At 32.6% G+C, this 144,179-nt stretch overlaps 4 protein-coding genes, 2 long non-coding RNA genes, 6 other non-coding genes and 3 pseudogenes across 12 annotated transcripts; 7 read left to right on the top strand and 8 right to left on the bottom strand.

Moving 5' to 3' along the window:
• Nucleotides 1-11,905: 11,905 nt before the first annotated feature.
• On the bottom strand, nt 11,906-12,775 carry LOC115231888 (annotated as a pseudogene).
• Nucleotides 12,776-20,029: 7,254 nt separating this feature from the next.
• Nucleotides 20,030-25,046, bottom strand: LOC118761979. Its single transcript, XM_036500174.1, is given in 6 exon segments — nt 20,030-20,262; nt 23,199-23,253; nt 23,515-23,528; nt 23,600-23,741; nt 23,743-23,904; nt 25,023-25,046. Coding segments are annotated over 6 exon segments (630 nt in total).
• Nucleotides 25,047-47,797: 22,751 nt separating this feature from the next.
• On the bottom strand, nt 47,798-49,099 carry LOC115231886 (annotated as a pseudogene).
• Nucleotides 49,100-49,780: 681 nt separating this feature from the next.
• Trnak-uuu lies at nt 49,781-49,853 on the top strand. The gene has a single exon. It is a non-coding gene; the product is annotated as a tRNA-Lys (tRNA).
• Nucleotides 49,854-72,821: 22,968 nt separating this feature from the next.
• On the bottom strand, nt 72,822-74,153 carry LOC115231887 (annotated as a pseudogene).
• A 681-nt stretch (nt 74,154-74,834) lies between these two features.
• Trnak-uuu lies at nt 74,835-74,907 on the top strand. The gene has a single exon. It is a non-coding gene; the product is annotated as a tRNA-Lys (tRNA).
• Nucleotides 74,908-86,249: 11,342 nt separating this feature from the next.
• On the top strand, nt 86,250-86,705 carry LOC115231884 (tigger transposable element-derived protein 6-like). The gene has a single exon (XM_029801793.1). It carries the CDS (start codon nt 86,250-86,252, stop codon nt 86,703-86,705), a length of 456 nt encoding a protein of 151 aa, XP_029657653.1.
• Nucleotides 86,706-93,758: 7,053 nt separating this feature from the next.
• LOC115231881 lies at nt 93,759-94,131 on the top strand. Its single transcript, XR_003883556.1, has 4 exons — nt 93,759-93,813; nt 93,844-93,893; nt 93,929-93,955; nt 93,987-94,131. It is a non-coding gene; the product is annotated as an uncharacterized LOC115231881 (long non-coding RNA).
• A 3,163-nt stretch (nt 94,132-97,294) lies between these two features.
• On the top strand, nt 97,295-98,166 carry LOC115231883. The gene is made up of 4 exons (XR_004997770.1): nt 97,295-97,462; nt 97,511-97,679; nt 97,710-97,927; nt 98,027-98,166. It is a non-coding gene; the product is annotated as an uncharacterized LOC115231883 (long non-coding RNA).
• Nucleotides 98,167-98,768: 602 nt separating this feature from the next.
• Nucleotides 98,769-101,619, top strand: LOC118760856 (DNA polymerase delta catalytic subunit-like). Its single transcript, XM_036500173.1, has 4 exons — nt 98,769-98,863; nt 99,269-99,416; nt 99,447-99,680; nt 101,434-101,619. Exons 1-4 carry the CDS (start codon nt 98,769-98,771, stop codon nt 101,617-101,619), a joined length of 663 nt encoding a protein of 220 aa, XP_036356066.1.
• A 20,705-nt stretch (nt 101,620-122,324) lies between these two features.
• Trnag-ccc lies at nt 122,325-122,395 on the bottom strand. The gene has a single exon. It is a non-coding gene; the product is annotated as a tRNA-Gly (tRNA).
• A 7,137-nt stretch (nt 122,396-129,532) lies between these two features.
• On the bottom strand, nt 129,533-129,605 carry Trnak-cuu. The gene has a single exon. It is a non-coding gene; the product is annotated as a tRNA-Lys (tRNA).
• Nucleotides 129,606-131,666: 2,061 nt separating this feature from the next.
• Nucleotides 131,667-131,737, bottom strand: Trnag-ccc. Its single transcript has one exon. It is a non-coding gene; the product is annotated as a tRNA-Gly (tRNA).
• Nucleotides 131,738-136,472: 4,735 nt separating this feature from the next.
• Nucleotides 136,473-143,924, top strand: LOC115231882 (importin subunit alpha-1-like; the record flags this gene model as incomplete). The annotated part of the gene is made up of 5 exons (XM_029801792.1): nt 136,473-136,596; nt 136,645-137,013; nt 137,413-137,612; nt 142,863-142,943; nt 143,726-143,924. Coding segments are annotated over exons 1-5 (973 nt in total), but the record flags the coding sequence as incomplete, so codon positions are not given.
• Trnak-cuu lies at nt 138,889-138,961 on the bottom strand. Its single transcript has one exon. It is a non-coding gene; the product is annotated as a tRNA-Lys (tRNA).
• Nucleotides 143,925-144,179: the final 255 nt, after the last annotated feature.

Raw genomic sequence — 144,179 nt, 5'->3', positions numbered from 1 at the left:
AAATATTTTCCCAATCCTACCAAATGTACTTTTTTATTAATATTTTTATAGAATTTCCTTGTACAGTTAATTTCAAAAATAGGTAATTTATATACATAAATATTACTTTTAGCTCAATTTATAACCGAATGGAATGGCGAGGAAAACTTGATTTTGTTGATAAAATTTGTATCGGTTTTTATAAAATCTACAAAAAATATAAATTTATTTTTTATCAGAATAACTTCTTGTTTTAATTTTATACTCAAATTATGCATTTCAGTTGATTCTTCCTCTAATTTACTCAGGCACTCCCTATCAGTCTTAAGGTAAAATTATTAAAATAAACATCAAATAGTAAATTAATTAAATTTAAAAAATTTGCTTGTCATATTATACAAACTTGTCCTGATTTAACACCTTTGTTTGTCCGTAGTGATTCAATTAATATTAGATTGGTCAAAATTATTAATGAACTAATTAAAAAGTAATAAAAATAATGATAAATATAGATATTATGGTTTAAATTGGGAACATAATGATTATGGCTCTGATTGCCGTGGAGTGACACAAAGTTGGACAGATTTCCTGACTGATGGGGTCGTTGGGAGTATTTATAATGCTCTTCAAGAGTCTGAAAATGTTTTTTTAGTTAGAATATGTTTTATGTTTTTTCTTTTGCTTGCATTTAAAGGAGAATATAGTTGTAATCTATTTAGATCACTGAATACTATTGATTTGTGTTTTTTTGATGAGAAGGATGACGTTCCTTCCATTAATTGTGTCAATTTTCCTTATAATTTTTACGATCAATTGATTGGTTATATTTTAAAAATATATTGGGGCACTTCTATGAGTATTTGTAGTTGTTGGTCGGCTCTTGTCTATCTTTTTGAGGCCCACAATAGAAAAATTTTACCAAAGTTTCATTTTGTTGTATTACTCTCGATATTTTATGATAAAAATGCTGACTCTAAAGTTTTTTTGTCTCAAGAATTTGTATATAAATTAATTTTAATTCTCGGGAGTCTTTTGAGTTCCCCGATGATATGAAATGCTCATTTTCTTATATATATCCTTCTAATAAACCAAAATCGTCACTTTTTGTTTGTCCGAAAAAAATCGAAGGCTGTTTATGTTGTTTTGCTATTCGTTATGATCACGATCAAGTTCCAATAGCTATCAGAGTGCTCAATACACTGAAGAAAATAGTTATTTCTAATCCGCCTTGCCTTCCATTGGGACTTTGTAAGTTTTTTCTAAATTTTTTTCTCTGTTGTGCCGAACGTTCGGAGTTTTCTGACATTTTTACAGCCCAATATTTTTACCAGTTCACTAATTTGTGCATTATTTATCGACATGTTATGAAATCTCTTCGAATTGACGTTTCTGGAATCGAACATTTTCATTATTCACCAAGAAAGAGTACTCTGGAATTTCAAAATCCAATTATTCACATGAAATTAATCTATGGAGATATTGTCACTAGTCGTCTACAAATTCAAAAAAGTCATATTATGTTTGGAAATTGTCGCTACAGTTGTCACGTGGATGATCCAATAGAATTAGAATCTGAGAATGGAACTGTAACGTGCTCTTTTAATGATTTATCCAAAATAAGTTTATTTTTCCAAAGATTGTTTAATTCTGGAATGCAAGAAATGCAATTTCGGAAGTGCTATTTGGCAGAAGAGTATCAAGTGATTGTGGCTTTGGCTCATATTTCAACTGGGTGTTTATCGTCCAAATGTTTTTTGGGAGGAATGGAGAGTATTGATCGCTTAAGACTGTACAAAGTGTTTGTGGCTGCTGATAAATATTGCTTAAATAATGATATAGTAAGTCAATTGGGACAATTTATTTTTGAAAATATTGAAAATGACCTCGAAAATTTGGTTGAATTAGTTGGACTTTCTTTTTCATCTCCGCGCTTTTTGGAATCAATTTGCGTTTTTGTTTTGACTTCGAGCGCTCTTGTTTCCATGTCGTTTGAACGCTTGATTGCAAAATATGGGTTTGCAACACAATTTTATGAATTTTTATCTTCTTTTATTATTCAAAACTTTGGTGATTCAAATTGAATTTATTATGAAATTATTTTTTGACTTTACTTTAAAAATCTATGATGATTGATAACATCAAGATTTAATTCACATTTTAGGGCTACGAATTATTATAATCGAATAGGGCTTATATTTTTCAACGTAAATTATTTTTGAAAAATGCCTATATACAGGGTATTTCATCAATATATCCTCTAATTTCATAAATAAATCCTCTTATTCCATAAATATATCGTATATTATAAATAATTATATAATGTAGTAATTCTTGTAGTAATGTTCGTATGTCGTATACGTATATTTCAAGTTACATTAACAAAGACCAACTTTTAATTTAAAAAACAAATGTTAATTAATTCTGTTAATAATCGCATTCACTCTATTCCAAAATGACCGGTAGTACTCGGTAAACATTGAATTAGAAGAAAGCGATTGTATAACATCTTTTAAGTTTTCTTTTAAAGCCTTCTGATTCATAGCTCTTGGACGTATTGAATTCAGATTCGCCTTTATTGTCCCAAATACATTTTCGATAGGATTTAAGTCAGGTGAATAAGGAGGTAAAAACAAATACTCAACACTATGTGTTTCGAAAAAATTAACAACATTTGAAGAATGATGAAATTTAACATTATCTAAAATTATCACAGAATCATCAGTGAAAATTCCTTTTGTAAAACATTCATTGATAAACTCAGAAAAAATAATTGTGTTGTACGCACCATCAATTATTTTAGAAAGTTCTATTCCCATTATGGATATTATTGAACACAACGATATATTTTTTCCCTTTGATGCAGGTTGATATAGAATCGGATCATGATTTACTTCTGCATATCCATAATTTGTTGAGGTATGCAAATTAAATCCGGATTCATCCATAAATAACAAGTTTCTGGTTCTAAATCCAGATACCGTTAAAGAGAAAGTCATTCTTTTGCCAATATTACTTTCTGTTAATAATATATTAGATTTTTTCTTAAGTCTTTTTCTTTTCAGTCCTGCTTCTTTAACGTCTCGACATAACTGTGGCAACGAAATATTTTTGGCAAGTTTTTGCTTTAGCTCCACTTGAGTTAAAGAATTGTCATTTCCAAGAATATTCCGAATTTTAGAAAACAAGCTTAATTTGTTTGCCTTTTTAAGTCCAGACTTCTGAAACAATTCCACATATGAAGCTTCGTCTTGACAATTTTGAATTTTTTTGATTGTTTTATTTATTGTGGATTCATGTAGTAAAGTTATATTGGATAGTTCTTTTGTAGTTTTCTCTAGATAAAATCTATTTATTGTCTCAAATTTTTCTTGTGTCATTGAAATTCTAGATTTTCTATTCATGATAGTTTTATGTGCACAATAAAACGATATATTGTAAAATAAGTTTGCTGACTTTGTCTTTGAAAGCATATCTTTTTAACATTAAGGAGTCCATAATTGAATACATTACTCCTGCACATACAAGTACACACAGATAACCTACTCCCTCTAAAGTTTGATAAGGATCTAACATTGTATTAAATTTATTGGTGTTGTAAAAAGTGTTAAAATATTAATCGATGGGAGGGCCAGCGGCCTGACGGATCGCCAAACTGTTCTCGAGGACATTTGTTGCTGACTTTCTGGATTTATCTCCAAGCCAACAAATATTCGTGAATAACTTATTCCCTGAATCAAACTATCTTTCTCATTCTCCAAATATTTTTATTTCTTTATCTCCTTCCTCCAGTATTCTGGGTTAAAATTTAGTCAATTTCTGACTGTCACGTGACATTCCCTGCAAGAAAACAGATCTAATTATTATTGACAGCGATTGCTCTTATTCTACAACTGGAGGACTTGTTCTCACGAAAGCAATTTTCTAAGTCTAGTTGAGCTCCGCAATAACCCGCCTTCGTTTTGAGGATGTGTGTGTCCGGTAGGAGCATCCAACCAATAGGAAGCCGGATGTTAGCCTGGCCGTGGAATGGTGGTTAATGATAATCCCCGTCAAACCAATTAGTGATCAAAGGTCCTAACGTCAAACTAGTGAATGAAAGGTCGCGTATTAATAAGGCTGCGTGATCACGACTATTGATTGTACTATTGCACATGCAAAAAATGAGTCCTTGAATGGTTTGTTGCGTGTCAAAAATATTTCGGTCGCGGTCGGCTCCTGTCGACTTATAAGTCATAGCCGTCAAGTTGTGGCACGAAATGTCGAATCGTGAGCAGAACAACTCGGAGGTTGGTATTGCTATGCTTTGACATGTCACTGATATGAGTTAATCTTTTCAGTTTCCAAATCAAGTCGAGTCGAGCAAGTATGGCACGTGAGTAACCCCTTAGATTGCACGGAACGGAGGCTTCCCCTGAATGTGAAAATGTGTGGCCTTATTATTGCAGTGAGCAACACTCGGAAACCGCGAAAGAAGCGAGGAATGTTTCCGAAGGACGTCATCCTCAAGTTGAGGACGTGGCTGTGTGTGCACATGGAGGTGAGTATTGGCTGCCACGGTCGTAGCATCCCTACCCGACGGAGGACGAGAAGCGCGAGTTGTCTGAGCAAACAAAGCTGACAATTCTGCAAGTGAACAATTGGTATTGTGCCCCACTCAACTCAGGTTCATCAACGCCCGACGACGGGAGTTGCCTCGAATGGTGAAGGGGGCAGTCCCCCCAACCTACCCTGTCTACCCTGCCCCCAGTCGTCCAGCCGAATCATTCGAGTACCATCAGTTCGTGGTCTCCCCAGTGCTTCCCTCGATACCCCGTCCGTACTTCCTGGGGTACCCTGAACCCCCTAGTCAGTGGAATTGTTATGACTCGTTTTTATATCGATGATATTAGTGTTAGTACTACATCCGAGATATAGTCTTGACTAGACTTTTAATATTCCCCCCACCCGCCTCACGACTGCCCTGTCTCGCCTCGATTTGGTCCCTGAGTCGGATGATGTCGTCGGGAATGGTGTGGAGGAGGAAGGGGGTGTGAGGGGGGGGTGTGAGGGGGGGGGGATGTGGGTGTCTCGAGGGGGACTAGAGAGTGAGTCAGTTAATCAACCAAAGTTGGTGACATGTTCGACGCACTCACTCGAAATAGTCAATTTCCTGTCAAAGAAGTACTGATACGCACACTCGTCCACCACCAGCAGACTCACACTCCCTTCTCTCCCTTTTATCAGCTCGACCACCTCCTCGTGCTCCATCTTCTCCACGTTCACGTCGTTCACCTGCACCACAATGTCTCCCTCCCGCATACCCGCGTCAGCCGCCGGAGAATTGGCAATGACGTTAGCGATGAGGTGCTTGTCCTCGTTCATCACCAATGTGAACCCGAAAGTGCAACCCTCCTTCGCCCTCACTTCGCAATCTCGGGCTGAATACGCTCCTTCCACTATTATTTCTTCACTCACCAGTGCACACTCCTTCACTATTCCATCATCAGTCTGTAAACACTCTGATTCGGGCACTCTCTCCAGCACTCCCTCGGGAACACCCTCAGGCACTCGTTCTAATCCCTCCTCACATTGTTGCACTACTACTTCCTCGGATGTCCCTCACTCTGTCCCTCGGGCACTCTCTCCAGCACTCCTCGACCTTCTCTTCGCAATATTTTTAGGCGCAGCTTCTTTTGGATTTTTTGATTTTGCAGAGGGCTTTTTTGTGGGACAACTTGTTGATGTCATATTTATCAATCATCAGCACTTTGTCCCCTTCCTGCAGTCCTGACATTTCCGCTGGACTTTGAGGGACGATGTTCGAGATGCGTTGACTCTTTGTTTCCTCGTCCTCAATCAGCCCAAACCCGAACCCCTCCTTGCACGCATCCAAGTTGAGTAAAATCTCCGTCATTGGTTGCTACCCGACAATGTTCGCTCAGAATGTATTTTATTGTATTCCGCCCAACATGTTTGTTTGTAGTTACACAAATATAATTAATAATTATCCTTATTCCGACACACCTTGTGACTGCCACTAATCGGGTTCGTGGATTGTGCGTCTCCTTGGAAGCAAACAAGTCTTCTTTTCAGTCAACACTCTCCTCTTTATGCCAGTTGACTACATTTCTGGCTTTAGTGAATTTTTAGGGCATTGAAAAACGGAACAGCTGTTTATTAGAATTTTGATATTTGGTTCCGTTCCATTATGTAAATATTAGAGTACTTGGTGTCCAGAGAGCATACTTTGTTATGGAGAGAACCAGGTTGGTTGGTGGAGTCGATCCTCTGCATAGAAGCACGGGATTATAAAAGGGGAGTCTGAACAAAACAGGAATAACAATAAAATAGATTGAATATTAGTTAATAATAAATGAGGACTGATTAGCATTATTCTTGGTACGGTAATTGCGGTCGAGACGCAGTGGAGGATGTTTAATGGATCGGGTCAACGAAGACAGGCGTGCAAGAAGAAAATGTCAGTGGCGATAGGAAGTGAGATGTACCCGGAAAGTAATAAGAAATGTAAATGTAGGCGACGTGGAGCAAGTGGATGGAGTGGGTAGGAAGGTGAAGTGTGTGGAGAGTGTAGTCATTCGCGTACAGGTCGTGGATGGACATGTCCAACTACAAGACAGTGCTGCACAACCCGACACTGAGTTACATATTTTTGGGATATGTGCTGAGAAGAGGGAGGGCGAGTGAATTGGTAAATGGTATGCTCACTCAGCTATTCGCACTCCTCGTAGAGTGTTTCACCCATTTCCAGCCTACACACTTTCCCTACGGACTGCCCGTGCTGGCCTACCAGATCTACTCACTCTTCCTCCACGAGCACTCCCCCCTCCACATCCTGCACAGCAGCATGAATTTACTATATAATGGGAAAATAATGAACAGGACATAACAAACGGCGAAACTCTTTAAACGATATCGAAATAGCCCACCGTAAAGGAGGTACAAACACAATTATCTGAAATATTCTCTCAGCCCAATACTTATACAAAATTCTATTTTATGGGATTTCTTTTCTGATTTTTTTCGGCTCAATAAATTTTTTTATTTTTATACTAAATAGTTTTTAAATAGCTTATTAATGGCACTATCAAAAGATTGCAAAAATGAAGCATTCAAAAAAATAGATTTTCCTTAAACTTATATTTGCTGAAAGTTATATTGGTCTTCTAATACTAAAGAACATTTAGCAAGGAAAACAACCACGTGAAACTAGCTAATTAAAAATCCAGATCTTAAGTGATTTCTCTTCTTCGCTTAAAAGAAGAGTTTTTCATAAACTTTCTTTTATTCTCTATTTCTGCGTCAATGAATTTATTCAATTGAGTGTCCTCACGACATGCCAGCTCCGCAAGTTGATTGGCGGCAGAGGCGTACTGCTCTTTGTCTACCTTCATCCCATGTCTGTGCTCGATAAGCATACTCTCCAGCGTCCTCTTCGGCACAACGGACTGGATGTATGTCCTCGTTCCTTCTTCAATGGATAACTTGTCCATATGACTTTTAAAGAACTTTAAGACAACTCCATCCCATGTCAAGACAATTGGAATAATCTTCACTTTTGCTTCATAGAGAACCGACAGTTCGTTTGCAAGGAGGTCGTATTTGTGAAATTTCTCCACTTTATTAGTTTTTTAATAAATAATTCCAAAAAATAAAAATATAAAATTGATAAGACTTATATTCGAGTAGCGCTTAGATTAGTTTGCATTTAATTTCAAGAATAAGAATCAGCTAACACTTATATTTGTGTAAGTTTCAGCAGTCATAAAATATATAAAAATGAAATAATTTACTATACAAGTAAATTTTTTAATTGAATATTTGGTAAATAAAGAACGATACCATATTCTTCTGATCTTCGATAAAAATGTTTATTAATGTTTTAGAAAAATCTAAAAGATATAGCGTTATAAGAAAGTAACAGGAAACAGAACAATAATAAATCTTTATATAACCGATGACATGAAGAATACGTATCCACAACATATATTTATTTTGCAAGATTACAAGTCAAGGCAAAGAATAATCTAAATTGGTTAGAAACTTTTTACCGTATATTTTATCTTTGGTCCAATCAAATTTTTGATGACCTTCAAAACAAACTTTCTAGATCCAGCAAAACCTCTAAGTTTCGCCATTTTAGGACCGGCTAAATCCTGACGAGATTTAGAATTTGACGAACAATAAATATTTTACGGTTTTAAATTGTAAAAAAAAGTTAAGAATTAAATTGTTTACAAAAATTAATGAAAATAATCATCAATAGTTTTTTTCAATATGTAAGTTTCATTACCTCAAGTGAATTTATATCAAAATTTTTATTTTGATAATAAAAGTTCTTTAATTTCTTTAACATTTTCAATGTTTCTTCTGAATTAATATTCGTTGAAATGGTGATATCGTTCTTAAAACAAATGTCTTTTTCGCACGTTTCGAATAATGAGTTCACTTTAGCGTCATTTAATGTCCGAGGTTTAAAGAAGACCAGAAAAAGAAGGATTTACACATGATTTAACATCATATAAGGTCACCATATGCAGCATATAGGAGACTAAAGTGAAAAATGCAGCTGAGGAGAATTACTGAGAGTATAGACTGCTAAACTCCGAATGTAACCACTACGGACTTGGCTTTGCTATACATCGTTGTCTTAAAGGGAGAGTCCACAGAGTGTGGAGGATCAGAATAGCAGTCTTTCAGATAGAAAGTGGGAAGTCGGATGAGTCCTTTATATCCATAATTAACGTCTACGCTCCTGAAATGGCAAAGGTTTCCACAAACCCCGACGAACTTGATTTGTTTTACATGTCACTGACAGAAACTATCTCTGACCTCAAAGCCTTTTTTATGATTTCATATGTGAAGATTGGAATGCGAAAGTGGGTCATTGTCCTTGGAGAGAACCCTGTATGGGCAGGCATGCCAGAGAAAGAAGAAATATTTCAGAGGAATCGCTTGTACAGTTCTGCTACTTGTTCGATTACTTCATTTGTAATTTGGCTTTCGAACACAAAACGAGACATAAAACTAAATAGACTATATATTATACAAAAGATCTCTTTGTGCATTATTAACAAACTCCCGCAGCTATGGAGGCACCATCACTTATAGTGATCATAAACTGCTTGTTTCAAGATTCAGAATGAAAAGGTACTTTGGAATAGATGGAGTTCGAAAGAAAAAAATCAGTACAAACCGTTTTACGCTGAAACAATTATGTTTATGTGAGAAAACTCGCGAAAATTACTGTATGGCAATTAAGAAACAAATTATGAACGTAAATATGGAAAATCCCTTTGCAGTGGTTTGGGACTCAGTGCCTGAAGGAATAAAGAAAGGAAACGAGTTATCAAATCCTTTCGGGACAACAATTGGAACACCTCAGGGGGACTCTCTATCTCTGGTTCTATTCATAGTATACCTGGAGGCAGCACTGAGAGATCTCAGAACAAAGTGCGAAGGATCGATGTCGATGGAAATTATATATGCAGACGATATAGACATTGTGTCAGAAAATTATCATGAACTTGCATCTGTTTTGAAAAAAATTCCGGACGAATTCGAGAGATGGGGTTTGCACGTTAATCAAGATAAGACTGAACTCTTAAGAATCGCAAGGGAATCGAAATATATTGATGAAAATTGGAGGAAAAAAAGGAAATTGGGATAATTACTTGGTGATGGTGAGGACATGATGTTCCGGAGAGTTTTAGCCTCTGCAGTGTACAAGAAAATGCAAAAGATATGGAATCATCAAAAACTTCAAAAAACAAACCTCAAGCTAAAGCTGTACAACTCATATATAAAACTAGTATAAACTACAACTTGGGTACCTGGGGTGTCATAGAGGCAGAGTTACATAAAATGGACACGTTTCGCAGAAAACAACTAGGCAATCTACTGGTCCTAGGATGACCAAAAAAGATTTCTAACAGAAAATTATACGCTATGACACGATCGGTGCCAATAAGCGTCGATATTATAGATGAAGGCTGTTTGGACACGTACTTAGGATGGACGTAAACACACCAAAACACGATAGTGGATGATTACTTTAACAATAACAACAAAACACCGTTCAAAGGAATGCCCAGGGTCACTCTCCCTTTTGCACTAAACAAGGATCTCAACGGAATTGGAAGAAAACTTGAATGTGCTGACGACCTTGAAGACCTACGAGTATATGCTCAAAGCAGACCCCGATGGAGACGCCTGGTGAACAAGATTTCTGAACGTGCGGCACAAACGGGACCTTAGCTAAATCAACATTTCTTTGGTTCTGTGTACGTGCTATTAATAATAATCCATTTGCCATTCCTGAAACAATTCGCAATTGTTTGTTGAGTAACATTGTTCTATCCAAAATGCGTAAACAGAAGGCCGTCTTTTAAATTCAGCTTTTTATGTGAATCGATAGGATCAGTTCCATTCTCAATTTTGTCTAACATCGCCTCAAATTTAAATTTGTTAAAGTTTGCTTTAAATGAGATTCCCTGTGGTTGTTTAGCAAGAATTCTTGTAATATTGTGCAAATTACTGAAATAAAAGAATTGGCTTCGTCTTAAAGTTTAAGACTTTCATATAAGACTTTCCATGAAAAATTCTTAACTCAATATTATTCCGTTTTTGAATTTAGAAAGCCAGCCATTGCTAGCCTTGAAATCAGTAATTTCATGTAAATCGGCGACTTTTTGCGCTTTCAAAAAAATAGAATTGTCTTCCAAGAATCCTCCACGAATTTCGATGTGTTCCATCCATGTCATAACTTCTTTATCAATAGTTGAATATGTTAGATTGAATAGGCGTTTTTTGCTTGAGAAAGGAGGATCACTATCAAGTATTTTTCTTTATCAAGCCTGAGATCATTAATTGATCTTCGTGAAATTGTTTTTCTCAAAATTGAAGAAAAAACAGAGGCTCTATGTTCGATTGTCATATTTATTATCATCGATGTATGCTATTATGCGTTTTTTATTAAACTTCAGGTCTTTTTAATACTAAAAAATAGTGACGAAATTTGGAATTTGTCGAGCAATAGAGATTTGACCCTATTATAAATTTTGATCTATCACAAGTAAATAACATGATTCTTGGCTGATTTAACTTTGTAGTCACGAATATTATGTAGTTAATTTTTGAATATAGTTTATTTATATTGCGATATTTAAAATATATTTTATACTAAAAATGATAGATAAAAATCACATGTGTTTTGTATTTAGTTGTACTTTCTTATGTGCCCAAATTTGTTTATTTGGTCAATCCGGAAAGTAACATAATATCGCTAATTAATGGATCATAGCGTACATTTCAATAGTATAAAATTTTCTGATATGATGAAATGATAGGGACAAATGAATATTAAATGATTACCTATTGTTCTGATCAACTTTAGTTACATTAAGTTATCATTGTTTTTCCTGTTTAAGAGATTATTTATAATATGCTCGATATATATACTTAGTGTCATTCAATGATTAAAAAAGGAGATTCAATGAAAAATAGTTAAATACTAATAAAAAAACAGCATTCATCATTTTCTTTATTTTCATACAATAACATAAGAGGTGAGCTAGGAATTGATAGTAATGACTTGGAACGTATTAAGAAGTAAGTTTGCGTAAAATTTTGATATCTACTTTATTGTCGTCTTTTTTTTAAGGTTAAGAATATATTTTCTACTTAAAAAATTAATCATATTTTAATTCTGCATGAAATATCATTTAGAGATATTATTTGATCGTAGATCGGTAAAACATAATTATATAAAGTGTATGTTGGTCTGAAGAGTTATACAATGAATTGCCATGAGTTACAAGGCTACGGTTCTTGTATTATCATTTTGTGATTAAAACCAAATAATAATTCATCGATAATTTTTATTTAATTAGAAAGAAAGTAAAGTGCCTGTCCAATTAGTGATATTAAAGGAAAGACATGAATTAGAAGCATTTTCTATGGACGATTCCGGGTCCTTGTTCACTGTATTCTTGTCCAGTAATCCACATCTGCTGAAATGTGGATAGAGAAGCCAAAATGGATCCTCCAATCCAGACCGAGTATTTCCTTTCTGGGGGTGCTACAATCTTAATTTTCATGCTCGAAGGAGCAAGCTGAGTCAATTCTTTTTGCATTCTGTCAGCAATTCCTGGATTGTTATTAAAGAAGATTAAATACCATTATACATGCTTGTTCCTCCAGACATGACTGTGTTTCCATAAAGATCTTTCCTAATGTCCAAATCACACCTCATTATCGAGTTGTAAGTCAGTTCGTGGACTCCAGCAGACTCATTTCCAATAAAGCTAGGCTGAAACATCACTTCAGGACATCGGAAACGTTCATTTCCAATTGTAATGATCTGAATTGGTTAACGGGGTGTGACTGACTTGTCCATCTGGCAATTCGTAGTTTCTTTCAAGGGACGATGAACTACTGGCAGTTCTCATTTCCTGTTCATAATCCAATGCAACATAGCAAAGTCTTTCTTTTATGTCTCTTACGATTTCTCTCTCTGCTGTGGTAGTAAAAGAATATCCTCGTTCAGTCAAAATCTAAACTATAAACAAAAAAAATCACTTTCATCAAATAATCTGTTAAATCACGCCCTGCCAAATCAAGTCGAACAATCGCATGGGGGAGAGCGTAACCCTCGTAGATGGGGACAGTGTGGGTAACACCATCTCCAGTATCTAAAACGATCCCCGTGGTCCGTCCTGATGCGTACAAAGACAGTACGGCTTGGATGGCAACGTACATTGCAGGAGAGTTGAATGTTTCGAACATAATTTGAGTCATTTTTTCAGAAATTATTACCCAGGAAGATTTAAGTCATAGTGATGACTCGTCTGGAGTCAAAAAATCAGAAATTATCGTAGACAATTCTAACGTAGAAAACAAAATAGACGACATTGCAGTTGGTAAAAACTAACATGATTCAATTCTTTAGGCTCGTCAAAAACATTCGAAGAGATGATTGAACAAGAACTGAAAGTTATTTATTAAAATTTTAAATAATAAAGAAAGAACAAAATAAACAAGAACAATTTCCAAAAACCAAAAATATCCATTTCTAAAAAAAGGCGAAGGTCTAAACGATTTGAGGGAAAAAAGAGCTCTCCCATCAAAATTAAAAAACCTTCGTCTAAAAGTGATTACTCAACATGTTCTTCTAATAATTTTACCGAATCCAAAAATGAAATCTCGAGTATTAACGGTTGATATAATAAATTTCTAAATTTGTTTTCAGAAACTGATAAAGATGAAATACAAAAGGTCAATATTATATTTTTAATATAAGGATCTAAAAGAATTTGAAGCAATGGAAGATATATTGGATAGTGTATCATTCGTATCATTGACTCCATCCGTAGCTTCAAAAATTCATAAAATGACTCAAGACAGAGTTATTTGTATCTAATTTGATTTTTTTAGATTTCTAGAGAAATATCAGTCAAAAATTACACTAGTTCGAACTACAGTGATTACAAAAAGGCAGTTTCAATAAAGAACGAAGAGCCATCAAGCGATTGCAACAGTTTTGAAAGCCAAAGTGATCAGGATACTACGCTGACTGATATGAGAAAAATTCAGAAGCCAAAATCTTCTTCCGCTATTGTGAAACGTTTTTTTCCACAAATTGACGACGACGAAAAATCTATAAAACATCGGAATGATAAGCCTGAATCAAAAAAAATAGTTCCAAACGATACGAAATTAATCGAACAAATGGAACTGCTGGAAACCGAGCAGCAAAAACTAAATAAGACAAATGACGAACTTCAATCAATTAAAAGAAGTAAACAGCAAGTTTGTGGAACAAATTGTTTATTTAACAGGAGCTGAGTCGTTTAAAACGGGAAATCGCAATGTTTGAAAAAGAGAGAGACGCAGAGTTGCTTCGATTAAAAAATTACAAAGAATCTGAAATGAATAAAATCAAGTAATCAAAAAATCATATTATCTCAAATAGAAAGGAAGAAAACAATTTGATTCTTGGATTAAAACACAGCGAGATAACCCAATTAGATCAGAACGTCAAAAAATTGAAGACCTTGAACACCAAGTATTTAATTAAATTAAGATTTAAAAGATTGAAGAAAATCAAAACATTTATAAAACGAAAGAAAAAAGATGGAATTTTAGCTTGATAAGACTAAAAGATAGAATTGATTTTTTAGAGCAACAAAATGACGAACTGAAACAGGAAATAAAAATTTGTGAAAGATTTCGCTATCAAAAAGGTAAATTTTTTACTTTATTTTTAGACGATTTAACACAAGAAAAGAATATAATTAAGCAAACAGAATTATGTGACAAAGCAAATAAATCAATTGATCACAGTTCCAACCAGCTTCAAACGGAATCTAACGCTATCACTTTTTCTAACGGAACTAAAAAAATTATCAAAGCCGATGGGAGCTCATATTCAATTCATTATTTTAATGGCGATGAAAAACACAAATTTAAAGACAAACAAGTGGTTAATATCACAATTTATACTTATTCTGAAGGTTTATTATTACTCGGAAACAGGTTCAATTCAAATTACTTTGCCAAGTGGTGTGGAGATAACCTCATTTGCAAAGTAATGCCTCGCTATACATATGTTCAAAGTGGACAGGTAGAACGGGGATGGAAAGATGGAGGAACAGACATATTATTTCCTGATAGAAGCTCGAAATTTATATACAAAGACAGAAAACAGATAATGATACAAAATGATGATACTTTTATTCGGGATCTCACTGGGGGTACAAGAATTGTTCATTTCCCTAGCGGCCGTACTGAAATTAACTGTGATAATGTAAAAGTAAGTTATTTTAAATATTAATAATAAATAGAAGAGAATCGATCCCGATGGTAAAATAAAAATTATTAAACCAGAAAAATACGCTGAAAAATCTGAAATTTCAAAATAAAATGTTTAAACTGATCTACTTTTGTTCTTAAATGAGATTTTTCAAATTTTTTAGTTTATCTAAAATACAAGACTAACTTATATTTCTATGCATTGATAGCTGTTAACCATTTTCATCAAAAAATAAACCCAATCTAAATTGCTTGTTATAATTAAAAAACGTAGAAAGACATTGAATAGAATGCCAATATTTAAAAATTTGGTTCACGATAAAATCAAGATTCAAAAAATATTATTTATGGTCTATAATAAATTTAGAAATATGTCGAAGAGTCAAAATTTTATATTTCATATTTTAAAAAACGTAGAAAAACATTGAAAAGAATGGAAATATTTCGAAATTTGAAAAAATAATTAAACAATCCAGAAAATTCATTTTACGTATCTTATCCTTAGTATTGGCTTTGGGAACAAGCAAACAAGAAAAAAACTCATTCAAAAAAAGTTTTTCTTAGAAGAGTGAAGTGTATTCGTTAGGAGCTCCTAACGAAACCCTTGTAAAATTAAAAATAAAATTGAAAAAAATACTTTAATATTAAATAATTTTTAAAGAAATTCAGGAAATAAATTATTAATTGAAGGATAGATAAAATGATATTCTTTGAGATTTTGTTGATGAACGTAGCGAACATAATCTTCAAGGCACATCCTTTAACCTCAATATACACGAAAACCTGACCAAACCACGAACATGTTCCATATTCGAATTAATTTGCACAAAATTTAAATAATCTTCAGCATTCATCATCGATATCTATTGTTTACAGATATAATTATTACTTTATAGGGAGTATTCATTTCTTCTGGGCCAAATGTAATCAGATAAGAAATTATTTTAGCATTTTCAACATCAATCCCATCAAAATCCACTTTAATTACTGTTTCCTCGACGATTTGATTTGTAATCAAACTTAATAACTCCAAAAATACAAATAAAACCGAAAAAGATTGAACTCCTTCATTTTTGAACACGTGCTGATACTGAAATTCAAAATGAGCAAGTTTAAGATCAATTCTAATCGAGAAAAATCTATTTGAATTTTTTGCAATCCGAAAGATTGGATAGGACGAGAACACATGGTTATTTTCCAAATAAACAAGTCTACTAAGGAGGAAATAAAAAATTCAAGTCTAAAATAAAAAATATAATTTATACTGTTTGCTTATAATTTGCCCACATTTATACTTTGAAAGTGTTCCTGAAATAGTTTCTTCAAAATAGTCCTCTAGTTGATTTATAAAACCTGATTTCTGAACGACGGGATCAATTTTTCCATTAAAACTAAGAAACTGTTTAGAACAAGTCAAAAACCTCGAATAATTAGACAATTTCATTCCCATAAATATAATTCTTACTTTAATGGCAAAAATTGACATTAAAATGCTTATCTCCTCTTCAACGTGTAAATACAGTGTCTAAATAATAAATATTATAATACTTTATTAGCGGCTAGTATAATCGAGATAACCTCACTCGAAATATCATCTTTAAAACTTTCAATAGTCTAAAGATAAAATAATCCGAATTAAAATCTGACCTTATTTATAAGACAGTATAAATCATAAGCAAAGTTTAGAGTGGCTATATGTAGATTCTGTAATTTAGAGGACGTAGGCGAACAAACATCACCAATCATATCAATACACTTTAAAATAAATTAATATATAAACATATTTATCCATTTTAGAACGAATGAAATTAATATTTTTGGATATTACGTTTTCTGCAATGAGCTTAGACAACCTGGTCGACCCCAAATACTCATTTTTGCAATCTCTTATTTGTCTATATTTAATTTATTTTATAAATATAAAATCAGCAAAAAAGCAAAAATTACTTTTTTAATTCCCCAAAAATGCTGTTGATATCATCAGTAGTATAACATGAACCAAAACGTTTGTCAATAAACGTAGTATTTATGAGATTATTCAATTTTTTAAATTTTCTTGATAAATATGACCCCTCTACTAATTTGAAAACACTAAAGACTGGTTCTTCCAACCTATAATGTTTTAAATATACAGAAAATACATCAATAAAAACGACTCCTTAAATTCATTTTCTTTAATAACTAATGAAAAACCAATTTCTTTTGTCGATTTCATTTTTGCCAAATTATTACAATTCATATGAATCAAAGTTTTTTCAACAAACTCAAATATGCATTTATGGATCATTGCATATTGTTTCTCAATGTAATCCTTTAAAAGTGGATCTTTTAAAATATTTAATAAAAACGACCTTTAAAAGCCTTTTTTAAAATCAGAGACAAATCCACGCACAGTTTTTGTACAACTTTAAACTTGAGACTCAGATCATAAGATTGCAGGACCTCAACAGCCTGACAAATATTTTAAGTAACATGAAACTTGAAAATATGTCAAAGAATCGCCTGAAATGCTCTCAAAGTATAAAATCAAGCATTTCTCAAGTAAATCAGCCTAAAAAATATTTTATTGACATAAAACAATTTTCCAGACAGTCAGAGCTTCTTTGAATATTTTCTCAAATTCAATTAAACAATTATTCCGATTTACTTTACTATTAAAACAAATTTAAAACCTTTTTCTGGATTTTCAACCAAAAATGTTGTATTAGTTGAAAACTTTGCGAATAAATCTTGTATAAAAGAAGGCAAAACATGCCCCAGTTTGACCATAAGTGTTTTTATTCCGAAAAGAACCAAAGATTGGTCCTTTTTAATAGAAACTTAACTCAAACCTCTTTCAAAACCCCATTTGTAATGATATCAAGGGCACTTTGTATTATAAACTCGCGGGCATCAGATAAGTGTTGTTTTAGTTCAGAAACTAATAATATATTCTCCAATTTTATATCCTCCAAAAGCACATCTAAATCATTTTTCAATCAAAAAAACACAACCTGTTTTTGACAATTCGGAAACTGCGGATAAAAGAGAGGATGAATCTCCTGAACGAAATTGTGCGATGAACCCATCAATGATCACAATATTTGTAACAAGTGCGTTAATTCTGCGTAAAATAGAGCAATATTCCTAAAATTTTTTAAATAGTACAACATGTGCTCGGGAAAGAACGAGGTTTGAATGGCTCAAAAGTCCATATAGATCATTACTTCTTTGGTAAGAACTAAAATGTCAGAATATAATAACTGAAAAAACGAAGATTTTAAAGTTTCGGAGCAATTTTTTAATGTTATCAACTCGTCTAAAAATATTTTTATATTTATTACCTTCAATGTTTTCAAGTTTTAGTGCGTGTGCTATTAATTCTGATTCGTTGTTTTGTATCTTTAATTTTATGACGGATTATTTACTTCTTTGTGAATTTCCTTGTCGATTATATTTATTGTGCTTGCCAGGTCTGACAAATAGATGGAAATTTTTCCCGACTTTATTGCTTCTTCGATAAATTGATCTTTGTTAAATTTTTCATCAGTTAAATCATTTAAAATTTCTAGACTTTTATATATAACAAGATTTACTTTTTGCATTAACACTCATTGAGAACGTCACAAGAATATTATTAAAAAATTCAAAAAATTATATCTTATTTTAAAATTATTTAAATCTTTAAGTATATTGCCTAAAAATTCATTTCAAACCTGCAAATCAAAATTTGATAAAAACACTAGCGTTTTATGCCACAATATCTCCGATGCCTTCGGTCATTTCTGTGCAACAATTAATTTTAACTTCGCTATATAAAAACTATGACATGTTTTAGACTTTCGAACCCGTAGAAAAAGATATATTTCAGATCGATTGTATTGTTTCCAAAATAAAAGATAAACCAATTTTCAATGATTCGATAAATTGTGAAAGACTAAATTTTGGCAATAATTATAGAATTGTCACTGTAATTATCTATTTTGAAATTGGTAGTTGAACTTATTGAAGATGCTTTTTATCAACACAATCAAGTGGCCAACTTGCAAGACCAGGAAAGAAGTAAATGACAGAAAACCTACACTTATCAGTGAAACTACAAGCAGATCATTATAACTGTGCATCAAATTTATCAGAAAAATAGGAATCAAACCCAATAAAAGTGATAATCAATTGGATATAAACTTTGGAAAGATCAAATAATGCTCAAACATACGATTCATTTTACTTTTTGAGCGAAAATAAAGTCAACGGTTCATTTGAAAAATATAATACCATTATCAGTCACCTTATTTTTGAATTGGAAAAACGTTCCAAGGTTTATTAAAATTAAGTTCACTTTAAGAATTTTGATGAAATTTTGACCTCAATTAAAATTTTTGCAGCGCCATACAATATAGATCCTAAGAATGCTCCCTCATCACTCTAATTAGAATTAATAGACCTTCAATCAGATGTGGAATTTACTTAAATTGTAAAGATTGAAAATATGATGGAATTTATAGTTCACTTCCAAAAAAATATCCGAATATACTTATAAATGCTTATAAATATGCTTCAATGTTTGGATAAACTTATTTATATGAGTTAATTTTCAGTAAAATGATTCACATGAAAATAAATAACGCAATAAATTGACTGATCACTTATGTCAACTGTTGCATGTGCCTCCTATATTCCGTGTTATGACAAATTAGTTACCAATTGGTTAAAAATTAATGAAAGTTTCCAATTAATTTATTTTGCTGTCCGGAAGAGAATGGTTAATTGTCGATTTGGCCCGGCGTTAAAAAACTTGAGAAACTCTTGATTAGATGATTTCGCAGTCTGCTAGACTGCGTACGCAGACAGGTTAGTTCCGATACATATATGGATTCAGTTGAACTTTAAATTAAGTTTATTCTGTAGATAAAGTTAACTTTTCTGTTTCAAACAGAAAGCCAGTTATAACAGTCAAATTAAAGACAAGAAAAGATTACAGAATGATTTCTCTACGACAATTCCCAATTTAAATAATTTCAAATTCGGATGCCAACAGGTTATATAATATGCATTTTCTCCGCTTTTGTAAATTTCAAATAACTCTACTAAATTATCACAATGTCGATGACAGCATCGTATTTCTCTTTTTGGAAAACCTTCTCAAAAATCTATATAGTTACCGCAGGAATCAGATCCAGATATTTAAAAAAAAATTTACAAAATACAAAATATTTTTAGGATAGTTATCTCTATTTTCTGTGACTTTGTGAATAACCTTTATTTAAAAATTATGCTTGAAGTCTAAACATGTGAAAAGAACATCACATTTCAAAAGTGGAGCTACCAAAAATGATGCGACAATGGCTTCGTTGAAAATATGCCATTTGATTGCATCACACATGAAGCCGTATACTGATGGAGAATTATTCAAAGAGGCAATACAGATATTTGCCAATGAATGTTGTTCTACCACAATACAAGACGTTGCCAGAAAATTAACACTAAGCAATGATACTGTTACGAGAAAAATTCAATTAATATCAGAAAATATTAATTATCAGCTTATATCGTATTTTGTTAAACTAAATTAATTACTAGTGCTGCAAAAGAATTTGTTTGTTACTCCTTGGCTCTTGATTGTTCCAAAGATATAACCGATACAGAACAACTAGTTGTTTTTGTTGAGGGGTTTTACCAAATTTTACTATTTATGAAGAATTTCTTTCATTATCGTCACTCCACCTCTCTGCAAAAGAAATAGACATATTTCAAGCACTTTGTCGAGCTCTTGAAGAAGCAAGTCTTGATCCTTCGAAATTGATTTCTGTGTCTACAGATGGAGGTCCTTTGATGATTGGTAAAGGAAATGGAAATTAAAAAAAGAAAAAAAAGAGTCCAAAAACTCATTACGCATCAGCAGTGGCTGCACTTCGGATTGCAAGCGAGTTACCGGCTTGGAAAATATAAAAATATATAAAATATTTTTTGTGCGGCCCGCGAAGCTAATCTTAATTATCGATTTGGCCCTCGAGCTAAAAAGGTTGAGAACCCTTGGTTTAGATTGTATTGTCTACTTTGAGGAAATTTTGATGGTAAAACTTGCTGACAATTTTGTCCCAATACCAAAACAAAAGTAAATATTTTTGAGAATGTCCTACATTTTCATTGTTAATACACAATTTCCCTTAAGCATTGGTAGAGAGATTTTAGCTTAATGCCCAGAGCTTTCTCAAAAATCTATTTTCTGGAAAAGATTGCAGAGTCTAGAAACTTTAAATACTCAATATTTTTATTAATCTTAATATTAAATGGATCTTTTTATTATAACAACCTGAATTGTTTTCTATTGCCAATTATAGTAGTATTGCTTTCACATTCAATCTAGAAACTGTAGGCATCTTCTGAGAACTTTAAGAGGTCTTACTTTATTGTAATGAGATTTCTATCAAAAACGTGGCTATATAAAAAAGGTCGGTTTCCCGTTATGCCGTCATTATGTATATTAATAAAATTCAAGAGTTTTTAAAATATTTGTGATTTTAAATTTTTTTCATGAGAGTGTGAATTACAGTTGTACTGACAATTTTATTAACATATATCAAGAAATCTGATTTTTCTATATTTTATAGCTAACTTTGAGATCATTATTAAAGAAGCATTAGTATCTAAGTGAAACACGACTATTTAATCTCCTATATACGCAAAACAGTTAAAAATTGATATCAAAGAATATATGATTCTAAAAGTAGCTGATAGACTGGCATGAAATAATTATTTTCCTTTGAGATTAACTTTAGAAATGTTGATCCCGGATTTAATTTTAAAAGAAAATAATCTTATAAAACTTACACTGAAATAATCGTCCACTGTAGAATCATAAATTTAATTAAAAAACTATATTTAATGAAATTCTCGCTCTATTTTTTAAAATAATCTATGCTGACTGTCATCCTAATTTATCTGATATACTGTTCTACTTATAATCTTAGAATATTTCCCATTAAAAATTTGCACAGTTTATAATTATGATTTGATATCTAGATAATTGAGTTTAATGGAAATATCCTTGAAACATGCGTTTCTATAACGAGAGTGTCTTAAATAAAATTTAATAAATTTTTGATCAATTTGTAATTTATTCACTTTGAGATATTTACACAAACGTATGTTGCTAGTAATAATGACTTATCTCCATTCATTCAACTGAGAACTTTGTCAGTTGAGAACTGCGACTCTCAGTTTTACAGGAAACCAAAATCCTTGAAAATTATGATTTCTGGCAAACTTGGACTGATCAGCTGACCTTCTATACATCTATCTATGTGACCAAACGGTCTTTTAATAGGATTAAAAACAAGAATTTTTAATTTATTAACCAAAAAACCGAAAATAAGTTAATAAATAATAAGCGTCCCTGGAATGTATTCTCCAATTAAATATTCCTCAATAAACAACGAAAAGGCTTCCTTTACAGCCAAAATCGACTTCTTATCAGATGTTTTAGTTATTACACACAGCCGACGTTCAGTTAAACTATCCGGCAACATTTTATTGATCTAAAATAAAAAATCACAAAATACTTCTGCCGAAGCTTTAAATGGCACAGAATCACATTTCCGAAACAAAAACACACAATCAAACGGATTTCTCTCAATTCCATAACCAAACGAAGAAATCTAAATTAATCTAAGCAGTCAAACAAAACATGGAAAGTCAACAAATCTGTTTGGTAAAGCCCACGCACGTGGTCAAAATCATGAAACAAATCCCTGGAAATAAAATCGACAAATTTAGATCGAAATTCAACCGGAAAATAATTGCAAAATAAATTTACTTTCGAGGATCGGCAAATTTCTACACTCGCCACAATTTTGTAGAGTTCTCTTTTCTGTAATCTACTCAGAATAGCCCGTGCCCGTTTGTAAGGAGGTGGTTCTTGAATTGACTGTTCATTTGGGTATAATGATTGGGCATATTGGAGAAAGTATGGAGAGAATATTTCGTCAGTCATGGCTGATAGGGCGGCCATGTCGTCAAAGCACTCCAATATTGGTCGATATAAACTTTAAATGTTAGTTTAAAAAGAACCCATCGCAACAACGAAATTTGTAAATTTGACATATTTCAGTAAAAACATCAAAAAACCTAAAAAATTAATATTATTAAATTAAATAATATTTCCTAAATATATTTTTTAAATATTAAAAATAGTCAAACATTTGACTGATTGCTGTAACAGCAGGATGTTGGTACACAACTCGATGCATCAAAATCCGGTGATTAAAAACAGTAGCAATATCCACAAGTGACTAAAAATATCTCAAAACACCCCACTTTATCCCTAAAACAAATCATCATCATATTCTTCTCAGGAACAGTCAATACACGTGCAGTAATAATCAGTCTAAGTGGGTTCACATTGAAAGGTAAATTTAGATGGAATGTATCACGTGCCAAATAATCCAATTTATCAACATCAATTCCGTTATTTTGGTTAGCGACAATCTTAATTAATCAATGGCATTTACCTGGTAGAGAAATTGCTTATTGGCTCTGATTTTTAAACTTTGGGAAGAGAAGGGGCATATTAGGAGTTTTATGAACTCAATGTCCTCAGAGACCAGCCCGTGTGTTAGTAATACTTGGCCAAGATTATTTTGTGAGATTAAATATTCGAACATTTTTATAGAATTATTTTCATGCTAATTTGATTATTTTCTTATTATATATATTAATAAATAATTTATTTTTAAATTATAAAAATACATTAAATTTTTTTCCTGTTGAGGTGATGAAACGTTCAAAGCAATGACTGTGGGGTCCGTGGCCTATATTAGTCAGTAAAAATAACCCAAATCATGGCATAACCCAGCAATCTCTATACAGGTGACATCTGAGGGAGTAATATTCAGTTCAGGTTGTACATCCCGGAGATGTCGAATGAACTGTCCTGCCAAATAGCACACTCTTGACATAAATTATAGGCAATCCCAACCCGATGCTGTGCTCGAATCTAGTGTGGGTGGCCGAGGGGAATACCAAGTGGCTGGGACCTAGTTGTTTAAGCCAGCGAAGTCTTTGAAACTCTGGCGTGTCCATTATGGCTACACATAGTGGGGAAAGCTCAATGTGTCCATAAATGCAGTCTTGGAATACCTATTCTTTTTAATTTATTTCTTTTTATTAGTTTTGATATAATTTTAATTAATAAAAAAGAGCAAAACTAATAAAGACAGACTTTATTGTACATCAACAAACAATAAAATATTTTATTAGTAGCTCAGCTTTTTATCTTTTATATTAAATTTATATAATATTTTGATTAAAAAATATCTTGATGATTAAAAAACAAATTAACAGGTCAAATAAGTGACTTAAAAAGATAATCGAAATTTTCTTTATCCTTTGTCACAGTCGGATAAATGGACACGCGAATAAATGGACACCTGGCTTAAAAATATTTAAAAAATATATAAATAGTTATTTTATACATCAATATTAACAAAAGTCGGAGCTACAGTATTACTAAGGTATTGATTTATTAATACATTTCCAAGACAAGACAATGATGCCAATATTCGAAGGCTCCCATTATACGATGGATTATCAAACAACAAATATGTTGTGGTAGATCAACAAAATGACATGTACTTGATCGAAGATGAGAATGGTGAAAAAACTAACGTACATATATCAAGAATTACAAAAATTGACTAACGATTTATTTAAAATTTTTCATCTAAATTTTTTTAAGAATTGGAAGCCCGCATAGGGTTAGTTAGGGTTAGTTGTTTAAGATTTGAGTTAGGGCTAGGAGCAGACGAAGCTTTTATATGGAATCTAGAATTTTTTTCTATTTTCTAATGTAAATTTTAATTATTATCTCAATTTTAACCGATTTATTTACAACTTTAAATCATTATTTTTTAATGGTTAACCAAAAATCAAATAGAGTTCTCAATAATCAATAAAATTGTTGATGTCTTCCGAGGAAAGTCTATTCTCGAGCAATTGGACGGCCTTGTAATCCTGAACAACCCCTCAGTACCGAATGTGAGCCGGATAGAGTTCTAAGGACGTTCAATTTTTTCGCATTTGCGAAGGAGGTTGTCAGCGTGCGGGGAGAAGCAGAGGTGCATGTCGAGGGTTACCCCTAGGACCGTCTGACTCCTGTAGAAGGGTACGGACACGTTGTTCAGCTTTAAGTCGACTGAAGTCCTTCCCAATCTTTTGTCGGAAGTGAAAAGGGACGTGGCGAACTTCCCCGCGTTTACCAAGAGCCGGTTGTCGTCAGCCATAGGTTTAGCTGATCCAAGTTAGCTTGGAGCCTTTCAGAGGTCTTCTGGATATCCCGGTCCCGTGAGGCTAATACGATTTCGTCCGCGTATGAAAGGACAATGTCATTATTGTCACGGGAGGGCGGGAGATCTTTCAGGAAAAGGTTGAAAAGGGCCGGGGTTAAGGGGATCCCTGGGGTAAGCCGATAGTACGCTCTAATTCTTTCTCGATCGCGTCGGCTTCCCGTCCATGAAGCTTTCGAAAACTTGACCGAATTCTTTTTTTTGCGTAACCACAATAATATAATTTGTTAATTAATTCGTTTATATAATAAATAAATTACGCGGTATAAAATTTCATTTCACTCTCTTTGTTGTTATGTCGCATGGTAAATTAGCATTGCATAGTTTACAGATTATTCTCAAAATTGTGATAATGATAAAAATGATTCTTTTTCTAAACCATTGGGGTTAAATAATTTGGAATGTGCTGTGTACATGCCCGTAATCTCATCAGTAAGCGACTACTCATATTCTCCTAACCAGGAATATTTTAATTTGAATAATGGTGACTTTGAATAATATATTTTTAGACGATTTAATAATAAAGATAATCTCTTGTTACAATATATTTTCTAAAAATGAAGATGAACGTGTTAATTTTTTGGCGAATGACTTAATATTTAAACCAGTTATAAATACGTATTAAATATTTTTAAATAGAATCCTGATCATCTGTTGGACAATTTTATATTTGCTTATGAAATCTTTTTACAAAAAGTTTTATTATATTTGTTTCAAGCTTCGGAATTCATTGAGTTTTATCAAAATGATCAAAAAATTTTGTTAAAAAATGGTTGATTGTATTTATTTTATTTTTAAGGACATTTTGAAATGTTTTTTTACTATATGTATCAATCTTTTGATCCACATCTTCAAATTATTCAGTTTGATAATCTTATTCTTGGAATAGGAAAATTTAAAAATAACCGTTTTTTAATAAGAATAATTTATCTAATTTTAGATAATATGGAGAGATTTATAAATGAAATAATTACTTTCTTTAACGAATTGTATTCTACTTTTCCTCCAATAATGATTGAAGAATATTCTTTTCTAAATTTGTTGACCTTAGTTATCAATCGTAAGTATATTGTATTTTTAATAGCAGAATCGGGGATTTGTAATTCAATGAAAGCTTCAATTGCTTCACATAGGGTGTGGAATCCAATGAAGATATTTATCCAAAAAAATTGGGGAGATAAATATTATCACAGATTGGAAATGATTATTGATTTTGCAAATCGGATAAAAAATAGATGTAAATTATTACATTCAACGTTTATTTCACTTTCAAATTGCTGTAAAATACTTCCTGAACTTTTCAATGAATACTGCACGTCAAATATAATTACAAAAGAATGTTGGATTCATCCTTAATATTAGTTAAAAATTTTCCTGATCATTTTTTAATACAATTCTTATTACTTAAAAAATAGTGCTATAGAAACCCAAATGTTAGAGTTTTCGAATGAAAAAGACATTACAACGAATCAAACAAATAAATCAAGTAAGAATAGTTAAATAAACACAAAAATCATAATAATTGGAATAATTATAACTAGAATTTGACAAATTCTATCGAATGAATGTGATACAAATTACCCAGGATTTGCTAAATTCAGAAAAGAGTAACAATGTGCCACCTGAAGCTCAGGAACAAATAAGCGTAAATAAATGGATACATAAATATGGGTTAGTCAACAATAAGCTGTCATGGGACTTTATTCGGTACTTTTGTCGAAGTGGTCGCAGTTTTTTTAGGCCTTTTAAAAAATCTAATAATTTTTGAGGTGGAATATATTATATTTTATTTAAGTCGCTCTATCAATAATTTAAAATATTATTAAATTTTTTACTAATTTATTTTCTAATTTTTTTAATATTATGGCGAGCATGTACCTAATATTGATATAAACTGGCACTATAGGTCACATGGAAAATTCTGTTGTGGACTTATGCAACATCAAATTCCGACAGCTCCCAATAAGTAAGGAGGATGCAGTGCATTTTCTGCAAAATGTGGATATCCTTTCAAAATCACGTATATGTCCGAAGGGACATCAGATGGAATTAGTCTTGGGACCGAAGCTCAATTGGAAGCTCAAAGAGGAGCTGTAAGACATCATCTGGGATCTTATTTCGCAGGTTTTTTTAGTTAGTTATTTTTTCAGAATTTATGTGGCGAAAACAAATACAGAACTATAAGGAATCTTTTGCACAGATTGTAAAAGACATAAATTCCTTCTACAGTCCTGGAATTTGGATGCCGCGTACTAAAAATGACTAAATTGGTTAAATAAATTTTTAAATAATTTTAATAACCATTTAAATTATTGATAGAGGGTTATAAATTAAGTCGAACGTTCGGAGTTTTCTGACATTTTTACAGCTCAATATTTTTACCAGTTCACTAATTTGTGCATTATTTATCGACATGTTATGAAATCTCTTCGAATTAACGTTTCTGGAATCGAACATTTTCATTATTCACCAAGAAAGAGTACTCTGGCATTTCAAAATCCAATTATTCACATGAAATTAATCTATGGAGATATTGTCACTAGTCGTCTACAAATTCAAAAAAGTCATATTATGTTTGGAAATTGTCGCTACAGTTGTCACGTGGATGATCCAATAGAATTAGAATCTGAGAATGGAACTGTAACGTGCTCTTTTAATGATTTATTCAAAATAAGTTTATTATTCCAAAGATTGTTTAATTCTGGAATGCAAGAAATGCAATTTCGGAAGTGCTATTTGGCAGAAGAGTATCAAATGATTGTGGCTTTGGCTCATATTTCAACTGGGTGTTTATCGTCCAAATGTTTTTTGGGAGGAATGGAGAGTATTGATCGCTTAAGACTGTACAAAGTGTTTGTGGCTGCTGATAAATATTGCTTAAATAATGATATAGTAAGTCAATTGGGACAATTTATTTTTGAAAATATTGAAAATGACCTCGAAAATTTGGTTGAATTAGTTGGACTTTCTTTTTCATCTCCGCGCTTTTTGGAATCAATTTGCGTTTTTGTTTTGACTTCGAGCGCTCTTGTTTCCATGTCGTTTGAACGCTTGATTGCAAATATGGGTTTGCAACACAATTTTATGAATTTTTATCTTCTTTTATTATTCAAAACTTTGGTGATTCAAATTGAATTTATTATGAAATTATTTTTTGACTTTACTTTAAAAATCTATGATGATTGATAACATCAAGATTTAATTCACATTTTAGGGCTACGAATTATTATAATCGAATAGGGCTTATATTTTTCAACGTAAATTATTTTTGAAAAATGCCTATATACAGGGTATTTCATTAATATATCCTCTAATTTCATAAATAAATCCTCTTATTCCATAAATATATCGTATATTATAAATAATTATATAATGTAGTAATTCTTGTAGTAATGTTCGTATGTCGTATACGTATATTTCAAGTTACATTAACAAAGACCAACTTTTAATTTAAAAAACAAATTAACAGGTCAAATAAGTGACTTAAAAAGATAATCGAAATTTTCTTTATCCTTTGTCACAGTCGGATAAATGGACACGCGAATAAATGGACACCTGGCTTAAAATATTTAAAAAATATATAAATAGTTATTTTATACATCAATATTAACAAAAGTCGGAGCTACAGTATTACTAAGGTATTGATTTATTAATACATTTCCAAGACAAGACAATGATGCCAATATTCGAAGGCTCCCATTATACGATGGATTATCAAACAACAAATATGTTGTGGTAGATCAACAAAATGACATGTACTTGATCGAAGATGAGAATGGTGAAAAAACTAACGTACATATATCAAGAATTACAAAAATTGACTAACGATTTATTTAAAATTTTTCATCTAAATTTTTTTAAGAATTGGAAGCCCGCATAGGGTTAGTTAGGGTTAGTTGTTTAAGATTTGAGTTAGGGCTAGGAGCAGACGAAGCTTTTATATGGAATCTAGAATTTTTTTCTATTTTCTAATGTAAATTTTAATTATTATCTCAATTTTAACCGATTTATTTACAACTTTAAATCATTATTTTTTAATGGTTAACCAAAAATCAAATAGAGTTCTCAATAATCAATAAAAATTGTTGATGTCTTCCGAGGAAAGTCTATTCTCGAGCAATTGGACGGCCTTGTAATCCTGAACAACCCCTCAGTACCGAATGTGAGCCGGATAGAGTTCTAAGGACGTTCAATTTTTTCGCATTTGCGAAGGAGGTTGTCAGCGTGCGGGGAGAAGCAGAGGTGCATGTCGAGGGTTACCCCTAGGACCGTCTGACTCCTGTAGAAGGGTACGGACACGTTGTTCAGCTTTAAGTCGACTGAAGTCCTTCCCAATCTTTTGTCGGAAGTGAAAAGGGACGTGGCGAACTTCCCCGCGTTTACCAAGAGCCGGTTGTCGTCAGCCATAGGTTTAGCTGATCCAAGTTAGCTTGGAGCCTTTCAGAGGTCTTCTGGATATCCCGGTCCCGTGAGGCTAATACGATTTCGTCTGCGTATGAAAGGACAATGTCATTATTGTCACGGGAGGGCGGGAGATCTTTCAGGAAAAGGTTGAAAAGGGCCGGGGTTAAGGGGGATCCCTGGGGTAAGCCGATAGTACGCTCTAATTCTTTCTCGATCGCGTCGGCTTCCCGTCCATGAAGCTTTCGAAAACTTGACCGAATTCTTTTTTTTGCGTAACCACAATAATATAATTTGTTAATTAATTCGTTTATATAATAAATAAATTACGCGGTATAAAATTTCATTTCACTCTCTTTGTTGTTATGTCGCATGGTAAATTAGCATTGCATAGTTTACAGATTATTCTCAAAATTGTGATAATGATAAAAATGATTCTTTTTCTAAACCATTGGGGTTAAATAATTTGGAATGTGCTGTGTACATGCCCGTAATCTCATCAGTAAGCGACTACTCATATTCTCCTAACCAGGAATATTTTAATTTGAATAATGGTGACTTTGAATAATATATTTTTAGACGATTTAATAATAAAGATAATCTCTTGTTACAATATATTTTCTAAAATGAAGATGAACGTGTTAATTTTTTGGCGAATGACTTAATATTTAAACCAGTTATAAATACGTATTAAATATTTTTAAATAGAATCCTGATCATCTGTTGGACAATTTTATATTTGCTTATGAAATCTTTTTACAAAAAGTTTTATTATATTTGTTTCAAGCTTCGGAATTCATTGAGTTTTATCAAAATGATCAAAAAATTTTGTTAAAAAATGGTTGATTGTATTTATTTTATTTTTAAGGACATTTTGAAATGTTTTTTTACTATATGTATCAATCTTTTGATCCACATCTTCAAATTATTCAGTTTGATAATCTTATTCTTGGAATAGGAAAATTTAAAAATAACCGTTTTTAATAAGAATAATTTATCTAATTTTAGATAATATGGAGAGATTTATAAATGAAATAATTACTTTCTTTAACGAATTGTATTCTACTTTTCCTCCAATAATGATTGAAGAATATTCTTTTCTAAATTTGTTGACCTTAGTTATCAATCGTAAGTATATTGTATTTTTAATAGCAGAATCGGGGATTTGTAATTCAATGAAAGCTTCAATTGCTTCACATAGGGTGTGGAATCCAATGAAGATATTTATCCAAAAAAATTGGGGAGATAAATATTATCACAGATTGGAAATGATTATTGATTTTGCAAATCGGATAAAAAATAGATGTAAATTATTACATTCAACGTTTATTTCACTTTCAAATTGCTGTAAAATACTTCCTGAACTTTTCAATGAATACTGCACGTCAAATATAATTACAAAAGAATGTTGGATTCATCCTTAATATTAGTTAAAAAATTTTCCTGATCATTTTTTAATACAATTCTTATTACTTAAAAAATAGTGCTATAGAAACCCAAATGTTAGAGTTTTCGAATGAAAAAGACATTACAACGAATCAAACAAATAAATCAAGTAAGAATAGTTAAATAAACACAAAAATCATAATAATTGGAATAATTATAACTAGAATTTGACAAATTCTATCGAATGAATGTGATACAAATTACCCAGGATTTGCTAAATTCAGAAAAGAGTAACAATGTGCCACCTGAAGCTCAGGAACAAATAAGCGTAAATAAATGGATACATAAATATGGGTTAGTCAACAATAAGCTGTCATGGGACTTTATTCGGTACTTTTGTCGAAGTGGTCGCAGTTTTTTTAGGCCTTTTAAAAAATCTAATAATTTTTGAGGTGGAATATATTATATTTTATTTAAGTCGCTCTATCAATAATTTAAAATATTATTAAATTTTTTACTAATTTATTTTCTAATTTTTTTAATATTATGGCGAGCATGTACCTAATATTGATATAAACTGGCACTATAGGTCACATGGAAAATTCTGTTGTGGACTTATGCAACATCAAATTCCGACAGCTCCCAATAAGTAAGGAGGATGCAGTGCATTTTCTGCAAAATGTGGATATCCTTTCAAAATCACGTATATGTCCGAAGGGACATCAGATGGAATTAGTCTTGGGACCGAAGCTCAAAGAGGAGCTGTAAGACATCATCTGGGATCTTATTTCGCAGGTTTTTTTAGTTAGTTATTTTTTCAGAATTTATGTGGCGAAAACAAATACAGAACTATAAGGAATGTTTTGCACAGATTGTAAAAGACATAAATTCCTTCTACAGTCCTGGAATTTGGATGCCGCGTACTAAAAATGACTAAATTGGTTAAATAAATTTTTAAATAATTTTAATAACCATTTAAATTATTGATAGAGGGTTATAAATTAAATAATCTATTTTTCACTAAAAAAATTAATTAATTTTAATTATCTTCTAAAAAAACTGCGACCACTTCGACAAAAGTACCCTTTATTCTTAAAAAATTTGGATTCAAAAAAGCGAGGAATATGTTTACTCTTTGAAAAAACCAGTCTGTTCTCGATACAATATATACTTGTTTGTAGAAGTTTTTTCTTCAATCGACGGTAGAACATTTAGCGTGACAAGAGATAACAAAAAAATGTTATATTTATTTAATAAATTGAAAAAAATTCAAGAACTATATCAAAAACGCATCGAATGGCTATATTCCGGTAGTCGAAGAGTTTTTGGCTTAATTGTTGAAAATTTTGTGATTATTGTCTTTGAGGTGAAAACTCAATCTTATGAAAAATTTAACCTATATAAAGCCGTAGCCACAGATATAATAAAAAGTCAACTAATAAATATAAATAAATTTAATCTAATCTGGTAAAATTTTTGGAATTAATTTAAGGGTTGCAGCTAAACCGATTGTATTTTCAAAAGAAATAGTTCAGTCAAATCGAACAAATATAGAAAAGGCTATTAAATGGATTGAGAACAAGAATTCTTTACCAGAAAGGAATGTAGAATACACTTTCAAAGCATTAGAATTGGCTGCAAATGAAAATGTTTAAATTTAATATTTGAATCTTTAGACCGAGGCAATTTATTTATTCACTGAAGGAGACTCATCTCAAAACTGTTCAAATTTTATTAACGATAAGGTTTTAATTTAAGTCATATATCTGAATAATTATTAGTTAAAAAACAATATTGTTCTTAATGTTGTTATGTTTGATTCAATCTAATTAACTGGCTTACCCGTATTGGTCTTTAAATAATAATAATAAAATAATAATAAACTTCTCTGTAATAAGCGAGCTAAGAGAATTGGCCAAATTGACGAAAGGAAGGTTTGATTGATCGTGATTATATGAAGCTAATTAAGTGTCGTGGCTGCACTTCGGATTGCAAGCGAGTTACCTCGCAAGATTGCGATCGATATCCTCTGGTAAAGCCAGCCGATTTGGCGGTGGTCCTTCGTGCACTTGTGGACGCACTTCCCAATTTCGTTCAGGAGCGACACTCCGGTCGCCCCTATCACTCCACTTGTCTCCACAGCAATCGGGACAAAGTGGCAATTTGGTGGAGAGAGGCGTATTTCTTCCGCTTCGTCTCCTCAGCCCGACGGGAAGCGAAGCCGGGGGAGGACGCAGACTGAGCAACGGTCCCGGGGGCAAAGGTGTCCGCTGGTTGAAAGAGACGAGTTATTATTACTTTGGCAGGATAATTGAAAGTCGAATATTTATTTTGGTCGATATTTCTCTCTCGATGAAAGAATATATGAAAAATGTGTACAAACTACTATTCCGCGTATTAAATATATATACAAATTAATATTAAATCTTAAGGAGCAGATATTAAATAGTGGGAAAAATTTCAATATTATTGCATTTAACACGAAGTATCATATATGGAGAAATAATTTCACATTCCCTACACCTGATGAAATCAAATTTTCTCTTAATTGGCTAAAATCTATTGAAATTGGCGGGTCGACAAATATAATACCTCCATTAACGAACGCGATATATAACAATGCAACAGAAACCGTTTTTCTTTTATCCGACGGACGTTTTAACGAGTCTGTCGATGAAATTCTTTCTAGCTTGAGCGGAAGACATAATTTGAGAATAAATACAATCTCATTTAATATGGATAATTTACCCCCAAATCGACTTTTATATGAACTATCTTTCAAAGCTAGTGGTGTGTGCGCAACTTTTGTCCTTCAAAATCACTCCAGAACATTGAGAGTATGATTTTATAACAAAATATATAAAATAAAAAGTTGACTAAAAATTCCCGAAAAGTAAAATATTGAAATTTTTATCGTCATAGAACGAGGATGTTGCTGAACTCTGCCGAGAATTAACAAAATGTATGAAAAATATCAGTACTATGGAAGCAATTAGAGAACAGTGTGTGAAGTTTGTAGCGAGGTGTAAAATCAAATAGGAAATCTCAACGGAAGATCATAAATATATTTAATTCTACAAAGTTATTTACAACAGTAATTTTTTAGTATTGAGCGTGTGGAAGAGAAAGTAGATAAAGATCAAAATAGTTTTTTTTAATACTGCTTATAAAACAGGGGCTGAAATAGTTTTGTTTTCAACGAATTAGTAGAAATAATGAAAAATAAGTTTATAAAAAATTAAAACAGAATTTCAATTTTTTTCGGTAAAGAAGCAGTGTGGAAAATCATAGAAGTTGTAAATTAGGAAATGAAATTTTTCGGCTTTATATAACTATATTCTAAGTCTTTACTTATATTGTACATAGAAGCACGATTATTGATAAAGCAAACTGAAATATTATTCTGGAAAAATAACTATCTAAAAGGTCATATTTAACTTCAAAGAAGCATATTTATGTTTTATTTTTTGACAACAGTTATTTGTAATCAAACAGGTCTATGGCGAATATTAACCGATTCTTGTAATGTTGAGAACGAGTATATAAAGTCATAACATATCTGCTTTCAGTTGTCTCAACATCTCCCTTAGTGTTGGAGATCTTTTAACAGGCCTGACCTTCCGACGCTGGAATCGACAGTCCAACTAAGTTACTTTCGAATAGTCCCAACTTGTTTAATAATTAATTTATGGTAATTTTTATTTTTAATTAAAATTGAATTTTATATAAAATAAATATTGTTGATTACGAGACTATATGGTTGTTGTTGTGGGTTGTTTGTTAATTTGATGGACACTTTTTCGAATAAAAAATACAAAAAGTACCTTAAATGCATAAAAAACACCAAAATTCCTTCAAAAATCAAGCTTTGTTATTTAAAACGTCTTGAACTATATTCCAGAGATTATAACTCGAAAAAATCCTTCTTGGTCCATCAAGGTCCGGATTTATTTCTCCAATTCCTTTCCAACTCGTCAGACGATCAAAAACATTTACGTTCTGGAACTTTAAGATCAATTCAAAATATTTTCCCAATCCTACCAAATGTACTTTTTTATTAATATTTTTATAGAATTTCCTTGTACAGTTAATTTCAAAAATAGGTAATTTATATACATAAATATTATTTTTAGCTCAATTTATAACCGAATGGAATGGCGAGGAAAACTTGATTTTGTTGATAAAATTTATATCGGTTTTTATAAAATCTACAAAAAATATAAATTTATTTTTTACCCAAATAACTTCTTGTTTTAATTTTATACTCAAATTATGCATTTCAGTTGATTCATCCTCTAATTTACTCACGCACTCCCTATCAGTCTTAAGGTAAAATTTTCAAAATAAACATCAAATAGTAAATTAATTAAATTTAAAAAACTTTCTCGTCATATTATACAAACTTGTCCTGATTTAACACCTTTGTTTGTCCGTAGTGATTCAATTAAGATTAGATTGGTCAAAATTATTAATGAACTAATTAAAAGGTAATAAAAATAATGATAAATATAGATATTATGGTTTAAATTGGGAACATAATGATTATGGCTCTGATTGCCGTGGAGTGACACAAAGTTGGACAGATTTCCTGACTGATGGGGTCGTTGGGAGTATTTATAATGCTCTTCAAGAGTCTGAAAATGTTTTTTTAGTTAGAATATGTTTTATGTTTTTTCTTTTGCTTGCATTTAAAGGAGAATATAGTTGTAATCTATTTAGATCACTGAATAATATTGATTTGTGTTTTTTTGATGAGAAGGATGACGTTCCTTCCATTAATTGTGTCAATTTTACTTATAATTTTTACGATCAATTGATTGCTTATATTTTAAAAATATATTGGGGCACTTCTATGAGTATTTGTAGTTGTTGGTCGGCGCTGGTTTATCTTTTTGAGGCCCACAATAAAAAAATTTTACCAAAGTTTCATTTTGTTGTATTACTCTCGATATTTTATGATAAAAATGCTGACTCTAAAGTTTTTTTGACTCAAGAATTTGTAAATAAATTAATTTTAATTCTCAGCGAGTCTTTTGATTTCCCCGATGATATGAAATGCTCATTTTCTTATATATATCCTTCTAATAAACCAAAATCGTCACTTTTTGTTTGTCCGAAAAAAATCGAAGGCTGTTTATGTTGTTTTGCTATTCGTTATGATCACGATCAAGTTCCAATAGCTATCAGAGTGCTCAATATACTGAAGAAAATAGTTATTTCTAATCCGCCTTGCCTTCCATTGGGACTTTGTAAGTTTTTTCTAAATTTTTTTCTCTGTTGTGCCGAACGTTCGGAGTTTTCTGACATTTTTACAGCCCAATATTTTTACCATTTCACTAATTTGTGCATTATTTATCGACATGTTATGAAATCTCTTCGAATTAACGTTTCTGGAATCGAACATTTTCATTATTCACCAAGAAAGAGTACTCTGGCATTTCAAAATCCAATTATTCACATGAAATTAATCTATGGAGATATTGTCACTAGTCGTCTACAAATTCAAAAAAGTCATATTATGTTTGGAAATTGTCGCTACAGTTGTCACGTGGATGATCCAATAGAATTAGAATCTGAGAATGGAACTGTAACGTGCTCTCTTAGTGATTTATCAAAATAAGTTTATTATTCCAAAGATTGTTTAATTCTGGAATGCAAGAAATGCAATTTCGGAAGTGCTATTTGGCAGAAGAGTATCAAGTGATTGTGGCTTTGGCTCATATTTCAACTGGGTGTTTATCGTCCAAATGTTTTTTGGGAGGAATGGAGAGTATTGATCGCTTAAGACTGTACAAAGTGTTTGTGGCTGCTGATAAATATTGCTTAAATAATGATATAGTAAGTCAATTGGGACAATTTATTTTTGAAAATATCGAAAATGACGTCGAAAATTTGGTTGAATTAGTTGGACTTTCTTTTTCATCTCCTCGCTTTTTGGAATCAATTTGCGTTTTTGTTTTGACTTCGAGCGCTCTTGTTTCCATGTCTTTTGAACGCTTGATTGCAAAATATGGGTTTGCAACACAATTTTATGAATTTTTATCTTCTTTTATTATTCAAAACTTTGGTGATTCAAATTGAATTTATTATGAAATTATTTTTTGACTTTACTTTAAAAATCTATGATGATTGATAACATCAAGATCTAATTCACATTTTAGGGCTACGAATTATTATAATCGAATAGGGCTTATATTTTTCAACGTAAATTATTTTTGAAAAATGCCTATATATAGGGTATTTCATTAATATATCCTCTAATTTCATAAATAAATTCTCTTATTCCATAAATATATCCTCTTATTCCATGTCTCATGATCTACGCGGACGACATATTAATAACGGATGCTTCGTGGAGAAAAGACATCTCGTGGAGGAAGTTAAAAGGATACGTGACAAGAGTGGAAGAATGGTGCATATCAAAAGGACTGACGCTTGCAAAAGAAAAGTGCACCGCCACTTGGATTGCAAAACAGGGAGCAAAACGAAAACCGCCGAGAAACCTCTATGGGTTTACAGTAACGGAGAACCTGAAATACCTTGGGGTTGAAGTTGGATCCAAGGGTTCTTACTTCAGATACATCGACTCGAGGAGAAGGAAATGCGCTCAAATTCTCAGGAGCATAATTCACTTCCACCTTTCCCCGGAAACGTTTTTATATGTTTATAAAACGTGCGTCGAACCATTGCTTACCTACGGGTTCGAGGGATGGTATCCTACTGCTGAAAGGGATGGCATTATCGCTAAGCTCGAAAAGACGAGGCGATATGCCATCAAATTGGCAAATGGACTCCAGTTGGACCAACCCATCCCTCAAGTGATGGAAGACGCGACGGAAACGGTTGGAAGTGTTCTTGAGAGAGCCTTTTCCTCTCGAATTAAATATTAAAAAAAAAAAAAAAAAGAGGGAAACAACGAAGAAGAGGCATACGTTGTCTCATTAACTTTCTCCCTCTTTTTTCGGCTTTTCCGTTAATAAAAATTCATTCATTCATTCATTCTTATTCCATAAATATATCCTCTTATTCCATAAATATATCCTCTTATTCCATAAATATATCGTATAATTTCATCAATATATCCTCTTATTTCATAAATATATCGTATATTATAAATAATTATATAATGTAGTAATTCTGTAAAAAACAATAGACCAGATATCTTTGTCCTTGATAAAACGAAAAACGAAATCACTCTAATTGAAGTCGGAATTACTTCCCACGCCATGTTAAAGCAAGTGGGAGTAGAAAAACTACATAAGTATGATCTTCTTGCTGGAGAATTATCTCAAATCCACGGTGCGAAGGTAACGATAATCCCCATTGTCCTCACATGGGACGGGATAGTTTCTAAATTCTATAAGTCTTATATGGAAAGACTGAAGTTGGATGCTTCCACTAGATCGTATATACAATCGCTGACAATTAAAAAGACATTGGAGGCCATGCTTGTTGAACATAAACATGGAGTGGAAATTGAAAAACATGAGGAACAAGTTTCGAGGGCCACCAACCACCTCCTAAAATTGGCTAGAGAAATAACAGATCCACCAGATTTGCCGGAAGATGTGTCTCATGTGTCATATGAAGTGTTAGAGGAGGAGAATACGCAGATCCAGTGCAACGGTCCAAAAAGGTGGAGAATTATATAGATTAGTTAGTTATTAGTAACTAAAGACGTTAATTTATAATTAAAATATACTGTTAGTAATTCTGTAATTCTTGTAGTAATGTTCGTATGTCGTATACGTATATTTCAAGTTACATTAACAAATACCAACTTTTAATTTAAAAAACAAACGTTAATTAATTCTGTTAATAATCGCATTCACTCTATTCCAAAATGACCGGTAGTACTCGGTAAACATTGAATTAGAAGAAAGCGATTGTATAACATCTTTTAAGTTTTCTTTTAAAGCCTTCTGATTCATAGCTCTTGGACGTATTGAATTCAGATTCGCCTTTATTGTCCCAAATACATTTTCGATAGGATTTAAGTCAGGTGAATAAGGAGGTAAAAATAAATACTCAACACTAGTGTTTCGAAAAAATTAACAACATTTGAAGAATGATGAAATTTAACATTATCTAAAATTATCACAGAATCATCAGTGAAAATTCCTTTTGTAAAACATTCATTGATTAACTCAGAAAAAATAATTGTGTTGTACGCACCATCAATTATTTTAGAAAGTTCTATTCCCATTATGGATATTATTGAACAAAACGATATATTTTTTCCCTTTGATGCAGGTTGATATAGAATCAGATCATGATTTACTTCTGCATATCCATAATTTGTTGAGGTATGCAAATTAAATCCGGATTCATTCAGAAATAACAAGTTTCTGGTTCTAAATCCAGATACCGTTAAAGAGAAAGTCATTCTTTTGTCAATATTACTTTCTGTTAATAATATGTCGCGACCCACGCTGGCGACCATCCCACGCTGGCGACCAGAGCGACCTTCATTGTTGACAAGATTGACAGGGCGACCTACATAGTTTGACACTAATTACTGACTAAAGATAATTGCTAAAAATCAAAAAACTTAACATTTTTTTATCTCTATTCATAGTAATTATTTTGTAATTCGAACTAAATGTTGGTTAGGAAAGACAACTAACCATTAATCTGTATTTAGACATTATATTTTTTCCCTTTTCTTCATATGGGGATTCAAATCTGTGTAGCTTCAATGACGGATTCGTCCCACAATCTTTTATTATTCGTTTCTAAAAATAAATACATCGTAAATTTACCATTAAGTTCATCTTCGACAAACAATGCCTCGTTATTTTCATCTAAATTATAAATAAGATTATAACCTGGTATTTCATAAATCACAGTGTTAATTCCAGAAATACCCCTAAACTTTTGAAGGGGGTCTCATTGATCGCCGAGTGGTGTGTCGTATTATAGGAAAAAGTTACTATTTAGTTAAGCGCTCAATTACACCCTAATTTATTTCAAATTTATTCCTCGCATAGTTGAGCCATAAGTTGGTTTTTGAATTCCAACCCGTTTGCAAGATCTGACAATATCCAATTTGATAAAACAATTTTTGGAATTTATTCACAACTTCTTCAATTAAATTTCAAGTCTTACCAGAAGCAGTTATATTTTTTAAAGATTTGCAGACAACAAATTTGCTGTAGATGTCAATAATTGGCAGTATCCAATTACATCCATCGTTAAACTCTTTATATCTTCTAACATCAATAAGATCCGCCTGGAATCTTTCATTGGGTTTTCCTGCAGTTACATGGTAATTAGAATCCGACACCTAGGTATATTTTTTTAAATACTTTCAATGGTAGGGCAAATTTACAAATTTCGCAGTCTTTTATAATTGGACGTTTTACAGTGAAATAGAATTCATTGCACTTTTCTGAAGCTTTCGTATTCCCCAGTGGGATTCTTGGTGAATGGCGAATGCTAGTGTCCTCATCTCCATTTCATTGTCCAGACAAATGACCAATTTGTGTTTTTGGTTATTCTCGTCCTTTAGATAAAGACTATGAGTTAGGAGTCGCAAATATACCGATCATTAATAATGATAAATTGAGTCGCTTTTTTCATGCTAACATATTTTGAGAGGAACCATAATTTTTTTTCTAAAATGACGCTAAACCATTTCTTAAAATGAATTTTTTCCGGTTTAAATTAAATAACTAATCACCTGTCAAACTGAAGGTCATAACCTGTCAAACTGATGGTCGCCAGCGTGGGATGGTCGCCAGCGTGGGTCGCGACATAATATATTAGATTTTTTCTTAAGTCTTTTTCTTTTCAGTCCTGCTTCTTTAACGTCTCGACATAACTGTGGCAACGAAATATTTTTGGCAAGTTTTTGCTTTAGCCCCACTTGAGTTAAAGAATTGTCATTTCCAAGAATATTCCGAATTTCAGAAAACAAGCTTAATTTGTTTGCCTTTTTGCGTCCAGACTTCTGAAACAATTCCACATATGAAGCTTCGTCTTGACAATTTTGAATTTTTTTGATTGTTTTATTTATTGTGGATTCATGTAGTAAAGTTATATTGGATAGTTATTTTGTAGTTTTCTCTAGATAAAATCTATTTATTGTCTCAAATTTTTCTTGTGTCATTAAAATTCTAGATTTTCTAGTTTTATGTGCACAATAAAACGATATATTGTAAAATAAGTTTGCTGACTTTGTCTTTGAAAGCATATCTTTTTAACATTAAGGAGTCCATAATTGAATACATTACTCCTGCACATACAAGTACACACAGATAACCTACTCCCTCTAAAGTTTGATAAGGATCTAACATTGTATTAAATTTATTGGTGTTGTAAAAAGTGTTAAAATATTAATCGATGGGAGGGCCAGCGGCCTGACGGATCGCCAAACTGTTCTCGAGGACATTTGTTGCTGACTTTCTGGATTTATCTCCAAGCTAACAAATATTCGTGAATAACTTATTCCCTGAATCAAACCATCTTTCTCATTCTCCACATATTTTTATTTCTTTATCTCCTTCCTCGAGTATTCTGGGTTAAAATTTAGTCAATTTCTGACTGTCAGGTGACATTCCCCGCAAGAAAACAAAGATCTAATTATTATTGACAGCGATTGCTCTTATTCTACAACTGGAGGACTTGTTCTCACGAAAGCAATTTTCCAAGTCTAGTTGGAGCTCCGCACTAACCCGCCTTCGTTTTGTGGATGTGTGTGTCTGGTAGGAGCATCCAACCAATAGGAAGCCGGATGTTAGCCTGGCCGTGGAATGGTGGTTAATGATAATCCCCGTCAAACCAATTAGTGATCAAAGGTCTTAACGTCAAACTAGTGAATGAAAGGTCGCGTATTAATAAGGCTGCGTGATCACGACTATTGATTGTACTATTGCACATGCAAAAAATGAGTCCTTGAATGGTTTGTTGCGTGTCAAAAATATTTCGGTCGCGGTCGGCTCCTGTCGACTTATAAGTCATAGCCGTCAAGTTGTGGCACGAAATGTCGAATCGTGAGCAGAACAACTCGGAGGTAGGTATTGCTATGCTTTGACATGTCACTGATATGAGTTAATCTTTTCAGTTTCCAAATCAAGTCGAGTCGAGCAAGTATGGCACGTGAGTAACCCCTTAGATTGCACGGAACGGAGGCTTCCCCTGAATGTGAAAATGTGTGGCCTTATTATTGCAGTGAGCAACACTCGGAAACCGCGAAAGAAGCGAGGAATGTTTCCGAAGGACGTCATCCTCAAGTTGAGGACGTGGCTGTGTGTGCACATGGAGGTGAGTATTGGCTGCCACGGTCGTAGCATCCCTACCCGACGGAGGACGAGAAGCGCGAGTTGTCTGAGCAAACAAAGCTGACAATTCTGCAAGTGAACAATTGGTATTGTGCCCCACTCAACTCAGGTTCATCAACGCCCGACGACGGGAGTTGCCTCGAATGGTGAAGGGGGCAGTCCCCCCAACCTACCCTGTCCCCAGTCGTCCAGCCGAATCATTCGAGTACCATCAGTTCGTGGTCTCCCCAGTGCTTCCCTCGATACCCCATCCGTACTTCCTGGGGTACCCTGAACCCCCTAGTCAGTGGAATTGTTATGACTCGTTTTTATATCGATGATATTAGTGTTAGTACTACATCCGAGATATAGTCTTGACTAGACTTTTAATATTCCCCCCACCCGCCTCACGACTGCCCTGTCTCGCCTCGATTTGGTCCCTGAGTCGGATGATGTCGTCGGGAATGGTGTGGAGGAGGAAGGGGGTGTGAGGGGGGGGGATGTGGGTGTCTCGAGGGGGACTAGAGAGTGAGTCAGTTAATCAACCAAAGTTGGTGACATGTTCGACGCACTCACTCGAAATAGTCAATTTCCTGTCAAAGAAGTACTGATACGCACACTCGTCCACCACCAGCAGACTCACACTCCCTTCTCTCCCTTTTATCAGCTCGACCACCTCCTCGTGCTCCATCTTCTCCACGTTCACGTCGTTCACCTGCACCACAATGTCTCCCTCCCGCATACCCGCGTCAGCCGCCGGAGAATTGGCAATGACGTTAGCGATGAGGTGCTTGTCCTCGTTCATCACCAATGTGAACCCGAAAGTGCAACCCTCCTTCGCCCTCACTTCGCAATCTCGGGCTGAATACGCTCCTTCCACTATTATTTCTTCACTCACCAGTGCACACTCCTTCACTATTCCATCATCAGTCTGTAAACACTCTGATTCGGGCACTCTCTCCAGCACTCCCTCGGGAACACCCTCAGGCACTCGTTCTAATCCCTCCTCACATTGTTGCACTACTACTTCCTCGGATGTCCCCTCACTCTGTCCCTCGGGCACTCTCTCCAGCACTCCTCGACCTTCTCTTCGCAATATTTTTAGGCGCAGCTTCTTTTGGATTTTTTGATTTTGCAGAGGGCTTTTTTGTGGGACAACTTGTTGATGTCATATTTATCAATCATCAGCACTTTGTCCCCTTCCTGCAGTCCTGACATTTCCGCTGGACTTTGAGGGACGATGTTCGAGATGCGTTGACTCTTTGTTTCCTCGTCCTCAATCAGCCCAAACCCGAACCCCTCCTTGCACGCATCCAAGTTGAGTAAAATCTCCGTCATTGGTTGCTACCCGACAATGTTCGCTCAGAATGTATTTTATTGTATTCCGCCCAACATGTTTGTTTGTAGTTACACAAATATAATTAATAATTATCCTTATTCCGACACACCTTGTGACTGCCACTAATCGGGTTCGTGGATTGTGCGTCTCCTTGGAAGCAAACAAGTCTTCTTTTCAGTCAACACTCTCCTCTTTATGCCAGTTGACTACATTTCTGGCTTTAGTGAATTTTTAGGGCATTGGAAAACGGAACAGCTGTTTATTAGAATTTTGATATTTGGTCTCGTTCCATTATGTAAATATTAGAGTACTTGGTGTCCAGAGAGCATACTTTGTTATGGAGAGAACCAGGTTGGTTGGTGGAGTCGATCCTCTGCATAGAAGGACGGGATTATAAAAGGGGAGTCTGAACAAAACAGGAATAACAATAAAATAGATTGAATATTAGTTAATAATAAATGAGGACTGACTAGCATTATTCTTGGTACGGTAATTGCGGTCGAGACGCAGTGGAGGATGTTTAGTGGATCTGGTCAACGAAGACAGGCGTGCAAGAAGAGAATGTCAGTGGCGATAGGAAGTGAGATGTACCCGGAAAGTAATAAGAAATGTAACTGAATTAATATTCGTTGAAATGGTGATATCGTTCTTAAAACAAATGTCTTTTTCGCACGTTTCGAATAATGAGTTCACTTTAGCGTCATTTAATGTCCGAGGTTTAAAAGAAGAGCAGAAAAGGGAGGATTTGACACATGATTTAACATCATATAAGGTCACCGTATGCAGCATACAGGAGACTAAAGTGAGGGATGCAGCTGAGGAGAATTACGGAGAGTATAGAGTCATACTGCTAAACTCCGAATGCAACCACTACGGACTTGTCTTGATGGGAGAGTCCACAGAGTGTGGAGGGTCAATGACAGAATAGCAGTACTTCAGATAAAAAGTGGGAAGTCGGATAAGTCCTTTATATCCATAATTAACGTCTACGCTCCTACAATGGCGAGGGTTTCCACAAACCCCGACGAACTTGATTTGTTTTACATGTCACTGACAGAAACTATCTCTGACCTCAAAGCCTCTTTTATGACTTTCATATGTGGAGATTGGAATGCGAAAGTGGGTTATTGTCCTTGGAGAGAACCCTGTATGGGCAGGCATGCCTGAAGAAGAAATATGTCAGAGGAATTGCTTGTACAGTTCTGCTACTTGTTCGATTACTTCATTTGTAATTCGGCTTTCGAACACAAAGCGAGACATAAAACTAAATAGACTATATATTATGCAAAAGATCTCTTTGCGCATTAATAACAGACTCCCGCAGCTATGGAGGCACCATCATTTGTAGTGATCATAAACTGCTTGTTTCAAGATTCAGAATGAAAAGGTTCTTTGAAATAGATGAAGTTCGAAAAAAATCAGTACAAACCGTTTTACGGTGAAACAATTATGTTTATGTGAGAAAACTAACGAAAATTATTGTATGGCAATTAAGAAACAAATTATGAATGTAAATATCGAAAATCCTCCTGCAGTGGTTTGGGACTCAGCGGCTGAAGAAATAAAGAAAGTATGTATGGATGTGCTTGGGAAAAAACCGTCCGGATTCAAAGGAGTATTCGATAACAAAATTGAACTTTTATCTGATAAACAGAAGAAAATAAGACTCAAAATGGAATCTACCATAGATCCTGATACTTATAACGTGCTAAGAAGAGAAAGGAGTTGTGTTGTCAGGGAGATCAAAAAAAGGAAAAGGAAGCTTATGTCAGAAAAATACATGAAAGTGTCAGTGAAATTGAGAGGATGGGATACGGAACGAAAATGTTTCGTGCTGTTCGCCTTTTGCAGAGAGGAGTGCAACTAAAGAATATTTGTATTCACGACAGTCAAGGAAGAAATGTATTGGATAATAAAGAAAAAAACTGGGATTATTGCCGAATACTTTTCAGGTCTTTTAAACAAGAATGATACCTCGACCTTTGAACTGTTTGACAAATCACCAAGAAGTCTGAACTTACCTATATCTACAAAGGAGACTGATTTGGCAATTAAAAATTAAACAATAACAGGGCACCTGGACCTGACAAAATACATGAAGAAATGATCAAGTATGCACCAAGCGAATTGACAGCCATCATTACGAACATTTTCAATAAAACTAGTACTCATGTACAACTCGGGTATCTGGAGTGTCATAGAGGCAGAGTTACATAAAATGGACACGTTTCACAGAAAACAACTACTCAATCTACTGGGCCTAGGATGGCCAAAAAGATTTTTGACAGAAAATTATACGCTATGACACGATCGGTGCCAATAAGCGTCGATATTATAGATGAAGGCTGTTTGGACACGTACTTAGGATGGACGTAAACACACCAGAAAACACGATAGTGGATGATTACTTTAACAATAACAAAAAAACACCGTTCAGAGGAAGGCCCAGGGTCACTCTCCATGTTGCACTAAACAAGGATCTCAACGGAATTGGAAGAAAACTTGGATGTGCTGACGACCTTGAAGACCTACGAGTATATGCTCAAAGCAGACCCCGATGGAGACGCCTGGTGAACAAAATTTCTGAACGTGCGACACAAACGGAACCTTAGCTAATTCAACATTTCTTTGGTTCTGTGTACGTGCTATTAATAACAATCCATTTGCCATGCCTGAAACAATTTGCAATTGTTTCTTGAGTAACATTGTTCTATCAAAAATGCGTAAACAGATGGCCGTCTTTTAAATTCAGCTTTTTATGTGAATCATTGTCAATTTTATCTAACATCGCCTCAAATTTAAATTTGTTAAAGTTTCCTTTAAATGAGCGGATGATTCCCTGATCCATAAATTGTAAAATTGTGGTTGTTTAGCAAGAATTAATGTAATTTTGTGCAAATTACTGAAATAAAAGAATTCACTTCGTCTTAAATTTTACGTCAGTCATATAAGACTTTCCACGAAAACTTTTTAACTTAATATTATTCCGTTTTTGAATTTAGAAAGCCAGCCATTGCTAGTCTAGAAATCAGTAATTCCATATAAATCGGCGACTTTTTGCGCTTTCAAAAAAATAGAATTGTCTTTCAAGAATCCTCCACGAATTTCGATGTGTTCCATCCATGTCATTACTTCTTTATCAATAGTTGAATATGTCGCGAGCGCAGCGAGCGACCGAATATGTTAGATTGAATAGGCGTTTTTTGTTTGAGAAAGGAGGATCACTATCAAGTATTTTTGTTTATCAAGCCTGAGATCATTAATTGATCTTCGTGAAATTGTTTTTCTCAAAATTGAAAAAAAACAGAGGCTATGTGTTCGATTGTCATATGTTTATTATCATCGATGTATGCTATTATGCGTTTTTTTATTAAACGTCAGGTCTTTTTAATAATAAAAATAGTGGCGAAAATTGGAATATGACGAGCAATAGAGATTTTACCGTATTATAATTTTTGATCTATCACAAGTAAATAACATGATTCTTAGCTGATTTAACTTTGTAGTCTCGAATATTATGTAGTTAATTTTTGAATATAGTTTATTTATATTGCGATATTTAAAAAATATTTTATTACTAAAAAATGATAGATAAAAAACCACATGTGTTTTGTATTTAGTTGTACTTTCTTATGTGCCCAAATTTGTTTATTTGGTCAATCCGGAAAGTAACATAATATCGCTAATTAATGGATCATAGCGTACATTTCAATAGTATAAAATTTTCTGATATGATGAAATGATAGGGACAAATGAATATTAAATGATTACCTATTGTTCTGATCAACTTTAGTTACATTAAGTTATCATTGTTTTTCCTGTTTAAGAGATTATTTATAATATGCTCGATATATATACTTAGTGTCATTCAATGATTAAAAAAGGAGATTCAATGAAAAATAGTTAAATACTAATAAAAAAACAGCATTCATCATTTTCTTTATTTTCATACAATAACATAAGAGGTGAGCTAGGAATTGATAGTAATGACTTGGAACGTATTAAGAAGTAAGTTTGCGCAAAATTTTGATATCTACTTTATTGTCGTCTTTTTTTAAGGTTAAGAATATATTTTCTACTTGAAAAATTAATCATATTTTAATTCTGGATGAAATATCATTTAGAGATATTATTTGATCGTAGATCGGTAAAACATAATTATATAAAGTGTATGTTGGTCTGAAGAGTTATACAATGAATTGCCATGAGTTACAAGGCTACGGTTCTTGTATTATCATTTTGTGATTAAAACCAAATAATAATTCATCGATAATTTTTATTTAATTAAAGAGAAAGTAAAGTGCCTGTCCAATTAGTAATATTAAAGGAAAGACATGAATTAGAAGCATTTTCTATGGACGATTCCGGGTCCTTGTTCACTGTATTCTTGTCCAGTAATCCACATCTGCTGAAATGTGGATAGAGAAGCCAAAATGGATCCTCCAATCCAGACCGAGTATTTCCTTTCTGGGGGTGCTACAATCTTAATTTTCATGCTCGAAGGAGCAAGCTGAGTCAATTCTTTTTGCATTCTGTCAGCAATTCCTGGATTGTTATTAAAGAAGATAAATACCATTATACATGCTTGTTCCTCCAGACATGACTGTGTTTCCATAAAGATCTTTCCTAATGTCCAAATCACACCTCATTATCGAGTTGTAAGTCAGTTCGTGGACTCCAGCAGACTCATTTCCAATAAAGCTAGGCTGAAACATCACTTCAGGACATCGGAAACGTTCATTTCCAATTGTAATGATCTGAATTGGTTATCAGGATGTGACTGACTTGTCCATCTGGCAATTCGTAGTTTCTTTCAAGGGACGATGAACTACTGGCAGTTCTCATTTCCTGTTCATAATCCAATGCAACATAGCAAAGTCTTTCTTTTATGTCTCTTACGATTTCTCTCTCTGCTGTGGTAGTAAAAGAATATCCTCGTTCAGTCAAAATCTAAACTAAAAACAAAAAAGATCACTTTCATCAAATAATCTGTTAAATCACGCCCTGCCAAATCAAGTCGAACAATCGCATGGGGGAGAGCGTAACCCTCGTAGATGGGGACAGTGTGTGTAACACCGTCTCCGGTATCTAAAACGATCCCCGTGGTTCGTCCTGATGCGTACAAAGACAGTACGGCTTGGATGGCAACGTACATTGCAGGAGAGTTGAATGTTTCGAACATAATTTGAGTCATTTTTTCGCGATTTGCCTATTACTTAAATTTACCACTTGTCACCTTTGGATTGAGAGGAGCCTCAGTTAGAAGTACTGGATGTTCCTCGGGGGCAACTCTTAGCTCGTTGTAGAAAGTATGATGCCATATTTTTTCCATATCATCCCAATTCGTTACAGTTCCGTGCTCAATTGGGTATTTGAGAGTTAATATTCCTCTCTTGCTTTGAGCCTCATCTCCAACATAACTGTCCTTCTGACCCATTCCAACCATAACTCCCTAAAAGTAAAGAATCCTTTCTCTAAACTTGGTGACGAGGGCGTCCTACAATCGAAGGAAAAACTGCCCGAGGGGCGTCATCTCCAGCAAAGCCTGCCTTGCACATTCCAGATCCATTATCAATTACTAGTGATGCTACTTCACCGCTCATTTCAGTATCACAAAATAAGAATTATATTTGACATAAAATTCATCACTATTTATATTGTACGAATTGATTTCCAAATTTAGAACTTAGAATGTAATCCAACAGGATTTATTAATCAGATTTATTACAGATTAGTATTTCTGTTAAATATACACAACCATTTATTTTACTTGTACTATTAAAAATCGTAAAAAATAATATCATTTACCCTTTTAATGATTGTGTTCAAAAATTTTTATTATAAGAACTTATTTCTCTATTTATTAAGGAAATGCTGTTTTTTGAAAATATTGAAGATAAAAATCGGATTATTATTTGTTATTAACAATGAATATATTGATGTCAAAACTTTAGAATGAAAATATGAAATTCAGAAATCCAATTTGTAAAAACAGTACGTAATTTGTGCTTGACAAATATTTTTTTTAATGTTTATTTTCAAGTGCACTCTGGAGTAATGAAGGATCTTGATTATTCAATTTCTCTCGACAAAGTGGAAACTTATTTGACGTCTCAGGCGTTGCAATATTTTGTGTGACCATCTACGAAAAAACCCTTGAACTGGAAATTAGGCTTACCTATGCAGAATTGTATTGTGTATCTAAAAAATTGTAGCATAAGCGAATTGAACCCAGTTTGAATGTCGAAAACTCAAGACCGAGTATCGAAGAAATCTTTATAAACGCCTTGTTAGCTCAGTCGGTAGAGCATCGGGCTTTTAACCCGAGGGTCGTGGGTTCGAGTCCCGCACAAGGCTCTATTTATTTAGGACCCAGTTTAAGATACTCACTATATTCATTTTCAATTTTTAATTATTTGGATATGTAAACTAAGAAAAGAACTTTGTATACTACACAACACTTTTGCTATAATAGGGAAATTTGTTTTTGAATTAAAAAAAAGCACATTTGATTTTACAAACTATTAGCTGAGAGCTCAGATGAAAAGACTTAAAAGACAAATCCATAAATATCTAAAAAGAACAAAGGAAAAAAATGAAAGAGGGAATATGCTAAATCAGATTGTCGAAATTTCAACTGTAAAGTTCTCCGAATAGAGTAATCAATGCATTATAAAAATCCGCTTACATCCTGATAATAGCATTTTGATACAATAGAAAATTCGAGACATAATACAACATTTGACAATATTTTTCGTTATCTAATTAGCTTCCAGTACGTTGAAAGTTCAATCTCTTGTTGTAGAAATAATATTTCTGCCACTTAGAAAAATACTGCTTTTTTATTATCCTTAGAAAGGGCGAAATTAAATTCTTAAAAAAGCAACACGAGCCTCTCCAAATAATCTGATTTTAGTTATCTGATTAGCCCATACACAGATCTGATAATAACTAACATTCAGAACAATAGCTCTTAATATGTCTTTTTCTGTTGTCACTCGAGTAATATTTCGCTTCAAATATAGTATGGAGTGTATCTTGGTATTTATATTGTTTTTTTATCATTTAAGTTTTGTCGTTGAATATAAAACACCAAACTTTCTTTCTGCACAAAGGTGAATTCTTATTTCTATTTATGTAGAAAAGTAGTGCAATTGCCATTTTTTAGACAGAAGTATTCACTCTTCTTGAATTTTATAAACAAAACATGGTGCATGTTGTAGTAACTACATGCTAGTTCTTTTTTACTTGAACCCTTACGTAACTTGGAATTGCTATCAAGATAAACACGTGCAGAATACACTATAAAAAACTTTTTCATAATTGAAAAGCAAATTAGGTAAAACCAATGCAGCCAGAGAGGGTTAATTAATATTTCTTTGGTCTAAGCATAGATAGAAAAAAGTTTGGCTAAAACGACAATTGAAAGTAACAGGAATTTGAAATAAAAAGAATTGATCCAAAGGGAAATATCTAACTCAGGAAATTCAATCCATTCTTTTATCAATTGTTAGTCTGAAAACGTGTTTTGAGGAGTCTTATTTTACTCTGGATAGTCGCTGTTTTCTTTTTTTTGGAAATCACACACAAACATACACACTGGCAGACATTATAACACATAACAGTAATTACAGATTGCAAAAAATAGATTTTTTAGTTTTTTGACTTATATATAAAAACAAATGAACACATTTTCATCGTGAGGTCGTAATTATAATGATATTGCCCACATCTAGTTACCAGAAGTTCAAAAGTCTTTTTTCAGTCTTGCTGTGATTGTAATTTACTGCTTTGAAATAAAAGAATGTTTTGCACCAGAAAAACTTTTCTTCTCTATCGGGATAAACAACAAGTAGTTTGCTTTCCATGAATGGGTTGAAAAAATTTTCCAGTAATAGATATTGACATAAGTAACACATTATTTGTGTAATAAATCTGTTGTTGATTCTAAAAATATAATCCCTTCGTTTGTATAAATCGACATGTCTCGATTAGCAATGTGAAGAATCTAAAGTAACTATAATTGAGTGATTATAAACAATGTCTTTTGCCATCACTACGGACTAGTACGACCGGTTCGATGTGAACTAAGTAACATGGACTGCGCAAGACAAAACATTCAGTATCGCGGCCGGAAGTGTGTCGACAAGACCCTACAGACCCTTGTCGTTTATCGCGGAATCGGACTTGGTGTAAATAAGTTCAATCAGAACCAAAAAGCGACACGAATTTTAGAGAGTTGTCGTATTTCAGTTACTAATATCATATATATTGTTAGTGGGTGAAATGCGGAAAGCTGTTCGCAAACCGAGTAGAAACCACTTTAATAATGTTGCCTATCTAAGCAGACCGTAAGAACACGGCCAAGTCATTAGGCAGTAATATAAGACCATCATTTCGTCGTAGTAAATTATATCATTAGATATCAAAAAATATTATAATCATTGGTCATTTAAATAGTAAAACTGTACAACTAGATATAGAAAACACGCGTTAAAATTTTTATTTTAAATATTTATAGCAGATAAATTTAAAAATTAATATAAATAATTTTTAATCAATTATTTCATGAGATGGGATAGATTAGTTATACATTCTTATTTGAAAATAGTCAAATAGGAGGGATAAAAGGGAACAGGGATTTGAAGTGCAGCCGATTTTTCACTCAAAGAATCAGTAATTAAATTGTTTATTGAACATAAATAATTAATTAAAAAGTAATATAAATTATTTAATATAAATCGCGTGGTGAGTTATTAAAAAAATTTTTTTAACATATGGATAGCCTTACACCGGGACATGAAGTAAAAGAAAAAATAGTACTAACTGTATTAACTTTTTATAACATTACAGGGTTCTGGTATTTTATGGAAATATATTAAAGAATCTAATAAATATGAAAAACTTGGAAATGTAGACTTTTTTCTTGTTGATTACATTGAACCTTCTTATTCTACATTTTGTATTTTATTTATATTCATTTTTTAGTTTGTCATGATTCGGTCACATCAAAACTATATGTCAACACTAGTCTGTGGTACTCTATGATGATCCGTAAACTAGGAGCTGCAAGAATACACTTTTCGGCTTATCATAATAATGAATTTGGGATATTTATTTTGACGGTTTATAAACTTTTATAATTTTATTTATAGATAAATGAAGGACTAAGAGAATGTCTTTTATCTTTGATGGTTACTAGAATTAACCGATTGTTAGCAATTGCCTGATTAAAATCAGAATTTCAATATTTTTAAAGTTTTTTCAATTTTTTATTAAAAAATGTTAAAATATCAATTAATTTTTTTCCACAACGAATTATTCTTCAGCGATTAGATAACTGAACTTCTTTACTATTAAATGACTCAATAATAAAAAATGAATTCATTGAGTACAAAAAAATATATCCAAAGTCTAGAATCTTTTAATACTTATTGGATTTTTCTACAAAACCTTATTTTTTGCCTATTTTCATATTTATTAAATTTTTACTGTCTGAAAATTCAATGCTATCCCGAATAATAGCCCGACATATTTGTTCATGACAAATCGAGCAACGCAATTACACTTATCGAAATTGGGGGCATTTCACAAAATTGTTTCAAGCAGATCGAAGTGGAAACGTTCCACAGATACGACTTGCTGGAAATGAACTGGGAGCGATCCACCGGGAGAAAGTAAGATTGTCCCTATCGTTATGATCTGGGACGGAATTGTAACAAATTACTAAAATGAAAACAAAAAACGAATCAATTTATGATAATTAGACAATGCAGTTATTTTGAACTGCCGGCGCATAAGATGGCCTGGCAGTTCCCTCGGACGATCGCCAACGAGACTCTTTGGAAAAGATGACGAGTCTCGTTGGGATCCTTGTTTCGTCTGGCAATCTTCGACCCCAGCCGACGAAGGAAAGAAAGCGATTCTGGGCCGATGACCCCGGATGTCTCCACGGCTACTGGCGCAAAAATGTGGTTTCTGGCCAGGTACGAGTATTTTCTTGTTTTTGTGACCTCCGCATGTCTTGCCGCTGAGCCGGGCTCAGCAACTGAAGAGATCAGGTTATGCGGGGAGAATGTGTCGGAGCATGTCGCGTCCCAGATGAGGCATTTCCCGTGATCGAAGGGAAATGTTGGCATGCCATCTGGGCGCTTTCCATCTCCGCGACCCAACCCGACTGGTTTCTGCACATTAGGGAATCCCGCAGATGCCAGGGCGCGGCTCACCATATATTCTATCACAGCGGTGTCAAACTAATTTTGTTTCAAGGCCGCATTTTAAAATAATTTCCGTTTGAGGAACGCATTTATAATATTGTTACGGTAGGCCTCGGAATTTAAAAGATTTTTTATCAGAGAAATATTATTTTAAAGAAAAACCAAAAATAAGGAAATCTAAATATGTAATCAGGATCTTTTAATCTTGTTTGGAGCTACCTCCGGATGATTAATACCTTTTTCCGATAAAATTTTTGATATGTCAGCTCAATTATTCATTTATTCCCGAATTTAATTAAAGCCGATAAATTTTTATCTGTGGGTCGCGTTCTATGGACTGTTTTTGTTGATTTCACAAATGAAACAAGTTGTTCACAAACATATCGGAGAAATCTTTTTAGAAAATGCAAATTATCTGGACAAATAATTTTGACTGTTTTCACGAGACATTGCTTGATGAAGTCAACATCCCATTCATTGCAAGCATTCTGGTGATTTCATAAATTGCAGTAACTGATGCAGCACTTCGATAAATTTTAGTATTTTACTTTTTTACCCATAAAATATGAAGTATTTGGACTTTTAATTATTTTTTTGAAAAATTCAAAAGATTCTGATTTAGAAAATAATTTTAAACCTTTAAAATTAGCGATAATTGACAAAGAAAAAACATTTTTTTTTAATTTTTAGCGTTATTTAAGGGTCAATAAGTGTTGGCACGATGCCTTATTAATATTTTTTTGCATGCCCTTTTGCAACAATTACTGCTTCTAATCTTCTTTTGTATGTATTTATTAATTTAAAACATTCTTCTTTTAAAATTTTATTCCACTCCTCACGGCAGAATGCTTTTAACTCCACTATATTTTCAGGTCTTCGGTTTCCTACCTTTATTTTCAACGTTTTCCATAAATTTTCAATTGGGTTTAAGTCAGGAGATTGACTAGGCCATTTCAGAACATTTATTCCATTATTATTAAGTCATTCAGTAGTTATTTTAGCTTTATTTTGGGATTGTTGTCGTGTTGAAACGTCCAATTACTTCTTAGCTTTAATTTATTGATGGACGGAACTAAACAATTTTCCAAAATTTCGACGTACATCTTGGCATTCAATATTCCATCTATGAAAAATAGTTCACCCACTCCTTGAGACGAAAAACACGCCCATAACACTAAGCTGCCTCCTCCGTGCTTAACTGTGGGTATGGTACATTTTTTGTCATATTCTTGATTTTTTTTCCTGAGGCCAAAAAGTTCAATTTTGGTTTCATCTGACCATAATATGTTCATTATATATTCTAAATCTTTATTTAAAAAATTCTGAGCGAATTTTAGTCGCGCTGATATAAGACTTTTCTTAGTAGAGGAATATGTCGTGCCCTCCTTTTATGAATTCCTTGTTTGCGCAATGTACTAGTTATCGTAGATAAACCAACTTTGATTCTCACGGTCTCTAAATCATCTACCAGCTTGCTTCTAATAATTCTGGGATCATTTGCCACACTCCTTTTTATCATTGAAAGAGAACGGCTCGATATCTTTTTAGGTGCACCAGACCTCGATTTATTGCAAACATTTCCTCGTTCTTTCCAACGGACTATTATATTCCTTACTACACTTTTCGGAATATTGAATTGTCTGGAAATTTGGTTGTAACTTTTTTTTGGTGGGACTTGACGATCATCTGTTTTAGCTCAAAAGAATATTCCTTCCGATTTTCCATAAAGTAGTGCTAAAAACGGCTGTTTTCGTAATATCAATATTGATAATGCGTTATTAAGTAACAACAAAGCTTTTGTGAAGAAAAACTTAAAAGAAATAATCTTACAGAATGACATTCTCTTATCATATGCACTTAAACTAAAACTGTAGATATAAAAGTGCCAACACTTTTTGATTCTTCAATAACGCTAAAAATTAAAAAAAGTTGTTTTTTTCTTTGTCAATTATCAATATTTTAAGGATTTAAAATTATTTTCTAAATCAGAATCTTTTGAATTTTTAAAAAAAATAATTAAAAGTCAAAATACTTCATATTTTATGGGTAAAAACGTAAAATACTAAAATTTATTAAGTGGTGCCATGACTTTTTGGGCCCACTGTAATTATTTTATTCTTACTAATAGGTTATTCAACCCCAGATCTAAATGCTCTTGGTTATGTGCACCTTACAGTTAATCACAAGTTTATTATAATTCATTTATAAATTTGCAGACGAAATTTTGTAGACCCGAAGACCGGTGCACATACCCAGACTGTTGAGAGGTTCGTGTAGCAAAAATTATATACAAAAATATAGAATGTGGGGGAACGCAAAATGGCGCAATAAGAGACAAAGAGGAACCGCACGCCACTATATGGGTGAATACTTTGCAGGTATTAAATATTCAGATTTAATTTGTAGAATTTTTATGGAGAAGGCAAGTGAGCCATTTGGACAACGCATTCGACGAATTGTTAGACGCAATCGTGCAATTCTTAAATTCATTGATCTTTAAATTCGCCTTTTGTTAAAAAATTTCAGTTTTAATGGAAATTTGCTAATTCTGAAATTTGTCACAATTTTTCAAAATTTTTAAATAAAAAATTTGATGCATTTTTAAAAAGTATGGATCAACCAAAAAATTGAAATTTTGCACTAGAACTTTATTCCAGATTAACTCTTAATTGAAGACTCTTGTTGTCTCTTTCAAATACAGAGCACGACAAAAGTAACCGGACAAGCCGAAATTTCCATTATTTTAGCCAATTTTAATGCTTTTTTAAAAAAATAGCTTCTTATTAATTAAAATATTCATTAAATAATATATTTACTTTTTTAATTTATTTAGATATATCTTGCCAACTGTAAAACATGGAAAATGTAAAACAATGGTTTGGGGATGTATCTCATACAACGGAGTGGGGAATTTAGTTTTTTTTGATGGTACGTTAAACAGTGGACAATATGTAAATTTGTTGACAAATAACCTGATGGAATCTGCAGCAAAAATGAATTTAACGGATTTCACATTCCAACAGGACAATGCTCCCTGCCACAAAGCAAAAATTGTGACGGAATATTTCAACGAAAATCAAATCAAAGTTCTTTCATGGCCCGCCAAGTCACCTGATCTCAATCCCATTGAGCACGTCTGGGCATATATGAAAAGAAAAATAGATGAAAAAACCCCAACATGTCACAATGACCTAAAAGAGGAAATTATCCAAATTTGGAGATCAATCCCGATAGAGTTCATACAAAAACTAATTTTATCAATGAAGGATAGAAGCTACGCAGTGTATAATGCCAAAGGAGGCAATTCTAAATACTAATTTTTGATTATTTTTAACTGTCCGGTTTCTTTTGTCGCACCTCGTAATTATTTATGCTTTAAATTTAATGTACAATTGAAAAAAAGATTAAATTAAAAATGTAAAAAATTGTTTTTCGTGTAAATTAATGTACAAAGGGTGATTTATGTGAAAAAAAGTTTTAAAATGACTTAAAATAATGGAAATTTTGCCTTGTCCGGTTACTTTTGTCGTGCACTGTAGTTTATTTACATTGTCTTATTTTTTATGATCTATATAAATACCTTAAAAATCTCAGACTTGAGAAGATATATGTAAAAAAGTCAGATTTACTCTGATAAGCTGTTGAAAAAGAACCAGTTCAGCCTCAGTCACTAAATTAGTTAGAGAACAGCAAACTATCTGACGCTACAGGACGAGACTTACTCAAGATGTAGCGTTTCACTTTTTATTGTTATCTTATGCCGAGAGGATCAATGTAACCTGGAAGCAACTTCCAAAAAACTAGAATGTGATTTACTTAGACCTTAAACTTACGTTTGAAGGCAAACCATCATTAACGACATTGCCAGTAGACTTAGCTAAGATAGATTCAGGGATCTTTTCATCAACGACCCTGCATCTTTAATCCAGACGCATTCTGAAATCCTTATTGTCAGTCAGGTTGAACTAAGAAGAAAGAATTTTTTACACCCCTGAGTTGAAAATTACTAATTTTCAATAATTTTAACACGTTTTATCCTAAATATTTCTGACAAAAATTTGTGACAAAATGTATTTTCAGTACGGTTCATTTTTTAAATATACTATTTATCGTCTCTGAGGCACTCCCCAAGCTGCAGTTTTTGCTCTGTCTTTTTCGCACTTTTTGTTCTCCCTTTATTTTGTGTGACTGGCGCAAGTGAAGGCTCAGATACATACGTGCTTCTCTCTTCACAGTAGCGCTGTTACTTAACTACTACTGTTAGAACTGAAAATCCTGATTCGTCGAGAAAAATAATGCTCGTATTTTTGATTTCAAATTTCAAACGTCGTTCTGACATTTATCTGATATTTGTTAAAAAGGATATTTTTATTTGTCCATACATGGCACTTATTTCCCAGAAAACGTTTATTCTTGTTTATATGCGGTTTAGAAGATGCTGTTTGGAGCTTCAAAACTAATGCTCGAATCGTCAACACTACTACTTACCCTTTTGACGTCAAAGTACCGAAAATTCTATAATTAGATCCAAATGTGCTAAATATGAATAATGGTATAAATATACCTAGAGGATCGATATACCTAGAATATACCTAAATTACTTTTGCTTAATAGAGGATCGACAGTTTGTTTGCAAGCAGGTCGTATTTGTGAAATTTTTCCACTTCAACTTGCTTTAAACTATCTGGTGAGTTAATCCCCACTTTGATTAAATTTATTCTTTTTTTCCCTTTTTATACACAAAAATGTCAGGTTTCAGTTGATAATTGACATGTGACATGTGACATGGTATAGTGACTATACCTCCTCATCGACACCGATGGGGCGTGCAGATGTCAAGACCCAGGCAGAGAGCAACTCCAATCGGGAGAGTCGCGTCATTTAACAATGCCGACGGATAGGCGTCGAGCCAGGAGCCACTGTGTTTGTGGGCTGCGAAACGCAAGCACGCCAGGCGGTTTTGGTCCAGTAGGGGCTGTAGCATGGAAACGGAGTGTGCTGCCCAGATTTCGTCCCAGTCCCTCTGTCTACACATCTCAGAGGGGGTTGGCAGTTTGGCGGCGGTCCAGAATTTTTGTAAGTTAGTAAATCCAGAGAAAGTTCATTGAAGGGGAGTAGAACCTCTCGGACAAGCTGACGGCTTCTGGAAACTGAAAGGAAGTTGGCACGTGGCATCAGCAATAAGTTAATCTTTTTTCCGAAAAACGTTTATTCTTGTTTATATATGCAGTTTAAAAAATGATGTTTGGAGATTCAAAATTGATTTCTAAAAATTTGAAGCACCATATTTTTTTAATAATATCTTATTTTTGACCTTTTTTATTCAGGTAACAAAATTAAATTAATGTGACATGTGTAACTGTTTTGTTAGATTACATAGACCTTTTATATCCAGGGTCAATGTGTATAGTTGTAATCTTTTGTCCGGAGAAGCTTCAAGCTTATTCCTGTACTTTATTTTCGTTGAGGAATATAACAAAAAACCAACCTTGCAGAGATATGTATTCGATAGTCGTAATAAAGAAATTATTGCTTTTTTGCTTATTTCTTGAAATTTCCAACTGCATTCAGTCCAAAAATAAAACAATTTCAGTTCGTATTTATATTTTAATAAATAATTCTCAGTTAATTAAATCAACTGTTCGTATTCTTTAATTAAACAAATGGAAATGATTTGTGTCACTTGTCTGGGATCAGCCCACTACATCAGGTGCCCGGTGGAGCAGCAGAAAAATGGCTTGCGGACTCCATATTTCTATGATTTTACTCAGAATATTTACTGAATAAGCCTGGAGTTTCCATCATGCTATTTTTATAAAAATAAATAACAGTTTACATTTTAAATAAAAAAAAGTTTACATTTTCCCTATTAATAAGTTGACTGATTGTCCTTATCCCAGGTAGACTAACTCTTTTTATTTTTTGATAAAAATAATAAATATCGGATATCTTCAATTCTTAGATAAATCGAGATTAATAGTATTCCATGAATTAGTAAATTAATATCAAGTGGAAAGGGAATAAAGACGATATTTAAGAAAAACATAATGGTTAACAACACCAATATGTGTTCTGCATTAGATGCCTAGTAACTCGAAATAATAATTTCTTGATGTAAACTAAATACCTAGGTCTGATACTCTTAAATGCTTCAATACCATTATACAACCACTCCCAGTATCTTTCCCATATACCCAGCACATTGGAAGAATACTGTTATCTTAATGATGTTTATAAAACTTCTCTTCCAAAACCAACAAATCATCAAGTTGCGCAAAATGTAATTGATGAGGTGTAAATAAGATTTTTAAATACAATCAATTGAACTTTAAACGACTATAGAAAGACTCGGTATTTAATCACCAGCGGTAACTTGGTGATATTCGATTTTCAGTGTAAAAGAAAAAACAAATATCATGGGTCTTTGACTAATTAAACCTTTCAAGTGAAATATCTTTTCACATTTTGTAAGAAATAAAAACAAACCACATAGCATTTTTATATTTTCAAAAAATATTTCTTACTTTTTATTGCGTTTCCTGCTTCATTTCGTAAATAGCTAAGATCTAGGTTATCATAGTAGTCAATCTTGTTGTTCTAACAAAATATCGTCAAGAATATTATCGATGTTTCAGAATCAATAAAATGAAAGTTATTTTAAAGTGTGTAAAATGTATGCAACATTTCATCTCTCCTCTTGTCCTTTTATACCCTCAGGACTCCTTACTCATCCATTAATCGCTTCATTAAAAGAATCATATATATTTTTAAAGGATAAGCAAGGAAAAGATCATTTACTGACATTTTCGACACCATTTCTAGAGAGAGGTTCTCTAGTAGAGTCCACTATATCATATATATTGTTAGTGGGTGAAATTCGGAAAGCTGTTTGCAAACCGAGTAGAAACCACTCTAATAATGTTGCCTATCTCAGCAGACCGAGGAACCACGGTCAAATAAATAGGCAGTAATATAAGACCATCATATCGTCGTAGTAAATTATATCATTAAATATCAAAAAATATTATAATCATTGGTCATTTAATGTAACAATACAAAAAGTGGACAACTAGGTATACAAAGCATGCACTAAAAATTTTATTTTAATTTTTACAAAAAATAAATTTACAAATAAATATAAATCATTTTTAATCAATTATTAATTCTCAATGTTTCCCATCTGCTCGAGTAATGATTACTCGAGAATTGGCGGCCGACTAAAAACTGGTGACGATCTTAAACGAGCCGTCACTAATTTTTTAATGAAAAAAACAATCAATTAATTCTCATCTTTTAAATGATTAGTGATTTTAAGAATTCTAAATTATTCACAAATTTTCATTTTCTTAACGGTTTCATTGTCAACCGGTCACAATTATTAATTCTCGCAAAAATTCCATACCATAAAGACGAGAATAACGCTATTCCGTAATTTATATCGTTCATATATAAATAGTGACTAATGCGTATATTATCCTGAATTTATAAATAAATGGTCAAACCTCCTTGGGTATTTTCGGTTGTTAATTTAATATTCAGGACTTTGAAAGACATACAAACTCTTCTCAACAAGATAATAATTATCGAGTAAAATATTTTGTTAACTATTTTATTGGAAATACGTGAATATAATTTCATTTCAGGAAGATTTTTTGTTTCATTTACTCCACGTGATTTTTATAGTTATCTGTAAATATTGTCAGTTATTTCTAGAAACCGAGATCGACGTGATTCTACATGATTTTATCATTACCCTATATTCGCTTTTATCTCTATTCTTTAATAAAATTATATATTTTTAATCAAAAAATCTTTTTAATTCTTCTTAATATTTTTAAAAACTTGTTAGATTTTTTAAATTAACTGCGTGTGTTAAATGTTAGTGAGCTAAAATGATTTGTCAATATCTTATTTTTTTACTCATTGTGTTTCAATTAAAACAGATTAAAACTAATTAAAATAAACCGCAAATTCTTAATTGGTAAATAAATTATTTGATAATTAATATGCCAACAACATAGAAGATATTGAAATTTTTTTATGTACATAAATTAGTGTTTCTATTTGTTTTGCTGACTTCGAAGGCTCTAGACTTAGTTAGTAAAATTACTTAGTTAATTAGTTTCTTTTTTTAATAAATGTGTTTCTATTTGAGTTTTTAAAATATACTGGGTGTTAAGAAAATCTTTTATCTCTATTCTTTTAATAAAATTATATATTTTTAATCAAAAAATCTTTTTAATCCTTCTTAATATTTTTAAAAACTTGTTAGATTTTTTAAAATAACTGAGTGTGTTAAATGTTAGTGAGCTAAATTGATTTGTCAATATCTTAATTTTTTTATTTTTTGTGTTTCAATTAAAACAGATTAAAACTAATTAAAACAAACCGCAAATTCTCAATTGGTAAATAAATTATTTGATAATTAATATGCCAACAACATAGAAAGATATTGAAATTTTTTTTATTTACATAAATTAGTGTTTCTATTTAAGTTTTTTAAAATATACTGGCCGTCAAGGAAATCTTTCATTAAATATCAAATCGAATATTTTCAAACATTATTGAGTCTCGATTAATTAAGCATTAAACAACGACTTAAAGGTTTATTCTATGGTTTATCAAATTCTTTTATTAGTCAGTTAGTAAGTTAGTTAAGCGTATTTTGAGTAGTCCAAAAAAGGTTTCTCTTGAACCATGCATTTTGGCCATCATACCTGGCATCTTTGCCCACGCCGCTTTGTTTCTGGCCGTAATTCGAATATTGTCTAGATCCTTTTTTGTCAGCAATTTTCATTCGATTTTTACGTATTCTATTTTTTTAATTTTATGTTGGCCAGCATTTTACTCGACAAATATTCTTAGCATTATCTCATAATGAACTGAGTTTTTTATGTGCCTCCAGCATTCATCATTTCTTGAGTTAGTCTGTTCGATTTTTGTATAGTCAGTTTGCGAAATATTTATTCGCAAATGATTTTGGTTTTGAGTAGAATTTTATCAAGTATTTCCTTGACAGTAGATACAAAGTATATATATCATCTGCATAGAGTAACTTCGTATTTGGGCCAATCTCGTCACTCAGTTCTCTAAGAGCCGTTTCGAAATATATAAACATATAATCAATAATAAAACATATTAAATAACCCATATGTGACTTCATATAACATCTTACGCAGAACTTTCATTTCTGAACCTACTTTGACTTCGGGAAAAATATTTTTCCACGTGCTCTTGTATGCGGTTAAGCACTATGATCGATAAAGTATTTTTTTAGTTTTTGGGGCCAGAAAGACTCCTTTTTTTGGTTTTTAATACAACCAAGAAGGTCCCGCTAACTTAAAATTTAGAAATACATGATGGCTAGATTACAATTTTAACAAAATACAATAAGATTCGGAAATTTGAAGTATAATTATCAAAATGATTAATTTTCCTCAATATATGAGTTAGTTATGTTAATTATGTTAAAAGTAGTCCAAAAACCACTCGAATTATTGTGACAGACATAATTTTAGTTATCGCAATCTATTTTGATAAACAAAAACCTGGAATAATTTTTGTTAAGTTATCAAAATCGTCTTATTAACTTTATGCGGAGATAATTTTGCAAGGTTGAAACACTTTACTGCTTTTTCCAGAACAGAAGCTTGTTCTTTTCAGAGAGTGATTAGCTGCGAATTTTGTAAAAATACAGGAAAATGGTGAATTGTTGTTCTATAAGGTGTGGGAAAATGCAAATGTAAAAACTTCCTTAACTTCAAAAACACCAGCCACACTTATGGATGACGTTTGGAGATTTATTGGGAATAGGCGAGCAGTAATTGTTGCCGCTGTGATAGATAAGGAAGAGATGATTGTGTTTTAATCAAAATTCATAAGAGAAGGTTATCTAACTAAATTAGCTTTTATCTTTGATTGTTTAATCTTTGAGTTAAAAAACAGTCATAAAGTTATGCGTTATAGACAGTTATTCTTGTGTGCTAGTTTAACTGCGTTAATGTATGTATGATTTGTTGCAAAAAAATGGAAAAAACCGCAAGATAATTAAATGGACGATACAATTGTGAGATGGCCATTGATGACAGCCGAGCTCTTCTAAATTATTTCCTAAAAGCTATCGCAAGAATGTACAGTGCGACCTCGAATTGGGGAAAACCAAGTAGCGGAGAAATCCTCTTTTTTGGAGAAAACTTTGCTTTTAGGAGAATATTTTTTCCATCCCTATAAAATACGATAATTTTTAATGACAAAAATTTTATATTATCATAAACGATTCATTAAAATATTTTTATAATTTTTAATTTATTATGATTTATTCATTGTAACCTGTTTTTCCAAATTTGTAATTAATAATTTTAAAATTTGATTTGAAATATATTAATATAGATCAGCGGTTCTCAACCGTGGTCCCCAGAAAATTTTTAGTGGTCCCCAGGAATTTTCGAAAAATAAAAATATATTAAAGTTAAAACTAATTGTACAATTAAGTATAAATCAAAAACATTGAAATTAATCTGATTTGATTAGCGTGGTTTATCATTCTAGTTATGGTTAACAAGAATCGTGACCTCATTTAAAGAATATCAGGAACTCAATTTTCAGCAGAGCTTGATTGAACTTCAATGTAATCAGTCTGCTCAGATTATTTTCAAATGTACTTCATTATTAGATTTTTGGTATTCTCATTAATAATTACTTTTATTGTTAGGTGTCAGATAGCGAAAGAATTCCCCATTTTGAGTAAAACTGCATTGGAATCAATACTTGCATTCCCCACTACTTACCACTGTGAAATGGCGATGTCGTGTCTGACTTTTCTAAAAACAAAATATAGAAATAGACTACGGGTACAAGATGATATGCGAGTAGCTTTGTCGAACATAGAGCCTGATATAAGTAAAATTATTCTGAGCAAACAAGATCAGAAATCTCACTAAATTACTATTAAATTTTCTGTTATTTTCATAATGTTCATGTTATTTTTATAATAAATATTCGAACATGTCTAAACTTGGCCCTGACGAGGCCAAAAATTGTGCGCTAATACCAAAAAATGTTTATTTTATTTAAGGTGGTCCCCACAAAATTTTATAGTGCAAAAGTGGTCCCCAGTCTAAAAAAGGTTGAGAACCGCTGATATAGATCAATCAAAAAAAATTATTTAACCTGGTAACTTTGTTAGTTAATTAATTAACCTGGTAAAAAATTGAAATTATCGATTTTTAAAGTTATTTTATAAATTTTAAAAAACGAATGCCTAAAAAACTAAATCAAAGTGAAAAAATCAGAATTTGCAAGGATATACAGTCGGGTCATAAGGATAAAATGATTAGTGAAAGATTTAATATCTCTAAAGGAATGCTATGCCGACTAAAAAAGAAAAGGGAAGGAATCCTAGCTCTAGGTTTCTCACACAGCGGACATAAAATAAGAAAAGAACGTATGACACTTCTTTTGTGTTGCAGTTACACATGAGAAAAATATAAACCGCTTATAATTGGGCGTACGAAGTCACCAAGAGTATTAAAAGGTGTGAATCTGAAATAAATTGGGATTGAATATGATGCTTCGTGCAAAGCCTGGATGACAACAAATATTTTTGAAAATTGGTTATCTCGATTTAACGAAGAAATGAGGGAGAAAAGACGGAAAATAGCATTGTTAATTTACAATGCAACTTGTCATGCTGAATTTAATGAAAAACCTTTTTACTGGGGAAAGCCTTAAAATTGGAAAAAAAATTCCCGAAATGAAAATCCCCGTCCGTACCGAAAATGCGTCGGGACAACGGCGGAACATCGGGAGAGGCTGCGCGAACTGCTGAGGGAGGCTGGGATCACCTGAATTCTTCTTTCTTTTGGCTATGACGGTGGTTTTCTAATTCAATAATAATAATAATAACGTAAAGTGAATACCATAAAGAAGGTATAGTTCAGCGGTTTTCTCAAACACATTTAATCAAAATTTTAATTGAGAGGGTCATAATTGTGGCACTTGGTGACATGTCCGTCCGTGTTATCACACAAAGCATAATGTTAACTGTTCTTTTCCCACAAAGACAAGTTTTTTATACCATGCAATGAATCCCACCGATTATATACGTTTAATCACAACACCAGTTTCTTTAATGCAATATTAAATTTTACTACAAAGGTATTGGAGGAGTGGATAGAATATTCGTCACTGTTAAATGCAACAAGTCCCAGTCTTTTCGAAAGTGTTTTCTTGAAAAGTAAAATTGTTTTTTCTTGTATTTATCATTTCTTATGAATTATATGATACACAAGAATTGTGCTATCAAAATTTATTTCCCTTTTTATGGCGATTGCTGTTATCTATGATTTTTTGATTATGGTTGGTTGTATCATTCGGTATTGTCCACACACAAATTTATTTGTTCTAAAATTTTGTCACAAAATAATATCTATACTAAACAATTCCACATATGAAGCTTCGTCTTGACAATTTTGAATTTTTTTGATTGTTTTATTTATTGTGGATTCATGTAGTAAAGTTATATTGGATAGTTATTTTGTAGTTTTCTCTAGATAAAATCTATTTATTGTCTCAAATTTTTCTTGTGTCATTGAAATTCTAGATTTTCTATTCATGATAGTTTTATGTGCACTTGAATACATTACTCCTGCACATACAAGTACACACAGATAACCTACTCCCTCTAAAGTTTGATAAGGATCTAACATTGTATTAAATTTATTGGTGTTGTAAAAAGTGTTAAAATATTAATCGATGGGAGGGCCAGCGGCCTGACGGATCGCCAAACTGTTCTCGAGGACATTTGTTGCTGACTTTCTGGATTTATCTCCAAGCCAACAAATATTCGTGAATAACTTATTCCCTGAATCAAACCATCTTTCTCATTCTCCAAATATTTTTATTTCTTTATCTCCTTCCTCCAGTATTCTGGGTTAAAATTTAGTCAATTTCTGACTGTCACGTGACATTCCCTGCAAGAAAACAGATCTAATTATTATTGACAGCGATTGCTCTTATTCTACAACTGGAGGACTTGTTCTCACGAAAGCAATTTTCTAAGTCTAGTTGGAGCTCCGCACTAACCCGCCTTCGTTTTGTGGATGTGTGTATCTGGTAGGAGCATCCAACCAATAGGAAGCCGGATGTTAGCCTGGCCGTGGAATGGTGGTTAATGATAATCCCCGTCAAACCAATTAGTGATCAAAGGTCTTAACGTCAAACTAGTGAATGAAAGGTCGCGTATTAATAAGGCTGCGTGATCACGACTATTGATTGTACTATTGCACATGCAAAAAATGAGTCCTTGAATGGTTTGTTGCGTGTCAAAAATATTTCGGTCGCGGTCGGCTCCTGTCGACTTATAAGTCATAGCCGTCAAGTTGTGGCACGAAATGTCGAATCGTGAGCAGAACAACTCGGAGGTTGGTATTGCTATGCTTTGACATGTCACTGATATGAGTTAATCTTTTCAGTTTCCAAATCAAGTCGAGTCGAGCAAGTATGGCACGTGAGTAACCCCTTAGATTGCACGGAACGGAGGCTTCCCTTGAATGTGAAAATGTGTGGCCTTATTATTGCAGTGAGCAACACTCGGAAACCGCGAAAGAAGCGAGGAATGTTTCCGAAGGACGTCATCCTCAAGTTGAGGACGTGGCTGTGTGTGCACATGGAGGTGAGTATTGGCTGCCACGGTCGTAGCATCCCTACCCGACGGAGGACGAGAAGCGCGAGTTGTCTGAGCAAACAAAGCTGACAATTCTGCAAGTGAACAATTGGTATTGTGCCCCACTCAACTCAGGTTCATCAACGCCCGACGACGGGAGTTGCCTCGAATGGTGAAGGGGGCAGTCCCCCCAACCTACCCTGTCTACCCTGCCCCCAGTCGTCCAGCCGAATCATTCGAGTACCATCAGTTCGTGGTTTCCCCAGTGCTTCCCTCGATACCCCGTCCGTACTTCCTGGGGTACCCTGAACCCCCTAGTCAGTGGAATTGTTATGACTCGTTTTTATATCGATGATATTAGTGTTAGTACTACATCCGAGATATAGTCTTGACTAGACTTTTAATATTCCCCCCACCCGCCTCACGACTGCCCTGTCTCGCCTCGATTTGGTCCCTGAGTCGGATGATGTCGTCGGGAATGGTGTGGAGGAGGAAGGGGGTGTGAGGGGGGGGGAAGTGGGTGTCTCGAGGGGGACTAGAGAGTGAGTCAGTTAATCAACCAAAGTTGGTGACATGTTCGACGCACTCACTCGAAATAGTCAATTTCCTGTCAAAGAAGTACTGATACGCACACTCGTCCACCACCAGCAGACTCACACTCCCTTCCCTCCCTTTTATCAGCTCGACCACCTCCTCGTGGTCCATCTTCTCCACATTCACGTCGTTCACCTGCACCACAATGTCCCCCTCCCGCACACCCGCGTCAGCCGCCGGAGAATTGGCAATGACGTTAGCGATGAGGTGCTTGTCCTCGTTCATCACCAATGTGAACCCGAAAGTGCAACCCTCCTTCGCCCTCACTTCGCAATCTCTGGCTGAATACGCTCCTTCCACTATTATTTCTTCACTCACCAGTGCACACTCCTTCACTATTCCATCATCAGTCTGTAAACACTCTGATTCGGGCACTCTCTCTAGCACTCCCTCGGGAACACCCTCAGGCACTCGTTCTAATCCCTCCTTACATTGTTGCACTACTACTTCCTCGGATGTCCCCTCACTCTGTCCCTCGGGCACTCCTCGACCTTCTCTTCGCAATATTTTTAGGCGCAGCTTCTTTTTGGATTTTTTGATTTTGCAGAGGGCTTTTTTGTAGGACAACTTGTTGATGTCATATTTATCAATCATCAGCATTTTGTCCCCTTCCTGCAGTCCTGACATTTCCGCCGGACTTTGAGGGACGATGTTCGAGATGCGTTGACTCTTTGTTTCCTCGTCCTCAATCAGCCCAAACCCGAACCCCTCCTTGCACGCATCCAAGTTGAGTAAAATCTCCGTCATTGATTGCTCTACCCGACAATGTTCGCTCAGAATGTATTTTATTGTATTCCGGGCACACCGCCCAACATGTTTGTTTGTAGTTACACAAATATAATTAATAATTATCCTTATTCCGACACACCTTGTGACTGCCACTAATCGGGTTCGTGGATTGTGTGTCTCCTTGGAAGCAAACAAGTCTTCTTTTCAGTCAACACTCTCCTCTTTATGCCAGTTGACTACATTTCCGGCTTTAGTGAATTTTTAGGGCATTGGAAAACGGAACAGCTGTTTATTAGAATTTTGATATTTGGTCTCGTTCCATTATGTAAATATTAGAGTACTTGGTGTCCAGAGAGCATACTTTGTTATGGAGAGAACCAGGTTGGTTGGTGGAGTCGATCCTCTGCATAGAAGGACGGGATTATAAAAGGGGAGTCTGAACAAAACAGGAATAACAATAAAATAGATTGAATATTAGTTAATAATAAATGAGGACTGACTAGCATTATTCTTGGTACGGTAATTGCGGTCGAGACGCAGTGGAGGATGTTTAGTGGATCTGGTCAACGAAGACAGGCGTGCAAGAAGAGAATGTCAGTGGCGATAGGAAGTGAGATGTACCCGGAAAGTAATAAGAAATGTAACTGAATTAATATTCGTTGAAATGGTGATATCGTTCTTAAAACAAATGTCTTTTTCGCACGTTTCGAATAATGAGTTTACTTTAGCGTCATTTAATGTCCGAGGTTTAAAAGAAGAGCAGAAAAGGGAGGATTTGACACATGATTTAACATCATATAAGGTCACCATATGCAGCATACAGGAGACTAAAGTGAGGGATGCAGCTGAGGAGAATTACGGAGAGTATAGACTGCTAAACTCCGAATGTAACCACTACGGACTTGGCTTTGCTATACATCGTTGTCTTGATAGGAGAGTTCACAGAGTGTGGAGGGTCAATGACAGAATAGCAGTACTTCAGATAAAAAGTGGGAAGTCGGATAAGTCCTTTATATCCATAATTAACGTCTACGCTCCTAAAATGGCAAAGGTTTCCACAAACCCCGACGAACTTGATTTGTTTTACATGTCACTGACAGAAACTATCTCTGACCTCAAAGCCTCTTTTATGATTTTCATATGTGGAGATTGGAATGCGAAAGTGGGTCATTGTCCTTGGAGAGAACCCTGTATGGGCAGGCATGCCTGAAGAAGAAATACAGGGGAGCCGCTTGTACAGTTCTGCTACTTGTTCGATTACTTCATTTGTAATTCGGCTTTCGAACACAAAGCGAGACATAAAACTAAATAGACTATATATTATGCAAAAGATCTCTTTGCGCATTAATAAAAGACTTTCGCAGTTATGGAGGCACCATCACTTATAGTGATCATAAACTGCTTGTTTCAAGATTCAGAATGAAAAGGTACTTTGGAATAGATGGAGTTCGAAAAAAATCAGTACAAACCGTTTTACGGTGGAATAATTATGTTTATGTGAGAAGACTAGCGAAAATTATTGTATGGCAATTAAGAAACAAATTATGAACGTAATTATGGAAAATCCTCCTGCAGTGGTTTGGGACTCAGTGCCTAAATGAATAAAGAAAGGAAACAAGTTATCAAATCTTTCGGGACAACAATTGGAACACCTTCTGGGGACTCTCTATCTCCGGTTCTATTCATAGTATACCTGGAGGCAGCACTGAGAGATCTCAGAACAAAGTGCGAAGGATCGATGCAGATAGAAATTATATATGCAGACGACATAGACTCCTTGTCAGAAAATTATCATGAACTTGCAGTTGTTTTGGAGAAAATTCCGGACGAATTTGAGAGATGGTGTTTGCACGTTAATCAAGAAAAGACTGAACTCTTAAGAATCGCAAGGGAATCGAAATATATTGATGAAAATTGGAGGAAAAAAAGGAAATTGATGTACCGGAGAGTTTTAGCCACTGCAATGTACAAGAAAATGCAAAAGATATGGAATCATTAAAAACTTCAAAAAACAAACCTCAAGCTAAAGCTGTACAACTCATATATAAAACTAGTACTTATGTACAACTCGGGTACCTGGAGTGTCATAGAGGCAGAGTTACATAAAATGGACACGTTTCACAGAAAACAACTACGCAATCTACTGGGCTTAGGATGGCCAAAAAAGATTTCTAACAGAAAATTATACGCTATGACACGATCGGTGCCAATAAGCGTCGATATTATAGATGAAGGCTGTTTGGACACGTACTTAGGATGGACGTAAACACACCAGCAAACACGATAATGAATGATTACTTTAACAGTAACAACAAAACACCGTTCAGAGGAAGGCCCAGGGTCACTCTCCCTATTGCACTAAACAAGGATCTCAACGGAATTGAAAGAAAACTTGGATGTGCTGACGACTTGAAGACCTACGAGTATATGCTCAAAGCAGACCCCTATATGCTTAAGCCTGGTGAACAAGATTTCTGAACGTGCGACACAAACGGGACCTTAGCTAATTCAACATTTCTTTGGTTCTGTGTACGTGCTATTAATAATAATCCATTTGCCATTCCTGAAACAATTCGCAATTGTTTGTTGAGTAACATTGTTCTATCCAAAATGCGTAAACAGAAGGCCGTCTTTTAAATTCAGCTTTTTATGTGAATCGATAGGATCAGTTCCATTCTCAATTTTGTCTAACATCGCCTCAAATTTAAATTTGTTAAAGTTTGCTTTAAATGAGATTCCCTGTGGTTGTTTAGCAAGAATTCTTGTAATATTGTGCAAATTACTGAAATAAAAGAATTGGCTTCGTCTTAAAGTTTAAGACTTTCATATAAGACTTTCCATGAAAAATTCTTAACTTAATATTATTCCGTTTTTGAATTTAGAAAGCCAGCCATTGCTAGCCTTGAAATCAGTAATTTCATGTAAATCGGCGACTTTTTGCGCTTTCAAAAAAATAGAATTGTCTTCCAAGAATCCTCCACGAATTTCGATGTGTTCCATCCATGTCATAACTTCTTTATCAATAGTTGAATATGTTAGATTGAATAGGCGTTTTTTGCTTGAGAAAGGAGGATCACTATCAAGTATTTTTCTTTATCAAGCCTGAGATCATTAATTGATCTTCGTGAAATTGTTTTTCTCAAGATTGAAGAAAAAACAGAGGCTATGTGTTCGATTGTCATATGTTTATTATCATCGATGTATGCTATTATACGTTTTTTTATTAAACGTCAGGTCTTTTTAATACTAAAAAATAGTGACGAAATTTGGAATTTGTCGAGCAATAGAGATTTGACCCTATTATAAATTTTGATCTATCACAAGTAAATAACATGATTCTTGGCTGATTTAACTTTGTAGTCACGAATATTATGTAGTTAATTTTTGAATATAGTTTATTTATATTGCGATATTTAAAATATATTTTATTACTAAAAATGATAGATAAAAAATCACATGTGTTTTGTATTTAGTTGTACTTTCTTATGTGCCCAAATTTGTTTATTTGGTCAATCCGGAAAGTAACATAATATCGCTAATTAATGGATCATAGCGTACATTTCAATAGTATAAAATTTTCTGATATGATGAAATGATAGGGACAAATGAATATTAAATGATTACCTATTGTTCTGATCAACTTTAGTTACATTAAGTTATCATTGTTTTTCCTGTTTAAGAGATTATTTATAATATGCTCGATATATATACTTAGTGTCATTCAATGATTAAAAAAGGAGATTCAATGAAAAATAGTTAAATACTAATAAAAAAACAGCATTCATCATTTTCTTTATTTTCATACAATAACATAAGAGGTGAGCTAGGAATTGATAGTAATGACTTGGAACGTATTAAGAAGTAAGTTTGCGCAAAATTTTGATATCTACTTTATTGTCGTCTTTTTTTAAGGTTAAGAATATATTTTCTACTTAAAAAATTAATCATATTTTAATTCTGCATGAAATATCATTTAGAGATATTATTTGATCGTAGATCGGTAAAACATAATTATATAAAGTGTATTTGGTCTGAAGAGTTATACAATGAATTGCCATGAGTTACAAGGCTACGGTTCTTGTATTATCATTTTGTGATTAAAACCAAATAATAATTCATCGATAATTTTTATTTAATTAGAAAGAAAGTAAAGTGCCTGTCCAATTAGTAATATTAAAGGAAAGACATGAATTAGAAGCATTTTCTATGGACGATTCCGGGTCCTTGTTCACTGTATTCTTGTCCAGTAATCCACATCTGCTGAAATGTGATAGAGAAGCCAAAATGGATCCTCCAATCCAGACCGAGTATTTCCTTTCTGGGGGTGCTACAATCTTAATTTTCATGCTCGAAGGAGCAAGCTGAGTCAATTCTTTTTGCATTCTGTCAGCAATTCCTGGATTGTTATTAAAGAAGATTAAATACCATTATACATGCTTGTTCCTCCAGACATGACTGTGTTTCCATAAAGATCTTTTCTAATGTCCAAATCACACCTCATTATCGAGTTGTAAGTCAGTTCGTGGACTCCAGCAGACTCATTTCCAATAAAGCTAGGCTGAAACATCACTTCAGGACATCGGAAACGTTCATTTCCAATTGTAATGATCTGAATTGGTTATCAGGATGTGACTGACTTGTCCATCTGGCAATTCGTAGTTTCTTTCAAGGGACGATGAACTACTGGCAGTTCTCATTTCTTGTTCATAATCCAATGCAACATAGCAAAGTCTTTCTTTTATGTCTCTTACGATTTCTCTCTCTGCTGTGGTAGTAAAAGAATATCCTCGTTCAGTCAAAATCTAAACTATAAACAAAAAAATCACTTTCATCAAATAATCTGTTAAATCACGCCCTGCCAAGTCAAGTCGAACAATCGCATGGGGGAGAGCGTAACCCTCGTAGATGGGGACAGTGTGGGTAACACCGTCTCCGGTATCTAAGACGATCCCCGTGGTCCGTCCTGATGCGTACAAAGACAGTACGGCTTGGATGGCAACGTACATTGCAGGAGAGTTGAATGTTTCGAACATGATTTGAGTCATTTTTTCCCGATTTGCCTATTACTTAAATTTACTACTAGCCACCTTTGGATTGAGAGGAGCCTCAGTTAGAAGTACTGGATGTTCCTCGGGGGCAACTCTTAGCTCGTTGTAGAAAGTATGATGCCATATTTTTTCCATATCATCCCAATTCGTTACAGTTCCGTGCTCAATTGGGTATTTGAGAGTTAATATTCCTCTCTTGCTTTGAGCCTCATCTCCAACATAACTGTCCTTCTGACCCATTCCAACCATAACTCCCTAAAAGTAAAGAATCCTTTATCTAAACTTGGTGACGAGGGCGTCCTACAATCGAAGGAAAAACTGCCCGAGGGGCGTCATCTCCAGCAAAGCCTGCCTTGCACATTCCAGATCCATTATCAATTACTAGTGATGCTACTTCACCGCTCATTTCAGTATCACAAAATAAGAATTATATTTGACATAAAATTCATCACTATTTATATTGTACGAATTGATTTCCAAATTTAGAACTTAGAATGTAATCCAACAGGATTTATTAATCAGATTTATTACAGATTAGTATTTCTGTTAAATATACACAACCATTTATTTTACTTGTACTATTAAAAATCGTAAAAAATAATATCATTTACCCTTTTAATGATTGTGTTCAAAAATTTTTATTATAAGAACTTATTTCTCTATTTATTAAGGAAATGCTGTTTTTTGAAAATATTGAAGATAAAAATCGGATTATTATTTGTTATTAACAATGAATATATTGATGTCAAAACTTTAGAATGAAAATATGAAATTCAGAAATCCAATTTGTAAAAACAGTACGTAATTTGTGCTTGACAAATATTTTTTTTAATGTTTATTTTCAAGTGCACTCTGGAGTAATGAAGGATCTTGATTATTCAATTTCTCTCGACAAAGTGGAAACTTATTTGACGTCTCAGGCGTTGCAATATTTTGTGTGACCATCTACGAAAAAACCCTTGAACTGGAAATTAGGCTTACCTATGCAGAATTGTATTGTGTATCTAAAAAATTGTAGCATAAGCGAATTGAACCCAGTTTGAATGTCGAAAACTCAAGACCGAGTATCGAAGAAATCTTTATAAACGCCTTGTTAGCTCAGTCGGTAGAGCATCGGGCTTTTAACCCGAGGGTCGTGGGTTCGAGTCCCGCACAAGGCTCTATTTATTTAGGACCCAATTTAGATACTCACTATATTCATTTTCAATTTTTAATTATTTGGATATGTAAACTAAGAAAAGAACTTTGTATACTACATAACACTTTTGCTATAATAGGGAAATTTGTTTTTGAATTAAAAAAAGCACGAAAAGACTTAAAAGACAAATCCATAAATATCTAAAAAGAACAAAGGAAAAAAATGAAAGAGGGAATATGCTAAATCAGATTGTCGAAATTTCAACTGTAAAGTTCTCCGAATAGAGTAATCAATGCATTATAAAAATCCGCTTACATCCTGATAATAGCATTTTGATACAATAGAAAATTCGAGACATAATACAACATTTGACAATATTTTTCGTTATCTAATTAGCTCCCAGTACGTTGAAAGTTCAATCTCTTGTTGTAGAAATAATATTTCTGCCACTTAGAAAAATACTGCTTTTCTATTATCCTTAGAAAGGGCGAAATTAAATTCTTAAAAAAGCAACACGAGCCTCTCCAAATAATCTGATTTTAGTTATCTGATTAGCCCATACACAGATCTGATAATAACTAACATTCAGAACAATAGCTCTTAATATGTCTTTTTCTGTTGTCACTCGAGTAATATTTCGCTTCAAATATAGTATGGGGTGTATCTTGGTATTTATATTGTTTTTTATTAATTAAGTTTTGTCGTTGAATATAAAACACCAAACTTTCTTTTTGCACAAAGGTGAATTCTTATTTCTATTTATACAGAAAAGTGCACAAAGGTTTGTCCTTCTCGAAACATGTTTCATATATCTGTGGAAAATCCCAGAAAAAACTCAATGTGCTCCGAGCTATTGCGGGGACTTCATTTGGGCAGGATAAGGAAAGTCTAACAACTGTATACAAGCAGTTTATTAGAACAACTATGAACTACGCCATCCCTGCTTGGGGTTCCTGCTTATCTAATACAAACCTTGAAAAACTTCAGAGAACTCAAAACTCAGCATTACGAATTATTACCGGCTGTCTAAAAACGACACCTACCGACCACCTACATTGGGAATCGAAAATCCTTCCAATCAGTGACCATTTTGAAATGCTCGGGCTGCAATTTCTTGACAAATGCCGAACCCTAAATCACCCTGGCTACTTCCTCTGGCACTCCACTAACAACAGGAGAATAGTTCCGACCCTCGCGGACAAAGTCCGCAAGCTTATACGATCCCCTCCGGACATTAACCAGAAGGGAATTCACGACCTGGTGGCTACGAGGGCAATCAGATGTCTTGGAATAAACAAGCTTCTGGGACGCCTTCCGCCGCCAATTAATAAGATCGAATCCTCCCTCTCAAGAGAAGCCCGAGTGAACTTGGCTCGTCTCCGCTGTGGCCACCATACTGGCCTACACGATTATCGCATAAAAATCGGTCTTGGTGAAATAACCCCTTCCTATTCCCTCAACGACCTTTTCTCCTGTCCAGGCCCGCCTTCTACTTCCTCGGACACCGGATCACGATCGGGGATCTTTGGGAGCGTCCGACATTGGCCCTAACGTTCTTGTTAGCACCGGCTTCCTTCAATTGAAGGGGCCGGGGGTAAATAAATAAATAAATAAATAAATAAATACAGAAAAGTAGTGCAATTGCCATTTTTTAAATAGAAGTATTCACTCTTCTTGAATTTTATAAACAAAACATGGTGCATGTTGTAGTAACTACACGCTAGTTCTTTTTACTTGAACCCTTACGTAACTTGTAATTGTTATCAAGATAAACACGTGCAGAATACGCTATAAAAAACTTTTTCATAATTGAAAAGCAAATCAGTTAAAACCAAAGCAGCCAGAGAGGATTAATTAATATTTCTTTGGTCTAAGCATAGATAGGAAAAAGTTTAGCTAAAACGATAATTGAAAGTAACAGGAATTCGAAATAAAAAGAATTGATCCAAAGGGAAATATCTAACTCAGGAAATTCAATCCATTCTTTTATCAATTGTTAGTCTGAAAACTAAATTTAAAAATTAATATAAATAATTTTTAATCAATTATTTCATGAGATGGGATAGATTAGTTATACATTCTTATTTGAAAATAATCAAATAGGAGGGATAAAAGGGAACAGGGATTTGAAGTGCAGCCGATTTTTCACTCAAAGAATCAGTAATTAAATTGTTTATTGAACATAAATAATTAATTAAAAAGTAATATAAATTATTAAATATAAATCGCGTGGTGAGTTATTAAAAAAATTTTTTTAACATATGGATAGCCTTACACCGGGACGTGAAATAAAAGAAAAAATAGTACTAACTGTATTAACTTTTTATAACATTACAGGGTTCTGGTATTTTATGGAAATATATTAAAGAATCTAATAAATATGAAAAACTTGGAAATGTAGACTTTTTTCTTGTTGATTACATTGAACCTTTTTCTTCTTATTCTACATTTTGTATTTTATTTATATTCATTTTTTAGTTTGTCATGATTCGGTCACATCAAAACTATATGTCAACACTAGTCTGTGGTACTCTATGATGATCCGTAAACTAGGAGCTGCAAGAATACACTTTTCGGCTTATCATAATAATGAATTTGGGATATTTATTTTGACGGTTTATAAACTTTTATAATTTTATTTATAGATAAATGAAGGACTAAGAGAATGTCTCTTATCTTTGATGGTTACTAGAATTAACCGATTGTTAGCAATTGCCTGATTAAAATCAGAATTTCAATATTTTTAAAGTTTTTTCAATTTTTTATTAAAAAATGTTAAAATATCAATTAATTTTTTTCCACAACGAATTATTCTTCAGCGATTAGATAACTGAACTTCTTTACTATTAAATGACTCAATAATAAAAAATGAATTCATTGAGTACAAAAAAATATATCCAAAGTCTAGAATCTTTTAATACTTATTGGATTTTTCTACAAAACCTTATTTTTTGCCTATTTTCATATTTATTAAATTTTTACTGTCTGAAAATTCAATGCTATCCCGAATAATAGCCCGACATATTTGTTCATGACAAATCGAGCAACGCAATTACACTTATCGAAATTGGGGGCATTTCACAAAATTGTTTCAAGCAGATCGAAGTGGAAACGTTCCACAGATACGACTTGCTGGAAAATGAACTGGGAGCGATCCACCGGGAGAAAGTAAAGATTGTCCCTATCGTTATGATCTGGGACGGAATTGTAACAAATTACTAAAATGAAAACAAAAACGAATCAATTTATGATAATTAGACAATGCAGTTATTTTGAACTGCCGGCGCATAAGATGGCCTGGCAGTTCCCTCGGACGATCGCCAACGAGACTCTTTGGAAAAGATGACGAGTCTCGTTGGGATCCTTGTTTCGTCTGGCAATCTTCGACCCCAGCCGACGAAGGAAAGAAAGCGATTCTGGGCCGATGACCCCGGATGTCTCCACGGCTACTGGCGCAAAAAATGTGGTTTCTGGCCAGGTACGAGTATTTTCTTGTTTTTTGTGACCTCCGCATGTCTTGCCGCTGAGCCGGGCTCAGCAACTGAAGAGATCAGGTTATGCGGGGAGAATGTGTCGGAGCATGTCGCGTCCCAGATGAGGCATTTCCCGTGATCGAAGGGAAATGTTGGCATGCCATCTGGGCGCTTTCCATCTCCGCGACCCAACCCGACTGGTTCCAGCACATTAGGGAATCCCGCAGATGCCAGGGCGCGGCTCACCATATATTCTATCACAGCGGTGTCAAACTAATTTTGTTTCAAGGCCGCATTTTAAAATAATTTCCGTTTGAGGAACGCATTTATAATATTGTTACGGTAGGCCTCGGAATTTAAAAGATTTTTTATCAGAGAAATATTATTTTAAAGAAAAACCAAAAATAAGGAAATCTAAATATGTAATCAGGATCTTTTAATCTTGTTTGGAGCTACCTCCGGATGATTAATACCTTTTTCCGATAAAATTTTTGATATGTCAGCTCAATTATTCATTTATTCCCGAATTTAATTAAAGCCGATAAATTTTTATCTCTGGGTCGCGTTCTATGGACTGTTTTTGTTGATTTCACAAATGAAAAAAGTTGTTCACAAACATATCGGAGAAATCTTTTTAGAAAATGCAAATTATCTGGACAAATAATTTTGACTGTTTTCACGAGACATTGCTTGATGAAGTCAACATCCCATTCATTGCAAGCATTCTGGTGATTTCATAAATTGCAGTAACTGATGCAGCACTTCGATAAATTTTAGTATTTTACTTTTTTACCCATAAAATATGAAGTATTTGGACTTTTAATTATTTTTTTGAAAAATTCAAAAGATTCTGATTTAGAAAATAATTTTAAACCTTTAAAATTAGCGATAATTGACAAAGAAAAAACATTTTTTTTTAATTTTTAGCGTTATTTAAGGGTCAATAAGTGTTGGCACGATGCCTTATTAATATTTTTTGCATGCCCTTTTGCAACAATTACTGCTTCTAATCTTCTTTTGTATGTATTTATTAATTTAAAACATTCTTCTTTTAAAATTTTATTCCACTCCTCACGGCAGAATGCTTTTAACTCCACTATATTTCTAGGTCTTCGGTTTCCTACCTTTATTTTCAACGTTTTCCATAAATTTTCAATTGGGTTTAAGTCAGGAGATTGACTAGGCCATTTCAGAACATTTATTCCATTATTATTAAGTCATTCAGTAGTTATTTTAGCTTTATTTTGGGATTGTTGTCGTGTTGAAACGTCCAATTACTTCTTAGCTTTAATTTATTGATGGACGGAACTAAACAATTTTCCAAAATTTCGACGTACATCTTGGCATTCAATATTCCATCTATGAAAAATAGTTCACCCACTCCTTGAGACGAAAAACACGCCCATAACACTAAGCTGCCTCCTCCGTGCTTAACTGTGGGTATGGTACATTTTTGTCATATTCTTGATTTTTTTTCCTGAGGCCAAAAAGTTCAATTTTGGTTTCATCTGACCATAATATGTTCATTATATATTCTAAATCTTTATTTAAAAAATTCTGAGCGAATTTTAGTCGCGCTGATATAAGACTTTCTTAGTAGAGGAATATGTCGTGCCCTCCTTTTATGAATTCCTTGTTTGCGCAATGTACTACAGTGGGCGCAAAAAAAATCCGGTTTTCTAATTTCTCTATTTTTTTATATTGTGCGATATAATATTTTTTTTTAATCTTAAATTTTAGTGAAAAGTAACTCTTATTTTTTTATTTTGATTATTTTCATTATTTTTTTCAAGAGATATTTCCAATTTAAATTTACAATGCGCAAAAAAAACCCGGTTTTTTAAAAAATGTCAAATTAATATTTAATATGCCGTCCTTTAGCCATAAAACATCGTACACCCTTCTCGGCATGCTGTTTATGAGTTTCTGTATTAGATCTTTCGGCATATTTTCCCAAATTTCGATAATTTTATCTTTCAGCTCATGCATATTTTTTGGAGGATTTTCGTACAATTTACTTTTAATATATGCCCAAAGATGTTCTATTGGATTTAAATCTGGCGATTGCGGTGCCCAATCCAATAGTTTGACGCTTCTTTCGGCAAAGAAATCTTTCGTGATCTTTGATGTGTGTGGAGGAGCCATGTCTTGTTGGAATATGAATTCATTCAAGCACATTTTCGCAGCGGACTCCCACAGATTATTTGATAATATGTTCACATAAGTTGCTGAGTTCATAGTTCCATTTATAAATACTAGATTGCCTACTCCATAATACCCGAAACATCCCCACACCATTATTTTCCCCCTCCAAATTTAACAGTTGGAGATAAGTGCGATTTTTCTAGACGTGTGTTGTTTTTCCTATAACAAAATTCCTTTTTTTTGTGATTAAAAATTTCGAAACAGCATTCATCACTAAAAATAGTTGATTTCCATGACGTCATATTCAGTGCGATAAATTTTTTTGACAAGGAATATCGTTTTTCGATATTAATTTTAGACAGATACGGTTTTTTTTGACACACACGTGAATATATTCCTTTTGTTTCAGATAATTCCCAATTGTTCGTTTTGAGACGATTTTTCCTGTCAAAGAATGAAGATCCTTTGACAGGCAACGGGAAGATTTTTTCGGATTGTCAGAAACAAGCGTCAATAAAGTATTTATATCATCATTATTTAATGTCCTAGGTCTTCCAGAACCGGACAGTCTCTGTTTGTTCCATATTTTTTGTATTTACGTATGTAATCTCCCACTGTTGATCTGGGAATTTCTACTTCTTCTGAAATTTGTTTATATGTCCAATTAAGGAAATAAAGTTGAATAATTTGTCCTTTCACAATTTCTGAATACACGACATCCAACAACAACAAAAATGACAACAATTTCAAATTTTTGAGAATAAAAGACTCAATAATTAAAAAAACCGAGTTTTTTTTGCGCATTTTAAAATTAAATTCAAGATATCTCTATGAAAAAATAAAAAAATACTTAAAATTAAAAACATACTCGATTTACATTTCAAAATGATACTAAATTAAAAAAAAATAATATAAAATTTATATTGAAAAATTCGAAAAATAAGAAAACCGGATTTTTTTTGCGCCCACTGTAGTTATCGTAGATAAACCAACTTTGATTCTCACGGTCTCTAAATCATCTACCAGCTTGCTTCTAATAATTCTGAGATCATTTGCCACACTCCTTTTTATCATTGAAAGAGAACGGCTCGATATCTTTTTAGGTGCACCAGACCTCGATTTATTGCAAACATTTCCTCGTTCTTTCCAACGGACTATTATATTCCTTACTACACTTTTCGGAATATTGAATTGTCTGGAAATCTGGTTGTAACTTTTTTTTGGTGGGACTTGACGATCATCTGTTTTAGCTCAAAAGAATATTCCTTCCGATTTCCATAAAGTAGTGCTAAAAACGGCTGTTTTCGTAATATCAATATTGATAATGCGTTATTAAGTAACAACAAAGCTTTTGTGAAGAAAAACTTAAAAGAAATAATCTTACAGAATGACATTCTCTTATCATATGCACTTAAACTAAAACTGTAGATATAAAAGTGCCAACACTTTTTGATTCTTCAATAACGCTAAAAATTAAAAAAAGTTGTTTTTTCTTTGTCAATTATCAATATTTTAAGGATTTAAAATTATTTTCTAAATCAGAATCTTTTGAATTTTTCAAAAAAAATAATTAAAAGTCAAAATACTTCATATTTTATGGGTAAAAACGTAAAATACTAAAATTTATTAAGTGGTGCCATGACTTTTTGGGCCCACTGTAATTATTTTATTCTTACTAATAGGTTATTCAACCCCAGATCTAAATGCTCTTGGTTATGTGCACCTTACAGTTAATCACAAGTTTATTATAATTCATTTATAAATTTGCAGACGAAATTTTGTAGACCCGAAGACCGGTGCACATACCCAGACTGTTGAGAGGTTCGTGTAGCAAAAATTATATACAAAAATATAGAATGTGGGGGAACGCAAAATGGCGCAATAAGAGACAAAGAGGAACCGCACGCCACTATATGGGTGAATACTTTGCAGGTATTAAATATTCAGATTTAATTTGTAGAATTTTTATGGAGAAGGCAAGTGAGCCATTTGGACAACGCATTCGACAAATTGTTAGACGCAATCGTGCAATTCTTAAATTCACCGATCTTTAAATTCGCCTTTTGTTAAAAAATTTCAGTTTTAATGGAAATTTGCTAATTCTAAAATTTGTCACAATTTTTCAAAATTTTTAAATAAAAAATTTGATGCATTTTTAAAAAGTATGGATCAACCAAAAAATTGAAATTTTGCACTAGAATTTTATTCCAGATTAACTCTTAATTGAAGACTCTTGTTGTCTCTTTCAAATAGTTTATTTACATTGTCTTATTTTTTATGATCTATATAAATACCTTAAAAATCTCAGACTTGAGAAGATATATGTAAAAAAGTCAGATTTACTCTGATAAGCTGTTGAAAAAGAACCAGTTCAGCCTCAGTCACTAAATTAGTTAGAGAACAGCAAACTATCTGACGCTACAGGACGAGACTTACTCAAGATGTAGCGTTTCACTCCTTATTGTTATCTTATGCCGAGAGGATCAATGTAACCTGGAAGCAACTTCCAAAAAACTAGAATGTGATTTACTTAGACCTCAAACTTACGTTTGAAGGCAAATTATCATTAACGACATTGCCAGTAGACTTAGCTAAGATAGATTCAGGGATCTTTTCATCAACGACCCTGCATCTTTAATCCAGACGCATTCTGAAATCCTTATTGTCAGTCAGGTTGAACTAAGAAGAAAGAATTTTTTACACCCCTGAGTTGAAAATTACTAATTTTCAATAATTTTAACACGTTTTATCTTAAATATTTCTGACAAAAATTTGTGACAAAATGTATTTTCAGTACGGTTCATTTTTTAAATATACTATTTATCGTCTCTGAGGCACTCCCCGAGCTGCAGTTTTTGCTTTGTCTTTTTCGCACTTTTTGTTCTCCCTTTATTTTGTGTGACTGGCGCAAGTGAAGGCTCAGATACATACGTGCTTCTGTTTTCACACTAGCGCTGTTACTTACTACTACTGTTAAAACTGAAAATCGTAATTCGTCGAGAAAAATAATGCTCGTATTTTTGATTTCAAATTGTAAACGTCGTTCTGACATTTATCTGATATTTGTTAAAAAGGATATTTTATTTTTTTGTCTATACATAGCACTTACTCTAACACAGATTTTTTCCGAAAAACGTTTATTCTTGTTTATATGCGGTTTAAAACATGCTGTTTGGCGCTTCAAAACTAATACTCGAATCGTCAACACTACTGCTTGCCATTTTGCCGCCAAAGTACCGAAAATTCTATAATTAGATCAAAATTTGCTAAATATGAATAATGGTATAAATATACCTAGAGGATCAATATACCTAGAATATACCGAAATTACTTTTGCTTCATAGAGGTCGACAGTTCATTTGCAAGCAGGTCGTATTTGTGAAATTTCTCCACTTCAACTTGCTTTAAACTATCTGGTGAGTTAATCCCCACTTTGATTAAATTTATTCTTTTTTTCCTCTTGTCATACACAAAAATGTCAGGTTTGAGTCGATAATTTACATTTCAACTCTGATTTCGACATTTTGGATCGACATGTCTTTTTAATTTCCTGCCTCGTCTAATTCCATACATTCGACATAAGTGAAGATGAATACACTTAACCATTTCATTATTTCTTCAAAAATAGTAACTGTTTAGCATCCTACCACACCGCGTTGCTAGATGGTCAACAGTCTGCTTCATTTTTTCCTATGCGTATTCTTTAACTGTACGTATTCTTTTGTGGGTAGATTTACAGGTTTTGTCTTATTTTCAAAAAAATTTTAAACACAATAAGTGAAAAATATGTTATATTTTAAGAAGAAAATTAAAAAGTCGGAAAGAAAGACAAGCTCGATCTGCGGGGATTGCCAGAAAACGATTAGGTCTCGGTCAAACGGATATCTTGCTGGCACTTTGGCGGCGGTCCAGAATTTTTGTAAGTCAGTAAATTCAAAGAAAGTTCATTGAAAGGGAGTAGAACCTCTTGGACAAGCTCACGGCTTCTGGAAACTGGGATGGAAGTGGGCATGTGGCATCAGCAATAAGTTAATCTTTTTCCAAAAAAACGTTTATTCTTGTTTATATGCAGTTTAAAAAATGATGCTTGGAGCTTCAAAACTGATTTCTAAAAATTTGAGGCACCATATTTTTTTATTAATAATGGTTGTTCCAAAAAATATCCATTGCGATCCTGAGGGGCAACGTCTTCTCGATCATCAGCAGCTTAAGATTATGATAATCATTTTCGCTCATTTAATTGTGTATAAATATATTTAATAATATCTTATTTTTGACCTTTTTTATTAAGGTAACAAAATTAAATTAATGTGACATGTGTAATTGTTTTTTTAGATTACATAGACCTTTTATATCCAGGGTCAATGTGGATAGTTGTAATCTTTTGTCCGGAAAAGCTTCAAGCTTATTCCTGTACTTTGTTTTTGTTGAGGAATATAACGAAAAACCAACTTTGCAGAAGTATGTATTTGATAGTCGTAATAAAGAAATTATTGCTTTTTTGCTTATTTCTTGAAATTTCCAACTGCATTCAGTCCAAAAATAAAACAATTTCAGTTCGTATTTATATTTTAATAAATAATTCTCAGTTAATTAAATCAACTGTTCGTATTCTTTAATTAAACAAATGGAAATGATTTGTGTCACTTGTCTGGGATCAGCCCACTACATCAGGTGCCCGGTGGAGCAGCAGAAAAATGGCTTGCGGACTCCATATTTCTATGATTTTACTCAGAATATTTACTGAATAAGCCTGGAGTTTCCATCATGCTATTTTTATAAAAATAAATAACAGTTTACATTTTCCCTATTAATAAGTTGACTGATTGTCCTTATCCCAGGTAGACTAACTCTTTTTATTTTTTGATAAAAATAATAAATATCGGATATCTTCAATTCTTAGATAAATCGAGATTAATAGTATTCCATGAATTAGTAAATTAATATCAAGTGGAAAGGGAATAAAGACGATATTTAAGAAAAACATAATGGTTAACAACACCAATATGTGTTCTGCATTAGATGCCTAGTAACTCGAAATAATAATTTCTTGATGTAAACTAAATACCTAGGTCTGATACTCTTAAATGCTTCAATACCATTATACAACCACTCCCAGTATCTTTCCCATATACAGTCCGACCTCTAATTGGGGCGCACCTCCAGGGGTGGGGCACCTCTTTTTTGGGAAAACTCTTTTGGGGCATTATAAATTTTTTAAACCAAATTATAACAAATCAATTAATTTTAACATCTCTATTTGGGGCATTGATTTTTTATTAAATAAAATTAATTATACCAATTTAAAAAATAAATATTTTAAGACACGTTTCATTTCAAATTTCTTGTGTAATGCCTTTGAAATTCAAAGGATTTTTTTGATTTTTTTGATTTTTTTTAATGATTTAAATCATTGATTTTTATTGTTGATTAAAATCAAATGATTTAAATCTAACAACCCTGCTTTGAATTATGAAACCAAGTTGAAGATTCCTGATCATCTTTTAAAGAAAGAACATTCTGAGAGGAGATTATCCATAATGTACAATACTAGCAAGGGAACTATTTTTTGTATAAAAAAGAATATTCTTCCATTTATCAAAAAGGATTTCTTTCCTCATCATTAAGTGAAAATAAAAACGGATTTGATGAAAAAGTCCTTGATATTTTTCAGCGTCTAAGGGGTCAGAATGTTCCAGTTTCTGGAACTCTTTTAAAAAAAATTTCCCTAACTGTTTCTTCGAGAATGGCCTTAAACAAGTTTAAAGCTTCAAATGGATGGTTAGAAAAATTCAAGCAGAGGCATGAATTAAAATTCCGAACATTGTCAGGCGAATCCGCATCTGCTGATCATGCGATAATTTTGAATTTTTTATCAGAATTAAATATCAAAGTTGAACAATATGGAAAGGAGAACATTTTTAATTGTGACGAAACTTCTCTTTTTATCAAACTTACCCCACGTAAATCATTCGTGAAAACTGGTGATTCGGCACGGGGCTTTAAAAGGAGTAAAGATAAAGTTACTCTCCATCTATGCTGTAGTTACACTGGAGAAAAATTTGAACCATTAATAATCGGAAAATATAGAAATCCTAGATGTTTCAAAAATTTTCTCCCGAAATTTATGGAATTTTATACTCTTCGTTCAAAATGCGTGGATGACAAGAGACATTTTTATATCCTGGCTCAAAAAAATTAATGAAAAAATGATTATTCAAAAAGAAAAATCTTAATGTTATTAGATAACGCTGCTTGCCACAAAATATCGACATTTAGCAACGTTGATTTTTTATTTTTACCAAAAAATACGACACCAATACTTCAACCATTGGATGCTGGAATCATTATGAAATAGAAGATAATGATCCAAATATCTATGAGAATATAAGCTGCGAACCATCAATATCACAAATTTTAAGTTTGATGGAAAACTTAGAGACAAACATCTTTGATTTGATTCCAGATTCTCTTCATGATTTTTATGAATTCAGAAAGAAAGTGTCGTTAGGAATTAAAAATAAATATGGAGAAAAATTAACTGATTATTTTAAAAAATAATGTTCTTTTTCTTTATTTATTGAGCTTTTTGAAAAACCTCTTTTTTGGGGAAACCTCTGATTTGAGGCACTTAGTGCCCCATTTAGAGGTCGAACTGTACCCAGCACATTGGAAGAATACTGTTATCTTAATGATGTTTATAAAACTTCTCTTCCAAAACCAACAAATCATCAAGTTGCGCAAAATGTAATTGATGAGGTGTAAATAAGATTTTTAAATACAATCAATTGAACTTTAAACGACTATAGAAAGACTCGGTATTTAATCACGAGCGGTGGCTGGGTGATATTCAATTTTTAGTGTTAAAGAAAAAACAAATATCATGGGTTTTTGAATAATTAAACCTTCTAAGTGGAATATCTTTTCACATTTTTTAAGAAATAAAAACAAACCACATGGCATTTTTATATTTTCAAAAACTTTTTATTGCGTTTCCTGCTTCAGTTCGTAAATAGCTAAGATCTAGGTTGTCATAGTAGTCAATATTGTTGTTCTAACAAAATATCGTCAAGAATATTATCGATGTTTCAGAATCAATAAAATGAAAGTTATTTTAAAGTGTGTAAAATGTATGCAACATTTCACCTCTCCTCTTGTCCTTTTATACCCTCAGGACTCCTTACTCATCCATTAATCGCTTCATTAAAAGAATCATATATATTTATAAAGGATAAGCAAGGAAAAGATCATTTACTGACATTTACGACACCATTTCTAGAGAGAGGTTCTCTAGTAGAGTCCACTATATCATATATATTGTTAGTGGGTGAAATTCGGAAAGCTGTTTGCAAACCGAGTAGAAACCACACTAATAATGTTGCCTATCTCAGCAGACCGAGGAACCACGGTCAAATAAATAGGCAGTAATATAAGACCATCATATCGTCGTAGTAAATTATATCATTAAATATCAAAAAATATTATAATCATTGGTCATTTAATGTAACAATACAAAAAGTGGACAACTAGGTATACAAAGCATGCACTAAAAATTTTATTTTAATTTTTACACAAAATAAATTTACAAATAAATATAAATCATTTTTAATCAATTATCAATTCTCAATGTTTCCCATCTGCTCGAGTGATGATTACTCGAGAATTGGCGGCCGACTAAAAACTGGTGACGATCTTAAACGAGCCGTCACTAATTTTTTAATGAAAAAAACAATCAATTAATTCTCATCTTTTAAATGATTAGTGATTTTAAGAATTCTAAATTATTCACAAATTTGCATTTTCTTAACGTTTTCATTGTCAACCGGTCACAATTATTAATTCTCGCAAAAATTCCATACCATAAAGACGAGAATAACGCTATTCCGTAATTTATGTCGTTCATATATAAATAGTGACTAATGCGTATATTATCCTGAATTTATAAATAAATGGTCAAACCTCCTTGGGTATTTTCGGTTGTTAATTTAATATTCAGGACTTTGAAAGACATACAAACTCTTCTCAACAAGATAATAATTATCGAGTAAAATTTTTTGTTAATTTTATTGGAAACACGTGAATATAATTTCATTTCAGGAAGATTTTTTGTTTCATTTACTCCACGTGATTTTTTTAGTTATCTGTAAATATTGTCAGTTATTTCTAGAAACCGAGATCGACGTGATTCTACATGATTTTATCATTACCCTATATTCGCTTTTATCTATTCTTTAATAAAATTATATATTTTTAATCAAAAAATCTTTTTAATTCTTCTTAATATTTTTAAAAACTTGTTAGATTTTTTAAATTAACTGCGTGTGTTAAATGTTAGTGAGTTAAAATGATTTGTCAATATCTTATTTTTTACTCATTGTGTTTCAATTAAAACAGATTAAAACTAATTAAAATAAACCGCAAATTCTTAATTGGTAAATAAATTATTTGATAATTAATATGCCAACAACATAGAAAGATATTGAAATTTTTTTTATTTACATAAATTAGTGTTTCTATTTAAGTTTTTTAAAATATACTGGCCGTCAAGGAAATCTTTCATTAAATATCAAATCGAATATTTTCAAACATTATTGAGTCTCGATTAATTAAGCATTAAACAACGACTTAAAAGTTTGTTCTATGGTTTATCAAATTCTTTTATTAGTAAGTTAGTTAAGCGTATTTTGAGTAGTCCAAAAACGGTTTCTCTTGAACCATGCATTTTGGCCATCATACCTGGCATCTTTGCCCACGCCGCTTTGTTTCTGGCCGTAATTCGAATATTGTCTAGATCCTTTTTTGTCAGCAATTTTCATTCGATTTTTACGTATTCTATTTTTTTAATTATATGTTAGCCAGCATTTTACTCGACAAATATTCTTATCATTATCTCATAATGAACTGAGTTTTTTATGTGCCTCCAGCATTCATCATTTCTTGAGTTAGTCTGTTCGATTTGTGTATAGTCAGTTTGCGAAATATTTCTTCGAAAATGATTTTGGTTTTGAGTAGAATTTTATCAAGTATTTCCTTGACAGTAGATACAAAGTATATATATCATCTGCATAGAGTAACTTCGTATTCAGTTTTCTAAGAGCCGTTTCGAGATATATAATCATATAATCAATAATAATAACATATTTAATACCCCATCTGTGACTTCATATAACATCTTACACAGAACTTTCATTTCTGAACCTACTTTGACTTTGGGAAAAATATTTTTCCACGTGCTCTCGTATGCGGTTAAGCACTATGATCCATAAACTATTTTTTAGTTTTTGGGGCCAGAAAGACTCCTTTTTTTGGTTTTTAATACAACCAAGAAGGTCCCGCTAACTTAAAATTTAGAAATACATGATGGCTAGATTACAATTTTAACAAAATACAATAAGATTCGGAAATTTGAAGTATAGTTATCAAAATGATTAATTTTCCTCAATATATGAGTTAGTTATGTTAATTATGTTAAAAGTAGTCCAAAAACCACTCGAATTATTGTGACAGACATAATTTTAGTTATCGCAATCTATTTTGATAAACAAAAACCTGGAATAATTTTTGTTAAGTTATCAAAATCGTCTTATTAACTTTATGCGGAGATAATTTTGCAAGGTTGAAACACTTTACTGCTTTTTCCAGAACAGAACCTTGTTCTTTTCAGAGAGTGATTAGCTGGGGATTTTGTAAAAATACAGGAAAATGGTGAATTGTTGTTCTATAAGGTGTGGAAAATGCAAATGTAAAAACTTCCTTAACTTCAAAAACACCAGCCACACTTATCGATGACGTTTGGAGACTTATTGCGAATAGGCGAGCAGTAATTGTTGCCGCTATGATAGATAAGGAAGAGATGATTGTGTTTTAATCAAAATGCATAAGAGAAGGTTATAAATAAATAAATAATACAGCCGTTCCGCGAGATCGCAACTTAATGTGAAATCTCGCACTGGCCAGCCACATAAGATCAAGATAGAAAGAGAGAACATGTTATTAGGAACTAACTAATCCAAACGAACGAATCCAAACGAACGAATCCAAACGAGCTGTCCCCCCGCATCTATTTTTCTCTCGTGCTGTGGCTGATGTAGACATCCGGTTCCGCAGTGAAATCACTGATGACGGCGTCACTCGTCAATCCAGGGTGCATGTAATATGCATGGAAAGAGAAGGTTATCTAACTAAATTAGCTTTTATCTTTGATTGTTTTGACTTTGAGTTAAAAAACAGTCATAGTAGGTATAAAGTTATGCGTTATAGACAGTTATTCTTGTGTGCTAGTTTAACTGCGTTAATGTATGTATGATTTGTTGCAAGAAAAAGGAAAAAACTTTAAGATAATTAAATGGACGATACAATTGTGAGATGGACATTGATGACAGCTGAGCTCTTTTGAAATATTTCCTAAAAACTATCGCATGAATGTACAGTGCGACCTCGCCGATATTGTGGAAAATGTGATTTTTGAGAGTTTATAGAATGATAACAGTAGTGATGAAGAGGACTGCAGCGAACAATTTCTGGAACATTTGGATGATCAACAAGTTATTAACAGTGCGGAATGCGCATTCACAATGCTGCTAAATGTTATTAAGTAAGAGACTCCTGAAAATTTACTTGATCTATTCAGATTCAAAGCAAATATTATGAGTTCGATGAGAAAAAAACAAAACACTCGATTAAAATTAACTGATTTGTTTATTAAAAAATAAAAATTGTAGGTATCCGTCTCGGTTATATTAAGGTAGGGTATCAAACAGGAGAGACCTAAGTTTAATGAAAAATCTTTTTACTGGGGAAAGCCTCAAAATTGGAAAAAAATTTCCCCAATTCGAGGTCGCACTGTACCTTTATTATTGCGCTGTAGTTTCCCTAACTAGTTCATTTCAGGTATGACTGAATGTATTTTTAAATTTCCTATTTTACTGTAGAGATTTTATGATCCACCTAGTAAGAGAAAACGTAAGTGTGTTTTGATAATACTCTAAGGATAGCAAACTTGTCCAAAGAACATGTAATCATTCTGTTGAATTGATTAGACACCGACAACAATGTGTACTACGATGACGCCGAATTGCTATACAAACGAATTTCATTTCGAATTGAACACTAATATTCATCAACAATAAGTGGTACAACATTTTTAGTGATTTTTACAATGGTAGCAGTTTTAATTGTACTCATTGTAAAAGTAATTGAATTCTTTTTTGTTGGTTCTTATTGTAATAGTGTAGTCAATTTAGTTATTGTCGTGTCTGTAATAATGTGATTAGTCGTTGTGCTGGTTATTATTTTTTTAATAATTCTAGTAGTCATGCAATTAAGAAATAAATGTAACCATTTTCAGTTTTGTCGATAGTATTTTAATTGCCAGTCTACTTTTTATTAAAGAAAGTTGTTATTTTATTAATTGTTTTAGTAGCGTTGCAAAAAATATTATAGACGTAAATGTGTTGTATTTGTTAGTAATAACCTAAATATAGTACCGCTAATGATAAAGTAGTTTTAACGATTTTAATTATATTAGTATTAAAGTAGTTTTTAGGATTTAAAAAAAATTAATATTTATAAATTAAAAAATTAACAGAGTTTTGACACCCTCTCCACTCATAATGGTTTCAACGTAAAGTGAATACCATAAAGAAGGTATAGTTCAGCGGTTTTCTCAAACACATTTAATCAAAATTTTAATTGAGAGGGTCATAATTGTGGCACTTGGTGACATGTCCGTCCGTGTTATCACACAAAGCATAATGTTAACTGTTGCTTTTCACACAAAGACAAGTTTTTGTCTTCAAGCTGTCTAGACATGTGACACCATTTCATTATGATTATTTCAGTTTTTAATTTTATTTTTGATTACAGTGCAAAGCTTGGTAACTGATTGTTATTGACCATTTTTTAGGCTATTTTAATTACTAAGCAATTTTCTGAACTTAATTGATAACATTTAAACATCAAAAAATGTAACAAAAAATTTGAAAAAAGTGAATAACAAAATAATTAAAGAAATAGAACGTTATTTAATGAATTAAATATAATTAGTTATCTTAAAATGGAAATTATAAATTCCAGAGTCTTCAACTTTATACAATGCAATGAATCCCACCGATTATATACGTTTAATCACAACACCAATTTCTTTAATGCAATATTAAATTTTACTACAAAGGTCTTGGAGGAGTGAGTAGAATATTCGTCACTGTTAAATGCCACAAATGCCAGTCATTTTCGAAAGTTTTTTTTGAAAAGTAAAATTGTTTTTTCTCGTATTTATCATTTCTTATGAATTATATGATACACAAGAATTGTGCTTTAAAATTTATTTCCTTTTTTATAGCGATTGCTGTTATCTATGATTTTTTGATTATGGTTGGTTGTATCATTCGGTATTGTCCACACAAATTTATTTGTACTAAAATTTTGTCACAAAATAATATCTATACTAAATTTCGAAATAAAGACAAACAAACTTTCATTTATTAAACCACAATCATCATAGTTCATTGATTAAAATTAATTTGGCGATTTCACTAATCTTTGCATGTCTTTTATTTAATATTTACTAAACTATTTTACAATTTGACAAGAGGATTTCCATCACAGGACGGGGACTCGCGGACGATCTCTACTTTGGACTCGAACTCGTGGAGGCATTTGACAACTCAGGATCAGCCAATGGCCGGACACGGCTGATTACGGCTTTAACTAACTAACTAAACTATTTTAAAGAATGCAAATTATTTTAAAGAATACCTAAAAATCATGCTAAAATTATTCTTTAGGATCTATTAATGTGACTATATTCTTTACTGGATTGATCAAGAGATCCGGCCCGTTTAAAATGAGATTTATAACAGTGAAACAAACTTAGGTGAAGGGACTGAACATTTAACGCAACGAATAAATTCAACTTTTTTTCTAATGATAATAATTTAGTGATAAAAACAATTCTTATCATGTTTCTTATAATTTCCGATTTCCGTGATCAAGAATCATTGTTTTCCAAAGAGAAATTTTTTGGGAGTTGATAAAATGACTTTTTGTGCGTCAAAAAACTGAACATTTCTATTCCGGCAAATTAGACGACACCATGTTTATTAATAAAAATGATTTTGTATTTAGAAATTTAAAAATAGCACAATTTCGTAATCACTATCATTCCGTTTATAAATTATTATTAATACTTAAAATAGCGCATATTTTTGAGAAAATGGTCAAGCCTCCCCCGGTGTTTTCAATTTAATTATATTTAGGAATTAGAACGCACAGCCTTTTCTCAACTAGAGGAGAATAATAACACAATCCAAGTAAATATTATTTAATTTTTATTTATATAGGAGTCATCTGAACAACAACCATTACAAATTATGTATTTTGTATTTCCAGCGTATGTCTTGAAATTATTATTTCTAAAATTTATAGATTAGTTAGAAACCCTGCTGCATTTGCGTATAATTTTTGTTTATTTTAATTCATTTAGTGAATTAAATGAAATGCCAAATCCTGCTGATCTGTAATTTTAAATATTGTTGCGCTTGTAGATTTTTGCCTCCTTTTGATTGGAATGATTCGGGCTTAAATTGATTTTTTTATCTTAAATAATTTATCAAATTCAATATTTGTTAATCTGGTATCAAATTCCTTATTTGTGATAATCTTCTTTTCAAAAAAACTATTATAATAGTAATATAATCAGGGCTAATGCCTAAACCACTGCTTTCAATTAATTCTTTTACTTTTTATCTGTTAAATATATAAAAGATAAAAAAAAGGAAATTTAATATGAATTTTTGAAATCTGAATAACATTAATAGATAATCTAAAATGTGGTGGATTCGAAAAATTCAATAAACATCACATTCTAGAGAGTGATTTTAAATCAATCAAAGGTTAAGATAAAAATTATGCAGATCATTTCTACCAAAATTGGAATTGTATTTAAATTTTGTAATAAAATCAAAAACGAGTCAGTAAATATTCTAATAACACAGTAAAAGTTCTTATTTTACCTGTGCCCTCATAAGAACGTAAATTATTGCCAAATCGGGTACAAAGTCTAACCCGAATTTTTCTAAACTTAGTCCGTATTTATTTGATAAGATTAAGTCTTAAATATCCGGCGTACCAGCATCCGTCACGTGATACGGCATGCTTTAATGGATCTGGACCCTAACTTGTAAAAGACCATCAAAATTTTTCCTAATCGGAAATCGAACTTTATCATACCTATTTCTAAAATGTATCATTTAATTTTGTTATTAAAAATCAAAATTATAAATCAGATTTTGAAATAAATTTTATTTACGAGAAAAAAAATTATTCAACGAGCTTTGCTTATTAGAATTTTTTTGAACAATTTTTTTAGAACTAGTAGTTTTAGGAATAATAATTCCACGATTTGAATTCCCCAATGAACACACAGTTTTATCCCCACAAACTTTAACAACTAAAAAATGACAAGCATACCAGTAAAGCCCTCCTCGTCAACATAAGTGACCCTCTTCTCATCACTTTTAGTCGAAGGGTCCACAATATGCTTATTTCTAGACAACTGACCAGCAACAGCCGAATCTTGGATTTTTGGATGATTATTTTCATTTCTTAAATTTTCAGATTTATTTATTTTTGTATAATTTTTTATCAAAATTTGACGATCCAGATTTGACAAGGCAAGATGTAAAAGTTCAATGTCCTGAAATCATTAAAAAATATTTTGACAATTTTTTGTTTTTGGATGCTGTAAATATGAGAATCAATAATTTGGGTAAATTCATTTGAAATTTCAGTCGAGAGTTGATCAGAATTTATAATTTTGATTTTAAAATTCTAAAATTAAAAATATTTTTACATTGTCTAGATCTCTTCCAATTACATAATAAAATGAGTTTAATGATTTATTTCGAAGGGAAAATTCATAAAGGTGTCTTTTGCTAGTAACAGGGGTACCTTACTTTATAGAATCTTCTATTGACAAGTCAAAATTAAGATGTATGTGCTTATAAGATACAATACTGCTTTCGTCATATACATGTCGGGATATATAATCATCTATTTTATTCATAATGTCACCACAAGAGACGTAATAATAAAATATACATTCAATAGAAATTTATTATTAATAATTTGAAATTAAACTTATATTACAATAAAACAGATTTGTTTAATTATAGAATTTTTTATTTATGAATAAAAATTAAAGTATTATATTATTAATTATATTTGATAATATATTTATTTAAATAGTTTTATTTTGTTAAATTAAGACTAATAAATTGTTTTCAATTAATATTAATCTGAGGTTTGTATGGATTATTATTCAGAAGCCAATTTCCCAGCCAAACCTAACTTATATCAATTATAATATTAACCACAGGATTTTCAGGTTTTTCCTTGCATAGACAAGTCAATCCCGTCAGAAGAGTTTGATTAACAGTTTTGACCAAATAATCCGTCGCAATTTTCCCAGTTTGAATCGGTTCAATAATCGCTAATATATACAAAAATATATAATATATGTAAGTCTATGATATCTATTATATTCGTTGATATATGTATAAATAATGGTAATATATGTATCCTTTGTGGGAAAAGGAATTGGTTCAATAATTGCTAATATATACAAGAATATATTAGGTCTATGTATAATAGCTAATGTATGCCGTTGATATATGTATAAATAATGGATAATATATGTATACTTTGTGGGAAAAAGAAACGTATTTCCTTAGCTGCTTTATCGGCAGTTTCGCTAACGTGAATTCCATTCCTTGTTTCGTCAGTTCCATAAATAGCCCTCAGTCTATACAAATGAGAGTATAGACATACGTATCTGGACATTTCTCAATAGCCACTTTAGCATTGACTGGGCCTGCTAATTCTATTAAATATCCGACTGCATTTATTCTCGACAAATGATAGACCACGATTGGGGATATGCTCAGATAAGCCACGTTATTAGTAAAACAATTCTTTCCGAAATCATCCGAATAAAATATACTCGCTTGTTCAGGACTGAGTAACAATTTACGTTTCTGAATTAATTTTTTTAACTTTTTTACTTGTAAAACTGTAAAGCCTAGTCGAATCAGAACATCTTCTATTTCGAGAGCTTTGTCAACAACGTTGGGTTTTACTATTAGCAGTGTTGAAGAACTTTGAATTGCTCTTGAATCATCCAAAACTGTATCGGTTTGAATATTATCCTATATTAGTTCATATTTAGGTTAACCACTGTCATAATTTATTTGTATCCTGGCAACAATTAATAAATTAAATTTAAAAAATAAATAAATATATTAATACAAATAAGTCTGATTTAAAATTTAGATTTTTAGTTAGAATATCAAAAACAGAACAAATCTCGTTCTTTAATTAAATATTATATGTTATAACTTTGTTTAATTTTATTAATTAATAAATTAAAATTTGATTAAAATATATTTAATTAATAATGGATGGCGCAATATTTAAATTCATAATTGTGTAGTGGTTGACCATGAGTTTGACTAATAAAATATCAAATGGAGCCAAATATGAAAATAAATATAATTTTAACAAATATTCCCGTCCCACAGAACAACCCAGAATAACAAACCAACCATTGACCTTCCAACAATTCGAAATAGACCACTACATTGGTATAATTTAATATCTACAATCAGGCAGTGCAAATCCCGCTTATTCCAGTCAAGTCATGGCCGGATCTGTGCCCATAATTCGGCTTTATGGCTCGACAGCTGAGGGGCTGAGCATACTAGTCCATGCCCACGGATATTTCCCTTATTTCTATGTACTCGCACCAGAAGGTTTTGAAACTGAAGATTGCTTTATTTTTAAAGTAAAATACATATTTGAAATATGTATAGAATGAATTAAACTCAAAAATACTCACCAATTTCAAAAATCTACAGGATCATGATTTTTCTGTTCTCCACGTCGACATTGAATTCAAACAAAGTTTATTTTTTTATTTATATTAATTAATTTAATAAATAATTAATTAAGATATATTTGGATATCAATCAAACAAAAATAAAAAATTTATTCGAATTACATTTACCAACATAAACTACGTCAACGTCGGCAAACGCCTGCTCGAGAATGGATTTGCCTTTGGGGACAAGCAAAGTCATTTCTACCAAATCTTCGAGTCAGACGTGTCTATCGAGATACGGTTAGACGGCCTCTTATATATAAATAACAGCTTTATGATTGATTTGGACATGACTGGGTGTTGTTGGTGTGAGATTGATTCTCGGTACTTTACTCAGAGGGATCCAAAGGAGTGTATTTCTCGCTGTTCTGTGGAGATTGATGTGGAATATTCACGAATTAAGGCTTATCCGGCTATAGATAGTCAGTGGGAGGCGATTGCTCCTCTTCGTATTTTGAGTTTCGACATTGAATGTGCTGGAAGAAAAGGTTACCACATTGTTTTAGTAGATTTTATATTTTATTATCATTCAAAATATATTTAGAAAATAATACTTTAAATAATATTATTAAATTAATTATTTGTAGGTATTTTTCCACAGCCTTCCCAAGACCCAGTAATTCAGATAGCAAATGTTTTAAAGTCATACAACTCAGATCAGCAGTCAGAAACCAATCTAATATTCACTTTATCAACCTGTGCCCCAATTATAGGAGCGACGGTCATTTCCTTCCAAACGGAGTCCGATCTCCTCCAAGTTAAGCCTATAATTGTCCATTTCTTCAGAATTGGGCTGATTTTGTGCAGAAATATGACCCAGATGTGATTACGGGCTACAATATAGAGAACTTTGACATTTACTACCTGCTTTCCAGAGCCGAGGCACTCCGTTTGGCCAAGTTTCCATTCCTCGGAAGGATAAAAGACACAAAGTATATACAAACAAGTCCATTCTAGAACGGTTGTGAAGGACTCGACTATCCAATCCAAACAAATGGGTCGCCATGATTCCAAATTTATAAATATTGAAGGAAGAGTGATCCTCGACGTGTATTGGGTGGTCTCAAAGTGGTCCATTTCCAGGTTATTCTACGAGATCACAAACTTCGGTCATACACTCTGAATTCAGTCTCCTTCCACTTTCTAGGAGAGCAGAAAGATGATGTCAAACACTCGATTATATCAGATTTACAGGCATTATATAATTCGGAGTAAAAGTAGAACGGAGATGAGCAAACGAGAAGAAGATTGGCCATGTATTGCCTCAAAGATGCCCGTCTGCCCTTAAAGTTGTTGGATAAGCTAATGCTGCTGGTTAACCTCGTTGAAATGGCCAGAGTGACGGGAATTCCTATTTCTTATATCTCTAAAAGAGGACAGCAAATCAAAGTTGTGTCTCAATTGCTCAGAAAAGTGTTTTTTGGGTTATTTATTGGCAGTGTCGAGCACGTAGCACTCTCATTCCTAATTTGAAGGGCAGTGGAGACGAGGAGTTCACAGGAGCCACAGTTATTGAGCCAGTGAAAGGGTTTTGGGGGTCTTTTTGTTAATTTAAGTTATTTTAATTACCCAATTGCCACATTGGACTTTACTTCGTTGTATCCTTCGATAATGATAGCTCATAACTTGTGCTATTCGACTCTTCTTGGGAGTTCATTTGAAGGGTTGTGGGTGTTTTATGTGTGAAGGCTCTCTGTGGTAGACTATGAGGTGTCGCCGACCGGAAATAAGTTTGTTCGAAGCAATATTCAGAAAGGTCTTCTTCCTGAGATTCTTGAAGATTTGCTAAAAGCTAGAAAAAAGTGTTTTAAGGTCGAAATATATTTTAGAGCTAAACTTGAGCTCAAATCAGAGACAGATCCAGTTCGGAGACAAATTCTAGATGGGAGACAACTTGCTTTAAAACTCTCGGCTAATTCTGTCTATGGGTTCACTGGGGCACAAAACGGGCGTCTGCCTTGTTTGGAAATATCTCAAGTGTGAACTTTTTTCTATTCAAAATTGCAGAGTGTGACATCTTATGGTCGAGAAATGATCGAAATGACTAAAAATGAGATTGAACTTAAATATAATATTCGAAATGGATATGAGTTTGATACTAAGGTTATCTACGGAGATACTGACTCGGTGATGTGTCGGTTTGGCTTTCAAGATGTCCAAAGGACCATGGAAATGGGTTTTGAGGCAGCCAAGTATGTCTCCTCCCGATTTCCCCCTCCAATCAATTTGGAATTCGAAAAAGTATATTTATTCATATATTTAAACTAGATTTATTACCCATATCTTCTAATAAGTAAAAAACGTTACGCGGGAGTTGTATTTCCAGCGGGATCCTACAGAAAAGACAAGACTGACTATGAATCTGACCAGATTGACTGTAAGGGGATTGAGAATGTGAGAAGAGACAACTGCACGTTGGTGGCAAATCTGATCTCTGACTGTCTGAGGATAATTTTAGTAAACAGGTCATTATATATGGTCTGATTGGCAGAGATCCTGAGGAGGCTGTAAATCATGTGAAGAAGACAATTTCTGAGTTGTTGAGTAATAAAGTGGATATTTCTCATCTTGTGATATCCAGAGAGCTCACAAGGAGTGAGGAAGAATATGCTGGCAAACAAGCTCATGTAGAATTGGCAGCTCGGTTTGATTTTGTTATTGATGGTTTAGAATGAAAAAGAGGGACCCTGGGACTGCTCCAAAAATCGGGGACCGTGTTCAGTATGTGATCATTGCTGGGACTAAAGGGACAGCAGCATATTTAAAATCAGAGGTTCTGTTTAATAATGATGGTTAAGGACCCTTTGTATGTACTGGAGAACAACATTCCTATCGACACTGATTATTACCTCAACAATCAACTCAAAAAACCAATTTTACGAATTTTTGAGCCAATCTTGGGTGCAAAGACCGAGTCAATTCTTTTTGGTATGTTCTATAATTGTGATAGTTAAGCTGGCGAACATGTCAATCAGAAGAAAATTGTGACATCTAAAGTTGGAGGGTTGATGAGCTTCGTAAAGAAGTCGTTTTCATGTTTAAAGTGTCGTGTCCTAATGAAGGGTCACTTTATGGTTTATTTGGACAGAAGGTAGTCGAGCTCTCTGTGGGAATTGTGAGGATATGAGGAATCAGTATTCCGAGAGTTATATTCGCCAGATGAGGCAGTTAGAAGAACGGTTTTCTACATTGTGGGTTGAGTGTCAGCGATGTCAGGGGAGTTTTCATGATCAAGTTATATGTTCAAAGTGGGTTGTTGTTTGTGTGTTTTAGTCGTGATTGTCCTATTTTCTATATGCGAGTTAAGGCTAGAAAAGATTTGAAGGAAGTCTCTGATATTGTCGATCGTTTTGATTGGTAGTTTTAAAATCTTTTTTGATATATTTTTTCAATTAATTAGTTTTATATCGAAAATTTTGTCAAAGTGATAGTTTTGAACTCACTCCATCGTTTTTGTGTTATTTACTATAAATGGGAAGTTATTATATCATTATAAATTAAACAAAACAAAAAAATGTGATTGTGTTTTAATATACATTCTGGAACAAATTCTATATGAAAAAACATAAAGTTAGTCACTAGGGAAATTAAACAAATTAACTGTTTCTTTTGAAAAATTAAAGTTTGTTGGTATTGTAATAACTGCCAAAAATTTACAAAATCGTAGATTTTGAATTCGAGGTTGTACTTTTTTGTCAAGAGTCTCTTGAATATTTCGATATGTTTATGAATCCATTTCTTAATTCCGCTCTCTAATGACGCCATAAAATTACAATTTATTAAAAAATAAGCCCGAATAACTTGGATGGTGTTTGGTGAGATGGAGAATGCAGAAAAAGAAAATTAGTTTCAATTATGTTTATGTAAGCAAATTGACCGCCTGAAGCAGGTCAAAGTTGAGAAATGCCATAAATACGATCTATTGGAAGGGGAGTTGTCCATTCTTTACGGCGCTCAAGTGAAAATAATTCCACTAGTTTCTAATTTTTTTAAGAAATGCATTGAAAAGTTGGCTATCGAAGACGCAACTCAGTCTTATATACAATCAGTTGTATTGAAGAAAGCATTGGAGAGTATGATTGTTGAGCATAGGCATGGGATCAGAATCACTGATGAGGAGATAAATTCAGCCAGTAGTCTCTTAATTGAAGCAAGTCATTCGTATGAAGATAATATGTAGAATGAGGGAAAAAGAGTCGTAACTAACTTGGAGACAGAGGATCAAAGAGTGGTGTTGGTTACTTCCTTCTCTAAAAGAAGGAGATTAACTTCCAGCGGAAAACGGTCGGATTAACATCAATTAAATAATATTAACTTAATTAATTCAATTCTTAAAAATGTAAATGTAAGCAAATTAATTTCTTTAAATTTTTTGATTATTTCTATCTTTAGTTTACAAGTGTAACTAAATAATTTTGAACAATCAAAAAATTATAAACAAAATTATAAAAATTCAAAAAAACAAAATTTAATTTTTTAAAGATTCCAAAATTTTCAAAATTTCGTAAAATTCGGGCCTTTAATATTAATATATAAATTACCTTTTGGAATTTTCATATGCACAACAAAATTCTACAAGGTCAAGTAACACGGAAGGATATGCTTGTTTATATACATTTCTAAAAATATCAACGTTGACTGAAAAATTTTCATTTCTTGGAAGAACGTCAGGGTCGCTGCCAACTCTATTAATTAGCTAAAAAATTAAAACATGGTTTATTGATACCTCACATAGAATAATCCCAAATGAATAAACATCAGCTTTATAATTGTAGTCCATCCCATTTAGTATTTCTGGAGCCATATAAAATACACTTCCCACGACTGAATTCCGACCTTGTGAAGAATCGTAAATATTTTCATAAAACGTTTTGGACAGTCCAAAATCAGCAACAACCACAACTCCGTTCTTTACATATTTTAATGTACTAATTGTACTTTTTTAATAAGACAATTATCCGATTTCAGATCTCTGTGCATAATATTTTGATTGTTCAAATACTTCTAACGAATAGATTACATATTAGTACAAACCATTCCACATGCGATATCGACTGATATATCGATCTTACGTTTTAATGTAATGTTTATAGTTGAATTTAGTAACAACTGTTCTAATGATCCTCCACTGGCATATTCTGTGGAATAAATACGTATGAAAACCAATCACCATTGAAATATGTTCCAGATCTTTAATTATGCCAAAAAACAGCAAAATATTTGGATGTCGTAATTTATTCCAAACTAGCTCGGCAGCTCGCTTCGCTCACCGCGACCTAGCTCCTGCGGAGGGCCTGTTTCATCAAACAACTATAAGTTTATGTAGATGTATAAAACTACCTTGTTTAATGTAACCCTATTCTATCGCCTGTTGATAAACGATGTTGTCGTCCGTCCTTCCTTGGCAATATGAATAAATTTTCTCTTCTGCCTACCCTCGAGCATCCCACATACAGCTGTCCAAGTGAAAAGCACTCACTCTCTAAAAATAACCCAACTACCTTTAATGACTGTCCCTGGGCCTTGTTTATTGTCATTGCAAAACTCATCCTCAAAGGAAATTGCAGCCTTTTAAATCTAAATGGTAATTCATCAGAAATTATCGGAATTCGTGGAATATAAACATCCTCACCTCTATACTTACCTGTTAATATCGTCGCCTCTATTACGTTAGCCATCAAATTTTTGATAACTAACCTCGTTCCGTTGCATAATTTAGATGGCGCAAGATTTCGTAATATAACCACTGGAACGCCTATCTTTAACTTTAAAAGATAATTCGGCATTCCAGAGGGATCTAAGGAGTTTAAAAATTCAATCCGGTTGAATTTTTAGAAAATAACAAAAAAAAATAAAAAAAAACAAATAAAAATAAATAATTTAAAAACAAAAAAATAAAAAAAACAAAAAAAACTTTAAAAATTTGTAAAATAGTATAAACAAAAAAAATCTCTGCCGCCACGGCAACAACCTGTCTAATTTTTTAACAGCCAATTAAGATAATGCTTAAAAGCCTTTATAGTCCGGAGATTTAGCTTAGTGACCTTGATTAGACAAACCACTGGCGGAAATGGGGCAGGCAGAAATGGACAGGCGGAGATGCGGCAGGCAGAGTAGCAGCAGCCAAAAAAGCGACACACAAAAAAGATTAATTAATTACCTTAAGCTGACCGTTTTTTCTTCAGCTTCGTTTTTCCTACTTCGGTTATCTATTTAAAAAATTATTTTGAATAATAAAAAATATTTGGAAAAAGAGGCATACAGAAAATAATTCTATCTTTACGAAAAACTTCTTTTCTTAAGGTCGTCTTCCCTCCTTCGGTTATCTATTGAAAAAATTATTTTTGAATAATAAAAAAGTTTAGGAAAAGAGGCATACCGAAAATAAATTCTAGCTTTACGAAAAACTTAACTAAATAGTTAATATTTTTACGCAAATTCTTCTGATGGCGCTGTCAATTGGTGGTAAATTGTGTTAATGATTGTGCTAATGTGGTTTCAACTATCAAAGTGTTTTTCAAAATCTGTTAATTGCACACTCTATTCAAGGTCGTGCGTCAATTGGTGGTAAATTGTGTTAATGATTGTGCTAATGTGGTTTCAACTATCAAAGTGGTTTTTCAAAATCTGCTAATTGCACACTCTATTCAAAGTCGTGCAATCTGTAATTGCACATTCTGTCAAAGTCAAATATGATAATAGCTTTAATTTTGATTCATGTCGATAATGGTATATGCATTTAATTTTAAAGAGAAAAACATAGGATGAATTGAATTTCTTTCTCGCGAATAATTAGGAGTTCATCAGTGCTAATATTCTCGCTGTCGTTTTCATCAAGGATATTCTTAATACGTGAGATTTTTGCCTCGAAGGTTTTAATGGACCTCATCATGAATGTCGAGGACATTAACGTGTTCATTTTAATCAAATGCAGAAAATAATTTTTTGATTTTTGGCGGGAAGGTTTCAAGGACCTCATCATGTAAGTCGAGGACATCGTAGTTGTTCATTTTAACCAAAATGCAGAAAATTTTTTTTAATTTTTTTTGGGGGGAAGGTTTTAAGGACCCCATCATGTAAGTCGAGAACATCGTAGTGTTCATTTTAACCAAAATGCAGAAAATTTTTTTTAATTTTTTTTTTGGGGGAAGGTTTTAAGGACCCCATCATGTAAGTCGAGGACTTCGTAGTTGTTCATTTTAACCAAACTTCAGAAATTTTTTTTTAATTTTTTTTGGGGGGAAGGTTTTAAGGACCTCATCATGTAAGTCGAGGACATCGTAGTTGTTCATTTAACCGAAATGCAGAAAATTTTTTTTTAATTTTTTTTGGGGGGAAGGTTTTAAGGACCTCATCATGTAAGTCGAGGACATCGTAGTTGTTCATTTTAACCAAAATGCAGAAAATTTTTTTTAATTTTTTTGGGGGGGAAGGTTTTAAGGACCTCATCATGTAAGTCGAGGACATCGTAGTTGTTCATTTTAACCGAAATGCAGAAAATTTTTTTTTAATTTTTTTTGGGGGGGAAGGTTTTAAGGACCTCATCATGTAAGTCGAGGACATCGTAGGGTGGAAGATTCTTGGAGGAGTTCATGATTTTAAGCTTGTTCCCCATTATTGGCTAATTATAAGGGGGAAAGATTTTGACAATTTATCTGTACTTTGCCAATTTGAAATTGGTGTGCACACACAGACAGACAGACACACACCATACCATTTTATTATTAAGATTGAGACCTTTTGAGTTATTTAAAATATTTAACCTCCTTGATGGATGAAGAAGTCAAATCGTCTTTCAGCCATTTTACTTCTTTGATTGCGACCATTTCATTTGTTTTGAGAATCTTTCCCTATAAAAATAAGATTACGATTAACAAAAACCAAATATACTTTTCCATATTTTCCTTCACCGATAAGCTTGTCATAAAAAATTTCGTTTTTTCCAAAGTAAAAAATATTTTGTGAGATACTTGTTCTGTGTAGCTTTTTATCTATAATCAGATCGTTCGTACTCCATTTTTTTCTAAATTTGAATAAATTATTTTTACTTTTTATTCCACATTTCTTATTATTGTGAAATGATAAGTTTAAATAACACAAATGCGGTATTTTAATTATTTATCAATCCGCATCGAGATAACAAAAAGAGGACATTAATTTTTTTTTTTTTTTTTTTTTTTTGGGGGGAAAAATAATTCACATTATAATTTGCTATGTTGTAAATAATTTTACTATTTTAAAGCAAGCATGGTTCAAATATAAAACATCATTTTCTCGTCACATGGGTGACTATGTCGCTATGGGCAGCCAGTCCTTTTACGTGTTTCTATGGAAACCGCAGAAAAGGTATTAAATATTGAATATAGCAATTTATATATGGAGAGTGTAGATTAATCAATTATTCTAATTTAAAATTACATTTGAATTATCTTTTAAAAATGGCTTACCCAAAAGTATATTAATTTTAACAGCGTGGTTACTCACACTTTGTGATGTCTGGGTTTAAGGGTTACGCCAGAAATATTAACGAATACAATCAAATTAAGGAAGCGTTAATCGGGATATTCCCGGAGGATATGAATGCTCGAAGCAAACACCGGTTGGCCAAAAAGGCTTCCAATTTTTGTCAAAAATGTCTGAAGAATCGTCAGCAGAAACATCATTTAATTTCGAGTTAGGGTTTGGGTTAAGGTTAGGGTTAGATTTTGAATATTTATGTTGTCACTTGCCAACGTTAGGGTTTGAGAAACATCATTTAATTTCGAGTTAGGGTTACGTTAGGGTTTGGGTTAAGGTTAGGGTTAGATTTTGAATATTTATGTTGCCACTTGCCAACGTTAGGGTTTGGGTTAAGGTTAGAGTTAAAGTTGTTACAAACTTTGCAAAAAATTTGATGTAAATTATAATTTGCTAATGTTGCAATTTATATTATCAAAAATAAAAATAATTCACATTATAATTTGCTAATGTTGTAAATAATTTTACTATTTTAAAGCAAGCATGGTTCAAATATAAAACATCATTTTCTCAAAAATTTAAAGTTCAATCATTAGTTCGCATCGTTTGTCTTTATATCAGTAGGCCTTTTAGTAAATATTTGCTATGTAGTTGCCATGGAAACACGTAAAGACCAGGTTGCCCATAGGGGTCTGATCACCCATGTGACATAATACAATTCCAAATTCAAACTAATATTAGAAATATTAATCTTTTGTAAAAATGGCTCTCGAATCGATAGATTCGAATATATTAATAAAGTATGCTAAAAATAGTCTCTCAAATGACTAAAGTTGATCAGAACAATAGGTAATCATTAATCATTTGTCCCTATCATTTCATCACATCAGAGAATTTTGTACTATTAAAATGTACGCTATGATCCATTAATTAGCGATACTATGTTACTTTCCGGATTGACCAAATTAATAAATTTGGGCACATAAGAAAGTACAGCTAAGCACAAAAAAAACATGTGACATTTATTTTATTATATATTTAGTAATAAATTATAATTAAAATTTTACAATATAAACCAACTATATTCAAAACTAACTAAACAATATTTAAATACAAAAACTTTCCTATAATTTAAGTTTAAGAGAGGCCGACTGACTCTAGAATGGAAAGGAAACCTGCCGACACAAGAGCCCTATCGACAAGGTCGTTAAGTTGATTACGGGGAGGAATTTTACAAGCACTATTGTTACATTCCCATATTGAAAATATTTTTATTTCCAAATCTTTAAAATTTTTTGGCGAATTTTGCAATAATTTAGTCTTCTTCATCGACCAAACATGTTTAATTCGGTTAAAGTCAGGTGATTGAGATGCCCATGCGAAAGTTTTATATTTTAAATCATGCATATATTTTGTTGGGTGGTTTAGTTTTTGTTGTTAATATATTTTCTTACTACTCGCAAAGTCTGGCAAGAAGCATTATCTTGCTGCAAAATAAACGAGTTTAACTCCATTTAATTTAATGTTTTACTATTTCTTACTATTTTAACGACTTGTTCAATATAACAGATGACGTCCTCGTCCTAGACACCTCAAAGGACGCAGACTTCAGTAAGAAGGCTTGCCACCTACATTGAAGTGATAAAGGAGTGGTGCACCAGTAAGCGGCTCTCGTTAGCAATAGACAAATCCGCTTATCTACGAATTAACACGAAAAAGTCACCAAATCAAAGTCCCGGGCCTCTAGCTGAAATTGACTGCCCCAGCTGCATATGATACCTGGGGCTTACAATAGACGCTAACCCGAGTTACTGTCTGCATGTGAAGAAAAAGAGAGCAAAAGCAATTGCTCTAGACAGCAAATAGACGTTTCTTCAGAAGAGCTCGACTGCCTAGAGCAGTCGTCTCGTTGTATCAGACGTCAAAAATTTATTTTACTGTCTCAGTTTTTACAATAAAATTCTGTTTGTCTTCAAAATGATAGATTAATTAACAAGTAATGTTCAAAACAATAGACTTTCGTAACTTGATTAATATAAAATGAGATCGGTTTGCCGTTCGTTAAAATGCTCAGTTATCTAAAGATTGTACTAATTCACGATTGTGAAAATAAGTCAAAATTTGGACAACGGGAAATATTAATCGGTTCAATCACCTAAAAATTAAACAAGGTTCAAATAGATAGAAAACGATTTTATATGGTTTCTATATCCTTTAAAGATTTATGAAAAAGTGGTCTGACAAATGCAACTCTGAATAGATTCTTTTAAAACCTACCAACCTACTATAACAATCAATGCCAGTTAAAATCCATAAGGCAGCACTCCAGTAAGTGATCCCGTCTGATAAAGTTAAAAGCATTAGATGCGTCCAGTTTGACCATGATAAACTCCTTGGAAGATTCTTACAGCTCACGAATGGATGGGTCGCGGCCTCGCAACCATTGGAAACCCCGACACCAAGTTGAGCGGGCACAAAGTTTGGAGACAAACAGGGGACAAACAGCATGACAGAAAGCTTAGCGAAGAGCCTCCGAAAAACATTTCCCACAGCGATAAGTCTTACGCCGTTTTCCTTCTTCCCGAGGGCAGTAGGGTTTGCAGAAAAAAGATACCGCGAGCAAAATCAGGAAGCGAACTAGAGATAACACGGTTAAAGAGATTGGTAATTAAGCGTAATAGTTTCCGCCCAGCTTCTGCGGTCATAGGAGAAGTCAAGTCTTTTAGATGACCGGGTGTCAAGCCATTTACCCCACCGCTGCTGCCTGAAGAAAAACTCCTCAGGGTTTTCAGCACGACGGCTTCCGTGGCAACGAAGGGATTGAAAGCAAGGGAGCCAGGGGACGGCTGAGAAAAAAAGAACTTGTTGAAGCGTTAATTACGTTGCGCGCTGTTGTTGTTCTCTAATCTTCCAATTCTTTTTCTAATTTCCTTTCATATCAATTCTTATTCGTGTTGTTATTTTATTTTACCAAGTCAATTGTTTTTCTGTCTCTATCATCCCTTCTTATTCTTTTCTCCCAGTAATCCTTTCTCAATCTATTACCTGTTTCGATCTTGTATTCTTTTATGCATTTTCCTAATCCTATTCCCAATCCTGTTCCACTCTGCATCATCTGCAACGTGGTTAACAAAAAAAAGAGAGACCGACCTTGCTCTTCTTGCACGCAGTTCTTTCATGCGTTTCTCTAACTCGCCGCAGTTCAGAACCCCTTCCAACCTGGGTCTGTCGCGCCTGCCTTTCTGGCGCCTCATCATTGCCAGCTGGCTCTTCCAGCGAATCTCTGTCGCCGTGCTCCGCGGAAACTACCACTCGATACGCAGCGCGGCGTCGTTGAGCTGACCTCCAGGCTTTCATCTATCGCTCTACTCATTTTCCTTCAATTAATTCATTAACTTTCTTGTTTCCTTTTTTTATTTTATTAATTGAAAACAAATATAAAAAGAAACTAATTAGCTAATAAAGCCATCTATCATTTTTTTATTTATAGATACTTGTAGTTATTGATTCATTTTCCAAATTTGGTGTTGTTGACCTAGCTAAAAATAAATCTACTATTAAGATTTCTTCTTTATTAAAAAAATATTTGTACACAATTGGCCCCCAAGTTATTTTACAAACCGATAACGGAAAGGAATTTAAGAATTCCCATCTTAATGAAATTTGCAAAAAATGGATGAAAAAAGTGACATAGAGAACTACATGACTTGGACATAGTTTGCCGCCAATAGTACAAGAACAAAGGCTGTCCAGTACTCTGATGTTACCGAACAAAAAATGCTCAAAAAACATATGGAAAAATTTAAAATTGGGGAAAAAGTTGTTCGAAGAGTTAAAACAGACAAAAATAAAAGGACCCGAAAGCGGTCTCTAAATGAGCACCTGGATACAGGAATATACTATGTCAAAGGATTCTCACCTACTGGCATGGTGATATTGGAGCCTGAAGAATAATATGATAAAAGTCCTTTTTTATCTATTTACGATAATGGAAAATCCAGTGAATATTAAAATGACACATGGAAAATTTACTTTCAAATGACGACGACCTCAATGAGGCCCGCGAACAAGAATATAATAAATTCTGGAGAAAAAAATGTTGCAACGAAGAATGTGGAGATTTGACGAAGAATCCAATGAAATTAGAGCCCAGGTACTACAACTAAGGTTGAATTTTTCTTAATTTAATTTCAAGACAAGATAGCGATGTAAACATTCGAAAAATTCCTTTATTTGAGGAGTTGAAATAAGAAAATTCAGAGTTCTGGAAAAAGGAAACAATATACAAAATAGATAGCACAAATGACAATCCCATTGGTTATGCAGATGCACTTAAATATTTGGAAAATATTGAAAAATATTTTTTGCAAGAATCTGGTGAACATATTCACCTAATTACAAATTTGAAAAATATATTGGCAAAAATTAAAAAGAAGGAACCTAAAATTACCGATTACATGACACATTTTTAATTAAACAATTTTTTTCGTTAAATTCATTTAACGAATGCTCAATTTTCATTTTCGTTAAATGAATAGTCTACTGTATATAAGAAGATAGGGAGATAATCGAAGGAGTGAAACCCATTCACGATTCTTCCCATTCCCCCCGTTGTACTTGAACCTCCTTTAAGGAATAAATCTGAACGTACTAACCTTCGTAATAAAGTCCACGCCAAGCTTATGAAAAATGATGTTAAAGCAGCTGTCCGCCATGTGGCTTCCGATGACATTGTTCTACCTCCGTTGGAAGAGCTTCTCGAGTCACTCAAACTTAAACACCCGGCTGCCCCCACCGACCTCCGTGCTTTGCCAGTCCTCTCTGGAACCCCTGATCGTATCCCGGAAGTACTCAGGAACCAACTCAGTCAGGTTCAAGAGGTCGAATCTGCCGTTCCACGAGGCACTTATGACCGAATTGTGAAGAGGCTTGGCACTTCGCAATTATCGGAGGGACCATTATGTGGGACGATAACACAGGAAGAGGTTGAAAAGGCAATTGCTGGGTTGAAGAACAATATCCCTCGCGATAGTACGCTCTAATTCTTTCTCGATCGCGTCGGCTTCCCGTCCATGAAGTTTAGTTTCGGATTACTTTTTATGTATAAAAATGAAATAGGTAAAAAATCGAAGGAGTTCACCATTCGAGATTATCTAAAATTGAATAATTTAATTAAATTTATAATAAATTTCAAATAAATAATAAATTTGGAATATTAAAATTATTTTTTTAGAAATAAGTAAATGAAAGAAATTAAAGGAACTAAATCTAAAAATATCACAAAAAGTATAAATAAGTAAAAAAAGGAGATTAAAAGAACAAAATCGAAAAGCATCACAAAAATTATAAATAAGAAATAAGTAAAAATGGATATTAAATGAACTAAATCGAAAAATATCGCAAAAAGTATAAATAAGTAAAAAAAAAAGTAGATTAAAGGAATAAAATCGAAAAATATCACAAAAATGATGAACTTTCAGATAATTAAATCATTAAACGAAATACATCTTAAATTATTCCTTCTGAATCCAATTAGGATAAAAAAATAAAATGTAGCAAAAAATTAAGAGAGCACCACAAAGTAAATCAACAGCGTGTTCACACGTGGCTTAATTTATTAGGTATTAGGTTTGCCATTAAAAATTAAGATAATTGACAATAATTAATGAAAAAAACTTTATTTTTTATTACAAACCAGTTTTGAATGTCAGTAATTATAGTAATTTTGTCACGTTGCATCATGTGGTTCACCAGTTGTTACAACTGTGAAGGCGCACAGAATTCGAGAAAGCACTCTTCCCAGCTGGAATTATCCAGACGACAATCCCAGGATCTCAGCCCCCGATGGACGAAAGGCTTGAGCATTCTGCTTTCGGGCGATGTGGAGGAAAATCGAGATTCTATCTAATCATACTCCAACTGAACATCAATGGAATAAAAGGGAAAGTTCTTGAATTACGGACATCCCTCAAAAAACATAACATCAATGTAGCTGCCTTGCAAGAAACCAGATTAACACCTTCCTCTATTACTCCCTCATTCCCGGGATATAACTGTATCCGCTTATGCCGGTTAAACCGACTTGGCGAGGGCCTTCTGTTTATTATCAAAAACGGTTTTATTATCACTATACGGACTCCACGGATGACCCCCTTCCGTTCCGCACATGCATTGGGTCCAGAGTTTAACATCGGGAAAAGCTGAGAAAAATCTTAAGGATTGTTAGAATCACCTAATTAATTACCCTAATTAACTCAAGAGTTAAATTAAAAAATGTTAGTAATTACTACCTTATCAGAGAGCAAGGATCCAATAATAACCAGATTATTGAAAAGGTGATTTTAAATCAATCAATCTTGGTTATAGCAATTGGAAACCTGATTGCTAAATTGGCAGCGAGAAGTGTATGTCCCCGCCTCAGCTCAGAATTTCCACCTTACTTACTCCGGGTGGGTATTGCCAACGGTTGCGAATTCGACATCGTCAATTCATTTCTTGTACATCAATCTTTCCTGGTGATACAACTACCCGAATTAGCAGTCAAATTGTTTTTGCGGTGCAAGTGATTTCATTGGTCATTGCTATTCTAAGTTTGGTGGGGCGATTTTATGCTTGAAAAATTAAAAATTTATACTGTTTAATCTAAAAAAATATTGTTGTCACCACGCCTCGGAAAATAAGTAAAAAGTAACTAGTAAAAAGTAAAAACAAATACAGAACTATAAGGAATGTTTTGCACAGATTGTAAAAGACATAAATTCCTTCTACAGTCCTGGAATTTGGATGCCGCGTACTAAAAATGACTAAATTGGTTAAATAAATTTTTAAATAATTTTAATAACCATTTAAATTATTGATAGAGGGTTATAAATTAAATAATCTATTTTTCACTAAAAAAATTAATTAATTTTAATTATCTTCTAAAAAAACTGCGACCACTTCGACAAAAGTACCTATAAAGCAATAAAGTTTAACTCTGGAAAGAACATCTTAGTTATTAAATTTCTGTTTTCGTTATTTGTAGTGTTTTACTCTATCAACCTCAACCTCTTAGGGCCCACGTATAGTGCATGGATGTGCAGATTCATGTCAACGCGCAGTCTAGATTCAGGGACTACCAAAGTAATGACAAAGTAATGACAAGATTTAGGTCTATATTTAATTTGCCTAAAAAATCTTGCGGAAATTTATTTTTCAAAGCCTCTTTTAAAATTCGATATTTTAAAGCAGCAGCTCCCAACTTTAATGTGGTTGCGAAACCCTTTTATTTTAATTTTTTTCTGATGAGAACTTTCAATTAAATTATTGAAAATTTCATTTCATTATAACCAAAAAGGATTCTTTGACACCAGAGAATAGCAGTGAAAGAATACAACGATTACTAGTAGAATTTAGAATGTGTTTATTTTTAACAAAACTCAAGAAAATTTTCCGATCATACATTTAGCTCTACGTCAGTGCGTTTCCTTTTATCTCTTCCTTGTATCGAATTCTTAATCACCGTCCAAACGGGGATGATTTTTTTTCAAATTTCCTAGCACACTTTTCATAGGCAAGATACTCCTCTTCAAGGGGACCTCCGGTAGATCTTGCCATCGCTAAGAAGATGTGCTGTCTTTCTGTAAGATGGTCCATTAATTTTATGACGTTGAGTGTATTCTCAATTCCGAAATCTGCGTAATTTTGTCACGTTTCAGTAATATCAGTAAGCACTGGTTCTGTACGACTTTCAGTTTGTTTTGTGCAGATATTGACAATCTACCAAAAAAAATTTTTAATGATTTCAGGTTCACCTACATTAAAAAAATGACATTTTTAAATTAATAAAATACATGAAAAAATATAATATAAATCAATATGAACAGTTGGAATTTATAATTAGTATTTTACCCGTACAAGGTATTTTAATCAACTAATAAAACATTGTATTATCATTTTTAATTCTTATAATTTTTATAATTTATTTTATTAAAATAAAAAATTATAAATTTAAATAAAATAATTAATTCACGTTTTTTTACGTAGTGCTGAATCTTTTATTAAAATAATAACCAAATTACCTTTGAAATGGACGGTAAATTTTTTTCTAGTTAACATAATCTAAAGATACTGAAGAATACTATTCAGACGAATCATCAGAGACCTGTTCTTTCAAAGACTACCCAAACAAAAATTTCGATACAAAACCAACGAGCGGACCATCCTGTTCAGAGGAAGACATTCAGTCAAATTATTCCGATTATGACAACGAGAGGTTTCTATATTCTCCGTAATACAATCACAGTGTCTGTTCTGGAATAAAACGAGTCAAAGAACTTGAATTTGTCACATCTACAGGCATTTTCTTATCATAACAAACACAGGAAAGAGAATTCCTCCCAAAATCATTACTGAAAATGCAAATCAGTTGGAAAATCTTAAATCTAAATCAACACGTTTCCAAATCGGTATTTTTTATTGATATAACAGAATTGTACAACAAATTGTTGAAATGTCGAATGAAAGTTCAGCCAATTCTGGCAAATGTAAATTCTCTGCCACAGAAACATTTATTTAGTCAAATTGAGGGGTGTGGGGACCTCGAGTTGACCCAACAAATTGAATCCAGTTTTTAGATTTTTTAATGTTTTTTAGTTAGGGATAAACTAAACTGTTTTACCGATTCATTTGAAAGTATTTTGAATTCAGTTTGTTCGTCTTTTTTGGAAAAAGACGTTGAAATTGCCGGAAATGAGTTTCTTGAGGATTTTGATGTTAAATTGAAGGATTGTCGGTTAAAAAATAATCATTATTTTGTAGAAATGGAATTCTGCAAGATTGGTTTGATAAGACAAGACTTTCGGTGGCTAAAATGCCGAAAAAAGACTTTTCCAATTTCGAAAAATCTCCAGTAGTCCAAATTGAACAAATCATGTCAGATCCGACTCGCTTAATCAGGAAAACTCAAATGAATCGATCAAATTGTCGTGTAGTGGGAAAGATTGACCAGTCAATGCCTTTGACACGTGTCCAAGACTTGAGAAAGGACGGGACTCTTTATCAATATGACACAGAGATGTTTGACGATTCGGATTTCTATCAGAGACAGCTTAGTGATTTTATCAAAAAGAAGACGGAAGGGTCTTTGGATTGTTCACAAGTTGATAAGTTTGTGTGTTGGTGATGAGATAGGAATTATTTGGATATGCGTAGTCGAGCTCAATATAAAATGGATAGACCTGTGGATGTGAGAGCTACAAAGTCGAGAAAAATAAGGTTTGAGGGTTTTGTTGTTTTTAGATATACGGTTATTAAGAAACTTGCTGGATTTTTTGCGCCTGTCGATACTAGTACGTGGACAGATGAGTCAATGTTGGTTTTTTTAATTTTTTGTTAGGAATGAACTTTTTGGCTCGTTGTTTGGAAAGACGCTTTAGTTATTTTTTGTAATTTTTTTGTACATTTAATTATTGTAATTAACACGATTTGTGAATAGATTTTGATTATTACAATAATTTTGCTGAATAGTGTTTCCAGAGATGTTTGTTGAAATCGAGATGACGGGAATACATTCAGTAAATGTTTATAATAGGCGGAAAATGTTATAATTTGATTTTAATACAGTTGATATAAAACCCTTTGAATGAAACGTTGCTAAACGACAAAAAATATTTTATTTTTCGGAATTAGTAAGTTTTTAATATCGTTCAATGTAGTTAAAAGTCGTTCAAAATAAATGATATTTAATCTACTGACTTTTGTGGGTGAACAGTTATCTTCTGACTAATATGAGTAAACAATTCATTACGATTCATATTGCGATGGTACATATTGTCATTCCAAATGAAGATATGTGGCAGGAGTGTCAAAGATACGGCTCGCGGACAATCTAATATGCCCCGGAAAAAGTTTAAAAGTTTATTTAAAATCTTGAATTATTATTTAAAACTAAATAAAAATATAGATTCAAGAATCTGGTGGACTTATTCTCGCCCCAGAACCTGCTGATGTCAGCATCCTCCTGAATCAATCGCCACAATTGCTGGATGCAGAGAAGTACCAATTCACAGCTGAGACTTTCGGTTCCTTGGAAGGAGAGGTAATCAGGTTCGTTCAGGAGATTTGGATATCTACATTCACAGGCGACGCCCACGAATCGAGATGGTTTATTGAACGGATATCCCTTGCGATAGTACGTTTTAACTCTTTCTTGATCGGGTCGGTCTCTCTCCCAGTAAAAAACTATCCTTTTTGACAATGAATGATATTGATTTAAAAAAATTTTTTTTAATTACAAATAAAAATTTATTACTTGAAAATAATTAATTGTTTAAATATTTTATTTAAATGAATATATTTTTGAATTTAAATTGTTATTTTGTTTCGTTTGGATGCATTTTTAAACAAAACGTAGAGTTGATACAGAATGCGGGTTATTCCAAAAAAAGTTGCAACTTAATATTTCTTTGCCGAGTTAAAGCATTAGCCTCACAAGAAATACTGTAGCGAATAGGATTCGCAGAATCAACTCAAGACGAAAATCAGTTCATTCATTATTTTTTCTATTGCTATTGACGAGAGTGCTGACATTATAGATGTGGTTCAGTTAGATATATTCATTTGTGGCGTGGACGAGGATTTGACGGTCACAAAGAAATTCCTTGATTTGATACCTTATAATGGACACGCCAAATGAAATATTCAAATCTCTTGTCAGTGTGTTGGATAGCTTTGCAGTGGAATGGGCACATCCTGTTAGTGTGGCTACAAATTGGGCTTCATCAATGTTTGGAAAAAAAACTGGCGTTGTGGCTCAATTCAAAGACAAGTTACAGAGAATGTGATTTTTGAATATTTCACTTTATTTTGCACCAAAATGTACTCTGCACCAAAAGGTTAAAAATTTACCATTTAATGGAGGTGGTCATTTTGACGACAAATTTTATCCTTGCAAGAAGTCTAAATCACCGTCAATATGAAAATATTCTCAGCGATATTGGTTTCACTTGGGGATCATTCAGAGGTAAGGTGGTAAGTCGAGGTGTGGTTTTAAAGTGATTTTTTTATTTAAGACAAGAAATTAAACACTTCATGTTTGCAATGAACAAAACTTTATTAGAATTTAATTGGTTGCTAGACTTAGCATTTTTGGTGGATATTACAAAACATCTGAACACCCTTAACAAAAATTTGCAAGGCCGAAATAAATTTTTGACACAGTATTTCGAATGCATACAAGCTTTCACCATGAAAGCAATGTGATAGGAGACACAATTGACAGTGTGAAACACTGAACATTTTTCTTGTTTAAAAAGTGTAAATTCCACTTTTCATAATTGATAACAAATGACGAAATTGATTAAAATACAAATTGGATCAAACCAATATAGGTTTTTTATATGGAGTTTTAACCAATTGAACTAAAGATAAAGCTCTAGAACAGGGGCCGGCAGAATTTCCGACTTCACAGGCCGGATTATAAAAATTATTGGTCTGCAAACCGGATAATTTTTTTACTTATTTAAGGCTAATATTAATTAATTGAATAAAACTTTATTTAACCAAATAACGAGTAAATTTTAATTGAATTTGCTGTTTAATTTTTCATATATTTTCAAGTATTCATCGATATTAGGTGCATAGGTCGTGGACGCTAAAATTAAAACATTATTTAAATGATTATCCGTAATTCTTGTTCTATGATTGTTTTTCATGTTTTTCATTTTTGAAAATAACTGTTTGTAAACAAAAGTACTTCCAAATAAAGATATCATTTTTTGGAATGGTTTACTAACTACGGATATTTTCCACACGATTGAACATACTTCTCATAAAATTCCACAATGTTACGGGGATTTAAATAAAAAATCGTTTTAGGAACATGATCAGACTGCAAATCTATAAGTTCCAGTTGATAGATTTCATTCGCTGAATTGATTTCTACATCGAAAGGTATAAAAAACATCTTAAATTCGTCCGAATGAGCTGTAAAGTCCGAAGTTTCGATTTTCGAATTGACAAATTTACAAATTAATCTTATTTTCAAATGCAATAAGTTGAGAATATAATTCATATATCAGCAGATTTTTTCCTTGTAAATTCAAATTCAGATCATTCAGATGAAAAGTAATGTCAACCAGAAATGCAAATTTTTCAAGATCATAAAAGTATGAAGCATCAAAATTTTTACTTTCAAGGAATAATCGTACCTTATTGTGGAATAAAAACAATCGTTTCAGCATCGATCACATGCTTAGCCATCTAGCATGTGAAAAATACGTTAGATCTCAGTATTTTGATAACTTCATCAATATTTGGTTTTAAATTGCTGCATATATTTTTCCGAGTGAAATAATTTTCGTTATCTCGTATCCGGCTCTTGTTACATTTTCATTATTTTCAATTTTTTTATAAGGCCTTGTTGAATTCGTAAAGTGCGCTTCAGTGATTCAATTTATCCTCACGTAGCTTTCCAAAATGCGGGGGTGCCCCAAAATCCGAGGGTGCCCCACCCCTGGGGTCAGCCCCAATTCGGGGTCGGACTGTATTTGAAATAGGAATAGCAACAAACAAAAATTTAATGTTAATGCTGATAAGTTTTTTTCGAATTAAATCTTGCGAAATAGTTTATTTTTTAATTAAAGTTTTTATTTGAGTTAATTATTAAAATATTGATTGAATATCTCGAAATAGTGGGCAGACCGTAGTTTGATGACGTCTGAAATATGCCAAAAGAAATGTAAGGACGGTACTCATGTCTAACAATGGAATTTATTTTAATATCTTTAGTTAAAATAGTTTATTCAACTAAATACTAACATTTGTTCAGGATAAAATGTAACCAGTCGCTCATGTGTATTCATCCACCCATGTCACAAAATTAGCTGAAATGAACAACTATTTATTATACTCATAAAATGTTCTTTTCAATGTGATGAAAATTATTCGACTACGAAAATCTTTTCAAAGATAATTTGTCATTATCAACTATTCCGAGTTATGGAAAAAACATGAAAAGATGTTTCAGTTACCCGTTGGTTTCAGATTTAAATATTCAAATCAAATTTTTTTAAGATATTAAATTGTTAAAAATAATTGTAATTTACTAGAAGTTAACAAAGCCATCCCGCCAACATTATTGATGTTGCGTTGCCTCTCACGATAGCAACGGAGATCAACTGGAGAAGCCTCCGGGTCTCATGTGTGTCGTGGCTTTTTAATGTGGCTAAGCGTCCAAGCTTCTTTAGGAAGCGAAGCGATTTCCCACTTATTCCTCCAGTTGTCTCGACCACAATCGGACGGAACATTAATTCCGTGGCCTCTAAAAAACATTCATCGGAAAATACTCTAGAAGTCAGTAAAGTAAGTGTTTTAGATCTTCTAAAAAGGTGGATTACAGGACATCATATAAATTTTTTAAATTAGTGATCGCTTGAATCCATCTAATTCATTCGATTCTTCTGCATCCACAAATCAGCTAAAGTTCTCTCCTTAGTAAATTAATTATCCATTTCCGATCTTTTATTGATTTCTCAATTTGTTTTATGTGGATCCCTATTCTTTGATTTCCGGATCTGTTTATTTTGACAACACTCATCTTCCTTGGACTTAAAATTAATTGTAGAAAAAATGTTAATTACATGTAATTAAAATCAGCAAGGGATAATTCTAATAATCCCAAATGAATAATAATAAATCTAACTTTCTAAATGTTTTTTTAGTGTTAGAAAGTTTTATCAGTTAGAATATTTTCCATTTGTCAAGATTATTTGTTTTTAGTAAATTGTGAGATCAGCTGTTTTACAAATTAATTAAAATGGACTATAAAATAGAATAATTAAGTATTTTTTCTTAACAAATGATCTTCAAATTATGAATTAAATTAAAAACGAAAATAATTCATTATAATCAAGGGCTTAGCGTCATTTTAATTAAAAATAGTTTCTCCCAAAAGAAACTATTTCATTTGTCTCAACTTTTAGATAACGTGAAAAATGAAGTGAACATCTAAATCTCGTAAATGCAGTTCTCTAATAAACAGTAACAACTACACCCAAATCACAAAAATGAATCGAATCAATCTATAATGGGTTCATAAAGTTACATGAAAAGTGTAGTGAATTCTATTTCACTGTAAAACGCTCAACTATTCAATAAATTATAAAAACTGCAAAATTTGTAAAACCACTAAAAGCTTTTTTATTTATAAAAAGAAACTAATTAACTAAGTAATTTTTTTAACTAAGTCCAGAGCCTTCGAAGTGAGCAGAGGATAGCACTCCACGCACCTCCTCCCCTTCTTTCTCCTTTTCTTTGGCACTTTTGACCTCATCACACACACGGGATGACATGGACTTTGCACTGGTGCATCAGTCCTAGCTCGTTTGCAAGGAAGTTATACTTCCTTCTTTTCTCCACTTCCACTGTCTGCAAATGGTCTAGGCCAGGGGTTCTCAACCTTTTTAGCTCAAAGGCCAAATCGATAATTAAGATAGCTTCGCGGGCCGCATAAAAAATATTTTATATATTTTATATTTTCCATTTTACTAAATATTGATTCGCATAAATATGTAGATTCATATATGCATTTGTGTGTTATATTTTTGAATTTGTCTGAGGAATTAATTCGTAAAAATTAATAATGGACGCATTTTTGAACAATGCCGCCAGTTCTATATCATGTTGTAAATTAATGAGTTCTAGTTGAAACTTGCAGGCGCATCCTTAATTTCCACGCTGAATGGAGTTGCGAATATTTTCATTAAAGGAAGGAATTCTTTAAAATTCTAAAAATTAAATTTATAATGTACCCAAAAACGTGCTTCAAATTGATTAATGAAATCACCAATTATGGATATGTTTAACCTTAAGAATGAATAATTAAATTTAAACATTATTAAAAAATTAAAAAAGTTAGTTACTCTAGAGGGGCCGCAAAAAAATCCTGGGGGCCACATGCGGCCCCCGGGGGCCGCATTTGAGAACCGCTGGTCTAGGCACTTGATGCCCACTTCCACGATAACGATCTCCTCTGTGAGTAAAGTAAATATACTTAGGTATCCAATTCTAATTAACTCTACGAAGTCCAAATTAAAGATTCCAGGCGGATTTTATGGATGTTAAAATATACAACGATTTTGACGATAGATATAATTAAATATTGACAATTTTTGACACGTACGGAAAATTTGTAATCTGCAAGATGTTAAAAAATGAAATTGCTTTTGACAATACTGAAAATTTGGTTTAAAAAGTTAGAAATAAATTCAAAAAAATTTTGTCAAATTCGATATTACCAAATTTTACCAAATGATAACGGGTTCAAATTCGAAAACTAATTTATAGATCAATTATTCAAAGAAAATAAAATCAAACATATTTATAGAAAAAAACCGTCCCATTCACGAGTTCTAATCAAAATAAAGAACAAAGTTAGATGCTAGCTAATATAAGTGTCTTAAAGGGTCAGTCTAACGCCATCGCCATCGAACTGCATATTAAATGGCGGTTTCCACGGAGCACGGCGACTAAGATTCGCTGAAAATCTAGCTCGTCTCCCTTCGCTCTTTTTTTCAGAGAGTTTCTCTTATTAATATCAGTCAGGAATTGAGTCGCGGCTTTGCTGATGATTTCTGAAGGCAAAAAGAGAAAACTTAAAAGCGTCAGAAATATGCCGGTATTTCGTCCTCTTTAGCCTTAGCACTCGCCGAGCCCGGGTTGCTGACAGTCTTGCCCAAGCGTAAGCAGATACCAATCCGTACGGATTCGTCGTCCAGTAGTAATCCTGTTCTGGGGATAGGAAGTGCTTTGAGCCAGTCTCCCGTATAATAAGGCCAGCTGAAATTTGTCTGACTTTGAACAAAGTTTTCGTTCGGTATTTACGCAGATTTCGTCCCAGTTCATTTGGATTGAAGGTAATCAAGACAAAAGTTAAGGAAATTATATTTGTATGTTTTTTATTTTTATTTAATTGGTAAAATATGCCCTCCCAGCACCATTCTTGAGGGGATGAAGACAATTTCAAACGACAGTACTGCCATAAACACAGCTACGAGGCTGACAAATTTTCAAACCAAACCTCAGGCAAAACTGTAATATTTAAAAGCGCAGTGTACAGCAAAAATCCAATGAATGAAAATGGCAATGAATTTCCCAGTTGAAAAATTTTGAAAATCATAAATTGACGTGGAAATATATGGAAATTGTATAGAAATTCAACTACCCTGCGAGTAAATACTTATGTGGTAAATCCTGCTCTTTAAACACTTTGAAGATCTCTTTTGCTAACCTAAATCGCATCTTTAATGCCAGAATGAACTTTAGAGTAATAGAATGAGTAATTAGAATTTTTCCGGTATGCGGCCTTGACATGAAAACCTATTCCGATTTCGACCTTCTGCTCTGCTAATAAACTAACAAAAATGAAGAATTTCTATCGATACAAAAAAATGCATCTGCCGGGAATCGAACCCGGTTCGCTCGCATGGGAAGCGAACATGATACCATTACACCACAGATGCTTTCTGTAAAAATTGAATTAATCCTGGAGACAAATAATTAAAAAAAGTTTATTAGACAGTGGGCGTAAAACACCCGTTTTCTAATTCCTCAAATTTTTCTCATTGTATATTAATTTTTTAAATTTATTATTTTTGTCACGATTAACTCTTATTACTTTATTTTAATTATTTTCTATCTTTTTCCTAGAGATATTTTTAATGTTTAAAAAAACCAGGTTTTGAATGAAATAAAACAACCTTTCTGGTTTTTATGTGAAAATTGTTTATTGAAAACATTACCAACTAATCCGGGAATAACTAAAACTGAATGACTCAATTTCTGTAAAAAACTAATAAAAATTAATTTCAATTTATCCCTGTAAATAACAACCATTAATAAACTTACAAACTAAAAAAAAACTATTTTAGTATTTTTCATCTTTTCGAATAAAAAACAGAAGTTTTAATATAAACACATTTTGTATTTTTAAAGATCTTTTAAAAAATAACCAAGAAGAGGCTCTTATAGTTAAAAAATAAATACTTGAACTCCGCCTGAATTCTTCACATTCATCGAATAATTAAATAATAAAACTTTTTAGAATTCATATTTCGATATAAAAAAATTATTTTTAAGACATGCAATAGTTATATTTTTATTGTTTATTCTAAACCTAGTAAATAAAAAGCAAATGTAATTATTGTTCTCTTCTAATTATAAATAGTTAACAAAAAAGAATTAATCAAAATCATAAACGGAATTATTAGTGAGATTAATTAAATTAATTAAATTCAGTCAAATCGAATTTTTTACATTAATTTTTCTTTCAAAATTTTTTCACGCGTGCGAGACTGTACAGAAAATTCTACGCAGGAAATCCTTTTTTTGCCTTCAAAAAAACCAATAAACACGTTAAGAGTCATTGGCTATATGATGAATATATATAAATACAATAAAATATAAACTGGGAAGTTTATTTTTATACTTAAAGCTGATTTGATTGTTTTCTAAAGGTGGACACTGCCCTGAGATATAATAACATGCGTCTTTTCTTTGAAAAATTGGGAAATGTAATTTATCCCCTTGCATAAATCCATCCACTGTGAAATTTCTGAGTAATCTTGCTAAAAATAAAATCGTTTCTATACGTATGGTAAGATTTATTATCATTTCAAAATCCTCTTCTCCGAATACATAACATGAGTTCATGTTACAATTTGTAACATCAATGCTTGTTATGAATGATGATTCTTGACATTCTTTAAATGATACTGACCCACATATCACATTAGACAAAATAAAAATGAAAATAGTTATTAACATCTAGATTTTAGAATCACAAAAGATGACCTAATTATTTTAATGTTGATTTATTCAAAAAAATTTTATTATTATTTAAAAAATCGATAATTTCATTAAAAAATTTAATTTAATTAAAAATTTTTTAATAATGCAATCACTATCTACACGGTTGCCCAATTTATTGAGCATTTTCTATTTGATACTATCTGATACTGCTTCTGAAAAATAAAAAACGGTTAAAATTGAAAACTGGTAGGAGTAAAAAAGGAATATTATTTTTATCGAATTCAAATTATAAAAATTTGAACAAGCTAATAGTAATCGTCCGTGGCTCTCCTCGATAAACTCAGAAAATTAAGAGTATGTTTCCATGATGTCATTACTGGAACAGTGGGATTCATCCGTAGTATAAAGATCAAACAATCAATTAAATCAAACACATCGGATAATCAATTAAATCAAATAATAATTTAACAAATATTCTAAAGATGACATTTCCGAATCGATATTGTGAGCTCCGAAATAGCATCTGTGGTGTGATGGTATCATGTTTGCTTCCCATGCGATCGAACCGTCTTGATTCCTGGCAAATGGGATTTTTTAGAGTTTGATTATAATTTAACATTATTGAATTAAACACATTTGAGTGCATATAAGCATAGAAAACTTATCTAAACCTAACTTAAGTAATTTTGGAGTTATTTTAGCACCAGTCTGTTTAATGACATCACACAAAAATAAAACGGGATTTATAAAATAAGTGAACATAAGGATTACTTGATTTTTTGAAATTTATTATTTTTTTCATATAAATTTTGTTATAAAATTTTTGTCTCATATCATTAAATTTTTTAAAATAATTTTTCCGTTCAATGTTAGAGTCTACAGACACACTTTTAAACTACCAAGAATATGCCGTTTATTGCTGTAACAAATACTATCAAAAATACGGTGATATTTTAAAAGTTGCTTGCTTGATTAAAGAGAAATTCGAATATAAATTTGGAAATCACTGGAATATATTATTCGGAATGGATTATTCATCAGATCTCACCCTAGACGAACACAAAACAGTTTTTCTCGAATGTGATAATTTCAAAATAATTTTATTTTCAGTAAAATGATTTTTTGGATTTATATTGTTATCTAATTATTACATTTTTGTGCAACAGCTTTTAATGATAAAATTGCGATACACTTTTAAAATCAATTACATTTATATTTTCTAAATAGAATGGATAATCCCGTGTAAGTTTATATTTTTCAACGATTTCTAAATTTTCATCAAGAAAACTAATTTATAAAATAAAATTAGACTATTTGTAAAAAAATGTTTATCCAAAGATCTTATAAGAGAATTTTCACTCGTTTTTAATGGGGTCGCTTTAAAAGATTCTCGTAACAGTTTTAGTTAAAGATTATTGAAAAATAATCAATCTTCAATGCCATTTAAATCGTATAAACAATGAAACTAATAAATCAAACCAAAAGAAAAGCATATTTAAGACATTTATGATTGATAAATTAATTTTTTTAATTGTAATGGTGCTTATTTTTAACTTCCAAAATTGAAAAAAATTAATATTTTCGACTTTTTATGGAACAAAATAATTTCAAAACTAGGTAAAAATTTTAATGCCGATTTTTAAGAAATTAAACATTTATAAATTTTATTGATTCATCACAGTGATGGAGAATCGGTCATACTGCGAGACAGTTCCTCTGGAGACAGTCCCAATGAGATCCTCTGGAACAGTCATGGCGTCTCTTTTCTCTCCAGAATGCGATTGAAATCATTCTTCTAATTTTTTCAAAAAAACCTTTGACATTACTTGCCTGGAACAGAAATAGAACAAATTTAACAATGTTAGGGAGAAAGGTGCAATTTTATTTTTCGAGCAGCGGCCAGAGAACAGGGAATTTTGACAACCGTCTCCGACGATGGCAAATGATTTTCAAGTTTGATAACCAATTTATAAATCAAATTAGAAATTAATAGTTATAAAAGTCATTGAATTCTTTTTGATCACGTTCATATTTATCCGTAGATTTTTTATGTTTCATTCGTCGGTTTTGAAACCATACTTTAACCTGTTTATCCGTTAACGTTGTTTTCTTGGCTAGTTCAGCTAATTTATCTTTTGATGGGTATTTATTTGTGGAAAATTCCTTTTCCATTTCAAGTAATTGAGCATTTGTATGACATTTGCGTGATGTTAAAGAATTCGCTAAAATTACAAAAAATTACAAACTGTTGTTTTTTTGATTCATCCAGGGGTATAATTTAGTAGCATCAGAATCAAATAGTTGATTATTAATCGAAATATTAGAAAAACAATTATTATGCTGATTAACATATTGAGGAAAAGAGTATGAATTATCCAAATCTATATTTGTGGTAGTGACAATTTCTTCATCATCCATCAAAATATACATTATAATACATTATAAACCTCATGTGGAAATTTGTTTTTATTTTTAAACAATCTATCTGGCATCTAGAGAATACAATAATTCGCGAATAATTTATTATAACTGGTAATTTTAATTAATCAAAGTGACAATATTTCTTTCTTTTTACAATTGCTTTTTTAATATTTTATTGTTTTTTGATATCTGGATCTCCAAGGAGAATCTATACGCTCTCCCTGACCAAATTTGACAAAAATTAAAGTTTTCTCAAAATTATAATGTTCTAGATTTTTCGGATATTTAAATTCGAAACAGTTTCTTCGAATGAAAAAACTAACTAACTGCTTGATCATCTAACTAAGCACTAAGTTCACAGTGTATACAAGCAGCGGCACTTCACACTTCTTCTTCCTTTCTTCTTCCTCTTCTCTGTTGTGTAGACAATCGGGAAAATGCAGTCGGATGTCTCTACTGACTAAATGTCAGGAAAAAGTGAATCCGAAAGCACAAAACGAGATACTCACAGAGTCCTCTTTAGATTTTAGCTAATTTTGTTATCAGATAGAAGATTTTAAATATTTCATTCAATAAACAAATTGAAAAAAATACTTTCACTTAAATATTTAAGTAAAGTTGACTTGGAGTAATTTAAAATTATTATTATTTTTGCAAAATTAATAAATAAAAGTGTTGTAATAATCATAAATTTAATGTCACTGATATTTATAAGTTGCCCCTCAGAATCGCAATGGAACAGCCATTGCTTCGTCCGCGGTTCTTGCTGTCCTTTGGAAATCAGTTCCCTGATTCTTCCAACGACTTCCAGAGATTTGTTGGTCATGACTGATATTTTATGAAAACTCTAGAAATAATAATTTAATTATAATTAATGAATAGTGAAATATGAAATTGTTAAATAATATTTAAATATATTTATAGCGCATTTCAATAAATTCTTGTTTTCTTGTGATTTTTTCATGTCTGGAAACCGAATTTCAAACTATAAAAATATGGGCAAAACAGGAGATGTATATTTTAATAAAATCTATAAAGATACTACGTCGGAGAAGAGCCGAAGCTTCTGTGGAACTTAGAAAAATTAAAAAAATAGAATTATTGGCTAAACGAAGAAACATTCAGGAAACTAAAAGTGATTGCGACATAGATGAAGTTAACTAATAAATGTAATATTTTGTAGATTCAATTTATCGGAAATTTACCCCAACTTTCCACAAATGCTCCTCGTCTGGAATTAGTAACAAAAATCCGTCAAAAATTGGTTGACGACGAAACAGCCACAGTATCTGAAATAATCAAATCAGAAACAATTCCATTTCTTATTGAATGTTTGACTTGTTCCGAATCGTTTTTTTACGATTTTAATATTAGTGATTATAAAATACAACTTGAAGCGTCTTGGGCACTGACGAACATAACTTCAGGGGATCATGAATCGACTAAAGCAGTCGTGGACTGTGGTGTTGTCCCTGTGATTGTTGAACGCATCTCTAAAGTTGAAAATGTGGATGTCCTTGCACAATATGTGTGGATTCTTTCAAATATAATGGGTTTTTAACATACAATTTATTTTTATTAAGGTGATGGGGACATTGTCAGAGATTATTGCATTCACTGTGGAGTAGCTGAAGCATTGATTTTTTAATTGGGAAATTTGACTCAGTTTTTTTTATTTTTATCAAATTTAAAGATTTTGTTGTCGGAGATGATTTCCTGGACTATTTCCAACATTTATCGATCTTCCATATCGCCTTTGAATGAAAAAACGGCAAAACAACTTTTCCCATATGCCGAGAAATTTTTTTACAACAAAAATCCAGAAATTCGTTCAAATGCTTCCTGGGCACTAACCTTTGCATCCAATTCATTTGAAAATAAACTCGGGATGTTTACTCCTGGTATTTAACAATGAGTAATATCAAGAATTGATACAAAGTTTGTTGTCAGTAATGGAAAGTGGAGTAAATTGTGACAATTTTTACTCTGCTCTAAGAACTATTGGAAATATTGTTATGGGATCAGATTCTGACACTCAAATGGTGATCGACGAAGGAGGACTGTCTGTCTTTATGAATTTACTTCCCGAAGTTGACAAATCATTGAAAGCGGAGGTCGTTTGGATCTTATCGAATGTCGCCGCTGGAAATGTTAGTCAGAAATGGCGACTTCTTCAAAAAAATTGTCATTTATCGATGATTGATTTTCTTTATGATGTTGGTTTGTATTTCTGGACAAATTTTAGAAAAATGTCAAAATTCAACGAGAAGCTTTGTGGTTTGTTCAAAATTTTTTAAAAGGTGCCGTTGGATCTCAGGTTGTCAGATTTTTATCAGTGGAAATTGTAACTGCAATTTTTGAATTGTTAAAAAAACCTGAATCTGTGCCAGAGATTGTTTTAATATCTCTTAATTCAATCTTTTCGATTTTTAAAGTTATTGGGATTTGTATAAATGTTTAGGCAGCAGAGGAAAATGCGGTGGATATTGACGAATTTATAGAATTAATTGAGACGAGTGGGACTTTGGATTTTATCGAGAATTTGCAGATGTCTAAGAATAATGAAATATATCGTGCGTCCATCAAATTTCTTACTAGTTTTTTTAATCAAGATAATTCATTGAATTAAAATAAATATTCAATTCTTGTATGGAATGGCAATTCCCACGCCTCTGCTGCTAATTAAATACTAAATGTATAGCTAAAATAACAATTGATTCAAATTCTTGTATTGTGTTGTTAAATCCGCTACTGTGTTGTACCGCTGGAGCCGCTGGAGAGGACACTCATTTGTTCTCTAACGAAATCGGGTTGTCAAATGGAGGCATGCTTAAGGATCCGAGAGTGAATTACTAGTTCCGGCAGCGCATTGGACTGTCCATTGTTCGCGGCAACGCACACTGCGGTGCTACTGGCAAATAATTTACTCCCTTTCTATTGTAATTGAATTGGAGAAATTTCACAAATATGACCTGTTTGCAAACGAACTGTCGGTTCTCTATGAAGCAAAAGTGAAGATTATTCAAATTGTCTTGACATGGGATGGAGTTGTCTCAAAGTTCTTTAAAAGTCATATGGACAAGTTATCCATTGAAGAAGGAACGAGGACATACATCCAGTCGACTGTGCTGAAGAGGACTCTAGAGAGTATGCTTATTGAACACAGACATGGGATGAAGGTAGACAACGAGGAGTACGCCTCTGCCGCCAATCAACTTGCGGAGCTGGCATGTCGTGAGGAAACTCAGTTGAACAATTACTTTGACGCAAAAATGGAAAATGATGAGAATTTTGTTGCAAACTCTTCTTCCAAGCGAAGAAGAGAATCACTGACGAAAAAAAAAATTGTAATTGAATTGATTTTTTTGAAAGAGTAAAAATTATTTTATTGATATCTTACTGAAATCAAAAAAATTAAATGCAAAAACCACCCGATACGGGGCTCGAACCCGTGACCCTGGGATTAAGAGTCCCATGCTCTACCGACTGAGCTAACCGGGCTTTTATATAGACTTAAATACTTTTTTCCATTAATAACGTAGATCGTGTGGTCCGTGGGCAGCTTGGAACGTAAGAATCTGATATTCTCCCTCCAAATTCGGTGTCGCAACCTGATTGTTCTGCTAATCTGTTAACTCTACGTGTTATCATCGATCAAGTAACGCAGGTGGACATGATCAAATGGGCGAAGGAAGTGGTTAACGTTTCTTGAGCAAGATTCAAAAAAATACCACGTGGTGGATGGCGACTGATTACTCAGGCTTTTAACGAAAAGTTCCTCACGTCCAAATCTGTGGCGAATGTGAAGAGTCTGGCTAAGATGACGGGAACAAAGTCTAACTCTCCAATGGATCAAGAAAAGAATCACAAGACTGAAATCTCTAATTTTAGAGATTGTTCAATTGAATTTTTTTCCCAAATAGAGCAAGTAAAATCTATCTCTCGGAAAAAAAGAAAGCCGACCAAAAAAGCCTCATATCAACTACTTAAAAAAGAAATATTGTCTGGAATAAATGGAGTGGTTAATGAATATATAAAGACCAACCCTCCTGCCAATTTGAATGATATCACCGATATCGTTTATGCTTCACAGCTGACATATTAAGCTCTTACAAATACTCTCCTAAGAATAACAACTGGAAAGGAATTATGGAAGCAAAACTAATTAAACTTAAAGAACAATACGAACAGACTAATACACTTATTTATCAAAAAGGAAGCTTGAAGTTTGATAATACAGCGAGGGATACGCTGAGTGAATATGGATATCGAAAGGCAAAGAAAGGAGAACTTAAAAGAATTTCTGCTTGCATTGGAGACGAAATAAAGATTGTTGAGAAGAAACTTCGACTCCATGATGCAAGAAAAGAATTCCGGAAGGAGAATTGGTTTTGTCAAATTGGATATTGCCAAATTTTACAAAATAAAAACGGGTTCAAATTGGAAAACTAATTTATAGATCATTTATTCAAAGAAAATAAAATCAAACATATTTATAGAAAAAAACCGTCTTATTCACGAGTTCTAATCAAAATAAAGAACAAAGTTAGATGCTAGCTAATATAAGTGTCTTAAAGGGTCAGTCTAACGCCATCGCCATCGAACTGCATATTAAATGGCGGTTTCCACGAAGCACGGCGACTAAGATTCGCTGAAAATCTAGCTCGTCTCCCTTCGCTCTTTTTTTCAGAGAGTTTCTCTTATTAATATCAGTCAGGAATTGAGTCGCGGCTTTGCTGATGATTTCTGAAGGCAAAAAGAGAAAACTTAAAAGCGTCAGAAATATGCCGGTATTTCGTCCTCTTTAGCCTTAGCACTCGCCGAGCCCGGGTTGCTGACAGTCTTGCCCAAGCGTAAGCAGATACCAATCCGTACGGATTCGTCGTCCAGTAGTAATCCTGTTCTGGGGATAGGAAGTGCTTTGAGCCAGTCTCCCGTATAATAAGGCCAGCTGAAATTTGTCTGACTTTGAACAAAGTTTTCGTTCGGTATTTACGCAGATTTCGTCCCAGTTCATTTGGATTGAAGGTAATCAAGACAAAAGTTAAGGAAATTATATTTGTATGTTTTTTATTTTTATTTAATTGGTAAAATATGCCCTCCCAGCACCATTCTTGAGGGGATGAAGACAATTTCAAACGACAGTACTGCCATAAACACAGCTACGAGGCTGACAAATTTTCAAACCAAACCTCAGGCAAAACTGTAATATTTAAAAGCGCAGTGTACAGCAAAAATCCAATGAATGAAAATGGCAATGAATTTCCCAGTTGAAAAATTTTGAAAATCATAAATTGACGTGGAAATATATGGAAATTGTATAGAAATTCAACTACCCTGCGAGTAAATACTTATGTGGTAAATCCTGCTCTTTAAACACTTTGAAGATCTCTTTTGCTAACCTAAATCGCATCTTTAATGCCAGAATGAACTTTAGAGTAATAGAATGAGTAATTAGAATTTTTCCGGTATGCGGCCTTGACATGAAAACCTATTCCGATTTCGACCTTCTGCTCTGCTAATAAACTAACAAAAATGAAGAATTTCTATCGATACAAAAAATGCATCTGCCGGGAATCGAACCCGGTTCGCTCGCATGGGAAGCGAACATGATACCATTACACCACAGATGCTTTCTGTAAAAATTGAATTAATCCTGGAGACAAATAATTAAAAAAAGTTTATTAGACAGTGGGCGTAAAACACCCGTTTTTCTAATTCCTCAAATTTTTCTCATTGTATATTAATTTTTTAAATTTATTATTTTTGTCACGATTAACTCTTATTACTTTATTTTAATTATTTTTCTATCTTTTTCCTAGAGATATTTTTAATGTTTAAAAAAACCAGGTTTTGAATGAAATAAAACAACCTTTCTGGTTTTTATGTGAAAATTGTTTATTGAAAACATTTACCAACTAATCCGGGAATAACTAAAACTGAATGACTCAATTTCTGTAAAAACTAATAAAAATTAATTTCAATTTATCCCTGTAAATAACAACCATTAATAAACTTACAAACTAAAAAAAAACTATTTTAGTATTTTTCATCTTTTCGAATAAAAAACAGAAGTTTTAATATAAACACATTTTGTATTTTTAAAGATCTTTTAAAAAATAACCAAGAAGAGGCTCTTATAGTTAAAAATAATACTTGAACTCCGCCTGAATTCTTCACATTCATCGAATAATTAAATAATAAAACTTTTTAGAATTCATATTTCGATATAAAAAAATTATTTTTAAGACATGCAATAGTTATATTTTTATTGTTTATTCTAAACCTAGTAAATAAAAAGCAAATGTAATTATTGTTCTCTTCTAATTATAAATAGTTAACAAAAAAGAATTAATCAAAATCATAAACGGAATTATTAGTGAGATTAATTAAATTAATGAAATTCAGTCAAATCGAATTTTTGACATTAATTTTCTTTTCAAATTTTTTTTCACGCGTGCGAGACTGTACAGAAAATTCTACGCAGGAAATCCTTTTTTTGCCTTCAAAAAAACCAATAAACACGTTAAGAGTCATTGGCTATATGATGAATATATATAAATACAATAAAATATAAACTGGGAAGTTTATTTTTATACTTAAAGCTGATTTGATTGTTATCTAAAGGTGGACACTGCCCTGAGATATAATAACATGCGTCTTTTCTTTGAAAAATTGGGAAATGTAATTTATCCCCTTGCATAAATCCATCCACTGTGAAATTTCTGAGTAATCTTGCTAAAAATAAAATCGTTTCTATACGTATGGTAAGATTTATTATCATTTCAAAATCCTCTTCTCCGAATACATAACATGAGTTCATGTTACAATTTGTAACATCAATGCTTGTTATGAATGATGATTCTTGACATTCTTTAAATGATACTGACCCACATATCACATTAGACAAAATAAAAATGAAAATAGTTATTAACATCTAGATTTTAGAATCACAAAAGATGACCTAATTATTTTAATGTTGATTTATTCAAAAAAATTTTATTATTATTTAAAAAATCGATAATTTCATTAAAAAATTTAATTTAATTAAAAATTTTTTAATAATGCAATCACTATCTACACGGTTGCCCAATTTATTGAGCATTTTCTATTTGATACTATCTGATACTGCTTCTGAAAAATAAAAAACGGTTAAAATTGAAAACTGGTAGGAGTAAAAAAAGGAATATTATTTTTATCGAATTCAAATTATAAAAATTTGAACAAGCTAATAGTAATCGTCCGTGGCTCTCCTCGATAAACTCAGAAAATTGAGAGTATGTTTCCATGATGTCATTACTGGAACAGTGGGATTCATCCGTAGTATAAAGATCAAACAATCAATTAAATCAAACACATCGGATAATCAATTAAATCAAATAATAATTTAACAAATATTCTAAAGATGACATTTCCGAATCGATATTGTGAGCTCCGAAATAGCATCTGTGGTGTGATGGTATCATGTTTGCTTCCCATGCGATCGAACCGTCTTGATTCCTGGCAAATGGGATTTTTTAGAGTTTGATTATAATTTAACATTATTGAATTAAACACATTTGAGTGCATATAAGCATAGAAAACTTATCTAAACCTAACTTAAGTAATTTTGGAGTTATTTTAGCACCAGTCTGTTTAATGACATCACACAAAAATAAAACGGGATTTATAAAATAAGTGAACATAAGGATTACTTGATTTTTTGAAATTTATTATTTTTTTCATATAAATTTTGTTATAAAATTTTTGTCTCATATCATTAAATTTTTTAAAATAATTTTTCCGTTCAATGTTAGAGTCTACAGACACACTTTTAAACTACCAAGAATATGCCGTTTATTGCTGTAACAAATACTATCAAAAATACGGTGATATTTTAAAAGTTGCTTGCTTGATTAAAGAGAAATTCGAATTTAAATTTGGAAATCACTGGAATATATTATTCGGAATGGATTATTCATCAGATCTCACCCTAGACGAACACAAAACAGTTTTTCTCGAATGTGATAATTTCAAAATAATTTTATTTTCAGTAAAATGATTTTTTGGATTTATATTGTTATCTAATTATTACATTTTTGTGCAACAGCTTTTAATGATAAAATTGCGATACACTTTTAAAATCAATTACATTTTATATCTTCTAAATAGAATGGATAATCCCGTGTAAGTTTATATTTTTCAACGATTTCTAAATTTTCATTAAGAAAGCTAATAAATAAAATTAGACTATTTATAAAAAATATGTTTTTCCAAAGATTTAAGATAATTTTTACTCGTTTTTAATGGCGTCGCTTTAAAAAGATTTTCGTAAAAATTTTAAAGATTATTGAATTATAATCAATCTTCAATGCCATTTAAATCGTTAAATGTATAAACAATGAAACTAATAAATCAAACCAAAAGAAAAGCATATTTAAGACATTTACGATTGATAAATTAATTTTTTTTAATTGTAATGGTGCTTATTTTTAACTTCCAAAATTGAACAAAATTAATATTTTCGATTTTTTATGGAACAAAATAATTTCAAAACTAGGTAAAAATTTTAATGCCGATTTTTAAGAAATTAACCATTTATAAATTTTCTTGATTCATCACAGTGATGGAGAATCGGTCATACTGCAAGACAGTTCCTCTGGATCGCCAATGAGATCCTCTGGAACAGTCATGGCGTCTCTTTTCTCTCCAGAATGCGATTGAAATCATTCTTCCAATTTTTTCAAAAAAACCTTTGACATTACTTGCCTGGAACAGAAATAGAACAAATTTAACAATGTTAGGGAGAAAGGTGCAATTTTATTTTTCGAGCAGCGGCCAGAGAACAGGGAATTTTGACAACCGTCTCCGACGATGGCAAATGATTTTCAAGTTTGATAACCAATTTATAAATCAAATTAGAAATTAATAGTTATAAAAGTCATTGAATTCTTTTTGATCACGTTCATATTTATCCGTAGATTTTTTATGTTTCATTCGTCGGTTTTGAAACCATACTTTAACCTGTTTATCCGTTAACGTTGTTTTCTTGGCTAGTTCAGCTAATTTATCTTTTGATGGGTATTTATTTGTGGAAAATTCCTTTTCCATTTCAAGTAATTGAGCATTTGTATGACATTTGCGTGATGTTAAAGAATTCGCTAAAATTACAAAAAATTACAAACTGTTGTTTTTTTGATTCATCCAGGGGTATAATTTAGTAGCATCAGAATCAAATAGTTGATTATTAATCGAAATATTAGAAAAACAATTATTATGCTGATTAACATATTGAGGAAAAGAGTATGAATTATCCAAATCTATATTTGTGGTAGTGACAATTTCTTCATCATCCATCAAAATATACATTATAATACATTATAAACCTCATGTGGAAATTTGTTTTTATTTTAAACAATCTATCTGGCATCTAGAGAATACAATAATTCGCGAATAATTTATTATAACTGGTAATTTTAATTAATCAAAGTGACAATATTTCTTTCTTTTTACAATTGCTTTTTTAATATTTTATTGTTTTTTGATATCTGGATCTCCAAGGAGAATCTATACGCTCTCCCTGACCAAATTTGACAAAAATTAAAGTTTTCTCAAAATTATAATGTTCTAGATTTTTCGGATATTTAAATTCGAAACAGTTTCTTTGAATGAAAAAACTAACTAACTGCTTAATTGTCTAACTAAGCACTAAGTTCACAGTGTATACAAGCAGCGGCACTTCACACTGATCCTTCCTTTCAGGTTCCTCTTCTCTGTTGTGTAGACAATCGGGAAAATGCAGTCGGATGTCTCTACTGACTAAATGTCAGGAAAAAGTGAATCCGAAAGCACAAAACGAGATACTCACAGAGTCCTCTTTAGATTTTAGCTAATTTTGTTATCAGATAGAAGATTTTAAATATTTTATTAAATAAACAAATTGAAAAAATACTTTCACTTAAATATTTAAGTAAAGTTGACTTGGAGTAATTCAAAATTATTATTATTTTTGCGAAATTAATAAATAAAAGTGTTGTAATAATCATAAATTTAATGTCACTGATATTTATAAGTTGCCCCTCAGAATCGCAATGGAACAGCCATTGCTTCGTCCGCGGTTCTTGCCGTCCTTTGGAAATCAGTTCCCCGATTCTTCCAACGACTTCCAGAGATTTGTTGGTCATGACTGATATTTTATGAAAACTCTGAAGAGACCATTGCGCGTTTAGAAATAATAATTTAATTATAATTAATGAATAGTGAAATATGAAATTGTTAAATAATATTTAAATATATTTATAGCGCATTTCAATAAATTCTTGTTTTCTTGTGATTTTTTCATGTCTGGAAACCGAATTTCAAACTATAAAAATATGGGCAAAACAGGAGATGTATATTTTAATAAAATCTATAAAGATACTACGTCGGAGAAGAGCCGAAGCTTCTGTGGAACTTAGAAAAATTAAAAAAATAGAATTATTGGCTAAACGAAGAAACATTCAGGAAACTAAAAGTGATTGCGACATAGATGAAGTTAACTAATAAATGTAATATTTTGTAGATTCAATTTATCGGAAATTTACCCCAACTTTCCACAAATGCTCCTCGTCTGGAATTAGTAACAAAATCCGTCAAAAATTGGTTGACGACGAAACAGCCACAGTATCTGAAATAATCAAATCAGAAACAATTCCATTTCTTATTGAATGTTTGACTTGTTCCGAATCGTTTTTTTACGATTTTAATATTAGTGATTATAAAATACAACTTGAAGCGTCTTGGGCACTGACGAACATAACTTCAGGGGATCATGAATCGACTAAAGCAGTCGTGGACTGTGGTGTTGTCCCTGTGATTGTTGAACGCATCTCTAAAGTTGAAAATGTGGATGTCCTTGCACAATATGTGTGGATTCTTTCAAATATAATGGGTTTTTAACATACAATTTATTTTTTATTAAGGTGATGGGGACATTGTCAGAGATTATTGCATTCACTGTGGAGTAGCTGAAGCATTGATTTTTTTAATTGGGAAATTTGACTCAGTTTTTTTTATTTTTATCAAATTTAAAGATTTTGTTGTCGGAGATGATTTCCTGGACTATTTCCAACATTTATCGATCTTCCATATCGCCTTTGAATGAAAAAACGGCAAAACAACTTTTCCCATATGCCGAGAAATTTTTTTACAACAAAAATCCAGAAATTCGTTCAAATGCTTCCTGGGCACTAACCTTTGCATCCAATTCATTTGAAAATAAACTCGGGATGTTTACTCCTGGTATTTAATAATGAATAATATCAAGAATTGATACAAAGTTTGTTGTCAGTAATGGAAAGTGGAGTAAATTGTGACAATTTTTACTCTGCTCTAAGAACTATTGGAAATATTGTTATGGGATCAGATTCTGACACTCAAATGGTGATCGACGAAGGAGGACTGTCTGTTTTTATGAATTTACTTCCCGAAGTTGACAAATCATTGAAAGCGGAGGTCGTTTGGATCTTATCGAATGTTGCCGCTGGAAATGTTAGTCAGAAATGGCGACTTCTTCAAAAAAATTGTCATTTATCGATGATTGATTTTCTTTATGATGTTGGTTTGTATTTCTGGACAAATTTTAGAAAAATGTCAAAATTCAACTAGAAGCTTTGTGGTTTGTTCAAAATTTTTTAAAAGGTGCCGTTGGATCTCAGGTTGTCAGATTTTTATCAGTGGAAATTGTAACTGCAATTTTTGAATTGTTAAAAAAACCTGAATCTGTGCCAGAGATTGTTTTAATATCTCTTAATTCAATCTTTTCGATTTTTAAAGTTATTGGGATTTGTATAAATGTTTAGGCAGCAGAGGAAAATGCGGTGGATATTGACGAATTTATAGAATTAATTGAGACGAGTGGGACTTTGGATTTTATCGAGAATTTGCAGATGTCTAAGAATAATGAAATATATCGTGCGTCCATCAAATTTCTTACTAGTTTTTTTAATCAAGATAATTCATTGAATTAAAATAATATTCAATTCTTGTATGGAATGGCAATTCCCACGCCTCTGCTGCTAATTAAATACTAAATGTATAGCTAAAATAACAATTGATTCAATTCTTGTATTGTGTTGTTAAATCCGCTACTGTGTTGTACCGCTGGAGCCGCTGGAGAGGACACTCATTTGTTCTCTAACGAATCGGGTTGTCAAATGGAGGCATGCTTAAGGATCCGAGAGTGAATTACTAGTTCCGGCAGCGCATTGGACTGTCCATTGTTCGCGGCAACGCACACTGCGGTGCTACTGGCAAATAATTTACTCCCTTTCTATTGTAATTGAATTGGAGAAATTTCACAAATATGACCTGTTTGCAAACGAACTGTCGGTTCTCTATGAAGCAAAAGTGAAGATTATTCAAATTGTCTTGACATGGGATGGAGTTGTCTCAAAGTTCTTTAAAAGTCATATGGACAAGTTATCCATTGAAGAAGGAACGAGGACATACATCCAGTCGACTGTGCTGAAGAGGACTCTAGAGAGTATGCTTATTGAACACAGACATGGGATGAAGGTAGACAACGAGGAGTACGCCTCTGCCGCCAATCAACTTGCGGAGCTGGCATGTCGTGAGGAAACTCAGTTGAACAATTACTTTGACGCAAAAATGGAAAATGATGAGAATTTTGTTGCAAACTCTTCTTCCAAGCGAAGAAGAGAAATCACTGACGAAAAAAAAAATTGTAATTGAATTGATTTTTTTGAAAGAGTAAAAATTATTTTATTGATATCTTACTGAAATCAAAAAAATTAAATGCAAAAACCACCCGATACGGGGCTCGAACCCGTGACCCTGGGATTAAGAGTCCCATGCTCTACCGACTGAGCTAACCGGGCTTTTATATAGACTTAAATACTTTTTTCCATTAATAACGTAGATCGTGTGGTCCGTGGGCAGCTTGGAACGTAAGAATCTGATATTCTCCCTCCAAATTCGGTGTCGCAACCTGATTGTTCTGCTAATCTGTTAACTCTACGTGTTATCATCGATCAAGTAACGCAGGTGGACATGATCAAATGGGCGAAGGAAGTGGTTAACGTTTCTTGAGCAAGATTCAAAAAAATACCACGTGGTGGATGGCGACTGATTACTCAGGCTTTAACGAAAAGTTCCTCACGTCCAAATCTGTGGCGAATGTGAAGAGTCTGGCTAAGATGACGGGAACAAAGTCTAACTCTCCAATGGATCAAGAAAAGAATCACAAGACTGAAATCTCTAATTTTAGAGATTGTTCAATTGAATTTTTTCCCAAATAGAGCAAGTAAAATCTATCTCTCGGAAAAAAAGAAAGCCGACCAAAAAAGCCTCATATCAACTACTTAAAAAAGAAATATTGTCTGGAATAAATGGAGTGGTTAATGAATATATAAAGACCAACCCTCCTGCCAATTTGAATGATATCACCGATATCGTTTATGCTTCACAGCTGACATATTAAGCTCTTACAAAATACTCTCCTAAGAATAACAACTGGAAAGGAATTATGGAAGCAAAACTAATTAAACTTAAAGAACAATACGAACAGACTAATACACTTATTTATCAAAAAGGAAGCTTGAAGTTTGATAATACAGCGAGGGATACGCTGAGTGAATATGGATATCGAAAGGCAAAGAAAGGAGAACTTTGAAGAATTTCTGCTTGCATTGGAGACGAAATAAAGATTGTTGAGAAGAAACTTCGACTCCATGATGCAAGAAAAGAATTCCGGAAGGAGAATTGGTTTTTTGAACCGAATCGGCGTTTTTTCTATCGCACTTTAAATGATGAAAAAAAGAGTGCACAGTTTATGTTAAATGACAGTGAATGTCTATCATATTGAAAAAAAATATGGAGTAAAAATGAGAGGAGTGATAGTGTGTTACAGATTAACAAGAGAGTGACATGGGCAGAGGATACATTTGCAGAGTTTAGTAAAGAAAGCATCCTTGAAATAATTAAACAACTCCCAAACTGGAAAGCTAGCGGATGTGATGGGGTGTATAATTTCTTTCTAAAAAAATTACCTCAATCCATGATCACTTGTGTCAAGAACTAGTCAAGATAATTCATGGTGAATACACACCGGATGAGTGGTTCTACACTGGAATCACATATCTCATCCCAAAGAAAGATATTTGTCAAGGACCCAAAGATTTAAGACCAATTACTTGTATGTCTAACTTATATAAACTTGCAACGAAATGTGTTAACAGGAAGTTGGGAGATTATATTGAGGCATATAATCTGATTGCCGATAATCAATTGGGAACTCAGCGAATGTGTCAAGGGGCAAAGGAACAAGCAATTTTTAAACCGGTGCATTTACAAGCAAAACGGAAATAATTTGTTTTCTACCTGGATTAATGTAAAGAAAGCGTTCGATTCGGTAGATCACAACTTTCTGTTCCAGGTGCTTGAAAACTCTGGATTTTGTGAAGTACCTTGTAACGTAATGGAGAATAAAGCGAATTCTGAATCATAATGAAATGGGAGAGGTGAAATTAGAAAGAGGAATACTCGAGGGTGATTCCTTGTCACCTCAGGTGACTGTCTCTGATGTGGGGATGATAAATAAGGAGAAGCTGGCTGCAAGGTCTTGACATTAAAAAAGAAATATCATCAACGATTTTAGCTAAAATTCTTTATTTGATATTTTGATTAATAACGTAAGAATATATCTTGTATTAAAAATGTAAAATGAGTAAAAAGAGCTTTATTTTAATTAAAATCTAGTAAATAAACGGAATTATTTTATATGGGACTGCATCACAATACAAATTCCAAAATTTTTCATATTTGAGTCTGCACTTCTTCTCATCCCTGAAACTGCGATGAAAGAGCAAAACAAATAGAAAAATAAAATAAGAATATGGAAGTAAACTCCCAAATCCACACGGCAGTGTCCAAAAAGTGCAGAACACAACTCGGCAAAAAATTAAAAAATGCCGACTCAAACTCACCACCCACTGGCCAACAAAAGCGAGTGACGAACTTGATTGTCGGTTGTGGTATAAGCCGCTTTTATAAACTTTGGTTTTTTTCTCCAAATAAAACATTTCCATTTGTTTCTCTTACTTTTTTCTTTTGCCAATCAATATCATAATTAACAAAAATAGCACCAACTCCAAAAACTAAGAGACAGATTGAACAAAACCAGCCGAGATATACAGGTCTGGATACAGATACATCCACTCTAACCATTACGTAAAACAATACTAACCAGAGTGTACAGCGTAGGGACAAATACTAGACAACCCCAACATATATAAAACCCTGCTCGATCAACTGCGATATCAATAGTCCTCATGTATCCAATCTCCCACCAAAAAAAACTTGCTGATATAACACAACTGAAGAAAGGAATTCACAAACATGGAATCAACAAACCATGTAACTCCCAACTCTTGATTGCAAAAAAACACAAGTAGTCCCCAAACCATCATACCAAAACGACAGTTTGTGAATACCTAACCAACTTAACCAATAAAAGAAATAAACTTTAATATCAATCCCCCTATCTTCGGATTTATAAGCTCAGTCCCCCAATAATAGTCAAATATCCAATTTCCAGTTGGTCCACAGTCTTTATTGGTCGGGAAGTAAATTCCCTTGTAGAGAAGAATTAGGCAGAAGATCAAAGCAATGAAGTTGAGACTGAAATAAATTTTGTTTGAAGGTGTCATTAAATAAATTTTGTTACAGACAGTCCATTGGGGACTTTAAAAAATATTGTAGTCCAAAAAATGAGCAAATAGTAACAATATATTGCTTGAATCCATTATCCTTAAAGTAAGGTAAAAATCCACTTTCTGATTTGTATTCCTGGTTCAAGTTTTCCTAAAATATAAATTTTCTCAATCGAACCGGGCAAATTCTCATTAAAACAAGACTGAACAGAATGTACCCAAAATGACACAAAATGAGATTAATGTAAATGGCGGTCTTTGCCAAATTAACCACATCCAATCAATTCCATTGTTTTATTAGATCTTGAAAATGTTCCATTTGTTTCAAAATAATAAAAACTAGAATATATGTCACCTAAATACCAGAGAGTTAAAGCAAATATAGGCGATTGTTTTTGTGTTGTAACAATAAGTATCAAGGAACTGTTGATCTCCAAAACCAATCACGCATAAATTAGTTAACAAAGTGTAAAAAATGCGGAAGCTACGAGTTATAAATGTTACGTGATAATCGATTAACGTCGGATTATTACGTAAAATTTTAAATCAGTTATCAGAAATAGAAATAAAATTTTTAAATGAACATGTTTTGATATCTTTCCTGATGGTATTACTCAGATGATGTTGAATTAAATCTGTTTAATAAGTTAGGTTATTGGATGGATGTGATAAATCGATTTAAACCACAAAACCAGTCATTTTTTGAAATATTATGTGTGATAATATTTTTATGTGAAAAACAACGATTTTCAAAAGGAAATCAGGATTCGCCAGTGGCTGCATTCGTGAATTACAAACGCGTTACCTCCCATTTCCTGATTTAAATTTTTTATGTGATGTTTTAAATATCAAACACAAAATATCCTCAAAATAGTTCAGCTGTAAGCAACGTTTTTCTTAGATTTTAAAACAATTAAATCGAATATATGTTACTAATAATTAGGAACTTACTTAAAATAATTAATTTTTTTTAATTAACATCAAGGATAAACGGAGTTTTTTTTATAAGGAACAATTTTTTTAATTCAACCAAATTTCCTGATGTAATATCTTATAAATTATTATTCAGAATAAAATTGACTTTCTCAGCCCAAACGTTATGAAAATTCAAAATGTTCGATCTAGGATGCTTGTACAAATCCAAAATAAAGTAAGATATTAAGGGCGTTTCATAAAGTCAATTAAAATAAAAGACTTTGAAAAGTATGATAGTTGAAAGCAGTCCCGGATTAAAAATAAAAGTTTAAAACAAAAACGATACGATTTTTAAAGGTTAATTGATTAATGTTTGATTATATAATTTTCTTTTAGATATCTAAATTAAAACTATGAGTTATAAGGTTTATATTGTGTCATTATAAATGGTTCTAAATGTTAAAATTATCCCTCATTTATTGATATTAAATTACATTTTTAGTGTTGTAAATGAGATTAAAAATATTTAATATTATTTGTTTATAAGTAAAATTTTGTAATAAAAAAATTTCTACGAGTTTCTAAACGTGCTGTTGTAATGGAACAAGCGCTTGCTGAATACAACACTAAGACAAATATCAAAGACCTCATATGTCAGGAATATTGGATGCCGGAATTCTGAGTGTAACAAGGATCCTGGACGCTTCCAATTCTCGTCAAGAAACAAATTCACAAAATATCGTTACATCGACTGTTCCCATAGACAAATACGGTGTCTCTTAAAATACCAGTTATTCTTAGCTTGGGATCAAAATAATACTCATGTTAAGATATATATTAATCCCGAATTCGAATATAACTTGGAACAGTCCTCTATTACTCATCCAAATAAAAATTCCGTGAAAATAACGATTCCCGACCGGACTGGAAGGACCCACGTTTTAAATCTATGCCTTTTTGCTGGAGTCGTTGATGGTTCTTCTACAATCCAAGTATTTGTTGAAATTATCTTCAAAGTCGAAATCACGTGGTTTGGTTGCTGTCCTTAAGAAGGAAAAGGCTGAAAATTGGGCAGATATTTTGGAGAAGAAAGAGAAGGAGTCAGCAGTGCCTAAAATGGACGACAATGCTGACCCACAAGCCAATTTGATGAATATGATGCAAAAGATGTATGAGGAGGGGGACGACGAAATGAAGAGGACTATGAATAAGCTTGGTATGAGGCCGAAACAAGGAGTCTAAAATGATTTTTTCCTCGTTTTGATTCGTTTTTAATGATTTTGGCTTCTTAAATTTGGTTGTGTTTATATTATTATAGCAATTTAACGTAATTAAAATTAATTATTGAGATTCTGGAGTCCATGCGTTCTGGTCACTCCATCTTATTTTCCTTGATTCATAAAATATCATTAAAAATGAAATAGGGTATTTGCTTTTTATGTCCACATTCGTTAAATGTACTTAAGTGTCT

This window comes from Octopus sinensis, unplaced genomic scaffold (assembly GCF_006345805.1).
Source record: "Octopus sinensis unplaced genomic scaffold, ASM634580v1 Contig18953, whole genome shotgun sequence".
Classification (NCBI taxonomy): Eukaryota; Metazoa; Mollusca; class Cephalopoda; order Octopoda; family Octopodidae; genus Octopus; species Octopus sinensis.
This window is presented reverse-complemented; position numbering and strand designations above follow the sequence as displayed.

Coding starts and splice junctions, on each gene's coding strand:
- LOC115231884 (XM_029801793.1), top strand. CDS start 86,250: ATGGCCTTAAACAAGTTTAAAGCTTCAAATGGATGGTTAGAAAAATTC.
- LOC118760856 (XM_036500173.1), top strand. CDS start 98,769: ATGGCCAGAGTGACGGGAATTCCTATTTCTTATATCTCTAAAAGAGGA. Junction 99,417..99,446: donor CTTGTTTGGAAATATCTCAA/GTGTGAACTTTT, acceptor TCAAAATTGCAG/AGTGTGACATCTTATGGTCG. Junction 99,681..101,433: donor TCAATTTGGAATTCGAAAAA/GTATATTTATTC, acceptor AATTTTTTTAAG/AAATGCATTGAAAAGTTGGC.